The sequence below is a fragment of the Protomyctophum bolini genome, assembly GCF_963924005.1.
Source record: "Protomyctophum bolini genome assembly, chromosome: 18".
NCBI classification, from domain to species: domain Eukaryota; kingdom Metazoa; phylum Chordata; class Actinopteri; order Myctophiformes; family Myctophidae; genus Protomyctophum; species Protomyctophum bolini.
Window position 1 is genome coordinate 31,564,473 of NC_137879.1, and position 144,179 is coordinate 31,708,651.

General features: G+C 43.4%; 2 protein-coding genes across 3 annotated transcripts; both read left to right on the forward strand.

Moving 5' to 3' along the window:
- The first annotated feature begins 28,792 nt into the window (after window positions 1-28,792).
- spag9b (sperm associated antigen 9b) lies at window positions 28,793-97,025 on the forward strand. 2 transcript variants are annotated; one of them, XM_080789728.1, is made up of 30 exons: window positions 28,793-29,433; window positions 43,813-43,933; window positions 49,115-49,185; window positions 51,008-51,102; window positions 59,940-60,087; window positions 65,792-65,878; window positions 67,080-67,371; window positions 68,305-68,398; window positions 71,629-71,753; window positions 72,352-72,409; window positions 73,305-73,457; window positions 74,150-74,207; window positions 74,769-74,899; window positions 77,327-77,383; window positions 79,251-79,442; window positions 81,751-81,877; window positions 82,740-82,829; window positions 83,491-83,652; window positions 84,140-84,311; window positions 85,032-85,274; window positions 87,298-87,457; window positions 87,564-87,692; window positions 88,032-88,112; window positions 88,802-88,869; window positions 89,353-89,501; window positions 90,458-90,629; window positions 91,656-91,769; window positions 92,261-92,443; window positions 93,186-93,320; window positions 93,478-97,025. In XM_080789728.1, exons 1-30 carry the CDS (start codon window positions 29,134-29,136, stop codon window positions 93,594-93,596), a joined length of 4,086 nt encoding a protein of 1,361 aa, XP_080645854.1. In that variant the 5' UTR covers window positions 28,793-29,133; the 3' UTR covers window positions 93,597-97,025. The 2 variants fall into 2 exon arrangements, with proteins under 2 accessions (XP_080645854.1, XP_080645855.1); XM_080789729.1 differs by lacking the exon at window positions 65,792-65,878.
- Window positions 97,026-136,933: 39,908 nt separating this feature from the next.
- On the forward strand, window positions 136,934-140,881 carry LOC308333303 (protein Tob1-like). The gene is made up of 2 exons (XM_080789613.1): window positions 136,934-137,225; window positions 138,711-140,881. Exon 2 carries the CDS (start codon window positions 138,876-138,878, stop codon window positions 139,881-139,883), a length of 1,008 nt encoding a protein of 335 aa, XP_080645739.1. The 5' UTR covers window positions 136,934-137,225; window positions 138,711-138,875; the 3' UTR covers window positions 139,884-140,881.
- Window positions 140,882-144,179: the final 3,298 nt, after the last annotated feature.

The window sequence follows — 144,179 nt, forward strand, 5'->3', positions numbered from 1 at the left end:
GTGGATGCCAAATGCAGAGATTTCAACAAAATATTAAACTATATTTTTATTATAGTTATTTATATATAGTTTCTCTATCTAGCAGATCATTCATCAGTTCATGGGTCACTCAGTTAGTTAGGGTTCATTCAAAAGAGTTACTGGAAAATAAAATTTATAAATAGATTCACAGTTTATATTATAATATAAATTAGGCTTAGGATTGCTATAAAAAGTAACTAATTGTTAAAAACATGAAATTAACAAAGAAAAGTGTGTAATGATAACACTCTTCAATAAACAAAATTTGTCTATTTCTAGCATTGGTCTGTGAAGAGAGAGGTTATGAATTGACTGCTTTCTGCATTTGTATGAGTCATAAGTACATTAAAAAACGAAAGAAAAAACGTACTGTTTTCTGACTTGTATGACTCGTAGAAAATCTATTTTCACATGAGGATGCCTACTGAAAAGATGCTACTGAAAAAATCTTGGTGTATATAATACACCAAAATCATTATGCACATGTATGCTGATATTTTAGCTTTTTGTTATTATTACCTATGCTGCTGCACTGTCTGAAGGAGGAGGATATAGTTTCATTATAGATACTCCACTTTTAAATTCTTAGCTTAGGCATGTTTCATGATAACTACTTTTTATGTATGTGATATATTGCCATGATTTTTGTTATTGTTTAATGTTTAATGTAAATCGCTCTGGATTAAGAGCATCTGCTAAATGCCTAAATTGTACGTGGATTACACACACGTACAGACAGATACTTGGTGCAATAATAACCATGGGGACACGCCTCAATGAGATGAACATGGTATCCTGCCAATTAAGTTTCAACCAGAAACAACATGGGAAATAATACTAACAATATTAACAATTAGAAAATACTTAATTAATAGACCTCAAATTACACAGGCATGCATTTCTGCAACAAATGGCATCTATCATATGAATAGGCTTCTCATTATTTTTGCCTGGGTCTGTGTAATAGAGGAATTCTAGATGTGTTTAGGTGCTTTGTACACCAGGTGGAGCTATGAAGCAGAATCTGCTGTTTGGACTGGAGGGATCTTGGGATCTTTGTTATTACCTGTTTTTATGACGTAATTTCCCCCCATGTCACGTGCATTATATTCACTTCGACGAGAGAGATGGTGGAACAACTCTATGATTTGGACACATGATCAATCATCTATATTCTGGACACGTCATCTTACCCAGGATAATTTTAAGGAATCACCAGAATAACAAGCTTACTTTTAATCTTTCTGTTCAAGGCAAGCAGGAAAGCTTGAAGGAAACTTGGCCTAACACTGAGCTGGGCTAGCATTAGCCATGGTTCACATGACGCTCGTTGACAGCTAGTATATATCTGAATAGAGAAGTGTTTCAGGGCTAGCTTTAGCCCTGAAACATGGCCGTCAACATGTGAACCATGGCTGGGCTAGCATAATCATTGACCGTCATGTTTCAGGGCTAGGCTAAAGCGGAGCTAAAGCGTAGAGGTTCCAAGCGGAGCTAACAAGAGTTGATAATAATATCAGAATTGCTCGGCAAGGTCTCGGGCATAACAGCTGCAGGACGAGAGACAAAGGAGGACGCTTGTCTACGGGGAGCCGACAGCGAGGCCTTTGGATGAGGGGCTGCTGTGGAACGACCGACCGCTGTCTGGAACCTTTTCTGTTATCGGACAGTGCCCGGATAAAGTATTCGATGAGCCTTGGATTAATTTTATTTTTAAACGTGTGCGCTCTCCTCGAGTCGACGATGAGCCATTGAGCCAGCCTGTCAGCGGCGTCCAGTCCGGACTCGCCGCCGGGCTACCATCCACCTGGCCGGCTGACTAGCTTCCCTCTCCTGAGCGGCGCCAGGGAACGCCGCTGGCGTTCAACACTCCACAACACTGGAGCGGTAGTAGTTAGTTCATTTTTATTTCGGTCATTTGTTAATTTAGTGTATGATAGGAATCATGGGATCATAGGATACACTTTTATTGAACAAATGGTGGCCCTTAACTCGACGATGACCCAGCCTGTCAGCGGCGCCCAGTCCAACTCCAGACTCGCCGCCGGCCGGCTACCAATACATCCATGACCACCACCTGGCCGGCTGACTAGCTGCCCTGACCTGTGAGCGGCGCCAGGGAACGCCGCTGGTGTGTGCTCAACGGCCGCTAAACCACACGACACTGGAGAAGTAATTACTAGTAGTTAGTGTATGATAGGAATCATACTATCATAGCATACTCTTTTATTGAACAAATGGTGGCCCTTAACTCGACGATGACCCAGCCTGTCAGCGGCGCCCAGTTCAGACTCGCCGCCGGCCGGCTACCAATACCATCCACCACCACCTGGCCGGCTGACTAGCTGCCCTGAGCCGCTCAGCGGCGCCAGGGAACGCCGCTGGAGTGCGTTCAACGGCCGCTAACCACACAGCACTGCAGCAGTAGTTAGTGTAGTGCAGACTCAGAGCCTTATATATAGACATGGCTCTGGTGTGGTGTAGTTAGTGTAGGATACGAATCATAGGAATAAGATACCAGTACTCTTATATTGAACAAATGGTTGGCCCTTAAAAGGGCCGTTGGTGTGGGAGATTGAACTCCAAGATCACTGCAGTGACTCCTTCATCAGGGAGAGGTATTGGTGGATTTGGAGTAAAGTTTGCTGCATATCTTCCTTGACCTCAAGGAATTTCTGCTGCTCCCTCTCTCTCCTCCTCCGCCGCCTCTCCCGCCTCTCCTGGCGCCGCTTTCGCCTCCGCTTTTCGAGCAAGAGGTGTTGGCGAAGCCATTCGAGGTAATGAGGGTTACTGGCAGAATCAAACAAGGGACCGCGGGCTAACTGGACACAAATCCCAGCCATCTCTTCTCAACGATGTGATCAGAAACGACATGCCGCTAAAGCGAAAAAGGTAGGCCTTTTGTAGCATACAATATGCAAATCAGTTGTGCCACTCCGAACAGATGATTGACTGACACTCTCCCGACAGGTGACGCGCGAATTCGTCATTTTTGAAATGCAGTCAGCCAACCAGGATACGACGGCGGGTTTCCTCGTACCCTGATTGGCTGACTGGCTGTCAACTGGTAAACAAGCACACTAGCTAATGCTAAAATTAAAATGGATTCAGTTTTAAATGGAACCTTTTAATATAGTATAGAAACATAAAGGTTTCTTGTTTGTAAACATTAGTGACGTTTTTGCATCCCCTGGATAAACATTCATATTCACACAGGTGTTTAATATTTAATATCCCATCAACGCAATGCAAGCACAAGTCTAGCCGCAATTTGCAACTCTAGATTTTTTTACAATTGGCTGAATCTAGAGTTGCAATAACCTCCATCGACTTCCTATGCATGGTTTTGGTTTTGCATTGGTTTGTGACCTCCTGGTCTTAAATTACGTTAAACTCACCAACATTGCAGCTGTAGTCCAAGCTTGAATTATCCTCTTTCGATCTGGTGTCGCTTGTTTATCATAAAAGTCCCCGTAAAAAAAGTTATGAGCTACTTTCTGTCCAAAATATTCCACAACTATTATTCCGAGCCGCCATCTTGGATTTTTTCAACGTGCCATAAAACAAGACGTGAGGGGGAGCGCTTGTTTAATAGAATCTTACCTGCGCAGGTAAGACACCCAAAGAAGAGGCCGACACCCTAGGGAGGGAGGGACACTATTAAACAAGCGCTCCCCCTCACGTCTTGTTTTATGGCACGTTGAAAAAATCCAAGATGGCGGCTCGGAATAATAGTTGTGGAATATTTTGGACAGAAAGTAGCTCATAACTTTTTTTACGGGGACTTTTATGATAAACAAGCGACACCAGATCGAAAGAGGATAATTCAAGCTTGGACTACAGCTGCAATGTTGGTGAGTTTAACGTAATTTAAGACCAGGAGGTCACAAACCAATGCAAAACCAAAACCATGCATAGGAAGTCGATGGAGGTTATTGCAACTCTAGATTCAGCCAATTGTAAAAAAATCTAGAGTTGCAAATTGCGGCTAGCACAAGTCCATTATCAGTTCTGCTAGCTCTTCTCCTGAAGTGATACAGTGAACTCTGTGACCTGTTGAAATATGACTACATTTTGGACTTTCATATGGTCACACATTTCACCATAATTTATACATTGCCATGGCCCATGTTTACATTTTGTTGGTTGACTTGAAGATGTTTAATACAGCTTTACATTGTGTTGGGTGGAAAATGTTATTACATGACAACTTTCAAATGGATATGGAACTATAGATGCCAAAAGCTTAGCTGTCTACAAGTCGCAATTAATTATTTGGTGAGTCAGAGATATTGCAGCTGTCATTGCCAAGTCTTTAGGTTGTTTTCTCAATCCAACATTGACATGTTATGCAAGCTGACAACACAACCAGTTGTGAGCTTGGAGATATGATATGCAGACTACTTTAGTTATTTTCAAACATTTATAAAAAATATCTGTTTTGCTCCATAAGTTCATAAACATTTGCCTCCAGTGAATCTAGTAGCAAACCTATAATGTTGTTGTGACGTTGTCTGCTTTGTTTTGATGCTCTAAGTCTCTGTTTTGTGCTATGTTGTGTTGTCTGTCTGACTGGTGTTGTGTGTTCTATTTGTATTTATACATTGGTGTTATTATTGTTACTGAAATGGTCCACTGTTGAAAGCAGTAGGTAAACGTTTTAACAACTTTACAAATAGAGGCAACACTAATGACTGTAACTAACCTAGGATCTGGTGATGTTAGTTAACAATGACTGTACTATATAGTCTAGTATATCAGTAAGACGCCCTGAAGGCAAGAAGCGACCTCGCCCTAAAGGCTGAGGTTGCGTGCACGCAGACTGCTGGGTGAGCGCTGGCGCTTTGGCCTAGTAGGGCAGATCATGAATTCTGTACAGGTCATATATGGAGTGTGTCTTGAGTGTACAGGCCAACAGTAATGACTGTAACCTAGGATCTGGAGGTGATGTTATTGTTAAAGTAGTTAAAATGACTATGTACTAGGGGTGTAACGATATAGTAACTTACTGTATTGTAATATCGATATACTTCAATTTTTTTCAAGTATCGTTTGACTTTGTATCGTATCGTTTTACAATGGATATAATCGGTATTAAATCATCTTGCAATGTAAATAATCCAGTTAATCATTACTAAGTGCTCGTGCATTGTATTTAGCAATTTTAAGAAGAGGAAAAAGATGGGTTTAAGAGATCAAAGGGTGGCAGCGGGGCCAGTGTCTTGAGTGTACAGGGCTTGATGAGGGCCCAGATAGCACTGGGCCTTAATAGAGTTTGAATGGACTGACGGCCATATGTGGTGGTGGTGACTGACTGACAGGTTTTGCATAGAACTCGCAACCTATGGTCGCTATGATTGGGAAGGCAAGGATGGACCATTGAGAAGACTGAGCTGTTGAAGGCAGACAGAACATGAAATAATTTATGCACATCTAAACATCTCGCATTAGTATTTAAGACACAGAACTTTAAAGTGACCATGCAGTCTAGAATTTCTGGGATTTCCAAGAGACAGACAGACATGAGTCAGAGAGAAAGAGAGAGCATCGCTGTCCTTGGTAATAAATCAATGCTTAAGCCAGCAAATGGGTGTATGCAGTTAATAACGGTTTATTTTGCCTGGCATCCAAAAAATGTAAAAAATAAATAAAGAAAAAACTCTTCAAGATGCGAAGCTTTGTGAACTTGTAGATCTGCTGTTTTTGAATAGCATTAGCTGAAGTAAAACGTGGCTAAGTGGTAGTGGTTGATTCACTTTTGAGTTGGTGATGTCATGTTGTCTGAGGTAGCTCGGGGCTGACAACTGTCGTCACAGGAGGTAATAAAAGCTTACAATAGGTGTCTCTAATTGTATGTGACTAAAATCAATGTTAAAGGTGAGACTATGTCATAACGGTTGCACAAAAGGCGTTCCCTAGCCTAGATCCACTCACACTTAAACAGAAGGAGTACGTTGAAAAAACGTCTGGATAAATGACTGGGGGAAGAACATTATGATTGGTTCATAGTCATACCATGAGTCTGACGTTACAGTACTAGAGGGACTATTTCTTTTTTCTGAATGAACATTGTGATTCTCTTGTGTTTCCTTTAGGTTAAGTGGAGTGTCTGGATAACGTGCTGTGTGGCCATGCAGAGCAGCACTTCAGGAGGACAAACGGTAGCACATCCAGTGTGTACAGACGGAGGCTGGGCAGAGCTGCTGTAGCTGAACCAACGTAAACTGAAGGTGATGATTGTTACATCATTTTGATGTGCTCCCTCTCCTGCATTGGACTCCCTGTCACTTTCCTGTTCGTTGTCTGTGTTTTGTTCAGTAAATGAACTACCTGTGGCTCTGTTCACCACACCTGTGTTTTCACTATCTGCTGCTTGGTTCTGTACAATTGTCTCACTGTTTGTGTCATTGAGAACCTCATCTTGAACACGTGTGTGTATCTTATTAAGCCTTAACCCATTCTGACCGGGAACCCGTTTTGGTGTTCAGCATCATGTTATGCTTTAGCTATTGAAAAACAGCAGACCTACAAGCTCATAGCGCGCCACCGAGTGGCGCGCTACGAGCTTGTAGGTCTGCTATTTTTGAAAAATCGAAGAATGACTGACATTTTTAGAATCTGATCTCAGGTCAGAATGGGTTCATCAGACCAGTGTGTGTCCATAGTGGAAACCTCGTTATGAATCTGATCTCAGGTCAGAATGGGTTAAGTGATGTACTCTAACAAGGATACCACCATGTCGTACAAATACAACAGCCTCATCCTGACCAATAACTACCCCTGGTCCCTTCCACTCTGTACTGTCAGCTCGTTTGTAATAGATTTTGTCTCCTGACTCATACTTTTCATATTTGGGTCTGAGCTGCTTACGTAGTGCTCTCCTTATCCTCTCTGAACATTCAGATTCAGTGAAAGCTTTCCTAGAAGCATGCAACGCTGATATGTGTTGCCCTACCCTTGCATTTACTGTAGTGCCTTCTAGTACAGGTAGTTTATCAATTAATACAGAAGGAAGGTTAGGGTTTTGACCAAATACCAGTTGATGTGGGCTATAACCATGAACACTGTGACGGCCCTGCCCCCTCTGCCTCACTGTAAGCTAGAGGGAAGCCTCTGTGATGGCAGAGTGGAGCAGGCCATCAGCCCAATTGTGCTCACCTGAGGTGGGTGTTTTACAGAGTTTACAGAGTTACAACAAAGGTAAGTGTTGGGATGTGTTTGCAAGTGTTAGTTAAATGTGTTTATAGTTGGAACAAGTCCCTTAGCGACCAGCACCGTTAGGGTGACAGTTGTTTGTTCCTTTCTTTGATTTTCTCTTAGTGGAGTTTTGGTTAGCGGCAGATCTTGGGGGTCACACTAGGTGGCTGGAGGGGAGAAATCCTCATGCCCGGGTGCCGACGGTAGGTAAAGATAGGTAAGTTAGTTAGGAATAATAGGTAAGTTAGGGGGGGGTTTGTTCCATTTTGATTAAGGTTACTGTACTGCACTTTGTAATGCACAGCCCCAACACTTGGTTTTGTTAAGGTTTTTTTTGAAAATTGCATACAATTTCTTTTGTTAAAAAAATGAGTTCAGCTACAGATAAGTTTATTAAGTCTCCGTCAGTGGGGTTACTCGATATTTGTGCGAAGGATCAGCTATTGGTCATTGCTAAACATTATGGCATCAGTGACAGAAAAGCTCAAGGCAGCAATGAAGGCCAGTCTAATCAGTGGTCTGGTAGACAAGGGCATTTTGCAGCCTGTGGAAGACAAGGATGATGAGGTCAGTTCAGAGGGTGAGTTCAAATGGAAGAAATAACTTTTGATGTTAGAACAACAACATTTCATGGAAGTGGAAAGAATGAAACAAAGAACTGAATTGGCCAGATTAGATTTGGTTTTTCTATAGCCGTATTCTCTCCGTCTCTGCAGTTGTGAATGTACAGTAGTCTAAATGAGCTTAAATACGTTGAAATGGAGCGTATGTGAGACTCACGGCGCAGCACTCAAACCGCCAGATAAGTCCCTACGAAGTATTCATTTGTGGGTTTTGTTTTCGTATTTTTTGCTGTATGTGTATGTAATCTATATTGTCGCTCTTGTGTTTAGACGGACTCACGGAAGCTCTTAACCAACTGGACAAGACAAAAGATGCAAGAAGGATAGCGGAGTTGGCCTTTCTATGGGAGAGCATGGAGTGTGCAAGACAGAAGAAAAAGTAAAGAAACACAACGCTTAATTCAGTTGATTCTGCGCACACACACACACACACACACACACACACACACACACACACACACACACACACACACACACACACACACACTGCCCTAGTCTCTGGCTGAACCAAATAAGTGAAGATGGTGGTTTTGATTATTCAGAGGATCATGGATGCCTCATGTAAATGATGTAATATTGGTTTCATGTTGGGTGGAAAGTTGTTTCATAGACTGTGAAACACTGTGGTTTTAAACATCTGTTATCTGGTTTAGTGTTTTCCTTTGGAAATCATCTAAAATAAAGGTGGAATATTCTTTAGCAGCACTTTACTCCCCCTAGTGTCACAATAGTAGAAGGCATTGTGACCAACTTTGAGGAGGATGGATGTGTGAAACTGGAGTCATTAAAGTGAGGGGAGGAAAGTGTTTGGGGGGCAGGGGTGGAGGGCACCCACTGACGTTATAAGAACCTTCCACGCCTGACCATAGCCCAACTATTAGGAGCAGTGGCTGCTATTAATTCAGCACCAGAGGAGCAGTAAGGGTTTAACAGGTTAGCTCGCAGGACCAGGGGTTGGCAACCTTTTTGACATGGAGTGCCGTGTTTTCATTTTCTTGATAATCAGTGTAAAGATAAAGTTTAATTATGTCACCACATAAAAATGTAATTTTTTTTTTTTATGTGGCCTATTTTCTTTCACACAGACTCAGAGCCCCTCTCCACTTCCCAGTCAGAGCCCAGAGTTTGAGTGAATGTAGAATTATGTGCGTGTGTAATTTGTATATAGATGTGAGGGGACTTCATTTCACAGACTAAACTTTTTTGAATACTTGTTAATATTAAAATAAAAGATCTCTCTCACACACTTATGCCAGTGTGCCAGTGACCACCCGCCCTGTGCCAATGTTGACACCCGTGGTGTAGACCAGGGCCATGGGGCGAACAGAGGACCTTCTACTTCTTCTTCCCAGACGGCCTCTCTACCCACTCAGCACTGGCCAGAGGCCACCCGAGCAGATAAAGGAGAGGGCACAAATGCAGTCCCCCACTTCTTCTTCTTGACCTTAACGATGGAGCTTGCAGAAAAACATGAAGATTATTCTGATTCCGACCTTCTGTCTTCTCTAGAAAATCCATGATGCGCTCACTGTGGTCGCTGATGGCTGTTTCTCCTAATTCACAAAGAGCCGTGTGTCCGGGAAGACTCAGACCTCTTCTCACTTGTAAGTATTCTAATTTGTTGATGAACACTGCTTGTATATAAACTGTGCGCTCGCGTGCGTGCGTGTCTGTGTGTGTGTGTGTGAAATAGTTGGTCCTGGAAAACCGCAGCCCTGTTCTTATCTACCAGATATCTTCCTCTGACACCAGATTATTTGACATCAGGGGGGAGATGCCACGGTGACAAAACCTCACTGAATACATGTCTGAGAAAGTGTACCTTAAGCTGCTAGGTAAAAGAGATACATGTGAATGCAAACTAATCCAATGCTAACCCTAATACCAGACGCATCAATGCGTGTCCATGCATGGAATCTTCTGCACACCTAATATGCATCTGTAGATCTGCAGATGCATGCGCAGATATACCTGAACGTATTACTGTGATAAATACCTCATTTACACAGATAAATGACCTCAATACCTGCTTCGGTTCTCCCACCACAATTGTATAATGTTCTGATTGAAAGTTTGAGTTTCATCAACAGTTATGTAGTTTGCATCAAAAGTCTAAAGAATGACTATGATTTTTTTGTATCTTTACCAGGTTGTCACCCAAACCAGTGACTCTTATTGGACACTTCTTTGCTGTGGCCTTGTACTGCTATTTACTTCAACTTCAAGTCTGAGTCCTGAAACACAAAACCTTGACCACCTTACCAGAGTGGAGCCATCCTGTACCTGTACCATGCTTTCACAGCCATGTCCACCTCATCTATTCTGAACTCAAGTACCTGGTGTACTGAGAAGTTCTCCCTGAGAGTTTTTGTTTTGGCATGTGACAGTTGAGAATCTGATTCCTCTGAAACTTTTCCACACTTTAGCCATCATGGTGTGCTTTGCAAACGTCTACAAGCCATATACATGTTATGATATATATTTTATAGTGTTTATTTTGTGGCATTTTATTTTTCGGTAGCTTTAAGTCCTTAAAGATGTTCGCCAATAGACCTTTTTTCACAGTAGCCATGTTTATATTACACTATTATTATGTACTTAGTTTTGATGCTGATTGATGTTTAATAAAACTGTTAACTGGTTTGTTAAAATTACACCATACTAGTCAATGTTGAAATACACCACAATGTATTGTGCTCAACAAGTTGCAAATAATAAATTGTGAATGAGAAATAAGTCAATAAGTTGGAGATTTATTTGATCAACATGTTGATTTCCAACATGTTGTAACCGTTTTCTTTTTCCTTTTTTTCAGTTCTAGACTAATTTATGTAAACAGATGTGCATTAAATGGAAATATTATTTCAAATCTAGCTTAACAACCATAACTACATCTATTATTTGAATAGTGCTGTAGTCAATTTTATGCTTTTAATGTGGCTGAGGCTTTGGGTAGAACAAGCCTCTCTTTCACAGTAGCTGAAACCTTCTGAGACAAACTGTGGCTGGTTATTTAGTACAACACTACTACAGCAGTGGTGGAAAGTAACTATACACATTTAGTACTGTACTTTACTTAACCAGAGTATTTCTATTTGACACTTTATACTTACTTACTTTACTATTCTAGTACATCTCAGAGGCAAATATTGTACCCTTTTTTAACACCACTACAATTATTTTAAACGGCTTTACTAGTTTCTCTGAAGATTTAAATTATAAAGACAAAACATACTCAATTAAGCCCTTTTCAAAAAATAGCTTATCTAGAAGTTCACAGCACCTTGAATCACGATGTTACGTCCTTGTAGAGATGCTATTGATGGATGCCAAGTCAAATTATGATTACAGGACTTTTACCGATAACAGAGTACCTCAACATTACTACTTTAAATCCAATAAAGAATCTGAGTGCTTCTTCCACTACAGAAATTATAACCCATATGATTGCTTTAGCTACATGTAACAGGACCCTCTGGGTCATACACATGCAAATGTATGGTTGAGTTCAATTAAGATTCAGGATTTTAGGGTGTAGTCTGGCAAGTTCACTGAACATGGTTTATTTACTATATACAATACAATTGATTACAGGATAATAACATTAATAAACTATAATATATAATCACAGGTAATAAGAGCATAGGCATAATACAATAATAAGGTAATAATATATACAATAATATGACAATATTCAGGATAAGTCATTGTAAATGCGGCTACTGCGGGTGGTCAGCCATTTCCACAGTATGTTTCCATAAAGTTTCTGACCTGGATGGCTGGGTATATTGTCTATCTGTCCTGTACTGTTCCTGGGGGGTTGGGACAGTGCTGGTGTTTCTTCTGCCAATAGCCATCCTGGCAAGTGAAGTGGTGACGCCTCCCAGATGGTCTTCATCCACTTCTGTTTGGCCTTCACACTGGATGCCTGAAGTACAGTCTTGTGAAAGGGGCGCTTTCCTGCCCACAGAAGAAACGTACCGGGGCCCCCATCAATGTTCTCTGTCACCCATAGGTCCGATGTCAGTACTTTATTTGTGTACTGGTATGTGGTTCTGCCAGCAGAGTCTTTGATCTCCTTGCTGAAGACCAGCAACTTCTCAAACAAGAACAGGTGGTGGTACTGAGCCTTCCAGTTGAGAGACATGCGAGCTTTGTGGATGATAGACTTTGGTTTCCACACCTGGAAACGGTCGTGAAGTATCAAGTCCCCCTGGACATCCAGGTCCTCATCACAACCCACCAACATCGCAATGTTCATGGCATCATTTGCCTTCTTGGGAGAACTCAGCATCACCTCCAAAGCAGCCTTAATGTCTCCTCCCTCTCCCTTCGCACAGCAAGACAGTAAGTCCTTCAGCAGGAGCTGGTACTTGCAGATTCTCTGTACTGGCTTAAGGAGGTAGGAGCCAATAGAACTGGCTGCGCCCAGGGCCAGGCCATGTTTCTGCTGGATGTGGTCAAAGTAGCTTCCAGCGTGTTCCAGAATAAGATCACTGGAGGCAGGTTTGTTCTTGCAGTAACTCACATACATGCTGAACCTTTCAGCCGATGTCACAAAGCACTGTCCCACATCTTCTGGTAGCTGACAGTTGACCAACTCATCCATGAAAATGTTGCTGTGAAAGTCACAGATCTCCTTGATGTTGCCGAAGATAATGTGTTCCTTGTTGAGGATGCCAGCAGGTATGTCCTCTCCACCGCAGGTCATCTCCAACATGTATGTCTCCAGGCACTCACGCAGGTCTCTGATGTAGGCTCTCTCCGTTTGTAACAGTTCACCCATGATGAACGTTACCTTCCCGGCTGACTTCTCCTCGTTGACCTTGTGGTTGTGCTCAGGCTGACGACCAAAAGACGACCGTTGCTGCTCCCTCTGACTCGGCAGAAACCGTTCCTTGTGAAGCACACGCCTGATCTCTTCACTGTAGGCAACGGCTGATTCCGCCGATTCCTCTGGCTGCTGCTGGAAGTTCTCAGCGTCCAACAACTCGAAGGAATCCAGCTTCAGCGCGGCATACTTGAAGTACTCAAACTCCCGCAGGTCTAACTGGAAGAATTGATCCCTGTTGAAGAACTGCTCAACGTCTCCAGAGGAGAGCTGCTTCCGTGTGTTGCACTCCATCATCATCATCTCTGGCGCAAAGGAATTCATCTTCAGCGATGTGGACATCAGGAACGATATGGCGCTGTACAGTAACGGCTGCGTGATTTATGACCAAAATATGCAAATTAGGGCGCGGCCACTCCCAGCAGATGAATGGTCGACATGCGAGATGCGACGCGTTTGAGTCGCGTTGTACCCGCGTTCACCTTGGCTGACTGTAAACGAGACGAGCGGGAACTTTAATTTAGAAGTTTTGTTTTAATATTACAAAAACTTTCTTTGAGTTGGTTGAATAAGACATTTTTACAAGTGGAATCCCAAATTGTAGCATTAATCTGCTAAATGCTAACATTCAATGGATTCAGTTTTTAAATTAACCTAAAAAGGTCTCTTGTTTGTAAACATTGGTGGCGCATTGGGGTTAAAGTTCATAATTGTTTGAAGTGGCTGTGATAATATCCTGTTGCTAGCTTGCCTCTAGGCTTGCCTCCTGCGTCGGTGTTGCGCTGAAATGTGTGACCTGTTTAATTATGTGACCATATTGGTAACATAACTCCCACTAGTGACATCATCTCGGCACGTAACACCTTTCACCATAACACTCATGTTGGAGTGCTCATTGAAGGAATTAAGTTTGCATGTGTTGCTCCGTCGAGTACAAAGAGGAATATGGACCGTCTGGTGAATATCTCATTAAATACACGTTTATTGCCATAACTTTCAAATGGATATGAAACTATAGATGGCAATTTGACCCAAAGTCTCAGAAATCCTTATTTATTGGGTCACGGGTGAGTCTGATTGTTTAACAACGATAAACTTTCATCTTTGTCTATATCAAGTCTTTGTTTTTAAACCACCATTGTCATGTTATGAGATGAGTCTCATAGCCCATAGATGACATGTGAGTTATATAGCCTTAGTTTGATCAGTCAAATTATATAAAATTATATATGTAACCAAGTGTATCAAAGGATTTACTTTTGGGATGACTACGCCACCTTGAGATAATTCAAGGAAATAAACCGACCAGTAAACTGGGTTCCCCACAAATGCAAGTTTGTTATAATGACTTGAGACTTTGTTCCACAGAACGGAAATTTATTAATCAGTTAAGAGTATGAATACAAAACATCTATCATATATATATATAAGGCGTATACAAAACGTTTAATATCATATATATATATATAAGGCAAACAATCTCTTAAAAGCAGGTACACACTAATGATAAAAGGGGGAGGCGAGGTTACATTTGGGGCCAGTGGGGCCAATAGGCAAAATAGTTAAAAGGCTATAAGGGTGAACCAACCAACTAGAAAAACACACTAACCAATACGACGACTAAGAAGCTAAAATAACAAATCACACGCACAGGCACAGCAAAGCACAGCACACATGGAAACAACAGGAGCGACACCGTGGAAAGAGGTGCACAGCCAAACCTTAATCGTGGGCTAACGTGAGATCCCAGTGGTATAGCAACCCCTACGGCCAGTCAGCCAAACCGCCACTCGGCTCTCCTCGGCGTCCACATGAAACACTCGCCACCATGGGGGGGGGGAAACAACAAATTAACAAAGGAAACAGCTCAATAACCGAAAACAAACGAAATGGCTCAAATAACAGAAATGGCTCAAAATAAACTTAAACTAGACCAAATAAAACAAACTAAAACAAAACAGCAGTGGCTATATCTAGGGAAATGGAGACAAACACCCATTTAGTATAATATCACAAAACACAGCATCCAGTCAGAGCACCAAATTGTTTAACATGTATATGTACCTTCAAGTGTCTGTGTTCTGTCATGTTATCCTTCTGGTAAGTACATGGACTCGTCAACCGTGACCGAAAACCTGGGTAATAACAAAAATAATTAAAATGCTATATATATATATACACACATCTATATATACATACGCACACAATGCATCATGTCACTCACCCGGTCAGGGAAGAGAAAAGAAACAAACAACCTGGGTCGCAAAACCCACAGCCGAAACCACCACAACAAGCTGACATTTGGTTGCCGGCTGGGCATTTAAATACGTGATGACGATTGACGCAGTGTGTGAGGCTGCTGCGACGGTGGCCCCAAAGGCTCATTTCCAGCCGGCTACATTCACCCCCATTTTTTCTTTTATTGTCGTCCCGACAATAACCTAGTCTAACACCAAGGCCTGCTAAAAACTACTGCTGTGGAGCTGCTCACACCAGGTATCCGGGAGAGTGTAGCCGCACCCCCCATCGCCACTGGCAGATTATGAGGATTGGAGTGTTGTCCAGCTGTCTCCCGAGTCGACCTTCGTATGGCACCTGCTTCGCTAGGAGGGGCTGGTGGATACCCGGAGGTAGTTGGGGGGCTCAGCACTGGTTGATGTACGGGGGCAGTTGGGGGGCTCAGCACTGGTTGATGTACAGGGGCAGTTGGGGGGCTCAGCACTGGTTGATGTACGGGGGCAGTTGGGGGGCTCGGCACCGGTTGATGTACGGGGGCAGTTGGGGGGCTCGGCACCACCAACGGACCAGTGGGGGGGATGTCACTGGCTGGGACATCAACTGGACCTGGCCTCGTGGGATGAGCAGGGCCCACCATGACGTATAGCTCGTCGTCGTCGTCTTCGTCTCCCTCGTCCCTCCGGCCGCAGGACTTTTGGTTCACCATGGGTTGGGCAACAGGATGGCTGCCTGGTAACGGTTTAATCATGGAGCGATTTACCTGCCGTGTTCGAGGCAAGTCCTGCTGTGGGGCTACGGTGTAAACGCAGCCACCTGGCTTAGGGGGCTTGATGACCTGATGGATGGCGGGAGCCCAAATGTCCTGGATCTTATTTCTCCCTCTGTTAGAGTGGTCCCGTAGGTAGACCAGCTGGCCAACTGGCAACACCTCTTCCTGGGCTCGTTGGTCTGCCCGGCCTTTCCTCTGTGCTGCTGCCACCTTCAGCCTTTCCCGGGCGGCCTCTGCTGCTATCCGGAGCCGTCGTTGATGTTCTCGAACCCAGTCACAGACGTCACCGGCAGCCGGCTCCGCTACCCGGCCCAGCAGGAAATCTACCGGGAGCTGGGGTTCCTGGCCAAACATCAGAAGGAATGGGGATGCACCAGTGGACTGGTGTGGCGTGGTGTTGTAGTTGAACAGCAGTTGTGGGAGGTACTCCGGCCAGCGGTGTTTCTGCTCCACGGGCAAGGTACGGAGTAGGTCGTGCAAAGTGCGGTTGAAACGCTCGCATTGTCCATTACCTTGTGGATGGTAAGGAGTGGTACGGGATTTGGTTATGCCATACATGGCACATAGTTGCTGGATAATGGTACTCTCAAAGTTTCTTCCCTGATCGGAATGGATCCGGCCTGGCACGCCGTACTTGTAGAACCATTCCTTGACGAGTACATCTGCCACTGTTGATGCTCTCTGGTCACGGGTTGGAATGGCCTGGGTAAACTTGGAAAATACATCAGTTAGGACCAGCACATGTTCCCTACCATCCCGGGCAGGTTCCAAACATGTAAAGTCAATAGCCAAGATTTGATTGGGTTTACACGCCAACAAGTGGCCCATAGGGGCCCTTACCCGAGGCTGGGTGTCCTTAGAGAGGCTGCACCGCTCGCACAGCTGGCACCACTGTTTGATGATCTTGAACATACCTGGCCAGTAGCACCTCTCCCGGATCAACTCAGTCGTCCGTTCCGCACCCTGGTGGCCATGGTTGTGGTGCAACTGGTGGAACACCTCCTCCCTCAGGCACCCAGGCAGAAGTAATTGGTGGACCTCACTCCCTCCATCTGGCCTTCGGCAAACCCTGTATAGCAGGCCGTCCTCCAGGGTGAGACGGTCCCATTGTCTTAATAGCCCCAGGGTTTCTGCAGAGAGACCTTGTCTCTCCATGCACCCCGGCCTACGACGTTCTTGCCAGAATGGGATGAGGGCACCGATGGCGGAATCCGCAGCCTGTAGGACAGCCAGGTCGGCATTCGTCCGTTCCGGTAGGGCAGAGATGGCTGCCTGGGTGGCTATCAGCGGTCTCCCCCCAGCGGCTCGTTGGACGGTCGCAGGTAACGGTGTTCCAGGACGGGGCTGAGGCTCCAGGGTAGCAGACGGGTCGGATTGCCTCGACAGGGCGTCTGCGTTCTGGTTAGTGCGTCCGGGGCGATAGCGGATGGTGTAGTCGAACACTGCCAACTCCGACTCCCAGCGTTGCTCTATGGCGCCCAGATTTGCGGTCTGCAGGTGACTCAGTGGGTTGTTGTCCGTCCAGACTACACATTTCTGGCTCAGCAGGTACTCTCTGAATTTTTTGGTCATGGCCCATTTCATTCCCAGAAATTCTAACTTCATGGAACTGTACCTCTTTTCTGCAGGGTCTAGGCTGCGACTGGCATAGGCAATAGGCCTGACTTTCCCTTCTTGTTCCTGAGAGAGGACGGCTCCCAAACCTGCATGGCTCGCATCCACCTCTAAGATGAAAGGGAGGGAGAAGTTAGCATAAGCTAGTACAGGAGAGGACACAAGCTTTGTCTTGAGGCCATCAAAACTTTGCTGGCACTGTTCAGTCCACACCCCCCGCAAGGAAACCCCACGACCCCTTCTGTTCTTCGTCCCCGTCAGGTCAGCCACCAGTCGATGGAGTGGTGATGCCAGCTTTGCGAATCCCTCCACATACCTCCTATAGTAGCTCCCGAAACCTAGAAAAGACCTTAGTTCAGGGACATTTGACGGAGTTGGCCAGGCCGCGACAGCCGCTATCTTCTTTGGATCGGTAGCCACCCCTGCGGAGGATATTACATGTCCCAGGTACTGTACCTCCTTTTTAAAGAAATGGCACTTTTCAAGCTTGACCTTGAGACCCTCCCTCTGCAGGCGACTCAGGACCAGGTCCAAACGGCTGATGTGCTCATCTACTGTGGATGAGAAAACAACAATGTCATCAATGTACAATAAGAGTGACTGACAGTGTTGGTCCCCAAACATCCTCTCCATCAAACGTTGGAAGGTACTGGGGGCATTGCACAACCCAAAGGGCATTCGCTGGAACTCAAACAGGCCGAAAGGGGTGCAAAAAGCAGTCTTCTGTTTGTCCTGCTCTGTCACCGGGACCTGGTGGTAACCACTAGCCAGATCCATGGTGGAAAACCACTTCGCTCCCGACAGGGCGTCTAGTGATTCCTCAATACGTGGTAGGGGGAAGGCATCCTTCCGGGTCTTTCCATTGAGCTGCCTGTAGTCAACGCAGAGGCGGAGACTTCGATCCTTCTTCCTAACCAGGACGATAGGGGAAGCATAGGGGCTACAACTCTCCCGGATAATCTGGCCATCCAACAACTGACGGATATGAGCCTTGACCTCCTCATAATCACAGGGGGGTATTCTCCTATACCTCTGTCTGATGGGAACATCATCTACTAAAGGTATGTCATGTGTTATGAGGTTAGTGCAGCCCAAATCACTTTCACAAGTAGCAAACACAGACTGGTAGTCGAGTAATAGTGACCTTACCGGCTCTTGGTCTGTGTCAGGCAGGTCAGACAGGTCCATACTCTCTATCTGGTTGACCATGGGGCTGGGCTGGCTGACTTGTGAAAAGGATGTAGCTGTCACCCCCACTGGCTCCTGTACTTCAGTAGATACCCCTGGGGGCAGACTGACGATCTGGGCCTGTATTAACACACCTATGGGTTGGCGGGGGTGTAAGGTGACACAGTTCTCAGCTACGTTTATCACAGGGACATAGACAGTGTTTCGGATAACCGTTACCATAGCTGGGGAAACTAACACTCCTTCAGGGAGGCCCCCCCAGTTTACCAACGGTTCCAACAAGGCTTCTCCCTGGTTCCCACTTACATGAGAGGAGCAGGTTGCTGCCACTAACTTCATGGTACCCCCAGGTATGGTAACGGAAGTTTTGCCTCGGACTCGGGCCACCCCTGATCTGGTCTGCTCTGGTCTATTGTGGGCGTCGTGGCAATGCTGCAGGGCCTGTAACCAGGAGGTAGGGGAAAACTGAACAGCAGGTAGATTGAAAAGGGCCAGTCCATGCTGGCTAAAGAGCTGATAATAACATTCCCTAATGATGTTCATACCCAACACTCCGGGAAGCTCAGGAGGAGATACCTGGCCGGGAGGGTCCCTCACAATCAAAACACCCCGCTGTGGTATTATCTTGCCCAACACCTCAACATCTAGCTCTATGTAGCCTACATATGGTATCTCTAAACCATTGGCAGCCCGGAGTTGCAACCAGCGACAAGAACGAGGGGCCCCTTGAAAATGTTCTAAAAAGAAACTTTCCCTGATGGTGGTTACCATTGAACCCGTGTCTAGTAGACAGTTCACTGTTACCCCTCCCATGCTCATGGATACTCTAGGACATGTACCTACCAAACTAGAGGCCTCAGGTTGGTTGGTGGCACTTTGGGTATTTGAGCCGACGTCGCCCCCCTCTGATGTATGGCTCTGTACATCAGTGGGTGCTAGTTTTCCGCCTGGTGAGAAGCGGAGGAAACTGCTGCTCTGGGCTGGTACCCCTGTGGTTGCTGGTTAGCGGGAATAACACGTACATTATCACATTCTCTGGCATAGTGGCCTGGTTTCTGGCAGCGCCTACATATGACAGGACCTGAGTAAGGTTGGAATTGTCTAGGTGCTGGCTGAGTTGGTTTGGGGGGCGACCGTAGTGCTAGACGGCTTTGAGTAAGTGTATTTAGCTGCTCTTGTTGCATTTTTAACATGTTTCTCATCTCTGCCATCTCTACACTACCAGGGCTGCTAGGCCCCTCACCCACCCGCTGTGCTAGAAGGCTTTGAGTAAGTGTATTTAGCTGCGCTTGTTGCATTTTTAACATGTTTTTCATCTCTGCCATCTCTGAGCTACCAGGGCTGCTAGGCCCATCACCCACCCTCTGAATAGCACACAAGGCCGGGAGAGAATAACTCCTACCTCTAGGCTCATCTGGACGCCCCTCCCGTTCCCAACGAATGGCCTCAGCTCTTATCTGTAGTAGGGAATAATAGGGATACTGGCGTATAACACGTTTTAACTCTCTACGGAGGTCAGGGTCACAAACATGTTCTACAAACTGGTCACGTAGCAAGGTAGTAGCATTGGGCATTCCATCTGGGGCACAACGTTCTATTTTCTCCATGAGACAATACAGGGCATGAGAAAACTCTTGTAGTGATTCTCCCTCCCGCTGCTTCCTAGAGAAGAAACTCTCCTGAAGAGAAACATAGGTTTTAGAGCAGCCATACAGGTCTTGAAGAACAGACAATATCCTATCGGGGTCTTCCCTGTCTGCCTTGGGCCCATACCTAATTTCATCCTTTGCCTCTCCCTCCAAATGATCGTAGATGAAATAGGCCTGATCAATAGGCCTAAGGTGTCGAGCCCTAACAGTTGCCTTCACTTCCTCTGCCCAATCCTCTACCGGGATCCCTGAAGTCCCCCTAAATGAAGGACACTTTCTTTCTCTGGGAACATGATATAGCAGACGCTCGGCAGGTAAAATGTCTGTGTTAGAAACATCACAAGTGACGCTGCTGCGTCCCGGTGCTGGCTGAGGAGCAGGAGCCCCTGCCCGTGAAGCAGTAGCCTCTGCCTGTTCAATCAGTGAGTCCTTGTCAGCCTGTAGTTGGCGCACCAACTCCCTCAGTTCCAGTTCATTGGCCATGGCCACCAGTCAAAACCAGCCTAATCAGACACTTGACGTCAATCAGGGCAATGGACGCAATCAGCTGGTCCCCCGTAGCACCAACTGCTGTTTTGTTATATAAATATAAACAATAAAGTCATTTCAACAAAAGAAAAAAAAATTGAGCCATTTCCAACACAAAAAAAATAAGTAAAAATGAACAGATGTCTCAAGTGCCTTATTAAGTCCTGCCGACTGCGACAGATTGTAACCAAGTGTATCAAAGGATTTACTTTTGGGATGACTACGCCACCTTGAGATAATTCAAGGAAATAAACCGACCAGTAAACTGGGTTCCCCACAAATGCAAGTTTGTTATAATGACTTGAGACTTTGTTCCACAGAACGGAAATTTATTAATCAGTTAAGAGTATGAATACAAAACATCTATCATATATATATATAAGGCGTATACAAAACGTTTAATATCATATATATATATATAAGGCAAACAATCTCTTAAAAGCAGGTACACACTAATGATAAAAGGGGGAGGCGAGGTTACATTTGGGGCCAGTGGGGCCAATAGGCAAAATAGTTAAAAGGCTATAAGGGTGAACCAACCAACTAGAAAAACACACTAACCAATACGACGACTAAGAAGCTAAAATAACAAATCACACGCACAGGCACAGCAAAGCACAGCACACATGGAAACAACAGGAGCGACACCGTGGAAAGAGGTGCACAGCCAAACCTTAATCGTGGGCTAACGTGAGATCCCAGTGGTATAGCAACCCCTACGGCCAGTCAGCCAAACCGCCACTCGGCTCTCCTCGGCGTCCACATGAAACACTCGCCACCATGGGGGGGGGGAAACAACAAATTAACAAAGGAAACAGCTCAATAACCGAAAACAAACGAAATGGCTCAAATAACAGAAATGGCTCAAAATAAACATAAACTAGACCAAACAAAACAAACTAAAACAAAACAGCAGTGGCTATATCTAGGGAAATGGAGACAAACACCCATTTAGTATAATATCACAAAACACAGCATCCAGTCAGAGCACCAAATTGTTTAACATGTATATGTACCTTCAAGTGTCTGTGTTCTGTCATGTTATCCTTCTGGTAAGTACATGGACTCGTCAACCGTGACCGAAAACCTGGGTAATAACAAAAATAATTAAAATGCTATATATATATATACACACATCTATATATACATACGCACACAATGCATCATGTCACTCACCCGGTCAGGGAAGAGAAAAGAAACAAACAACCTGGGTCGCAAAACCCACAGCCGAAACCACCACAACAAGCTGACATTTGGTTGCCGGCTGGGCATTTAAATACGTGATGACGATTGACGCAGTGTGTGAGGCTGCTGCGACGGTGGCCCCAAAGGCTCATTTCCAGCCGGCTACATATAATTATATAAAAATGAACATACATATGTGATAGTCTTGATCCAATCATCCAAGCTAGGCTTGTGTACCATTATGTGTAATGACTGAGAAATCCCTAACACTATATGGACCAGAGCAAGTGATGTGCGATTCTTTTGAACATTTCTGAAAATCGTTGTTTTGTTGGAGGATAGTTCATTAACATTAGCCTCCAGTGAATCTAGCAAACTAATAGTCTGACTGCTTGGTTGTGATGATGCTCTTGTCTGTGTTGTGGAGTTGAGTAGTTTTGTTTAATGTCTAGTTACTGTATCGTGTATAGGTTTTGTGTTCTATTTAGACTTGTTATATGCTAATGTAATGCAGCTGCTTAGTGGCTATTTAAGAAGAAAACACCCATCAGAAATAAATATACAATTAAGTACTTATCATACAGACTTAATTGCTTATGAGTTACTTTTGCAAGTTTGATTATAACATTTGAAATGCATTCCAGTGAGAGGGATATGCAAATGCAATATTTCAAAAGATGACCAAGCAATTAAGCAACAATAAGATCCTTTTGGATTCTATAGTGATTTACTATGGCTTATACACAAATTGTCACTTGAAATTACAAATAACTCATATCTTTACAGTAGCACACCTATTGCCGGAAGGTTGTCAGTACGATTCCCAAGACTGGTAGGAAGAATCCCCCAACTGTTCCAGTGTAGCTGCTCAGTGGCCAACAGTAACGATATGGTTGTACTGAAGGACGAACTGACTGGTTTTGCAGGTAATAGTAATCTGAATGGATTCATGGAAAGGCAAGGATGGACCACTTGGAAGACTGAGAGCTGTAGGAGGCAGACAGAACATGAAATAATTAATGCACTAAACCTCTCAAATTAGAAGCACACTGTTTAAATTGACCAATGGATGTAGCCAAACATTAAGTTCAAAATGTTACAGGACAGTCTAGAATTCCAAGAGACGGACAGACAGAGACATGAGTCAGAGAGAAAGACAGAGCGTCGCTGTCCATGGTGGTAATCGATGCTTAAGCCAGCAAATGGGTGTATGCAGTTAATATAATGGTTTATTTTGCCTGGCATCCAAAGGTTTTGTTTATAAACTTCAAGATGCGAAGCTTTGTGAACTTGTAGATCTGCTGTTTTTTAATTGCATGATTAGCTGAAGTAAAACGTGGCTAGTAAGTGGTAGTGGTTGATTTGCTTTTGAGTTGGTGATGTCATGTTGCCCGAGGTGAAGCAGTAGCTTGGGGCTGACTACTGTCACCACAGGAGCTAATACAAGCTTACACTAGGTGTCTAATTGTATGTGACAAAATAAATGTTAAAGGTAAGACTGTCATAACAGTTGCAGAAAAGGCGTTCCCTAGCCTATATTCACTCATAATTAAACAGAAAAAACGTCATTATGATTGGACAGATGATTGGTTCATAGTCATACCAGGAGTCTGACGTTGCAGTACTAGAGGAGGGACTACTTTATTTTACTTGTTGTCTTAACAGCTGAAAGCATTTATATACACATATTTTTTTTTCCAGGAATTTGACATATTGGCATTTGAAAATAGGATTGTTGACTTGTTGACAACAATGTTGTGTAATGTAAAATATGAATGTAAATGTTAAATGCCTACATAATATTTCTATGTCAACATCAATGTTTTTTGAAGGAACATTGTTTGTGATTCTCTTGTTTCCTTTAGGTTAAGTGGAGTGTCTGGTTAACCCAGTGAACAGCTGTGTGACCATGCAGAGCAGCACTTCAGGAGGACAAACGTAGCACATCCAGTGTGTACAGATCGTCCATCACAGACACGCTTCATGAGGCTGAGCAGAGCTGCTGTAGCTTAACCAACATAAACTGAAGGTGATGATGATTCGAAGACGGACGTCTCATTTAATGACACATACAGTATCTGTTTCCCTTTGGTAGCAATTTCCTTTGCAATTTCCTTCTCCAGTATTATTTAGTGTTTTACTGCCTCCAAGTGGCACAGTAGTAGAATAAATACTAATAATAATTTGGTCCACATTCCTCCTCGCTGCGTTTTTTTGTCACTGCATGGTATGGTTGTGACTATGGCTCGGGCAGATGTAATGACAATCCTCTACTCTCATTACATCGCTGTATACATCTAAAATATTAAATATAATTTAACTGTTTAACTCTCAAAATGTATTGTGATACGGTAGCTGAAGCAAACTTTCCTGGAGACGTCCTGAGTCTTATTTTGCAGTAGCAATAACTCACGATGGACCTCTCCAGGCAAGAAGCACACACACAGGATAGGACACACACGAGAATCGATACAGCGCATAGAATATATAGTAAGCATATAATATAGTAATATACGGTATGTACAGTACATTAGAGTCTGTTAAGTACATTCAGAGTCATTAGACCGCACAGAGGAGAGGGACAGGAAGGCTGTAAACGGTAAAATAATCAGTCCATTTGGTTCGACTTTGTTCTCAGTTAAATTTACACTTAGGATTTTGCTTTGTAGAAGATGGGATGAAATTCAGCACAGGCCATGGTGGGTCAGATTCAAACACAACAGTTTTTTTTTTTAGATGACAACAGTAGAGTAATGGGATGTAACTTCATCATGCTGCTCTGCTATTGACCATATGCAGACCGCTGCCATCTTGCCAGCAAGGTGGTAACTAGGTGCAGTTTCCCATTGACAGCGTATACATCTAAGCAGAAAAGTCCTATCTGGTTGTATTAAACAACGTCAAACTCACCAACATTGTAGCTCTACGAAAAGCTTTAAGTATCCTCTTTCTATCTGAAAAGTATTTGTTTCATAAAAATCCATTCCTTGGAGTTTGGAAGTGCTCGTTTTCAGTAAACTAAAGCAACCTCCTGCTGCCTCCTGCATTATGTGAAAATTCAAAACAGGTGGTACGCAGGGCCGTTGAGTGATATCCAACGAGTTTGACAGGAAGTAGCTCATAACATATCTATACTTTGCAGATAGAAAGAGGATGATTAAAGTTTTTCGTACAGCTGAAATGTTGGTGAGTTTGATGTTGTTTATTGCAATCAGATAAACTGCATCTAGTTACCACCTTGCTGGCAAGACATATGGTCAATAGTGTACAGGCTGTGTCTGGAAGCCATTGAATATTTGCTGGAGCAACGTTCAACTGATGTTTATCCTAGCACTAATTGTATCTTGGAACTGACCACTTTGCTGACGGTCCTACAAAATAACGACTTCATTTTCAAAGACGATTTTTATATACAGAGGGTGGGGAGTGCGATGGGTAGTAACATTGCCCCACCGTTATCTAATGTATACCACTACCTGTATATATGGGTACATTTTAACCATATGGGGAGAATTGAATTGAGTATTGTGCCAAGAAAATCCATTCCATAAGCATGTCAAATTCTATAAAGGATTTATAGATAATTTTTGTATATTCTTCTCAGGCACTCGGCAAGACCTACACACGTTCCATGAATACCTCAACAGCTGCAATGAACACCTCCGCTTCACCGTTACTGCAAACTTTGACGAAATCAGCTCCTTGGACATCAAGGTAGTCAAGGAAGGGCTACATCATAATAACCACTGTTAGTGTTCCGTTAGCCTGGCGCAGCCAGCGTGCTGTATTGTGGTGGTTATTGTGCCAAAACTACTAGTAACTGGTGTACTGACCATGCTATTACTGTGCTTAACCTGAACCCCACAGAGAATCTATGTTGTATTGTGAGACATGAGACTCGACAATACAAATTTACGGCTGTTATCAAAGCAAACCTCGGCTTCCATAAGTCAACAGTGACAAAGGCTGATAACCTCCATGCCACGCCACATTGATGAAATAATTTGTTCAAAAGTAGACCAGGCCAAGTGTTGACTGCATACATTAATATACTTTTCAGATGGTCGACATTTCTCTTTAAAAAAAATATTTTTTAGTTGTCTTGTAAAATATTCTAATTGAGATTAAAAAAATTGATTTTCATGAGCTGTACAGCATAATCATTAAGATTACAAAAAAAGGTTTTACATACTTCACTTTATGCACAATGAATGGAGAATATATTAAAGTTTCACTTTTTGAATTTTATTAGGGAAAAAAAAGAACTTTTACACAATATTCTAATTAATTGAGATGGACCTGAATATGCACCTTGAACAATGTTGCACCTTGAATAATGTCCTACACTACAGTATCTAGCACAGTACACAGCGGCTGCTATGCTCATTGCTCACGCACCATATATTATCTCGGGTACTATGTGTAATTTTCTTTGTGGAATAAGAGACCCCTTGGTTGTACGACTGTACAGCCTGTAAATAAGCTACGGTTGTGCCATTTGTGGAACAAGCTTATACATTTTTATTCCTGTCTCGATCTCCTAACCACCCCCCTCCTCCTTCCCTTTCTGTTTTCTTGGAAAAATAACACGATGGGAACTATGCATAAAAAAGAATTTCACCCACGTTTTTACTTGATGTAAACTGATGTGACAATAAAGATGATTTTCTCAAGCTTTCATGAAACTTGCAAAGGAATCAGTTGATTCTGTTTGTTTTCAAGCAAATTTTGCCTCATTACCTCATTTTACAGTTTTTGTTTTAGTAGTACTAGTGTCCAATGCCCAGCTTTGTGTGTACCCCAGTGGTATAGTATGAGAGTGACGACACTAGCGTTGACTCCCAGTGTAACAATGGAATGCTAAAATGCTCATTCTATCTCAATGGGATAGTTTCAATGTTTGGAACTATAGCCCATAGACACCCGCTTTGCAGCGAGATCAAAGTGTGTTGCCACTCTTACTATTCCACTTGGGTGTGTACTAGTGTACCCCATAGTGATGATTTGATTGGCTGAGCACAGAATGTGATGTGTGATAAGAGTGCCCCCACTGCTGCTTGGAACAAAGATTTTTGTATTTGGGGTCTTTGCACATGCACAAGACTACTTCAGTGTCAAACGACCAACAGCTTCTTCCAAGAGGACGCGCTGGTCGTTCAGCCTTTGCTTACAATGGAGGGCTGTACATTGTAGACTTCAGTCCTTGTTTGAAGACATTATGCAAGGTAGCAGTTATTTTGTACGGCCTGAAGAAGTCGGAACTCCCACACATCAGGCTGGGTTGGCAGCCATGAAAAGTAAAAAAAAATCTTTCCACTAAAAATCGTGTTCAAAAACTGGCACAGATGGATTTATAAACCAAGGATCGTTTTAGCACAGTGCATAATGATTCTTCTGTATTTACAGTGGAACCTAATGAGAATGCTTTTTGTTTGTTACCGGCACCAAATTATTATAATTTGAGGGGTGCTATGCTCAACTTTGTGTTTTGTGTGTACCCCACAGCGATGATTGGATTGGCTGAGCACGGAATGTGAGGATGCCAAAAGTGATTGGCCGGAATGAGATGATGTATGATGATAAAAAGCGCCCCTCACTTGACACTAATGTGATTTTTCTTCCCTCCCAACAACGTTTATTGATATTTTCAAGTTTACAAAAAGGAAAAGGTGAAAGTGATCAAAACAGAAGCATCAAAGAATTAAGACTTTAACAAAATGTAGACATAACATTTAAATAAAATCAAAAAGAGAAGGACAAGACAAAACAAAATAAGGGAAACAACCTAGTGGGATGAAAAAAAATCTAATAAATTATAATATAATAAATCGTAAATACTACTGGTAAAAGTCAAACGGATACTAGTCGATCTGACATGCCACAGTCTAAGACTCGGCTCATGCAAATATATATTTTCCATCTTTTAGTGTGTAAACATAAACAAACATTAAATGCCATTGACAATTAATAGACAATGTTTGTGTAAACACAAACACTCAAAATTGACTGAGGGACGCATCGCAAATTCTGATTTATTGTTTGAAGAATGTATTAACAGTTTTGGAGAATTACAGTACATTTCAAGCACAACTCAAAAGACTGCATGGACGACACCATAAAGCATTACACTTGTTTACAATAGGGTCCACCATGTTCAATTCATCATAACATTTAGAGACGTACAAATACAAACTACACTATATAGCCAAAAGCAGGAAATCATCATAGAGGAGGACCAGGAAGGTAAAAAGGGAAAAAAATCATATACAGTGAGGGGGAAAAGGTGGTGGGGTTTCAGATTTTACGGGGACCAGTTTCGAATTGCAGCCGTCCATATCGGTGCCCTTTGAGAGCGGTTTTGAAGGAGTCAAGGGATTAGCTGCATTGCATGTCTTAATGACTGTTGGTAGGGCGTTCCACATTTTGGTGGCATAGGAGCGAAATTTATTTTGTGCCGAATCTGGGTTGCACATGGTTTTTGATTGATTGATTGATTAACAGTTTGCAGAATTACAGTACATTTCAAGTACAATTCAATACAAAAACTGTTAACTGTGAGTCGAGGACACTATAGCATTACACTTTCAATTAATCAAGAATTTGTTCAATTCATCAAGGTTTGTTGAACTCCCTCTGGTGTTGTGGGTGTGGACTGTGGACTTCGTTGACATTAAGGAAGTATTTAGACAGGTACATGGCCATGGGCCAGAATGAGATGATGTACGACGGTAAGAGCGCCCCTCACTTCACACGAGTGTGATTTTTTAAAGGGTCCCACATCTTATGGCACTGGACGGTGTTACAGCATATCACAGGGGGAATGATTTAGCTCCATCTGATCCGTGTCCCTCCCCGCTCTCTTTAGTCCGTGATGACGTCACGGTGACCCGTCAACAACACAGGAGCTCATCTGTTGGGAGTGTGTGTGTGTGTGTGTGTGTGAGAGAGAGAGAGACCAGACACAGACAGAAAGGAAAGGAGGACAAACTGTATTCCAAGACCAAGCGGAGCGACACACACACTTTACAACGAACGACCAAAGCGGCGAGAGACATTACAAACTCAGCCGTCTCCCGTCTGGGAACTAAACAAAGTTGTTTTAACAACAACTCCAGCGGCTGGACGGGTACGCTTTATAGAACCATGTTTTAGAAAGAGTATATAGTTGTGGTTGGTGGATAGAAACAAGGAGGCGGGCTTGGGACTGGAGCTTTGCAGCGGCTAGCTGGTTAGCTGGGGGAAGATATAAGTAAGAACGAAAGAAATAACTTGGAAGAAGAGCAAAGAAGAATGGAGCTAGACGACGTCGTCCTGTACCAGGACGACTCGGGGTCCGCGGCGATGATGTCCGAGCGGGTGTCCGGCCTGGCCAGCTCCATATACCGCGAGTTCGAGAGGCTGATCGGCCAATACGACGAGGACGTGGTGAAGGAACTTATGCCACTTGTGGTCGCCGTGCTGGAGAACTTGGACTCGGTGTTCGCCGTCAACCAGGAGCACGAAGTGGAGCTGGAGCTCCTGAAGGAGGACAACGAGCAACTTGTCACCCAGTACGAGCGAGAGAAGGCGCTGAGGAAACATGCAGAGGAGGTGGGTGTTCGTTCTGCGGTTTGTTTTTGTGCACAAAAAAGTGTTGTTGTTGTTGGTGCACTTCACGGAGACGATGACCAGATCATCCGCTTTGCTACAACAAGGCCACACGACTTGTGTTGGAGAGCACAGATTTGTGCTCCAACAACACACTGTCAAGAAGTAACACATTATTTAATTATGCTTCTTGTATTGAATGTGGGTTAGGTTCTAAATGTTTGGGCTAGGTTAGGGTCAAGCCACCCATTTCATAGGTCAGGACTAGCCCTACAAGTCAGAACCCAATGCTACTAAAGTTTCTGACATTTTTTAGCTTTACGGAGGGTTCCGAGAGGGGCTAAGGTCAGGACCTCTGCTTTTTATTAAATATCTGAGACTACTCTCCATAGTAAAATAGTGTTGATTTAACTCTGAGAGTTACAGACTGGTCAATTTTCTTCCTTATCAATCATTTATCTGGGGATGGGGGCACCCTAGAAGTCTACTCTGGACTGGACCCCTCTCCCCAGGTTGCTAGAGAGAGGCCCACCTGCCCCACTACCACCTTCAGCAGGGTGGAATAAATAACTTTTCCACCAATCTTGTAGTTTAGTGTGTAATGCAACATCACTGATTTGATTTCCAGTTCTGCATCAGCGGCATGCGTTTCAAACCACAATGTGGTTTGTATGCTTTTTGCTGATTCAAATGCATGCTCTGCAGACTAGATGCAGTGTGAAAGTCCTAGTACTGACAGCTTTCAATTCAGCCTGCTCCCAATTATAATATTAGTCATAGATGCAAAACATGATGTGCCCCCATTGTTTTGGATTCAGTCAAAGGACACCCTTGTTTGCAAATACCCCTTAGCATTATGTTCTTTCAGTTGTATTTACCATTACTTTTCAGACTTGTCAGTCTACTCATCTTTCAATGTGCATTAATGATACATTGCCTTGTTTTTCAAACTTATTCTTTATTTCCCTGTTGTTCGCTTGCTCATTTCCCTTTCCCCTCACTCACTCACTCACTCACTAGTATGACACTGCCTATCTATACTATTCTCGTAGCACTAGCAACCCATGATGAACCAATTTAGCCCTAGCCTTCACAGTAATGTGCACCTGGATGTGATAGTTTAGCACTCTCATCTTGCAACCTTAAGTTGTAGCATGTTGTTATATGTTATCTAGTTAATACAGACTACACTAACATGTAGTTGCTATGCAACTATATAGTGCAGGTGCTGACTGATTTGTTTGGTCAGACAACAACACAAAAATATCAAAATAAAGTATGTAAAATGGGGGGGGGGGGGGAAAGATTGGCAGATATTTTTTGCTAGTGGGTTTCTCTTCTTGGTAGAAGACTCATGACTGTAGTGTTAATAATGTTTTAGTAATAGACTAGTATCATTGCATCTGATCATTTAGGCATACATGGCCGAAATGTCTCCAAGTTAAATTGGAAAAAAGGCAGAAAAGTCAAGTTGTTAAAAGTCAAAAGACTTATTATAGAAACAATTAGAGCACGCATTTGGCATGTTCTGATTTGTCAAATTGTGTGTGTGTGTGTGGGGGTGTGTCCTTGCTCTGCTGTTGATATTAAACTTGGCAAGGATAGCATTAGCTTGAGTAACAGGCATAGCAGGTTTCAAAGCAAGTCAGCCTACGCCTAATTCTATCAATTTTATAATTGATTACCTGAGAGACCTGTACATATGGGAATTCAGTTGTCCCATTTGGTTTACTTGTCAAAAAGCATTTTTCGGGCACGGTGGCACAGTTGGTAGTGCTAGAAGGTCCTGGGTTTGATTCCCGCTCGGGACGCTGTGGGTGCTGGCGGCGTGTTTCCTCCACCGCGTCATCAGTGCCCATACACAAGGTGGCGTTGGCGAAAGGGCCTTTCTGTGTGGAGTTTGTATGTTCTCCCCGTGTCCGCTAGGGTAGGTACCCTCACAAAAAACATGCAGTAATCCTGGTCTCTAAACTGCCTCCCCCTGGCCAGCCTCTGATGGAGGGGAAAGGAATTGGTTGGAATAACGTGTTCCTTCCACGCGCTACGTCCAACCAGGGAAACTCCCCCCTGTAAAGGAGCAACTTGGACACTCAGGCATGAAGGAAGCATGAGTTCAAGTCCGTTGCTCTCCCCATGTCCCCCATATATGGGGACTAGGTTGGCGGAGGGTGTGTAGAGCCCAGGATCACATTAGATAATTGACACAGGGGTGAAAAATGGGTTACAAAATCGTGGGATAAAAATGATTTTTCACACTCCCAACGAATTTACTTTACACAGACTTTACACATACATACAGTACTGCTTTTAGTTTCACGTTATTTTTTTTTAAGGGGCGGGAACCCCTTTTGGTGGTATAATTTAGCTATCGAAAAATAGCAGATCTACAAGCTCATAGCGTGCCATGAGCTTTGAGCTTGTAGGTCTGCTATTTTTGAAAAATCGTGAAAATGTGGCTCAAATCTTTGAATATATATATACTGTGTACAGGGCTCGACAGTGCGTCTAGGTACTCGCATTTGCGACTAAAAATATCACTGTGCGAGTTGTAAAATTAAATTTGTAGCACAGGTGCGACTACAGGATTTGACCATTCAATCGTGATAAAGACAAGTCTCTGTCTACAGCAAGTGCACATTCTATAGTCGTGGTTCTATACCTAAATTTATATTTCTGAACGGCGGTGTCGTTCGCCTATCTATCTATCTACTAACTGATAGTCTATATAAAAACAAATTGATTATATAGATTATATAAAAAAATATGATATCCAGATGAATATCAATATTGTGATCATTATTTACACGACCAAACGCAGCATCATCAACCGTATCATAATGTGTAGTAATACAATAAACAATCAAGAGGGCATTGCCTGACCATGGATCACACCAAGGGACCTGCAACATGACTGAGGAACACGTCCCACTTCAGATCATATTTATCTAACTGATTATTCATTTTAAAGGATAACCTCTCCAAAGCAGCCACAATACCGAGCTGAGTGAACCATACATGTGCTGGAGGTAAAACCTCAGACTTCCATTCCTTAACAATGATTTTCCTACCCACCATTAATGCTGTTTGAATCCAGTCAGCTAGAGGTGCAGCCGGGAGGTGTTATATTGTGATCATTTCTGAAAAGATATTGTGATATAATAATTTTGTCATATTGCCTGTCCCTACCTCATATCACTTTATTAAAGAAAAATCACACCTGTGTGAAGTGAAGGGCACTCTTGAGTCTTATCATCATACATCATGGATTTTAATTTACGTCATATTCAGCGGAATTTTGACCTAATTTCTCCGTTCATTGTCAATGGCAAATATTGAGACGTGTGGGGACTAAAGCTGTATATAGGAGGGGCTAGCGCCCCTCAAAAACACATTATTTGATAACTTTTCACTGGCTCCTAAAATAATTTGTGTGCTACTAGATTTTTCAACAAAAATGCTAAGCGTCGAGCCCTGACTGTGTATATATATATATATATATATACGTTTTTAACTCAAATTTTTGTGGGGTCCCTGGAACAATATATTTTCCGATGGGGGTCGGCGGCCAAATACATATATTTTTGGGGGTCCCTGACCTGAAACAGTTTGAGAAGTTGAACCGCTGACATAGAAACATGAGGTTTTTCAGATAATATGTCAGCATTTAGAAGGCATTTGTAGAATCGTCCTCGGGTCTAAATGCGTTCATTAGTTGTACCTTTTTTGTTGTATCATTTCAGTTTTACAAATCTCTTCAAGCCTACTGTCTATTTGTGTACCGTCCAGTTCACACACTCAATACAATGGATGACATGACAATTAAATGTAGTGGTCTCCTCCTGGAAAGGCAAGTCGTTTGAACGACGCATTAAGCAACACTGATGTCTTGCTGATGTCTTGCATAGCACATTTTGACCGGGAACGCCTTTTGGTGTTTTAAGCATTACGTTCTACTTTAGCTATTGAAAAATAGCAGAACACTTTGAATATATATATATATTCTTTCAGAGCCAACGTTTTTAACTCAAATCTTTGCTTCTGAGAGGTTCCTGGAATAACATATTTTCAGATGGGGGTCGGCGGCCAATTACATAGGCTATAATCTTGGGGGTCCTTGACATGAAAATGTTTGAGTGACGACTGACATAGAAACATAGGTTTTTCAGAAAACTATCATGATTTAGAAGACATTTTGTAGAATCGTCCTCTGGTCTAAATGGGATAAGGAAGACATCAGTCTTGCTTATCCCATCTTGCGTATGCGTATCCTAGTATGATTGTGTCATAGGCCTAATCCTGTACCGTGACTACTACATAATAGAAGGTTAATGTCTGCCTTCTGGACACACCAGTGTAGCTGCCGGAGTTGACTTTCATGACTCAGGAATCACAGGGCATGGCCATAGGAAGTTATAGGCTAATTATACCAGTCTGAGGTCATTTGGACTGACTGACTGCTCTGCTGGACACACCACAGGTACACACACACACACACACACACACACACACACACACACACATTAAAATAGGTTGCATTTGGTTTTTTATTATAGTTTATTTTGCTAGCTTTAGTTATGATGATAATGTATTCTTCTGTTTTCTACATACAATATAACCATATAATATGAAATGGGTGTTAAATGCTGCAATTTGTAAAAATGGCTAAATATGACTCCTAAAGTCGTTGAAGTGGGACACTCACTCACACACACACATCATACATACCTAATTTTAGGGCTTGGAAAAGCTATGACATGCTAATGACAGGCTTAAACTACTTTTGATACAATTGATATAGTTGTGTTGGCATGCAAGTTTGTTGAGGAAGATAAGACTGTCCTTGACAAAAGTGCCATTCACACGAGCAGTCAAGCAGCACTATAACAGTATAACTATAAAATGTAGTTTAAAAAGTCGTTCCAAGTCAAGTGGATGGCAGAATTCACACACCACAACTATAACAAACGCAATGGTGAACGATAAAGTTAATTATGGTGCTCACGGTGTAAATGGCGCTTAAGAATTGCCCTAGTATTTGCTGTCTGTGGTTCTCCACTCATAAAGCGTGGATGCTTTTATTTCAGATAGGTACAGTGAGTGAACAGAGACAGGAATGACGGGAAAACGAGGGGCAATAGCAGGCATTAAAGGGCCTGCCCTCAGTGGACTTTATCTGGGGTCAGCTGCAAGGAGGTCTACAGCAAACGGCCTCATTTATATAGGCTCTCTTACTCGGTGAAACACGGGGGCACCCCAAATGGTTAATCTTGAATATTGTTTCTATCAAAGTGATCTTTTTTGTCCTGTGTGGAGTTTGCATGTTTGTTCTCCCCGTATCCCCTAGGGTAGGTACCCTCACAAAAAAAACCTGCATTAATCGTGGTCTCTATACTTTTCTTTTAAATTCAGTATAGCTTTTTCTGCCTTTATGGATAGTCGGTATTGAGAGAGAGACAGGAGAATCCTCATGCATAGAAGGAAGCATGAGGTCAGTCTGCTGCCCCTAGGTTGGCAGAGGAAGTGTAGCGCCCAGGATGTAGCGCCAGCCCCCCCCCCCCCCCCCCCCCCCCAGCACCCCTACTTCCCTCAGCCATGTCTGCGCTGTAGTACTTATTACCAGAAAGGCTCACCTGATGTGAGCAACTGGTGCGCCCCGAGTTCATCTGTACTGAGGATCTCCATTAAATGTAACCTGCGTCAGGTCTACTGACAACATGCCTGCTTAGTGCTTTGTCTGTCCCTGCCTTCCGCTGTGCTCCTCACATGTATGCATCTGTGGACATAAAGCCACAAGATTGTTCTCTCCTCAGTCAATAGTCTGTTTTACGGATTTCTTCCTATACTGCAAATGACATGGATACCTGTTGATTCTGTTGACACACTAGCACCAGACTACCACAACCACACCTACTGGCTTGGATATTATGACGTTGAGGTACTCGACCACTGACGGAACTCCATCGTCTCCCATCTGTTTGCAGCGCCTCTGATACGTTATGAGCTTATCGTGAGTCGTGACCTAAGAATTGTTCGTAAGACTTAAATGGGACATTTCTTTCCTTTTAACTACCGCACTGTGCAGGAAAATGGAAAAACAGGATGATTCACTTCAGCTAACACAACCTAGTCAACGAAGAGCCCAATGACATGGATATCAGTCCTAGTTATAGATTAACATTTCTGTTATGACGGTAGTACTTTTATAGGCAAATATACTGACTTTTGTCTGTGGTTCGGTTGTTCATGCCTTAGCAAAAGTTGAGCCCCGTGATTTACTTTAGGTCAGAGGACACGCACACACGCAGTCACTCACGCATACACTCACGCACACATAATCACTGAGATTCTCTTCATATCTCACCACCCTGTTTGACTGCATAGTAACATGGCCACAGTAACGTGTGACCTGCTGACCGGCTGCTATGACTAAGGTAGTGATAGTTGTCTTTCCCTTTGTGGCATTTCACGCTGGAATGTCACAAGTATCACAACACAAGAAATATTGTTGCAGGCTGATGGATTGCAAAGTTTGCAGCCAACAAAACAATTGCCTCTTCATTATGTGGAAGAGTGGAAATCCTTAGCATGCTCTCGGTTACTCGAGCAAAGTGACAGATTAATTTCACCGGACAAACAAATTGAATTAGCAAAGTTCCATTTTCCCACACTACAAACCCAATGGAATTCCTCTGTCCTTTTTCAGTACGTCTCACCAGAAAAGGAAAGGAAACGGGCAGGGCAGGAAATTGTTCAGCCCTCCCCTTAGTTCCTTTTGGCTCCTTCTGGACCAAAGTGTCCTCGCCTCATTGCGCGCGGCAGCATGATCTCTCACAATGTTATGATGTAACGGATCTCTCTTAGAAAAGGCACCTGCTACTGATCCTGGTCTTAAATAATACAAGGAGATCAACTAAGGTGGCGTCTAAATGGAGTGAAAGCGAGAATGGCAGATGGTTAATATAAGGTTTGTTTGAGGCTTTTCTGCCTTTTTATTGATAGTATCAAGTGAAGAATGACCGGAAAGAGGGAGAGAGAGAAGGGGAGAGACTTGCAGCAAAGGTCGTCATGAACGGGACTCGAACACGCAACGCGCTGTCAGGGCAGAGCATATATGTGGCATGCGCCTGGACCACTTGGCCAGTGGGCGCCCGACCATCTGATCTTTTTTTTCCTCCCATACACGTCTTTCATAATGACCAAAGATGTGTAAAGTAAACGTGTTTTGTCCCAACAGGGCTCCTGTAACTGAGCCGAACACCCAGCGTACATGCTCTGAGTTGTGTTCAGAGCGCAAGAGTTGCACATTTAGCTGGACACTAAATATTGTGTGAATATTTGACAGGGTCTGAAAAAAGTTGAATTAATTTGACCGGCATAAATACATCATTCCTACTACACATCGCGTGTGTGTGTGTGTGTGTGTGTGTGTGTGTGTGTGTGTGTGTGTGTGTGTGTGTGTGTGTGTGTGTGTGTGTGTGTGTGTGTGTGTGTGTGTGTGTGTGTGTGTGTGTGTGTGTGTGTGTGTGTGTGTGTGTGTGTGTGTGTGTGTGTATTTTAATGGTCTAGATTAACTTTTTGAAAACCAATTCCAAGTCCAACATAAATGACTGCACTAAAGTCTTGGTTAGTGCGACGAGGTTGTTTTTAAAATGTCCAAATTGTTTGCACCCAGTAGAGTTGTATCCCATTCATTGAATTTTAGATGTCACCAGACGTAGCAGTAGGCAGAGGCCTCCTATCGTCTGGCTACACAAGACTACATTCATACTAATTACTAACCATGTCACATGTCAACCGGATTGATGAATTACCCACCCGCCAAAATGAATACATACACACAACAACCGAAGGTTGTTGTGTGTATGTGTTCATGACGTATTCAAGTGTGTGTTAGTTAGTTCCTTTGTTTCTTTCATAACAATTAACCTGACACTGGATAGAGTTGGGATCTGGAACCGGAGGACTCAGACCCAATATTGAAGAACATTGGGTCTATCATATTTGGAACCGGTTTATCACACTATCGGAGCTGGTATGTTGTGGAGTGGACGTCTGCTAGACAATTACAATACCAAGGACCACCATGACGGGTCCATTTTGGTTCCAATTGGCGCCCCATATAGGCACTGGTTAAGGGGAACGTGTTAAGGAATCGGACGAGAAGGATCCCAACCCCGCTGCTTGACAGGTCGTCCACTCCAGACAACAGTTTCCAGATGTCTCGGTAATATCCAGCCAGCCTACTGAAGACTGAGCACAGTTCATCAGGCTCTCTGTCAATTGAGTGTCCATACAGTGCATCCCTATGTATGTGTGTGTGTGTGTGTGTGTGTGTGTGTGTGTGTGTGTGTGTGTGTGCTGGAGCCACATGCGGCATGTGTGTCTGTGTGCATGTGCTTAACGAGGGACAAAGGGAGCATTATACATTGGGGAGCTGGGGGAAGAAGATCGCAAAGAGAGAGAACGCGAAAGAAAAAAACCCCCGGAGGAACACTTTGTCTGGAGCGCTGTCATATGCACAACCTCAACCCTGCGTCATATGATAAGCAGCTGTGTGTGTGTGTGTGTGTGTGCGCGCCTTTGTGTCAGATGTTAAGGTTTAGGCTATAGAGGGCTAACACATGATTTATACTCGCTAGCAGCTCTAAAAGCTCACAATGCGTCTCAGCATGACACCTTGTGAACTTGTAGATTGGCTATTTTTGGTGCACGACAGAACGCCCAACCAAGTCTAACGCAGGCTTTAATTGCGAAGCAGTGAGCACTTACTATGAGACCTAGCAGATCATGTCTGTCTGTCTGTCTGTGTGTCTGTGTGTCCCCCCTTTGTGCCCATATATGGAGCTGAGTGATTTGTTTGTGATTGATTGATGCAACACACTCCATATTTGGACGTATAGCTGCTTTGGGGACTCCTTATATGGTTATGGCTAAAAATAACTTAACTTAAAAAAATAATAACTTAGAGCTGCGTTCGCTTTGCGCGTCTTACTGGTAATCTCTAGGTTTATGTGCACATGTATATGGGAAACGAGTCTTGGGCTGAGTCACTCACAGAATAAAAACCTTCATAATTACATGTCTGTCAGTCCGTCCGTCTGTGCTAATCTCCAGCACCGTGTTGAGATCTCCCAGTAGGCCAAGACCATCTCCCCCACATTTTTTAAATCAGCCTCATGTTGCCGCTATAACAAGCCTCTCCATGTTTTGACCTATAACCTTTTAAATACTCTTATTGCAATTAATTCATGGTTCATTTCAGTCTACAATATTTACATATTCTTGCAAGCGTTTTAATTTTCCTTTTATGTACACCCAACGGTGATGCAAATTAGTTAAATTAGAACAAAATACTTTGCCACTACTATTGATTCTGTCTGCGACTCACCCAAATCAGTACGCATTATCGGCCAGTCATGGGATCAAGATGTATCGGTCAGAGTTTTCTGACATCAAAAGCTTGTGTAAATATTAAAAATGTAAGTGGCCTGTCGTTTGTTTAAACCTATACTATGCTGCTGTTTGTATACTATGCTGTTTCGTGCATTCAGTACGTTGCAATGTACAGATTATGGTGGTGTTGTTGTAGCCCCCCCCCCTACAAACACAGCCTACTGTCGTCTAGTCGCGACTCGCCAGTGCTATGTTAATGCTCTTAGTAGATTTACGGGGAGCAGGTCCACGGCTAGGATGTCAGTCTTCCACACCCAACCAAACCCTGCTTAAGTCTGTCAACACAGTCTGTCAACACACACACACACACAATGCCATAACATTTGCATTGCTACAGCAACAAATCTTTACCCCGCATTCTGACTTGTAGGACCATACCGGCGTCAGTAGTACAGTCCATAGGGGGCACCGTGGCACACAGTCGGTAGTGCTGTCTCCTCACAGCTAGAAGGTCCTGGGTTCGATTCCCGCTGGGGACGCTGTGGGCACTGGGAGCGTGTTCTCTCCTCCGCGTCATCAGTGCCCATACCCGAGGCGGGGTTAGCGAAAGGGCCTTTCTGTGTGGAGTTTGCATGTTCTCCCCGTGTCCCCTAGGGTAGGTAGTGGTACCCTTACAAAAAACATGCAGTAATCCTGGTCTCTAAACTTCCTCCCCCTGGCCAGCCAGGACGCCTGATGGAGGGGAAAGGAACTGGTTGGAATAACATGTTCCTTCCACGCGCTACGTCCAACTAGGGAAACTCCCCCCTGTCGGGTGTAAAGGAGCCACTTGGACACTCAGGCATGAAGGAAGTTCAAGTCCGTTGCTCTCCACAGGTTGGCGGAGGGTGTGTAGAGCCCAGGATCACATTAGATAATTGACACAGGGGTGAAAAATGGGTTACAAAATCGTGGGATAAAAAAAAGGTAGTACAGTCATTATGTCTATTGTATTCATAGTGCTTCCGACATATATTTTGTAAAAACATACAGTACTAGACTATTTTCGGATAAATGGCTCTATTGTTAGATTTAGCATTTGTCTCACTCTCCATAGTCATTAAAACATTAATGATTAACAAATGAACCTGAATAATTTAGTCAGTGAGTGTAGACTAGACATCACTGTGCGGTAAGAAGTCATCAATATTTTCATAAATGTGGGGTATGTTTTCTCCTAAATTCGAATACAAAATCTTCAGGTCAAACAACATTAACCCATTCTGACCTGAGATCAGATTCTAAAAATGTCTTCTACATCCTGACAGTTTTCCATTCTGACCTGAGATCAGATTCTAAAAATGTCTTCTACATCCTGACAGTTTTCTGAAAAAGCTATGTTTCTATGTCAGTCGTTCTTCGATTTGTCAAAAATAGCAGACCTACAAGCTCGTAGCGCGCCACTCGGTGGCGCGCTATGAGCTTGTAGATCTGCTTTTTTTCAATAGCTAAAGCATAACATACATCCGGGTAAAAAAACAGCCTGCCTCAGGCAGGACAGGGAGGGACAGAAGATTCCTCAGCATTTGCAGACGACTTTCATTTCCCCTACCTGTGGGCTGACCGGCCCCCCTCCCCCCTCTCTCTCTCTCATTAGCAGGCAACAGTGCAGTACTACAGCACCCCTACTGGCCTCTACTGGTATATACTGGTGCTCATTAACGTCACATAGGTGCATGTGCAACACATAGACACGGACATTGCTGTTCCTTGGAGTGGTTGCGCCACTCAAAAATAGCAGATCTACAAGCTCATAGCGTGCCACCGAGTGTCGCGCTACGAGCTTGTAGGTCTGCCATTTTTGAAAAAATAACGACTTGCATAGAAACTGATTCATAAAGTGACCCGTCCCGTGTACAAGCAACACCGCTGTACGACCAGCTATACCTGGTCGTACAGCTGTGTCGCTTAATCGCTTGTATAGTAGGGACGGTTCACTCTATTCCATTTATCAGTTATCCGTTATATCGGCGAATGACCCGGCAGTACAAATTAGGCCATGAGCCATTGGCTGCTGGGTTAACCCGAAAAACAACTTGACACTGAGACTGTCCTCGTCACAATCGCCCCTACAAAAAAGGAGCATTTTCCAACTAAGTTACTCTTATCAAAACAGTAGTTGCAGGGCAGAGTTATGACCATTGGCTTAGTTTCTGTTTACGGGTGAAAACGTGGCCTACTTTTAGTATGCTAATCCATTTATAGCTAAGCCAAGTTGTACTATATATATACTGTATACAGCTCCATCTCACTGAATTAGAATATTTTGTTTTTCTTTTAATCTTGTTGATTATGGCGTACAGCTCATGAAAATCAAAAAAATCCTATCTCAATGAATTAGAATATTTTACGAGACCACAAAAAAATATTTTCTTTAAACAAATCTGAAAAGTATTTTAATGTATGCAGTTAATACTTGGTCTGGGCTACTTTTGAAGAAATTATTTCATCAATGGGGCGTGGCATGGAGGTGATCAGTCTGTGGCACTGTTGTGTGTGTGTTATGGAAGCCCAGGTTTGCTTTGATAACAGCTGTAAATTAATTTGTATTGTTCAGCCTTATGTCTCACACCTTCCTCTTGACAATACAACCTAGATTCTCTGTGGGGTTCAGGTCAGGCCAGTTGGCTGGTCAGTTAAGTACAGTAATACCATGGTCAGTACACCAGTTACTAGTACCGTAGTTTTGGCTCTGTGGGCAGGTGCCAAATCTAGCTGGAAAGGAAAACTTGCATCTCCATGAAGCTTGTCAACATACATGAAGCACAATGTACTCTAAAAAGATGGCTGTGTTGAAAGTTGAAACCATTGTTAAGTTTTCACTGTCAGTGGACCAACACCATGCAGATAACATTGCCTAAATCAGCACTGTGTTTCGTCATGTCCAGAGTCTCAACACAACCATCTATTATGAAATTTTACAGCACTGTGTGCCTCTGTACATTGACAAGCTTTATGTTGAATGTTGATATTTCCTTTTCCAGCAGCACTTGGCACCTGCCCACAGAGCCAAAACTACACAGGGATGATTTAGGCCATGTTATGTTCATGGTGTTGGTCCACTGACAGTGAAAAGTTAACAACGGTTTCAACACAGCCATATTTTTAGAGTACATTGTGCTTCAGTATGTTGACAAGCTTCATGGAGATGCTAATTTTCCTTTCCAGCTCGATTTGGCACCTGCCCACAGAGCCAAAACTACTAGTAACTGGTGTACTGACCATGGTATTACTTTGCTTAACTGACCAGCCAACTGGCCTGACCTGAACCCCACAGAGAATCTAGGTTGTATTGTCAAGAGGAAGGTGTGAGACATGAGACTGAACAATACAAATTAATTTACGGCTGTTATCAAAGCAAACCTGGGCTTCCATAACACCTCAACAGTGCCACAGACTGATCACCTCCATGCCACGCCACATTGATGATGAAATAATTTCTTCAAAAGTAGCCCAGACCAAGTATTAACTGCATACATTAATATACTTTTCAGATGGTCGACATTTCTCATTTACAAAAACATTTTTTAGTGGTCTCGTTCATTCATCTCGATTCATTGAGATCGGATCTTTTGGGTTGAGCTGTACGTTATAATCATCAAGATTAAAACAAAAAAGGTTTTAAATACTTCACTTTATGCACAATGAATTGAGAATATATGAAAGTTTCACTTTTTTATTTATATTACAGAAGAAAATGAACTTTTACAAAATATTCTATTTCAGTGAGATGGAGCTGTGTGTGTGTGTATATGTATATACTGTATATATATTATTTTTCAGTCAGGACAACTCAAGAATTGATGGAATATATATTTATTGAATATAAGATGAGCAATATATTTATTATGGTTTGGCGATGTATTGGATCTGCTTTTTAGGTACTCAGATCAAGCGCATCAGTCCCAACCATAGGGTCTCTGAAGTCTGAATACCCCATACCTAAACAGTAGATCCGAAAAGGACAGGAAAGGAAGCAGGAGGAGAAATGCAAACCTCCGGTTAAAGTAGCCGGTATGAAGATGGAGTGAGTGGGTGATTGGCTGAGTGAATCATGTGAATGAGAGCGTGATGCTGAGGCAGCCCAATTAACGGCCGGCAGCAACTGCACTGAGGTTCACTGACTGAACTTGCTCTGCGCATGTCTACGACAGGTACAATTGCTCATATATATACATATATATTAATCTTTTTAGGTTTTCACATAAAGATGTGTCCTAAATGTATGCAAATAAAGTACAAGTTGTACTTTCTACTAACACACACCAACCAACCAGTCATACAGTTCCCAGACAGAACTTGAAGTGGACATGAAGCCACGATAATCAAATGGAACCGTGTGTTTCTGTGCGACGCATACAGTAGAGAGAGTGGAATCGTTCACTGTGGTTGTTGCTCCAGCAGGCTCTAAAAGATGCACAGTCTGTCTCCCACAGACGGCGCAAGACACACACAGAGCATGGCTTTTCATGTGAGAGTGCCAAGATACTGCCACTGTGCACCTGTTGTGTAGGGAGCTTAAATTACACTGTACAATGGAGCCGAGGACAGATGCCATGTCACTTTTCCAGTGGCGTCAATACTGGGGCTCTCTCTCTCTCTCTCTCTCACTCATTCTCACACTCACACACACACACGCACACACATTATTCACAGTAGTCCGAGTGGGTGGATGCTGTGTAAATAACCACTGAAAGCAAGGCCGGTGTCAGACCGGTGTTGGCTAACAGGTGCTAGGGGTCAAAGAGGACACATCTGACCCAAAATGAACCTGTCTCATTCATGTTTCAGATTCTTCTCGTTTCTGTCACCAACAAATCATCAATTCGTCAATCTCTCTCTCTCTCTGTCTCTCTCTCTCTCGGCACCAATGACAGGCGCCCGAATGAAGTGCATTAACAAATAAGAGTTGGTATTGATTCTGGTGTGTTTCATCTCGCTCCTCTGCAGAGGTATATGGAGTTTGAGGACTCCCAAGAGGGGGAGAAGAAGGAGCTCCAGTGTCGACTGGCGGTGCTGGAGTCTCACACGCGCCAGCTGGAGCTGAAAACCAAGAACTCCCTAGACCAGAGTAAGTCCCACCACTCGCAAAACATACTCTCCCCCCCCTGGCTCTGTGATGAACCTACATATAATATAGGCAGTAGGATTATCTTCATCACTGGCTTTATCCCCTCCAACAGTCTTGATCTAGACTATTATCTTCACCTTGCGTTGACCTCGGTATTGTTGACATGTTGTGAATCTTTTGTGTTGTGTGTGTGCGTGTGTGGGTCCTGGGTGGGTGGGTTGCAGATGAATTGCCTCTCTTGGGATCAATAAAATAGTCTGAATCACTCTCATGCACACACACACACACACACACACACCAGCGACACCCTGGCCGTTTGCAGGTCTTGTGACTGTTGCTAGCCCTGATGTGCCTCAGGACAGATGGACTTGGCCGTCGCTAATGAATAAGGACCATTATTAACATTATGTAAAAGACCGGCTTCTCTTGTTTACTCCAACTGTTCCCCAACTAAGCCGAGGCCTGCATGTAAGCTATAATGACATACAGTACAGTACATGTGGATATTCCAGCCCAAGGCCAGGTATTAAACCCTTCTCACAGTGAGGTCTGTGACTCGAATAAATAATATAATAATTCACATTATTATTTTGTATTAATCATGTTTATCTAATTGTGCTGCCAGGTTTTGCACAAAAAACTATTAGAATAAAATGTCTTTTTGAATGTCAAGTAAAGAAGTCCTGGTTAAATGCTGGCGTTTGAAGCAACTTGCTTTTATGAAACAAAAAATATCCCACTCATTTTCTTCACCAATTGTCAATTGTCTACACTACACTCCCTCTGCTAACCTGCAGAGATCAATGCACTGACCTCATACTTCCTTCAATGCATGAGGACTGAGGAGTCCAAGCCGCTCCTTTTCACCTGACAGAGGGGAGTTGGCCCGGTTGGACGTAGCGCGTGGAAGGAACACGTTATTCCAAACAATTCCTTTTCCCCTCTATCAGGCATGAAGCAACATGCGTTTGATTGGAAATGTGAGAAATTCACTGTTGTGGCATGTTTGTTTTTTTAAGCGACTCGAACCCTAATGATTGACTGAGTCCGAGTACAGACCTGCCAACCTGTATGTCTTTAGCACTTTTTGAAAGTAGAGGCTGTTACGATAACTAAAGTATGCAAAAAGCTTGTGATCAGGATTTGTGGGCCGATACTAATAACCCTAACCGAATCGAGAGGCAGCGGTGGCCGAGTGGATTGCGGAGCGGTCTAGATACCGGAAGGTCGCCAGTTCGATTCAGCGGTCCGACACGTTAAAATTACCACCGTTGAAGTGCCCTTGGACAAGGCATTGAACCTCTACCATGAAATGCTCCATGTGGGCCTGGCTGTAAACAAGTATCTGATGCTTAGTCCAGTTACCCTTGGTAAACTTGATTTACCAGAACGCATTTCTTCTTTCTTCTTCATCCTTTCCTCAGGATTGGTCGATTCTGGAAAAGTTTATTTATGTTTTTATTTTAGTTTATTGACCTACTCTAAATGGTTCCGTTTTTATTCATTAGGGACACTCAAACAAAAAATTAGATTTATATAAAAAAAATAGAGTAATATATTTTCTTTACCCCCTTTTATCTCCCCAATATAGTCGTTATGCCAATTGATTCCTCCCCACAGACATTTCTGTGTTGTCACTGCTTGTTGTATCCTACTGACTCACCTACCAGTGAGGAGCCCCCACCAGGATGACCTTTGCCCTCCTACTCTTCCCGCCCCAACACTTTCCGCTGACAGGTGCCGACCCCAACCCATAGGAGTTTGTGTAGTTACAATTATCACGCTCCCCGCGGGGCTCCCCTCCCCCGAACACAGGCCAATTGTGTTGGTGCGGACGCCCAACAAAGCCTGTTGCACCACGGTGGATTCAAAACCTCCACCTCCGTGCTGGTGGGCTGGGACTTTACCACTGCATCACCCGGGCGCCTCAAATTTTAGATTTCTGACATGGCCCAGCCCCTTAGATAGCACTTTAAGTAGACTTAGATAGTATTTTAAACAGACTTATAGCTTGTTTGCGTAGACAGCACTAGAATTGCATTTTATGTAGTCATAGCACTTTATAGTACACATGTATAATATAGTATAGTATGTATAGTTTACATATATACTCCACTGTTACGTTCTTAGCTTGTTTTCGGCAACACTTTTTGCAAGGTTCTTATACAGTAGGTTCAAGGTTCACTTTATTTGTCATTTCACATGCGAAAACCGTACTCTCAGGACCAGCAGTGCATATTTAACCCATTCTGACCTGAGATCAGATTCATACGAGGTTTCCACGGGACACACACTGGTCTGATTAACCCATTCTGACCTGAGATCAGATTCTAAAAAAATGTCAGTCGTTCTTCGAATTTTTCAAAAATAGCAGACCTACAAGCTCGTAGCGCGCCACTCGGTGGCGCGCTATGAGCTTGTAGATCTGCTATTTTTCAATAGCTAAAGCACGACATGATGCCAACACCAAAATGGGTTCCCGTTCAGAATGGGTTAAAACCAATAAAAAATAAAATAAAAAAACCCAATAAATAAGCATAAAATCCCCCAAAGTGCAGTGCATTAAAACAGAGCAGCATATAAAAAAATAGTTCTGGCAAATATGGTATTCTGCCTAAAGTCTTGAGCAATTATGACACAGAGGGTGACTTGTGTTTCTCACAGGACGTCAGTAAGCAAACCCCACATGATGGTCACACTGCACAGGACTCATCTTCCTATTATTAATCTATCCCGCCAGCAGTTTGGTTTATATAAGTTTCCTGCTATGCTCCTGCATGCCAGAATCAGAACCCACACTCGTCATGAACAGCCAGTGTGCTTAATCTATAATGCCATGCCGGGTTGTTCTAAATTAAGTTAAAAATGTGTTGAGTATTGGGGAAACATTATTTGTTGCTATTGCAACTATTGGAGCAGCGGTGGCCGAACGGTTTGCGGAGCGGTCTTGATACCGGAAGGTCGCCAGTTCGCATCCCCGGACCGGCACGTTAAAATTACCACCGCTGAAGTGCCCTTGAGCAAGGCATTGAACCCCTACCATGAAATGTTCTATGAGCAGGGTGTGGCTGTAAACAAGTCCTTGGCTTAGTCCACTTCCCTGGGTAAACAAAGAACTTTGCTTTGCTTTTTGCGATAAAAGTGTCACAAACTCAAGTGTGAACTTATTTACCAGTTATTTTCCTACCCAGTAACTCAAATATTAATTAAAGGAACACTTATTCCAGAATTATGTAGATTTTTCTTTAGCATCGTACTTTCACTTCCCTGTAAAACCCCACACATCTGTTTATCTGCTGTAGGTTATTTCTGTCTATTGTTTAATCTCTAGTTCCTCTATCAGTCTTCTCATAATGACACAGATCACACCTCACTCTGAAGTGATTGCCCTGAATTCCCCATATATCCAGCTTCTCAGCTGGTTTCGTGTTAATCCCAGCGAAAGGAACTGTTGTCTACAGTGCAACAAGGTAAACTTACAGACCAGGAGGGCAAAGTGTTATCTTTAGAAGGTGGGGTAGCTCGGTTTGCTGTGTGAACTCTTGACTGGGGCTTGGTGCATAGCCGTCGTAACTGAGCAGATGGGACATTTTACTGCTTCAATCTCCGCCTTTGTGCGATCATGACATTGTTTAGCTGCCAGTTGAGCGCGCACACACACGCGCAAAGATTGTCGGCGTGTTTTGACTACAAACGGTCAATGTCAGCCAACGGCCACAATGGAATAGCTAAGCGGTTTGTCAGGATTCCTTGTTGTCTCATTCTGAAGCGGTCAAAGAAAAGCTATTATTTCATTTTTTACCCTGCACGTCTGATTATATTTGGTAATGTACCGTAGTTGGCCCTTGGCTTGGGTGTTAATATTTAATATTTTCTAATATGGCCCCCTTTGTAAAATGTTTGGTCACACCTGGGTTATGGGAACCGAAATATGGTATGGGAACGTTTGTTTTAGGTTAAAAACTAAAACAAAGAACATGAATGATGACATCATTGTACTTCTTACTTATGGTGGTATAAATGCTCTTAACCCATTCTGGGCGGGAACCCCTTTTGGTGTTTCAAGCACTCTGTAGTCTGTTATACTTAAGCTATTGGAAAATAGAAGATCTACAAGCTCATAGCGCGCCACCGAGTGGCACGCTATGAACTTGTAGGTCTGCTATTTTTGAAAGATCGTAAAAATGCGGCACAAATCTTTGATTGAATAGATATATATTCTTTCAGAGCGAACGTTTGTTTTATCTGCTCATGAGGGGACGCGTAGCGTAAAAGAAAAAGATCACCACAATCCACGTCTAGACAAACTATACTTATTTATTGAGGGTAGTGTGTGTAGTATTGTGGGTACATGCACTGTATAATTGCACTATGATCGTTCTTCTTTTATGCAATATATTTCCCCTCTATTTTATGTATTCATTTATATTTAAATGCCTTTCTAAGCCTCATGTAAATGCACTTGCTTGTGCTATACAAATACACTAAGAAATACTTGCCTGGCTTTTCCTTTTTTTTTTAACATAAAACACTGGAATATTGGTATAAATGTGTGATTTTTAACTGTTCTACTGTAAACTATTATGCATAGTTTGTTAAAGGAGAGTAGTACAGTGTATATATATATCGCATGTATTTTACTGGGAGAGTTTGGACATGCACATCTAATACATTTGCAGAACTAGATGACCACAGTAGATGGTCAGTGTGGTGCAAGACCGCAGAGGATGACGACCAGGAAGGCAGCTTATGCTGAAGAATTCAGTCGAGTGGTTGTGGTATTTGGCCTCAGCAGCTTAAACCTTATCACTGGACTATAGTAGGCTCGTGATTTAATGGATGCACTATAGCTGACAAAAAGGATCTGTCTTGTCTTCCAAACAAATCTGCCTTTCTGGGGAAAGACAGGGGAGAGCTTTCCTGCTCCACTGAGGACCCCTTGTGGCACTGACATGTTGGTACAAACTGAACTGAACTGATTTGTCAGCATGCTTTGATCCAGTCTTGCAACCAAAAAAAAAAAACTTGAAATATTACTGCAGTCTATTCTTGTTGAAACGAGAACTTTACTTTGAAGCACGATAATGTGTTATTTTGGCACAGAACCTTTTTTCTTATTCAGCAATCTTACTGTTTGAAGACATTGAAATTCCTTAATTTCCCTTTCTCTCCCATTTACAGTTAGCAGACTGGACGAGAGGGAAGCGGAGCTCAAGAAGGAATACAATGCCCTTTATCAAAGGCACACGGAGGTATGCTGAACCACGATCAAAGTGTGTGTGTTGGTGCTGTGGAGTGTGTGCATTCTTGTATGCATACTAAGTAAAGATGATCACCTGATATTCCTGCATCGATGTACAACACAGGACAACATGCTGGTGTTAGCAACAAATTACAATGAGTCAAAGCACTAGAAAAGAGTTACAAGAGACATACATACAGATAAGCAATCATACATCACGCCTTAGCAACGACTATGGTGATTGATTAAAAGTGGGCGTGGCAGCAGGTGTAATGTTACATCACTTTCAGCCAAATACTGTTGAAACTCAAACTCAAAATGCACTTACTTGTCAAAAATGATCTATGAATCCTGGTCTCTATACTGCCTCCCTCTGGTCAGCTAGAGCGCCTGATGGAGGGGAAAGGAACTGGTTGGAATAGTGAGTCTTCCACGCGCTACGTCCTACTGGGGGAAACGCCCCCCCCCCCCTGTCAGGTGATAAGAAGCACCCTGCTCACTCCTCGTGCATTGAAGGAAGCATGAGCTCGCTTCAGGGCTCTCCCCAGGTTGGCAGAGGAGAGTAGATCCCAGGATTACAGTTTAGGCAATTGGCACTGGGGGAATGATCGTGGGATAAAAATAAAATAAGAGGAAAAAGTTTATGGTGCCCCTGGAATCAATACCAGAGGGGGATTTGAGTATTTGGCCTTGCTGAAGTTTCTGCCTGTCTGTCATCTATAATGCATCACAAACGGATGCCAGAACAAACTGCTCAGGCCTCTATAGACAACAGCTGATCTATATACAGTACAAATTACAATTTAGGCATTTTGTAGACTCTTAATCCAGAGCGTTTTATTAGTAAGCAAGAACAACACATGGTAACACATCAAATACGTAAGCTACGAACCTAACATCGGTCTAACAGTGGAATATCACCATATAATGAAACTATGCGTATATACTATAGAGTGCTATGTCTACATAAAATGCTATCTAAATGACATAAATTGAGCTAGGGCAAGTTCTACGGGCTAAGATGGATTCCGAAGAGGTGGGTTTTCAGACTACGGCAGGAGATTGGGAGTGAGTCTGCACTCTGCAGTTCTGATTGCAATGGGAATTGAATTCCATAGTTTTGGAGCCAGAATGGAGAAGAGTTTGGGACCCGGCCCGGCATTTTTACTTTGTTTTTATTTTAAAAAAAAGTGAATGTTCTTCCAGCTTCCCTGCATTGGCTGATCTGAGCGCGCTGGAGGGTTTGTAAGGTCCATTTTGGATCAATTGGAGAGGCTTAAGTGTGCATGCCGGTAGGCCAGTAAGAAAAGGGTTACAATAGTCACGTTTTGATATGACTGATGTCTGGTTAAGGAGCTGGGCTGACTCCTGGGTGAGGAACGGTATAATTCGTTGAAGAGGCCTTAATTAAAAACCTGGCACCTACAGTATACACTGTCAGCTAAAATAGTTCCCATATTCTGGGCACGGATGGGCTCACGGGAGAGTCAAATTCAGCCTTAAATTAAATATTGTAGATATATTACATGCACAAGGGGCCTTTGCCTGTGAACAGTCTACCGCTCGGTGCAATCCATTTTCTATTGGTAGTGTATGCACCAGCAAGCTAATTGCTTAACCCATTCTGAACGGGAACCCATTTTGGTGTTAGCATCATGTCATGCTTTAGCTATTTTTGAAAAATCGAAGAGCGACTGACATTTTTAGAATCTGATCTCAGGTCAGAATGGGTTAATCAGACCAGTGTGTGTCCAGTGGAAACCTCGTATGAATCTGATCTCGGGTCAGAATGGGTTAATGCTTTCATGTATTGTGTTTTATGTGCTGTCCAGATGATCCACAGCTACATGGAACACCTGGAACGAACCAAACACCAACACGCGCTAGCAGCAGAGACCTTGGACACCAACGCACCCAGTAAAGCACGGTGAGTTAGCCCGACCCAAAACCCCAAGCTCTGCTTTCAGTCATGCTGTGTTTTCTCATATTGTGGCTCAGCAAATCAGAGCATCATGATAGAAATCTATTTCCTAATTTAGACCTGTTGCAACCTATACGTTGTTTATACCTTTGAATCCGGGAGCCACCTCTGTGTCTCATTAGTTGTTGCTATATATTTAGCAACATAATTATTGTTTCATATTTCTGAATAAGAATTGGAAGGTTTTCAGAAACCTTAGGTTAGGTTTTTTTCTAAGGTGTTTTTTTTGTAATCAGCCTCCCGTCTAAATTCCCTGCGATCTGCTTGGGAAAAGATGATATCTTACTATAGCCCATTAAAACCGGAAAAGCATCTGTGTCATTTTCGATTTGAACAGATTGGCTATTCAAAAGTTAACCTGCTCAGTGGCCTTGTGGTTAGTGTCCACCCTGAGACTTGGTTTCTATACCTGGCCGGGTCATACAGTACCAAAGACAAAGAAAATGGGACCCAGTGCCTCCCTGCTTGGCACTCGGCATCAAGGGTTGGATTGGGGGTAAGTCCCTGCGACATACTAGCGTCATGTCCAGGGCGTGTATACCTGTACATCATGTCCAGGGCGTGTACGTGTACCTGTCTTGTACATCACGCTACAGAAACAGGAGTTCGGCTCCTGCCCTATGCGCCTCATGGCTCGGCAAGGCTTACTTCTATTAAAAAAAGAAAGCAGCATGGCACTAAAGCTTGTACATCTGCTATTTCTGAGAATTTGTATCAGATCTAGTATCAGAGAATTTGTATCAGATCTAGTATCAGAGAATTTGTATCAGATCTAGTATCAAAGAATTTGTATCGGATCTAGACGCTCGCAGCATGGCACTAAAGCTTGTACACCTGCTATTTCTGAGAATCTGTAAAGAATCTAGAACAAATCTTCTCTTCTGGGATTCCCTGGCACAACAAATTGTGAGAACTACTGGTTTAGAAGCTTAATCCGTTAAATGATGTCTGATGTCTCAAATCACGTGACCCCATCCATGAGGTGGTTGCACTGTGAGTTTCTGGCTTGGGGATGAAATTACTGCATCATAATTGTTAGTCTGTGCGTATCAGTGCATGCAGGTTGCAGTAAAAATCCTCAGCGTTAATTAATCCACTTGTAACTCAGAGTGTACAATTGTAACCAAATGGACCACTCACTCCCACACATACTCTCCTCCCCCTACAGGCGAGCTCTGCAGAAGTAGGTCAGAGAACCAGTCTGTCAGATAAAATGTAGAGTGGTGGGGAGGATGCAAGAGAGGAAGTTAAAAACAACACACATAGCTTTATATCTACAGGTATATATGTAAACTAATCGGGTGATGTTGGCAGGAAAAGGACATGGATATGCCATGTTTACAGTGAGAAGGGAGTACTTTATGAGAATAGAAAGGGTTTGTACTGCAACAGAAGACTCAAACCTGATTTACGTATAACTCTGGGTTTACAGGTTAATTTGACCCTGGATGCTGGGATGCAGTGAGAGTCTGGGACAGATATTATGGTGTGGACTAGGACTAGGGCATTCACTTCTAGTCATTTTTACCTGTTGACTAGTTGCCTAGTCGACTAGTTGTTTTAACTACCTAATATGTAAAAATAAAAAATAAATAAAAAAGAGAAGAAGAAGAAATATATATACCGTATATATATATTTTTTGGAAATAAATATTTGTACATTTAAAAACTGTGTACATTGGTGACTATAACTATAATCTACCTGATCATGAGGCCTCCAAAATCGGGGGGGAAAAACTAGTACCAACAAGGTCGACTAGTGGATTTACAAGTCGACTAGTTAGTTGCTTAATGCCCTAGTGTGGACTAGGGGTTGACCAATAAATACATTGATATCGGGCCAGACACCGATAATATCAATTATTAGTAATAGAAGAGATGTTTTCAGTACGGGTTCGGTCCAGCAGAAACACAAACAGTGTTTCTAGTGTTCACTAGTTAAAACCTAGTTTTGCCAGGTCACCTGCTTGTACCCGTTTATCTGCTGATAATCTTCAAAATGTAATACAGCTGAAGACAAATGCTTATGTGCTTCATTATTCTTTCTCTGGCACCATCAATACCTGCTGGTATTGTGTCTGTATTCTGTTAAATAAGTGCAGAGAGAGAGAGAGAGAGAGAGAGAGAGAGAGAGAGATATTAATAACTTTAACTTAGCACCTGTCAAGAGACCCCAAGTTGCTAGTGAATGAGAGGGATGATGAGAGTGAAATTGTATTCCCTGTGGGTTTTGTAACCTTAATCTTTTCAACTGAGCAGGCTATACTTATACTTAGCATGCTCTTCTTACTTGGGGAAAACAGCCTTTGTTCTGCTTAGTGACGAATAAATGCTTCTGTACTGGAGCCTGGGAATTTTCCACAAATTCTCCCGGAGCGTTGGTTGGATATTTAGTGTTTACTTGTTCACATTTCAACCAACCCAATAATGCTGCAGGCAGGACAATGAGCCAGACGACAAACCTCTTAACCTTTCAGAGTGGCTGCTGCGTCAGATGCAGGGTGCTCCTATAAGCAGTCAAAATGCAGATAATGATAAACTATTCCACTCCTGGGTATAATATGTGTGCACTGCACCCAAACACTGTGCAGACTTGAGACTGCAACTGCAGCTCTAGATCCCATAACCCATGGAGAAAATGCTTATATAAAAAGCATGCATTTGGGGAAAGTGTAAAATCTTCAATCACTTTCAGATGGATATACTGTGCTGTGGAGACCGAGTGTTTTATCTTCCATTTTACGCAACAAATATATACTCGGTCAATACTATACTGTATATAACCTTTTGCATTGTATCCCAAATGTATTCATTATGTGCCTTTTATGAACTCAAAACTATACTCAACTGTATGTGCCTTACATATAAATGTATAACCAATAAGTTCTTATTATATACATAAATCCATATTCGACTACTATCTAAGGAGACACTAAAGTACAATCAAGTATCCTCGTCATCCCAATGCATGCTGAGTCTTGCTGACTGTCTAAACTTAGCATATGCTGGGGGTCAGACGAGGTACAGTGGGGTGGTCCTCCCCCTACTCTGTGCTGTATAGAATACCATAGAGGAAGTTACGGTCTGTGCCATGTTATTCTAAGTGTGTTAAAGTTCATGTATTCACCCACAGACACACGCCTGTCCTGAGGAGACATAGACATGGCAGGTTAGGACAGAGAGGCTCAGCAGAATACCATCCCCACCCAAGGCAGCAAAACATTTATAGGATGCCTAATTGCCTATAGTGTGTTGCCCATATCGGGAAGTTGAACAGACAGTCAAGGCTGAATATGATCTGTATTGACACAGACGGATATTAATGGTGGAGTACAATACATGTACCCCAGCCAGCCTTGCTTGGTCTTCTGCTTGCTATGCGTAAAGAAAAAACAAGTCCATTATAACTTTGCACCATTGAGCCAGCTCTCTCTCTCTCTCTCTCTCTCTCTTTCTCTCTCTCTCTGTCTCTTGGACTCCAACATGTACAGCGTGTTACTACAGTACAAAGAGGAGAGCACAATTAAACTATTCCTTCGGTTTAACGACGACGCGCTGCCAGTTCTCACCGTTCTTGTCCCCTACTCATTCACAGCCAATAAGCTACAGGCTGAGAGGAGGCATATGGAACAAGCTGCCTCAGCATCCGAGAGAGAGGAGGGAGGGAGGGTGGGTGGGTGGGTGGGTGCGTGAGTGTTAGGAGAGTTTTGTGGGGGGTGTTGTTGGCGACAGAGAGGATTCTAGACTAGTCGGTGGCGGTGTGAGATCGCAGCTCAGCCGAGGAAGACGGAAATATGAAAAGGATCACCCGCTGAAAGAAAGATTCTAGGAGAGGAGAGGGCAGCCAGTGACAGTGCATACTAGCCGGTAGCTCTTCTCCAATATCTCTCTCTCTCTCTCTCTCTCTCTCTCTCTCTCTCTCTCTCTCTCGCTCCTCTGATGTCAGAGTGAGGTGTGTACTCTAGCCTGTGTTTGTGCTACTGTACAAGCTGCCCCCCCCCCCCCCCCCTTCCGTTGGTTACAGTAAACTGTGCCTCTGCCGTCCCTATCGAGGGGTCGATGGGGAGGGGAGGGGGTGGGGTTGGAGTGGGGATTACCGTTATTGTGGTTGCTGCGTGGTGGTGGTGTGAGGTGACTTTTGTGCCGCCTCCTGCCCCTGTGCCACTCGCTGTCTCTCTCTCTTTCCGCCTGAGCTTTTTTTTTTTGCACAGTTAGTGCTGCTGCCTGGCCGGTGCACTGCTGCTGCTGCTGCTGCTGCTCGGCTGCGTTGCGTTGCGTATACTTTGGACTATCCCTGACGGATATACAGGGCTCTGCGGTCGGGACTCCCCGCGGACGGCAGCACGCGTCTGCCCGAGGTGATATCTGTCTCTCTCCGCCCATGACCAGGAAGTTTTTTTTTGTTTTGAGCGGCCTATTCTTCTTTCCCCTGCCCCACCCCCTCCCCCCCCCCCCTGCCCCTGGTCCCTGGCGGGGTGCTGGGCCGTGATCCGGGGTGGGGGCCATGAGCCCCGGGTGTATGCTCCTGTTTGTTTTCGGCTTTGTGGGGGGAGCGGTGGTCATCAACTCCGCGGTGCTGGTCTCTCTCTCCGTGCTGCTGCTAGTTCACTACTCTGTCTCCACCGGAGGCTTACCTGCCCTGCCCTCCCTGCCTGCGCTGCCAAGACCCAGCAGGTATACAACAGCCGTTTCTGACATTTCTCTCGTGTCATGACATTTGAGGTTTTAAGCCACGTTTGAAAGTGCTTAAACCAGTTGCATCATCTCCGTCACACACACACACACACACACACACACACACACAATGCATTCGATTTCATCGTTCTGTTCGTCACATGTCTGCATTCATGTCCATTGTGCCATGCAGTCACTGTTCTGACCATTCAGAGACTGGGTGTGCTGTAGTCAGACACCGTGTGAGTCTGCAGGCTGATATGTGGGTCAGTGGAGAGAGAGAGACGATGTTAAGAGAGGCAACTCGAGGTAACTGTCATGCACTAGAGCTGGGGTGCAGTACTTAGTTTAGACAGTTTTTGGTTTGGACTAGTGACACTAGTCATTGGTTAGACCAGTCATTAGTCCTACAACTACAACCTATCTCAAACCCTCAACCCCTAAACCTAACCTCCCATGGGGCAGCACACCTAAACCTAACCTTAACCCTTGTCTAACCAATGACTAGTCTAAACTAAGTACCGTATGCACCCCCTAAACTAACCTCCCACAGGGCAGCACACCTAAACCTAACCTTAACCCATGTCTAACCAATGACTAGTCTAAACTAAGTATGCACCCCCTAGAGCTGCACATGCATGACATTCAACACATTTATATTGTGATGTACACCCGATAAATATTACAATATGTCGATATGTACTCTCGATTTACTCTTGCCTTTACATATATCTCTGCTTTTAGAAAGTTCTCAGATACAATGAGCTGTTATTGTTAAACATGGCCTCAGCGGTAGTCTCGCTTAGCCACAGGCAATCGGAGATCTCCGTGCACACCTAAATTCGTTGAATGGGCTTCGGCCGCAGAGAAAACCAGCAGCGCTCGTAAGCCCACGCCTTAAAAAACCGTCCTGTTACCATCCCAATATCAAGGACCGCCCTGACGTCTTTGCATTGGTTCTGCGGTTCTGTTATTCTCCGAATAGTTTGTACCGCACCCAGACGGCTGGCGTAGCCGTCTGAGCACCTAGGCTGCTAATGCTGCCTGACAGCGTGTCGTGTCGCGGCTTTGACTCCCGATCCCGATCCCGACTCCCCAGCTCTCTCTTTCTCTCTCCCCATTTCTACTGTATCTTATCAATAAAGGCCGAAAAATACCCCAAAAACACCCCAAAGATGCATGAGATCAGTGGTAATAAAATTAAACTCTTCCTCACTCCTCACTAGACCACTGGTTCCCAAGCACTGGGGTCACTGTGGGTCGTGGACACATTCCTAAAAAAAAATAAAACTTTCATGAATACCAAAACAAATTAAATTATTTTTCAGTAATTTCATGAAGAAATCAAAGCAAAATGTTAAATTCTATAAATTGGAAAACAAATGTTTAAGAAATAGTGAAAATAGCCGATCTACAAGCACACAATGCGGCGCGAAGCGGCGCGTTGTGAGCTTGTAGATCTGCTGATTTCACTAGTTTGGGTCTTGAGCTAAAATGTTCGGCAACCTGACTTCATTAGACTACTGCCTTTGTTGTCTGTGAAGCATCTCTCCTTCCATAAGTAACCGTTTCCCCTGAGGACTCCCCTCTGAATTATTATTTAGATGTAGTATATGTTTGTACATTTAGTTTGTTAGAAGTAGGCCTAATGTATGGGGAACCTCAATTAATGTGTGATTTATTTATTTTGAGGGGCGCTAGCCCCTCCTATATACAGCTTTAATGTTTGTGTTGTCTGAACAAATAAATGGAGAATTTACGTCATATAATGTGTATGAGCAAATCGGCATAATGTATGTCGTAGGAACCCTTGGCCAATAAGGGACCACCAATCGTGATGATTATGTACGATGATTAGAGCGCCCCTCTTTTTTTTAACTTTTTTTTTTTTAACCCTGCCACCCTCCAGTTTAGAACAAAGGACAGCCGTGGTCCTCATCATCACTGGCCGGCATGTGACCTCTGCCTCTCTCAATATGGTGGCGTGTCTATTGTTTACTGGCTCCAGGGTTTCAATAGTGCCTGCTGCGACCTCCTTTCATGGTGGCAGCCATTGTTCTCATCCACACTGTACCGTACCCTTGACTCTGTTGGCTCACTGTGACAATGAAGCTGTGTTTGAAATTGGCTCATGGTTTACCTGTTCACTGTTTTGGTTTCTTTCACTTGTGTGTGCGGTGCGCGCGCGCGACTCGAGACAAGAGTGATAGCTCGGCCCGTCCTTTCGATCTATTGAATATCATTGCGATGTCGCGATATTGTAATAGCTATACCATTTAAATAAAACAAAATACTATGAAATTGTATATCTTGTATTTATTTTATTGGAAAAATAGGTTTCAAGGATGAAAAAAAGACAAGAAATATTTCAGTGGAACTAGCTTATATTGCAGTCTGAATTTTTGGAGCCTAGGAGAGAGAAAGTTAGCTTTGTTTTGTTCTCAGAAGTCGTGTGTGCGTGCGTGTGTGTGTGCGTGTGTGTGTGTGTGTGTGAGAGAGAGAAAGGGAGACGGGGAGAGAGAAAGAGAGACTGTCCTACCTGGATGAAGCCAACAGGTGCTGTTGATTGATTCATCCCGGAAGTCCAGTCATTCAGCTGACCTTAAAAAAAGAAATAATCACATAGATATCACAGTATAAATCGCTATACAGTATTCTCCTGTGTTAATTTATCCATTTGTACTAAGTTGAGAGTGTACAAATGGAACACTGGAAGTTAAAGGAGGATTTTACTTTGTAGAAGCAGATACCAGTGGTGTAAACTAAAATGTCATATTTTCAGTACTTTTACTTCTACTCCACTACATTTCAGTCAGAGGAAAAACTCCACTACAATTATTTGTAAACTTCAGTTACTAGTTACTTTGTATATATATACATATATACATTTCGACCATTTGAAAATAGCCGATCTACAAGCTCACAATGCTATTTTCAAAAGATTTTTGAAATGGGATGGAATTGCAACTGTTCAGCTGTCCGCCATAACCGGAAGTCGGATATTCTGTACTTTTACTGTTGCTACTTTTAAGTACATTATGATGCCAATACTTTTGTACTTTTACTCAAGCACATTTTGAGTTTTTTTCCCTCTATATTGCAGTATTGATACTTTTACTTAACCCATTTTGGGCGGGAACCCCTTTTGGTGTTAGCATTATGTTATAATTTAGCTATTGAAAAATAGCAGATCTACAAGCTCATAGCGCGTCACTCGGTGGCGCGCTATGAGCTTGTAGGTCTGCTATTTTTGAAAAATCAACTGAGTTTACTTTGTAGAAGCAGATACCAATGGCCCTGCGGCTCCGTGTTGTGTGTTTTTGGCACAGCTGACGGAGTAGAGGTAATGGAGCTTATGAGGCATCCGGTTGGACACCACACGAGTGCTAAAGCTCCCTCCAAATGACACCATGCCAGAACACGTCTTCGTGAGGTCTCAACTCAATTACATCTAGCCATTTGTCCCGTTGCACCTGCGCAACTTGTAACTGGCTGTTACTACGGCACTAGTACTGCAGCCAGTGGAAGAAATAGACAAATTAACCCATTCTGACCTGAGATCAGATTCTAAAAATGTCTTCTAGATCCTGACCGTTTTCTGAAAAAGTCAGTCGTTCTTCGATTTTTCAAAAATAGCAGACCTATTTTTCAATAGCTAAAGCATAACATAATGCTAACGCCAAAAGGGGTTCCCGCCCAGAATAGGTTAAAATGGGGGGGGGCTGTGCACTCCAATTCGCAAGCCCATGATAACGCATCGTGACGCGATGTGAGCTTGCAGCTTTCGACACGTGATACAATGGAGTGTGAATTAGGCAAGAGGCTGCCACATCCGCACTATAATGAACAGAAATGACGACAAAATATTCCTTAGTTTTGGGTCTGAGAGGCTGAGTCTCATCAGATGGTGGTCCGTGGCTCAAATGCCAAATAAATAACGGGCCTTGATATGAAAAGGGTTGAAACCCCCTTGCTATAAATCATAGATTTCTTTTTGTTAGTTGTGAGTTGTGCCACTCCTGTAATTTGAGGCTCCGGTCAATTCTCTTAACATTCTCTTCCGGCGCAGTCAGTCAGTCATTGTTGTCTTTCGGTCTCTCTTCCTCCAGGAAGGATCGACCCATCTCCATTGGTCTGTTCCCACTTCCTGGAGGTGATGGCATGACCCCTGACCTCCGGAGGGAACCTGTTGAGTCACCGACAGAACCCTGGAGATACAACGACCTGAGTCACTCGCGCTCTAACATAAGCCTCAAGGTAACACACACACACGCACACATGCACACTAGGACTCTGTTTCAGTGGGTCGGGACCCATTTGTGGCTCGCGGACACATTGTTATGGGTCCCCTTAGTTTTCGTTTCCTACATTTTGGCTTTTAATTATTATTTCAAAAAAATGTCTGAAAAAAGCGAAACCTTTCATGAATTATTAACAAAATCAGATGATTTTTTTCAGTAATGTCATGAAGAAATGAAAGGAAGAATCAAAGAAATTCCATAAATAAGAACAGATATTTAAGAAGTAGTGAAAATAGCCGATGCGACACGTTGTGAGCTTGTAGATCTGCTATTGTCACTAGTTTGGGTCCCGGGCAAATTATCCAATTTCTGTTTTGGGTCCCGGGCTGAAAAGTTTGGTAACCACTGCACTAAGAGACCTGACTTGAAGTCAGATTCCCCCTTTTTTTTCCTTTTTTTTTTAGATAGCCGTAAAATCTGCCTGTAAAGTTGGAAACGTCCGTTTGGATAAAGGAAGAGTGTATTCACACACACACACACACACGCGCATTTTCCCAGGGATCTGAGTCGGTGACATCACCGGTTTCATTTCAAACGGTGTCTCTGGAAAACATACGCTCAGCAGCGCCAGAGCGAGAGGGCAGAGGAAAAGTGTACAATTCTATTCACTACACAGAGCGAGGGAGACGGATTGATTGGCGTGGCCAGAATTGCTAAGCAGTCTCTGTGTGTGTGTGTGTGTGTGTGCGTGCACGCGTGCGCGTGTGGCTTAGATCCGAGAGAGGAGAGGAAGTGGTACCATTCGGGGGGGGGGGGGGGGGGGGGGGGGGGGGAGAGCAGCGGGTGAGGACAGAGTGTCTTCACATTGTTGCCGTTGGAAACCATGCTGTGCACATTAAGGTCCCATCGTGAATGTAAATCACTGGTTCCCAAACGGTGTACTGTGGGTCGGGACACATTTGTGCGTCACGGACACGTTTTTATGGGTCCCTTTAGGTTTTTTTGCTCCCTACATTTAGTTTTTTAATTATTATAATCTCTAAATATCGCACTCGTGTGAAGTGAGGGGCGCCTCTTATCATACATCATCGTACATCATCACATTCCGGCCAATCGCAGTCGGCGTCCTCACTTTTCTTGTCCCCTCTTTTTGAGGGGTGCTAGCCCCTCCTATATACAGGTTTAACCCATTTTTAATCCTGACAGTTTTCTTATGTTTCTGTATCAGTGGTTCTCAATATTTCATGTCAAGGACCCCAAAAATTATATGTAATATGCCTCCGCCCCCCATCTGAAATTATGTTGTTCCAGGGACGTCCCCAGAAGCAAAGATTTTAGTTAAAATGTTCACTCTGTAATAATATATATTCAAAGATTTTAGTTAAAATGTTCACTCTGTAATATATTCAAAGATTTGAGGCACATTTTCACGATAAAGTGCCGCGCTACGAGCTTGTAGATCTTCTATTTTTCAATAGCTAAAGTATAACATAATGCTTTAAAACACACCAAAAGGGGTTCCCGCCCAAAATGGGTTAATATTTGATTTTATTTCAATGTTTGTTTTAAAAAACGCCATTGACAATGAAGGGAAAATTTACGTCATCTTGTCCCTAACTCAAACATTAAATTAAACAATACAGAGAATTTAATGTTTGTTTTGACACCGTTTGGTTTTACATCACCATTACATCACCTAATGAGTTAGACTTTAATAGATTAGCACCCCTCACTTCACACGGGTGTGACTTTTATCCTCGATACATACAGTACATTGCTCAGCCAATCAAATCATCGCTATCGTCTCATTTCTCTTTTGGGTCTCGACCCTAAAACATTTGGGAACCACTGATGATAAATGACTGCCGATTGGGCCGTTCGTCAGTCTGTGATCACGTGACCAGGTGATCAGAAGACATGGGAAAGTGAGTCTGAACTCTAGTAACCCAAATGTCACCCAGGATAACAGTGTGGCTCTGTCTAAATGTGCCTGGCGTCACATTTTTGGGCAGGTCATCTTAGGCAAGAGATGTTCCAAAACAGCTGATGTACATGAGCTCATTGCGTTGTTGAACCGCGATGTATTGTGAACTTGCAGATTGGCTATTCTCCGTGCGACAAAGTTACATGCTGTAGTGCTTAAGGGGTTATGGTGACAGGCTGGGGGAAAAAGGATGCTACGCACACCACCAATCCTTGTAGCGGTGCCGGTAATCTAAAAGGTAGTCTTTGAAAGACAAAAAAAAGTGGCCCTCCTACACACTGAATTCATTATAGGACGCAGAGAATAAATAAACCAACGTTTACTTTCGGCAGACAACTGCCTTCTTCAGGGTATAGAGCCTGGGCTAGTCCTACAACCAACCAATCCTTAGAGGGAACACGGATTCTAATGTGTGTGTGTGTGTGTGTGTGTGTGTGTGTGTGTGTGTGTGAGTGCTGAGAGCAATCGGGATCAGCTGTCTCCCATTCGTGGGTCATTAGGGAGTTGTACCTCATAAATAACCCATTTTACGCAAGCTTACGAAAGCTCTGAGAAGGAAGTGAAGTGGCCACGTGACTGGGCTGCGCCATGACACTTTCATGGACACTTTCATGGGAGCCAAACTACCCGGAAGTTTGGCAGAATCCACTGGAGTCAATGAGAGCTCAGTGACCAGCTCATGAACAAACATTATTTATGAACAATTGAGACCTTTTGTAAAGTAATCACTTCTGGAAAATGACAGAAGACATGTAACACATTATTTTCTGCTGTGTTGTAGAGGTATGGTATTTTTCTATAAAAATAGAGATACCATAAAGTACAAAGTACATTTCTGAACGCACCAAGTATCGTGAGACTTCCCACCGTTTCCTGTCTGACAGCCAAATATCGCGATACTTCGGAGCCAAAAACAATACCTGCTGCTGTTTAGATCCTCAGATAAAATGATATACTGTGCACTCTGTGCACATCGAAAAGTAAGTGATTAGAAAACAACCTGTGATATGTCTTCTGTTATTTTCCAGAAGTGATTACTTTACAAAAGGTCTCAATTGTTCATGAATAATGTTTGTTATGAGCTGGTCCAGCCGGCTCCATTCACTGCCATGTATTCATTGCACTTCCTATGTGAGTTTGGCTCCCATGAAAGTGTCATGGCGCAGCCCAGTCACGTGACCACTTCCCTTCCTTCTCAGAGCTTCCTTGATTTTACGCAGGAACCCCTTTCGGTGTTTTAAGCATTATGTTACACTTTATAAGCTATTGAAAAATAGCAGATCTACAAGCTCATAACGCGGCACCGAGTGCCGCACTACGAGCTTGTAGGTCTGCTATTTTTGGAAAATCGTGAAAATGTGGCGCAAATCTTTGAATATATATTCTTTCAGGGCGAACATTTTTAACTCAAATCTTTGCTCCCTGAACTACGTATTTCCAGATGCGGGTCGGCGGCATATTTACATATAATTTTTGACATGAAATATTGAGAACTACTGATATAGAAACATGAGGTTTTTCAGAAGATTGTCATGATTTAGAAGATTTTTTTTAATTTTATTTCGACGTCGGGCCTAAATGGGATAACCAGACCAGTCTACGCAAATGAAATGACTCTGGAAGGTTCATTCCTTGTCGCTATGACAAATAAACGTATCTGAAGGTTTTGCACCAATACATTTCAAAATTAAATATGAAATGGAACCACACAGTGACTTACAGTTCATGATTCATGACCGCACAGTGAAGACTCAAGAGTAATTAGTAATACAATAATAATGATACATTTCAATGCAGAGAATAATACGGTCAAATATATATAGAGAGAGAACAGAGAATTAAGCTGCATGTCATGGGTTGAATACCGGAGAACTCGCCAGTTTACCAAGTCGCCGCAGCGAAAATTCTTCATCAATGTCTTCGTTATCGTTACGCTAACATGCTATCTTCATCAGTGTAGTGTGTCAAACCCACAGATGTTATAGTTCATTTCCAAATCAAATTATTTTGTGCAATTAAATGGTCAGCTAGTAGATCAGGGGTCTGCAACCTTTTTTAAATGAAGTGCCATGTTTGTATTTTCCAGATCGTCAGTGTGTCATATCAACATTCATTAATTTTAATGACACCACGTCAAAAAGTCCAACATGTTTTGCTTGTCCACAAATATAAAGTTTTTCCTTATTTTTAAATATTTTCTTTCACGTTGTTATAACGAATGGAGGTGCAAAGTGTGTGTGTGTGTGTGTGTGTGTGTGTGTGTGTGTGTGTGTGTGTGTGTGTGTGTGTGTGTGTGTGTGTGTGTGTGTGTGTGTGTGTGTGTGTGTGTGTGTGTGTGTGTGTGTGTGTGTGTGTGTGTGTGTGTGTCCTGTGTCACACTTTGCAGCCTCCTCTCACTCTCTGGTGGTTATGTTGGGGCTAGAGTGTGTGTGACTGTGTGTATATGGGGGGGGGGGGGGGGGCATTGTCAAACCAGCAGAGTAGGAAACGTCGCCTCTTATTGGCTGGTCAGCGCTACTATAGCAACAACAGAGGCTTGATGCCAGCATAGGAAGAAAGGGTATGAGGAGGAATACTCCCATCAGGAGAGTAAGAGAGGGAGGGAGAGATAGAGAGGGAGAGAGGCGGTTGAAGGGTTCAACCACTCCAAGTTGTCTGAGGTCCCCCAGGGGTCTACACTTGTCACCTCCTTTTTTTCCCCAAAAAAATCTCTTCTCTGAAAATAGCCAATCTACAAGCTCACAACACCTTGAAGTGCTTTGTGGGCTTCCCCTTTTTTTTTTTTATTATAGATTTTTTTTTTGTCAAATGTTCACCCCAGAATAGAATAGAGACACACTATTGTTGTATGTGCTTAATAATTTAACGCACGGCACCCGTCTCGGGGAGAACGGTGCACTGTTAACCCATTCTGGACGGGAACCCCTTTTGGTTGTTTTAACTAAGCATTATGTTATACTTTAGCTATTGAAAAATAGCAGATCTACTACAAGCTCATTAGCTTGTAGGTCTGCTATTTTTTTAATATCGTGAAAATGAATATATATTCTTTCAGAATGCTTTTTTTTTCTTTTCTCGACGTCATATCAGGCCTATGAACTGAACTGAGGGACCCATCGTGACCTTTTAATGATATACATTGTGCCACTATTTATAGAATTTGAAGTCCCTCCCATGGTATTAGCGGATCAAAACAAACGGAAAGTTGGCCGTGCCGTCCCATCGACTAGGGGCTTTGGTCAAATCCTTCGCGGTAATCCTATTGTGTGTCTCGGTCGGTTCCACGTGCGAAGGCTCTGCACAGCATGCCGCGGCCATTAGCTGATGAAACCTTAGAGTAGAGTGTGTGTGGCCGTTGCTAGTTCATCATTCAGTGGCCACTCTCCAACACATTGGTCACCTTCACTGTCGAAGGACGACAGACATTCTGCTGGCTACTCAATACGGGTGTTCCATGGTTTTATATGTATTGCTTCGACTTTCTATTTGGGCATTAATCATTAGTTGTAATTATTATTATTAATATTTATTGTAAATGTTACACACACAACTCCCATTAACGTTCCGAATTATTATTTACCTCGATCATTTCAAGTGTGACATAAATACTAGCAATATAATATGACTCGAGTCAACTTTTTTTTTGGAGAAAAAAAAGATACTGCCTCCATGCTAATCGCCGACCTTCGCTGTGAAGTCGGGGCTTAATTGTCATTGTCACACCTCTTTTAATCAGTCGGAGCCTGCATCAGCTTCTCCGGGAAAGGCGGAGGGTCAAAGTTCACTGGAGACTTTGGCCAGTCGGCAGGCTGACCAGCAGCAGGTAGCAGACGTTGAAGTGAAACCATAACCCTGGCATCCAGATCCTAATCTACAGTCATTCGTACTGTATTCTTGCATTGGGCACAGTGTGTGCTAACCTTTTGTTCCATGCTAGTTGTGTTGTTGATCGCATGACATTGCAGTGCAGTCTCTGGTATGTTAAAAAAATCACTGAACTGAGTGGTGCAACTCCCCACCTCCCTCCCCCCCCCCCCCCCCCTCCCCTCTCTCTCTCTCTCTCTCTCTCTCTCTCTCTCTCATATTAGCAGGCAACAGTGCAGCACTATCCCTCTCTCTGTTTCTGGCACAACAGCGCCCCTACTGGTAATCATAGTCATATACTGGTGCTCATTAACGTCACATAGTTAGGTGAACACGGACATTGCTGTTCCTTGGAGTGGTTGCACCACTCAAAAATAACAGATGTGGTTTACTGTACATCTCCCTGACAACCGCACGCTAGTGCTGCACTGCCACCTCCTGTATTACTCGTGTATTGCACACTTGTGTTTGGCTTCCATTTCTGTGTAATCCTGTCTAAAGGTATTGCCCATCTACATCTACCTCCCCGGCACAGCACTAGTTTATTGGCTCATATCTCCAAGTCAAAATCTACAGTCATACTGTATCCTTGCATTGGGCACAGTGTGCGCTAACCTACTTGGTTCTGCTGTCAAAGCTGATTCTGAGGAAGACACATTTCTACATTAGAGGCTCTGGTTTATACTGGCCTTTTTCTCCTTTTTGGTCTTCTTTTATTTTAGAGTAGCCAATTATTGTGACCCCTTTTTTTCCTCACAATTGTCACGCCATTGAAGTCCCCCTCCCTCACATTTCTGTGTTGCCACATGCTGTTGTACTCTCCCGGCTCAGTGAGGAGACCCCACCGGGAGGATGCAGCGCCTCCATCCTATGCCTCCGTCCCATTCAACCCCTCCCCCACTGACAGCCCACCCCAGTCCGTAGGCTTTCCTTCCCCGGTTGTAACTTGGCCAAACCGGATGTACAGTACCACGCTGGATTCGAACCCGTTTGGTTGCATGTAGTGTTGTGTTTTCGGGAACCTCTCACAGTGTCTTGTTGTTTCGGGGGTTGGAGCACATCTCGCACGATATTGACGCAGATATAACCGTCCAACTTCGTAGCTGGCTAAACTTTTAACCGTTCTTGCTGCTGTCGTCTTTTCTCAACCCAACCTAAAGGATGAAATGTCCGGCACAAGCCGAGGAGGCAACCGGTCCAGTCGGGGAAGCGTCTCGCGGAGTGGGACCCCCATGTCCTCACAGCAGGGGGGAGGGTCCAAGTCCAACAACGCGCGCAGTGGCAGCACCTCGTTGTCGGAGGAGGACACGGAACGGCAAGCGGGGGACGGACTGAACAGGAACCTGGACCGTAGCAACGGGAAGCCAGAGAACAGCAAGGACATCTCGGGGGTGCAAGATGGCCGGGAGTGGCAGCAGGGTGGCCGCGGCCAGGACTCCACAGCCCTCACAGGTGACACTCGTTGCTAGTAATTGCTAATAGTTGATTTCCTCGACTAAAACTATGAAGAAAAATGTTCGTTGACTACCTTTTTTTCACTGACGGAAACTAAATGAAAACTAAGCTATGGTGACTAAAACTAAGACTAAATGTCTTGGTAATTTCTTTCAACAAATAAAAACTAGGCTAAAATGTTAGGAATGGACTAGTGGACAAGAGATCAAAGAAGTAATTTTACACTCTGTTGCATCATGCTGAAAATAGCTGATCTACAAGCTCACAACACGTCGCAGCATGACACGTTGTGAGCTTGTAGATCGGCTATTTTAAAAATCTGCCATTACGACGGCATCAAGGCCCACCAAAATACATTTTAGTTGATTGACTAAATCAACTGTAGAGTTAGTCGACTAAAGTCTTATGATATTTAGTTGACTGAAACTAGACTAACACTAAAACATTCCAGGTGGCTAAAATGTGACTTAAAACTCAATGAAAACTATCAAAAGACTGACTAAAACTAAAATCAAAATTTGCTGTCAAAAACAACACTGCTGTGTGTTTACTCTTTTATGTCATAATTGTGGGGTTTATTTAAGAGAAGCTGTCAATGCCACCATTTATTATTTGTCAAACTCAGTTTTTAAATAATGCTTCTGTGAAAAAAAACAATAAACAAAGTTATATAAAAAAAAAAACACTCCTGTGATGATGAGGGTGTGGTGGCTTAAACAGTCATTTCAAAAGTTAACTAAGCAAAAAATTGCAGACCTACAAGCTCATAGCTACGAGCTTGTAGGTCTGCTATTTTTTGAAAAATCGTGAAAATGCGGCACATAATATTCTTTCAGAAGACTTTTTTATTTTATTTCGACGTCAGGCCTAAATGGGTATAAAGAATTTTGAGAATCTGACGGTATGTTGTCTCTTCATCGGTCTCGCCAGATGGAACGGACAACCTGGAGAAGTCGGAGGTACAGGCCATCATCGAGTCAACGCCTGAGCTGGACATGGACCTCAGTAGCTGCCAAGGAACCAGGTAGGGACTGATCGTTGACCTTTTACCTATTCATTGACATTTGCATTGTCTTTTATATTAGTCCTTAATTTATTTAATTTATTTCATACGGTACACATAAAAGTCGGTACACATAATGGTCAAGTGATCAAGACGGATCTGTCTCATTTCCCCTGTCCATCTTTCCGTCCATCCCTGTGTCTGTGTGTCTGTGATCAGCTAGTTTCTAACACACGTTGGCTTCCATGCTACAAACACACAAACAAAGCTGTCCATAGGAGGGGCTAGTGCCCCTCAAAAAGGGTTGTTGTAGATGTTTGACCACTTTTTCTTAATCATTGTTTCACTGCTTTTTAGTGTGTACACACACACAGACACGTGCACATACACCCGGGCTGCGTCCGAATTCATTCCCTATGCCCCATATACAGTAGTGCACTACTTTGGGGTTCCGCCATTTTGTTATAGTGTCCGAATATGTAGTGAGCATTTTTGCACCCTAACGTAGTGGACTGATGTATCCCACAATGCACCGGGAATTGTAGGGAGCATCCGATGGTCACTACAAAAACACAGCGAAGCAAATCTGCCCCATAATGCATTGCGCAAGCTCGCTCTTGAGCGCACATGCACGCGTTTGCACACGTGCGCTGCTTCTGCATGCATGCGCTCATTACGCTCCAACTCAGAAGAGGCAGAAGTTGAACCAGCGAAAGAAATCAACAAAAATGTACTTTTTAAACTTTCGTTTTCCCCTCTTTTCTTCCCTGGCGGATCTCGAAGCTACAGATCTCGAGACAAATTATCTGTGCATTTATTTGAAATTGTTTTATTTTATTTATAATAAATCTACTCATTTGCAATAGTATTACTAATCTGATTCATTGTATCACCCAGGCCCAGCGCATGGCGTTAGGAGAGGATAATAAAACATATGTTTTATTAATATTCATTAATTCCTGCCATGAAAAAATATGCTATCTAACATTATTTCATTGAATTGCGATAAATGCATTAAAACTTCATTGCGTAGGCAGTCATTTATTGGACTGCTGTTTCTGTTAACACCAAACGTCCATATTGTGAGCAGAGCTTGTAGATCGGCTACTGTTGGTAATTCTTTACCAAAAGTACCCAAGTAAAATTATAAGCTCACAACACGGACGTCGCGCGTTGCTTATAGATCGGCTATTTTTGCCGTATGCCCCCGCACCAGGATTAGCGGGGGTTCATGTGGTTAATCAATCATGCTGCTGATACTTTCATATATTGTCAAGGTTGTGCACTGTTTTCATATTGCTGGATAATGGATATAGCCTAATATTAATTTATTGATAATAATCATAGGCCCATTGTTATTTTAAAATAACCTTTTTATCATAGATATATAGGCCTAAATGCCTGCAAACATATTTTCATTAACCTATTTTTTCTTTATTCATTCATGAATTTAAAAATAACTTTACAAACTGTCCTTGCAGGGAGGTGACAGCCTGCAGTCACTTATTTGATACAGTCTGTTCCTAGCGGAAATTCAGCAGCAGCTGAAGACAGAAAAGAAAAAAAAACTTACAATACATATAACACCACAGACGTACAAAAAATAAAAAACAGAAAAAAATACAACAGGCATCGACATTGCGTTTCAAAATGTTGACAATTGTCTCTCATTCCCCTATACCCTTAAATATTGTCCATTTATACCATTTTGTCCTCCATTTTTTCTTCTTGTAGCCTCAGACGGTGTGTTAGTTTCTCCATAAAATGAATCTCCTGAATCAAGTCCTCCCATTGTCCCTGTGTTGGAGGTTCCATCTGTCCCCATTTTCTTGTGATAGCTTTCTTTGCTGCCGCCAGTAAAATGTTTACCAAATATCTATCCTCTCCTCGAATCTTACCCCCCATCAAGTTAGCAGCAGCGTTTTGATTGGTTTCTTGTAGTCAGTTGATTCTTCATATCCAAATGAGTGAAACGGCCGGGATGATTTGTTTATTTTTCAAACAGTTCTTTATGAGGCGATCTGAAAAAAAACAAATGGGGATTTCATGCAAATAAAAAGTACATGAACCCGCGGAACTACAGCGCCCTCTACCGATATTGACGTCAGAGTCTGTGCTCCCTATACAGGGAGTATTGTCCGAAATCATCACTATAGAGTCCACTAGAGTCTGGATCCTCGTATGTTGGATAGGGAGTAGGGAACAACCCTAGCAATTCGGATGCAGCCCGGGACTCACGCGCGTGCGGCCGAGCACACACACACAAACACATTCAAAAATTCATTCATTCACACACTTGTGTGAAGTGTCTCTATGACCTCTAGCTTTTGCACTCAATATGACCTCCATTAAAGTGTCGACAAGCCCTGCTCTTTTTGAGTTTTCTGGAGCATCTACTCTACATGACAAAGAGGACACCGTTTACAGCTGTTCTCATAAAGCCTGACTGAAGTCATTGACCTGTTGTTGTCAAACCAGCATGTTTACTCAGGTAAAACTTTGTAGAAAATGTCGAGCTTAATGCACAACATTGCATTGCAACATACATCTTTTAGATCAAGTATTGTCATAACAGATATTCAATGCAACGTAAACACACAAATGGTAAATGGTGCATTTATACAGCGCCTTTATCCAAGGCACATTACAATGATTGTGCATTACATTCACCCGTTCACATACACATTCATACACGGATGGCGGCGGGAAACATGCAACATTATGTTAATAATAATAATAATAATAATAATGATAGACACACACACAGGTCAGGGAGCAGGGCTAATAAGACACCCCCCCAAGACATACAAGAAAGGGAAGCGAGGGGATGGAGGGGGGGGGGGGGGGGGGGATCATCAAGGCAGGAAAGAAGAAAGTGTGAGCGCTTTTAGCACAGAAAGCGTTCAGACAATTTTCGAAGCTTGTTGGGTTTCACGTATCTTATTTACTGGCTGTACAGCTGTACAACCAAAGGGTCTCTTTTCTCAGGTACACATAGTATACCTGAGATAATATATCTGATCCGTGAGTGAGCATAGCAGCCACTGTGTACTGTGCATTATACAGTATATGCACAAGGACATTATTCAAGGTGCAACGTTATTCACGGTGTAACATGACTCAAGGTGCGTACTGTATAGTGGTTCAATTAAGGAAGAACTAAAGTCCAAGTCATGTAGTCCTGGTGTGATCCACAGTATTCCCCTGTAATGCATCTCTTTGTTTTGCATTCCTTCCTTTCATTCCGCCAGCACACCAACTAAAGGAGGTCTGGAGAACGTGGTGTTTGACCGGAACACAGAGTCCCTGTTTGAGGAGCTGTCCTCGCAAGGGAATGACCTCATAACAGACATGGACGAAGGCGCCGACCTCTTGGGTAGGAATCCCTCCCTCTTTACATGTTTCCGTGTTAAGACGTAGGTCGTAGGCTAAAGTAGTAAACATAAACAGTCAAGCTTTTGACCACTCTAGTACTTTGGTGCGCGGCAATATGTTCAGAAATACTCTCAATAGCCACGTTGAAAGTGGTTAAACACAATTATTTCCACCAGAATCCAATGCAGTTTTACCAACATAGAGATGACTGTTGTTTCTCTTATTTCTAACCGATGGATACACCTTACAGATGTGTTCAAGTAGATTAGCAGGGTTTCAGATGTGCTGCAAAGGTTGTTGCGTTGTATGAAATTAGCGACGTTGCAACTTGCCAGTGAAACTATTAGTTTATATAAATATTTGTCTTATTATAAACCCTCTCTAACTTGCATCGTCTCTCATGCATGACTATCAGACTACAGCTTACTAGGTAAGAACAGAAATGACTGCTGACTGACACAAGTTTCACTTTACCCCTGTGTTTATTCTATTCTGTTTTCTGTACATGCAACTGTATAAGATTTTCATATGTTTATTCTGTTTTCTGTACATGCAACAGTATGATAAGATTTTGATGTGTATTTCTAATATCATTTTAGGCATGGGCCGCGAGGTGGAACACCTCATCCAGGAGAATGCGCAGCTTCTCGAGACCAAGTATGTACAACAACAAATGCACACGTAAATGTGTTGTCAACAATTATGATTGGGTTCCAATTATAATTTGTGAAGCTTGATTATCAAGTCTAATTATAAGGATAAACTGCAGTGCTGCCAACACTCACAGCACTAATACTCGTATTAGTGCTACACACCGGGAGCATGTACAGTATTTTGTGCAATCATTTAGCATCTATTTAAACTGTTTGTTTAATTAATGAGTGCATCCACACAATATTATGTGGTGAATGGCAATAAAGCAACGTACCGTAATTATTTTTCAAAATGAGGTTGATTTTTACAGCGAAAAGCATCAACCTTTTAATATTTGTTAATTTGTTTATTTGGATCCCCATTAGCTACTACCTTAGTAGCAGCTACTCTTCCTGGGGTCCACACATAAAATACATTACAATTACATCATATGAAATACATTTTACAAGACTGTGAGAAAAACTGTTAAAAGAATAAAATACAACTAATACATTAATTAATAAATATAACATCGCAACCATGAATGCAATTTCAGTTTGAGTAGCCTACCGTTACAGTATGAAAGATTTTAAACGGTGTTCAATGACCATCATCAAAAGCAAGTGACATGAGATATTTCTTTAACTTTTTTTTAAACTGACTTACTTGTTGCCTGTCAATGATTTGTGATGGAAGACAATAATATATGAATGAAGCATCACCTGATCTCTCCCAGAGATGGGCATTGAAAACTAGTGCTCATTCCATAGTGTACATCAGAGTACTGGAAACATTATGGTGGTTGGTTTCATTCAGTACAATAACAGTTATGGAACAATACCGCCACCTTCTGTTCAGAACGGTTCTCTCTCTCTCTCTCATTGGTTTCTTCTTTGTGCATCTTCCTCCTTGTGTCCAGAAACGCGCTGAACGTGGTGAAGAACGACCTGATCGCGCGGGTGGACGAGCTGACCTGCGAGGCGGAGGTTCTCCGAGGGGAGCTGGAGGCCGTCACTCAGGCCAAGACCAGACTGGAGGAGAAGACCAAAGAGATGGAGGACGAGCTGAAGAAGTGAGTCAGGCGTCTTAAACCCCATTTTGGCCAGACCTCAGAATTTAAGGATAGCACCATGCCACTTTATTTATTTATTTATAGGTTGTGCGTGGTGTTGGTGACTTTTAACTTGTCCATTATGAATTGCACGTCATCATACTACTGGGGCTCTTTTTAAATGTTTGTCCATGTTTGGTTTTAGTTATTAGCTTGTGTTTTTAAATAGGCTCTGTGTTTTATGTTGCACTGCCAATAACTGAGGGGAAACAATATTTCATGTTATTTTGTATGCAAGTACATAGGAAAAATGACAAATAAAATGATTATGATTCTGATTTTAAAAAAAATCTTCTAAATCCTCCAGAAATAAATATTTTCACTATTTTTCAATAGCTAAATTATAACAATGTTTAAAACACCAAAAGGTTTCTTTCTTTTAACAAAAAAATAAAAAATATTCTCCTTTTTTTATTTCATGACGAAATCAAACATACATTAGAAAACAAATGTTTAAGAAGTAGTGAAAATAGCAGATCTACAAGCTCACAATGCGGTGCAAAGCCACGTGTTGTGATGAGCTTGTAGAGCAGGGAGAATGTACAATCTCTGTTTTGAGTCACAGGCTAAAATGTTTGAATGTCACCATACAGTAGTTACACGTGAATGCTCACTGCGTACGACTCTGAATCCCTGTTGCTTTTCCACAACAGGCTGCGAGCAGAACTGGAAGAGACCAAACACAAAGTCAAGACCGACGGTGAAGACGATGTGAGTTTGTGATCATGTGCAGAGTGCAGACATACGCCATGACGCACTCATGGTGTGCTTTCATACTTGAACCAAAAGACACACACACACACACACACACACACAACCAAAAATAGCCCATCAACAAGCTTTTTTTTGTGAGCTTGTAGATTGCCTATTTCTGTCGAAAGGTCGCCTATTTTTGCCAAATATTCACGTATTGTGACATTCCCAGAAGCCACAGAATAAGGACGGAAGTGGTTAACCCATTTTAGGCGGGAACCCCTTTTGGTGTTAGCATTACGTTATGCTTTAGTTTAGCTATTGAAAAATAGCAGATCTACAAGCTCATAGCCACCGAGTGGCGCGCTACGAGCTTGTAGGTCTGCTGTTTTTGAACCACTGACATAGAAACAGCTTTTTATAGAATCTGATCTCAGGTCAGAAACATAGCTTTTTCAGAAGACTGTCGGCGTGTAGAAGACATCTTTAGAATCTGATCTCAGGTCAGAATGGGTTATAATAACCAGCCCAGTCAGTGGGTCACACTGACCGCGTATCCTCACTTTGTGCCGCCTCCAGAGTGACGTGCCCACCGCCCAGAGGAAGCGCTTCACCAGGGTGGAGATGGCCCGCGTGCTGATGGAGAGGAACCAGTACAAGGAGCGGCTGATGGAGCTGCAGGAAGCCGTGCGCTGGACGGAGATGATACGGTGAGGACATTGTGTGGCATGTCTTTAGATAGCATTTTATGTAGTGGTTCCCAAAGTGGGGTCCGGGCGGGGTACCCCCAAGGGTACTTGAGGGAGTTCCAGGGGGGGGGGGGGAACCCAGCTAAATGATAATTTGGAACCAAATGGACCCTTATGGGTCTGTAACTCAGAGAGTGTTTATTTTTATTTATTTATTTATTTATTTGACAGGTACAAAGCTCATGTCAGTTTTCACATGGCCAGAGTCAGCCAAAGCTAAATTTCATCTGTAGTCCCTGCGCAGGCTCTTAAAAAATTAATGATAAAAGAAAGACACCATGCGTTGATGCCATGTGTGCATATGTGCAAGCACCCAACACTATGTCCATACAAAAACACAGTACAATACAGATAAAAGAAAGACAGAGTGTGTAGTGTGCCAGCACACAACACCATGCGTTGATGCCATGTGTGCATATGTGCAACCACCCAACACTATGGCCCTCATTTATCAACCATGCGACATATACCATTTCCGGCAAAGCTTGAAATTGAACTTGACAAAGCTCGGGAGCTGTCTTACGCTTGTTTTTCTGTCGTAGAACGTCGGAGCAGCATTGTTTGACCAGCTGAGAGGCTGCCAAAGGCATCGAAACATATGTATTCACTCCTAAAATGTTAATATAAAACTGTATGTATATGGGCTACATGTAAGAAAAAGAAAAGAAAAAAGGAATAGACCTACAAGATGTGTCTTTGTGTCATATTAAATTTGTAGGAGCTTTCCAACTTTACAATTAAAATCGCACTTGATTTAAGCCATTTAAACAGTGTTTTGCATGAGCGCATACATGCGAGGATTTGGGCTGTCTGTGCTGGAATATTTCCATGACGTTCGAAAGTATAGCCTATAGTGCAGTGCTATGCGGAGAGTCCCAACATGCATGGGTAGCCTATATACTGTAGCCTAATCTACAGCAGGCCAATGTCTTTCTGGAGTTACGGTATGTGCAATATCCTCCTCGTTTAATAAACCCGACGCGTCGCTCGAATGCCAAATGTACCGTGCCAGCGCAAGTGGGAACCGCATCAGAGATGTAGGCTACCCAGCCAGCCCAGTGAGCCCACGTTGCGTGTGCGTGCGTGCGTCTGTGTGTGTATGAGAGAGCTGGGGCAGCAAGTCCATGTAACCATGGTTTCAGGACGTATTCCAGGACGTTCATGTCGCAAAAACGAGCGCGTGCCCGATAGATTTCAGCCGTCACATTTATTAACGTCAGACGAAATTAAGGAAGGATCAGCTGTTTGCGATCACTTTATAAATGCCGTGGCGACGTGGGTGTACTACGAAGCCTGCACTCGAATCTGTGGCAGATTTTACAATCGATTGATAAATGAGGGCCTATGTCCATACACAAATACAATACAATACAGGAACAGATCAACATGGGACAGAACAGAACAACTGCAAAGTGAAGTGAGAAATGACCCTGGTGATGAATACTAAATAGTGCTGATAGTTACTCATGATTACAGATTTGAATTGTTTTTAGCCACCTTTTCAGGTTGAATTTGAAGGTCAGATAACAAATGTACACTCTCAGAGTTAAATTAGCATTGATTTTACAATATAAATTGGGGGTCCCAGAGATAAAAAGGCCATTAAATGGGGGTCCGTAGACTAATGCATGTCAAACTGGGGGTCCTTGAAAGTAAACGGGTTAAAAATCACTGCTAGCCTTAAAAATCTGCTCTTATGGGGGTCCCTGGCATGTCTTTTCAAATGGGGGTCTGCGGGGCTAATGAGTGTACATTTGGGGGTCCTTGAGATGAAACAGTTTGTGAACCACTGGTCTATAGTATATACTCATAGTTTCAGATATTCTACTGTTGGACAGATGTTAGGTTCTTATCTTATTTCTTGATGACTATTTTTCATGTATTTGATGTGTTATCATGTTCTTGCTTACTGTAAATCGCTCTGGATTAAGAGTGTCTGCTAAATGCCTAAATTGTAAATTGTGGTCAAGTCCAGATTCACCTTTACAAATTTAATTTGACGATTAATTGTCACACAGATAATTGTGATTAACGTTATAATTGTGTTTTTTGCATTGAACATTTTAGAACGTTACAATTTGTATTTCTGACTGTTTGCCGACGCAATTAATCATTTTTATCTTTACAAAATAATTTACAAAATAGTGGAAATAATTGATCTACAAGCTATTTCTGCTATTTTAAAAAAATGTTTGAAAATGTATGGACATTTTTCAACATGGAAATGATTGACGATTATGCAAAGATAATTGCGATTATCTAAAGAAAAACAAGATTAGTCAATTATGTAATAATTGTGACAGGCCTAGATTCGCCACCACTGTTCGTTCTTTGCCGAGTTGTCTCTCTTTAGAGTAGAGGATAATGTGGTTGTCATCCCTCTGTCAGGGCGTCAAAGGAGAACCCAGCTCTCAGCGACAAGAAGAAATCCAGCCTCTGGCAATTGTAAGCTCCATAACCCCTTTCTTTAATTCATTTGACATCATTTCTGTACTACAGTCAACCATTTACTGCGTGTGGTTAATGTTTTTATTTTGTATTTCTACCTTTCTCTTTTATTTCATGTGTGTTCTGTTTGATTTCTCCAGGATGTAGGTAAATCTTTGACATGCTAGTGGTGTCTGCCTTGACTGGCTTCTCATCTCATCTTGACAGCAAACTCGTAACAAAGGAGAGCCAGCCAGAGAATGGCTTTCTTCTTGCACGTGTCAAATTGAGTTTTTGTTCCTTTTTGTTGAGTTTGCCGAGTTCAAAGACATCAAGCATAGTCAAAGATCGCAATGGGGGAAACCCTGAATGCAATTCATCAAAGGCAAAGTCTTTATGGTGATTATGCCGATGGTGAAAAATCATGAATCTCAGCCATTCCCTGCTGTTGGCTCTCCTCTTGTCGAGTTTCTTCATGAGTGACTTTGGCGTGGGTTGAACAATTGACAACATTTGGTGCAGGTTTATATGCAAAGTGATTTGCTGCGTGTGGGGTATACGTTGGAGAGAAGATAAGTGATTTAAAATCTTTGTTCTCTCCTGCCTGTTTTTTCTGTGTCCCCCTATATTTTTGCCTGGTGTTGTGATGTCTTGTGTGCAGAAGGTATGTCATGTTGCAAGAGCCGGTAGAACTGGGAGGGAACAGAGAGATGGGCGGGGGAAAAAAAATAGGGACCGTAAATGGTCAGACATTACATGAAAACTACTGAAAGATGACAGAAATTTACACGAACACTGCCAAATATACCGTATGTGTTTTTGAGGTGAAACAACAAGACGGATAATGTATGAAACTGAATGAGCCGTTTTGAGAAGCGTGCTAAAGCACAGTTCCGTATCTATCTGTGCAGCTTGCTGTAGAGATTTGAACTCGGGGCTCCCACATGAAAGTCCAATATCTTGACCTAGACCAAAGGGATAGACCCTATGGACCAGGGAGATGTTAGTCTTTTCAGGGAGAGGCTCTGAGCCACTCTGCTACAGAGACGTGGGTGGGGGAAATCACGTGCCGTAGTCAGGTCAGCCTGTTTATGTTCCATGTTGTTAACTAACCGCCCCGATCAGTGTACTCCATTAACCCTGCACATCCTGCTCTCCACCACTCACTGGCTGAGTGGAGGAGGCGCGCTCTCAGACTGTGGGTTGGCTTCAGTTGGCCTGATGCATTATTGAGCATTTTTGGATGGGATCGCCGCCTTCCGTCTGGTGGAAAATGGACTATTATGCACACACGCCATTTCGGAAAGAACTTTAGTGCCCCTTCCCTACTTCTTTCACAGCTGTTACCGGCGCTGATACTATACTAATGAAGGCTCTGTTCCATTCTGGTCAAACAGTGTCTGGGTGCTGCTATTGTGCAATATTGGCTCACTGGAAACACTCTGCAACCCCAGTGGGTCTCCGAAAGGGTTCCAAACGCCCGGGTGTGTAACTCCTGAGATTCCATTTGGTTCCATTTGTGCACTCTCAGAGTTATATGGGGGGTCCTTGAAATTAAAACGTTTGAGAACCTTAATTAGCATCATCGGTAACACCTGTGAAAGGAGTAGGGAAGTGGAAGCCTGGAAGTAGGACGAGTCATTCTGTCACTGTGTGCATATTCATATTATAGTCCATTCAGACTCGGCATGGTGTGTCTCGGCGGGAGTCCCGACCCATCACGTCCGTTACCCCCCTCGACTGTGTGTAAACCCAACCGTCTGCTGCTACTGCTTCGTGTGTCCACCCTTCTATACGTGTCTCTGTGTGTGTGTGTGTGTGTGCTCTTCTCCCTCTACCCCGTCCCTCCTCTGCTGCTGCCGCCCCCCCATCCTCACATCTCCAGTTTCAGCCGTCTGTTCAGCTCGTCGGGCGGCGTGGCCAAGAGGCCGGGGGCGTCGGGGTCTGAGAGCCCCGGCGTCAACGTCAAGTACAACGCGCCCACCTCCCAGATCCAGCCGTCGGTGAAGAGGAGGAGCAGCGCTCTGCAGCAGCTGCCCAGCGACAAGAGCAAGGCCTTCGAGTTCCTCAACGAGGAGTACGTTTGTACGAATGAATGAATGAATGAATGTCCTTCGCGTGATGTTTTTAACCCATTCTGACCTGAGATCAGATTCATACGAGGTTTCCACTGGGACACACACTGGTCTGATTAAACCATTCTGACCTGAGAACAGATTCTAAAAATGTCACAGTCGTTCTTCGATTTTTCAAAAATAGCAGACCTACAAGCTCGTAGCGCGCCACTCGGTGGCGCGCTATGAGCTTGTAGATCTGCTATTTTTCAATAGCTAAAGCATGACATGATGCTAAACACCAAAATGGGTTCCCGGTCAGAATGGGTTAACCTCTTTGGCCCACCCCGTCTTTTTAAGTCGCGGAGCAATTTGTATAGGTCGCGAGTAAATAACATATATTTTTATTTCAATATGTTTCGTCAATTAAAAACAATTCCAACGTTTTTTCAAATTCTTTCATAAATAAATAAAAATCTAATCATTTCCATAAATACATTTAAAAAAAAAAAAAGGTTTTAGAAATCAAAATGGCAGATCTACAAGCTCACAACACGATCTGCTATTGTCACTACGTTTGGTTCCTGGGTAAACGTTTAATTTCCTGTTTTTTGGTCTTGAACTAAAACGTTTGGGAACCACTGCTTTAGCCTGTACGTTTAGTTAGTAGTGAACTAGCTATGTGTAATAATCAGAGCAATGTGCCATTTAATATTATTAATATTCAATCTAAATCACGCAAGGGCTTGAAAACTTACAAGATCAGCTCATTGCCCCTGATTACAAATGCTGTACATTTTCCACAATCGGCTTCAGTGGTTTGGTCAGTGTGTATCAAAACACTTACCTCTTGCTGCCACTTGAGGGCGCCAATGTATGTTTTGTGAAGTGTGAACAGTACATTGCAGCAATGATGTTGCTTTCCCCCCAGTGGTCAAATGTAAGGCCAATCATCTCCCTACAGTACTGTCTGACACTTGACAGTAACATTTACATTTGGAATATAATTTGACAACCACATTCAATCCATAACAAGAAAATAGTATGTAAAGCTTCAATCTATTACTTTTATGGCCTTTACCCACCATTAACCCATTTTGGGTGGAACTGGGAACCCCTTTTGGTGCTTCAAGCATTATGTTATATTTTAGCTATTGAAAAATAGCAGATCTATATAGATATAGATATATCGAGAACCACAGATATAGAAACATGAGGTATTTCAGAAAACTGTCAGGATTTAGAAGATTTTTTTTAAAACCATAAATGGGTTAAAACCTTAAAACACAAAGGGGTTCCCGTCCTGAATGAATGAATATGCATTAACATACTCTACCATGCAGATTGGTCAAAATATCATTTCAATTCACACAAAAACGGTTGTGTATTGCAGCTTCACTATTTTCTGATCTGCTGGCTGTAGTACAGTAAGATGTGAGTCCGTCCGTCCGTCCGTCCGTCCGTCCAACCATTGCCCCAGGCCAGCTATATGGGCATATAGCATGGTTGGATGGAGCTCAGCCATGAATAACTAACGACCCATCTAGATGACACGCCAACATAACCACGTAAATCTATACTAAGGCCTTTACGACGAATAGAGATCGGAGCAAAGGGCAAATGGGGCTGAGAGGAGTTGCGTCCCACAGCCCTCACACGGCATCGTAAAGGTTAACGGTGGAGAATCCCGGTTGGGGAATTCCCCGGCGGGAAAGCTGACAACCCAGAGGGTTTTTAAGCTGTGATATTAAATCATTCAGAACGGGAACCCCTTTTGGTGTTTTAAGCATTATGTTATACTTTAGATATTGGAAAATAGCAGATCTACAAGCTCATAGCACACCACCGAGTGCCGCTCTATGAGCTTGTAGATCTGCTATTTTTTTTAAATCGTTAAAATGTGCCTCAAATCTTTGAATATATATTCTTTCAGAGCGACATTTTTCGCTCTGAAAGGGGGGGGGGGGGTCGGTAGCATATTACATATATATTTTTGGGGTCCTTGACATCAATGAAAAGAATAGAATACACCCGCAACCTGGTATTTGCTTCGGTCCCTCCGGACCTTCTTCAGTCCTTGACATGAAATATTGAGAACCACTGATATAGAGGAGATCTTGAATAAACAACAAGATGGCCGCACACACCAATAGCCAGAGTACCAATATTTATTAGGACAGCAGGTAAGACAGGAATATCCTGACCTTAATAACCATAACCACTGATATAGAAACATGAGGTTTTTCTGAAAATTGTCATGATTCTGTAGAATATATTAAAAAAAAAAAAAAAATCCGACATCTAAACCCAAGCGTCTGTTCCTCCTCCCAGGGCGGCGGAGAGTCCGGTGTCCAGGAGGGAGCAGAAGAGGGTGCAGTACCAGCAGGTCAAAGCCCATGTCCAGAAGGAGGACGGCAGGGTGCAGGCCTACGGCTGGAGCCTGCCCAAGAAGTATAAAGTACGGAGACATGAGACACCACAGCATCTATGACACCCACACTAGGGCTTTAACCCATTCTGACCTGAGATCAGATTCATACGAGGTTTCCACTGGACACACACACTGGTCTGATTAACCCATTCTGACCTGAGATCAGATTCTAAAAATGTCAGTCGTTCTTCGATTTTTCAAAAATAGCAGACCTACAAGCTCGTTAAACAACTAGTCGATCAGTAAACTAGGCAACTAGTCAGCTAGTAAAAATCACTAGAAGTGAAACCCACACCTTATTGCAGTTGTTCACAACCTGTGGGTCGGGGGGTCCCCGGATGACAGTGAAGTGACCATTTAAGCACTTTTAATACCTAAAAAAAAAAAGAAAGAAAAGACAAAAAAACATTCATCTGCATCAATAGTAATCAACAAACTACCGGTATACTATAAAAACTGGTGAAACATTGGGTCAAATTGTCAAATAATATAAGAAAGAGAAAAACAAAGCCGATCTACCAGCTTGTAGATCTGCCGTTTTCACCATATTTAAAAAATAAACCCTAAATGTAATACCTCAACTCCTGCAATTCGTATGACTCCTGGTGCACAAGACCTGGTGCACCAGGCAAGGCAAGGCCATACCTGCAATACCGGTAGTTGTATTCAGGTATGGCCTTGCATTATTACATTATTCTACAGACCGGCTAATGGAACACTTTAATTATTCAGTCCACTCATACGCAGTTATAGTATTGGTGTTTACTTGTGTCTCCTATTTTGCTACTTTCCTTTTCCTTTGGAAAGTGGCATTTGGACGTAGTATGTTGTCGTAAAGCATCATACGGTTAAGAACACATTCATCTTTAATGATTCATTGATTTGCCAGGTGCCCAACGGACCGTCGGAGAACAAGATGAAGAATCTGCCAGTTCCTGTGTTCCTCCGACCGCTGGATGAGAAAGATGCTTCTATGAAGGTATCGGTGCTTTTGTTTTTAATTGCACATAGTGGTCTATAACAGTGAATAGTGTATGGTAGTGTATCGTGGCTCTCGTCAGCGTGCGTGTTGTGTGTTATTGCAAACCTAATGTGTTGTGTCGTGTGCGCAGCTTGTTATATCCAACTTCTCAGTGTTGTTCTGTAGTACAGCTGTTGGTACCGTATCGTGTGAACATATTTTTACATTGTATTGTGGTCTTTGATATTTATGCATTTGTAACTCTGAAAGCGTACCAGCTAGCTCAGTGGCCTTGTGGTTAGACTAGTGTCCGCCCTGAGACTGGAACGTCGGGGGTTCGATCCCCGGCTGGGTCCTACCAAAGACTCTGTTAAAATGGGACCCATTGCCTCCCTGCACTCAGCATCAAGGGTTGCATTGGGTGTTAAGTCCCTGTGACATACTAGCGTCATGTCCAGGGGGTGTACTTGTACATCAAGCTGCCTCACGCCAAAGAAACGGGAGATTGGCTCTTGCCTTATGGGCCTCATGGCTCGGCAAGGCTTACTTACTCTGAAAGTGTACAAATGTTAACCGAATGGTTAACCATTTCGGTTACATTTGTACACTCTCAGAGTTAAATGAACACTCCGGAGTATACATTGTGGCTTTGAGTTCGATGTGTGTCTGTGTGTCTCAGCTTTGGTGTGCGGCGGGTGTGAACCTCTCGGGAGGTAAGACCAGAGACGGAGGCTCCATCGTGGGAGCCAGCGTGTTCTACAGTGACGTGGCAGGGCCAGAGAGCCCCAGGTGGAGGACTGGGTCCCAGAGCAGTCTGGACAAACTGGACCAGGAACTTACGGTATGCACGGCCAGCGCACATTCACTCATTCAGACACACACACACACACATAATGAAAGTGACTGCAAAACAGTAGTATTTAACGCATTCAGGACGGGAACCCCTTTTGGTGTTTTAAGGATAATGTTATACTTTAGCTATTGAAAAATAGCAGATCTACAGGTCTGCTATTTTTGAAAAATCGTGTAAATGTAGCGCAAATCCTTGAATATATATATATATACCGGTATATATAATGTGTATATATATATATTCTTTCAGAGCGAACATTTTTAACTCAAATATTTGCTTCTGGGGGGTCCCAGGAACAACATATTTTCAAATGGGGGTTTCGGGCAGCCAAATACATATATTTTTTGGGGCGTTTGAGAACGACGGATTTTTCAGAAAACTGTCGTGATTTTTTTTGAAGACATTTTTGTAGAATCGTCGTCGGATCTACAATGGGTTCAATAAATCATAATATCATGTGTGCGTGTTTGTTCAGGAGCAGCAGAAGGAGCTGCGTCAGCAGGACGAGCTGTCGTCCCTGGTGTGGATCTGCACCAGCACCAAGGCCACCACTAAAGTCGTCGTCATCGACGCCAACCAGCCCGGAAACATGCTGGAGAACTTCTTTGTGTGCAACGCCCACATACTGTGCATCGCCACTGTACCAGGTCAGCGCACACACACACACACACACGCACACTGTATTGTGTATATAGCGATATAGTAACGGCATCGAAAAATCGTTTCCAAGTTTCAAGAATCGGAAGTATATCAAAATGCAAACGGCAACATATCGTATAGTTTGGCTATGTATTGTATCGTATCTTTTTGCGATACAAATAAACGGTATGAATAAAGTATAAGTAAAAATATGAATTAAGCCCCATTTGATTGCCAAAATAGTGGATCTACAAGCTCACGCCGTGTTGCGAGCTTGTACAGTAAATCCACTAAAAGAGAAAATTCACTTATAATGAGTAAACCGGCCGGCTGTGGCTCAGGAGGTATAGAGCAGGTTGTCCAATGATCCCTGGGTCGGCGGTTCGAATCCCGGGTCCTCCTGTCCACATGTCGAAGTGTCCTTGGGCAAAGACACTGAACCCTATACATTGCCTCCAATGAGTCGGTCGGTGTGAGCTTGCCACCATTGGTGTGTGAATGTGGCAAGTGAGGACGCTGACGTCGACTGTTCACCGCTTCACCTCCAAATGTATGAATGAATGAACCATTCAAAAGCGCAATAAAAATTAAATTCATTATAAAACTAATTTTTGTTGTGGAAAGAACTGAATTTGAGGTTAAAAATGTAAACGCCTCGAATGGCGCCCTATATGTATTCCAGCCACACTGCTAATGAACTGGCATGTTGTCTGTCTGTCGTCATTCAGGTGCCAGAGAGACGGACTACCCGGCCGGTGAGGAGGTGTCTCAACCGGAGGAGGAGGCCGGAGGACCGGTGGGAGTGGGAGACGATGGCGGTGGCTCGCCGGAGCCCCCCGGCTCAGCCAATGGCAGCCCAGCGAGCGGCGAGGGGCTGCTCATGGGAATCACCGTGGTTGGCTGTACCGCCGAGGGGCTCGCGGCCGCTCCTCAGAGAGAGGGCAGTCCGGTCGGAGCGGACGCACTAACAGGTAACGCCTTGGTTTATACTTAACCCATTCTGACCTGAGATCAGATTCATACGAGGTTTCCCACTGGACACACACTGGTTTGATTAACCCATTCTGACCTGAGATCAGATTTTTAAAATGTCAGTCGTTCTTCGATTTTTCAAAAATAGCAGACCTACAAGCTCGTAGCGCGCCACCGAGTGGCGCGCTATGAGCTTGTAGATCTGCTATTTTTCAATAGCTAAAGCATAACATGATGCTAACACCAAAACGGGTTCCCGGTCAGAATGGGTTAAGAGACGAGGGGCGGCGGTGGCTCAGGGGTAGAGTAGCCGGATGGAAACCGTAAGGTTGCCAGTTCGAACCCGGGCTCCCCCAGAGTTAGTGTCGAAGTGTCCTTGAGCAAGACACTAGGGACTTTAAGCAACGACTGTTTCAGGACGGCGACGCTATGCGGAAGTACGGCTTCTCTGACGCCGTCGCAGTCAAAATCGTTAAGCCATGGTTATTATTGTACACCCCGTCGTGCGTCAGCTAACTTGCCGATATTGGTTCACTCTTACATGCGCTGGACATGATCAGCAGTGGAAAGAGGAAGGTGCTGGAGCAATCTGTGTTATTCTAAAACCGTTTTAATAAACATGGTTAATATGACATATGATGGTATTAGTGTTATTTCTTCATTCAGAGCATGCCAACACAATGCACAGCATAAGAGAGGCGATGGAGCAATCTGTGTAAATGTATGACGGCTATAATTTCAATAAACATGGTTATGACGTTGTAGACACTACGTGTAAGTGTAGGTTCTGCCGTAGTAGAAAGGGCTGCGACGGAGAGCAGGTTTATGTATCGAGCACTGATCCATTTCCGGTTGCCGTATCCGACGGCCGTAGCCGTCGTTGCTTAAAGTCGCTATTGAATTGCATGGTTTCCGCCGCCATCGGTGTATGAATGTGTGCGTGAATGGGTGAATGTAATGCACAACCTATGTAAAACGCCTTGGATAAAAGCGCTATATAAATGCACCATTTACCAAGAGAAGGTTACGGCTTACATTCCTAATAAAATAGCAGATCTACGAGCTCACAACGAATCTCCTGTGAACATGTACAGTACATGGTTATTTTCAGTGCGCAAACACCAGTGTGCAACCAAATATGAATTGGGGATAAGAAATGTAGATTTATTCTACCTCAGGAAATTACTTTGATACAGTTGCCAAGAAATGCAGTTGGGGAAATAGAAAGCACAACAAAGAGAAGAAAATATAGCTCTATAGTATGCTCTAAAACATAAAGAATACAAATCACAAGAATCATTCATTTTTTGATTGTTTTTCTCTGGAGTCTTCCATAGATTGAATAGTCTTTGATCATAATGCAATTTACTTCTGTTCTGTTTCCCCCTACCATAAGCCCTCGGTGAATTGAATTGAATGGGGCATTGGGTTTTAGTGCTAATACGCTTATTTCCATCGCTCAAAAATCTTTTTTATATATCCTCTCTTCATAATGTAAATAGTAGCCCAAGTGGCACACTTTACTACTTATTTAGATGGAAATAAGCGAATTAGCACCAAAACCCAACCCCCAAAAATGAGGGCTTTTCTAGTAGGGGAAATAGCCAATAATGCGCTTTTGCACAAAATAACACCTGGACCTCTTTGTAACGTAACGACTACAAATAAAGCTAAGAAAGCCTTCTAGTCCGAAGTTCTCCTTCAAACCACTGCACTTAGTTTACCCTAAGGCTCTGTACTTGTACTTGCTCTGTACCTCTATTGTAATTACCATTATTATAATTATACATTTTTATCAAAATAGTATCGAAACAGCCAATATCTGCGAGTTACAACGTGACGCGCTGTTGAGCTTGTAGATCTGCTATTTGCGCCAAATGTTGGCCGCCAGAATAGGGACGCTGCAGCCAGGGTTCACGTGCGTCATGTAATTCCAAGCATTGTGTGACCTGTCCCGCAGCAGAGTCCAGAGCTGTAGGGTTCACGTGCGTCATGTCATTCCAAGCATTGTGTGTCCCGCAGCGGAGTCCAGGCCGGCGGAGCAGGCGACCGAAGCAACCGAGGCCAGTGGCGGACCCGCTGTCGACCACAGAGGAGGTCAGAGGGGCGTCTACACTGAGCACGTGTTCACCGACCCGCTGGGGGCCCAGCCCGCCGAGAACTCGGGCAACTACACGCAGAGGTACACACAAACACTCGCACACACACACAATTAGAGATGTCCGATATTGACTTGATTTTTGCCGATAATGGTCAAACTCCTCATTTCCAATGTTTTGCTGGTCCAGGGAGTGTGACCTGTTAAAGGATGGGGTCAGTTCCAGCCCCGTCCCAGAGGAACAAGACCTGATGAGAGAAGAGGCTCAGAAGATGAGCAGCGTGCTGCCCACCATGTGGTTGGGGGCACAGAACGGATGGTAAGAAGCTCTTTTGTTTGTAATCGCCCTGTTCGCCCCTGCATGCTGGAAATAGCTGATCTACAAGCTTACAAAATGTGAGCATGTACTGTAGATCCTCTATTTTAAGAGTGCAACACCCTATAGTGCAACCAACCTTGTCTTTTACTTCTACTGTATCTCTTCTCCCTTAGTCCCTCCCTAACATTTCAGTCTAGTTTTTAGTTGTTGGTGAAATGTGTCAATGTATCAAGTCTCAGTTGTAGTCCCCATAGCTTTAGTTTTTATTAGGTTTTCATCGGTGGAAAAAGGTAGTGGAGTTTAATGGACGAAGTGACTCCTTGTCTGTCTCATTTCCAGTGTGTACGTGCACTCCTCTGTGGCTCAGTGGAAGAAGTGTCTCCATTCTATTAAGCTGAAGGACTCCGTTCTCGGCATAGTGTAAGTACAGTCCGACAGGTCCCATTCCCAGGTAGACTTTTATTCCCTGCAACAACAAGTTCCACACTTGCTTGCTACATATTGTTGCCGATGGGCAGAAAGCTTGCGTCTTCATATTTCAACTTGATTTTTTTATTAACCCATTTAGGCCCGACGTCGAAATAAAAAAAATGTCTCCTAAATCGTTTTCTAAGTTTTCTGAAATACCTCATGTTTTTCTATCAGTGCTCAATATTTCATGTCAAGGACCCCCAGAATTATGTGTATTTGGCTGCCGACCCCCATCTGAAAATATGTAGTTCCAGGGACCCCTCAGAAGCAAAGATTTGAGTTTAAAAACTCGCTCTGAAAGAATATATATTATATACAATGATTTCAGGCACATTTTCACAATCTTTCAAAAATAGCAGACCTACAAATTCATAGCTAAAGTATAACAATGCTTAAAACACCAAAAGTGTCCTAGTTTGTCATGCAAACGTCTCGCAAACGTAGCAAAAATGGCCGATCTTCAAGCTGTGGCTTTACAAATATTGAACCAATGGAAAGTATTAACAAGAAGAGTGTGAGTGTGACTAAATAATAACTGAATTGCATCCATTAGACATCAAGGTTTCTGCCCAACGGAGACGATGTGATAGTATCCTCTTTGTGCAGAGTAGACCTTCAGCTATTCTCTCTCCCAACAGGCATGTGAAAGGCCGGGTGCTGGTGGCTCTTTCTGACGGCACGTTGGCCATCTTCAACAGAGGATTAGGTGAGGCTGCACACTGACCGTGACTCACTTTTGTCATTATGGGCTTTCAATCTTCCAATTGACCGCTTAATAATAAGCCCTATTTATTTTACTTGGGCTTTAAAAAACGAAGAGGCAATTTACAACGCTTTCAACATCTCGCAGTATGTCGTGAATGATGAGACATCTTTTAACCTTGTATTTTGGCTATTTGTTTGAAAAATAAAATGTTCAAAAAAGGTGCTGGAGCCACAAAGGGAACGTGAGAAAAAAATAGAGGGAAGCTCCTCACACTCAGATCTGCGCACAATCGATTTATTTAGCAAGCTTTCGGTCTACTGACCTTCTTCAGGCTATTTGTTTGAAGAAACACTGAATCTGACATACCCAAAATTAGAATGCCCAGGTTCAAAATGGTTAAAGTAAGCTGTTGCGCGTCGAATTGTCGATGCAGGCAAAAAATGGGGTCAAACTGTTTTTCTCTTATTTATTATTTGATTTCAGACGGTCAGTGGGACCTGACCAACTACCACCTGTTAGACTTGGGTCGACCCCATCACTCCATCCGCTGCATCACGGTAGTGCACGATAAAGTGTGGTGTGGCTACAGGAACAAGATCTATGTGGTGCAGCCCAAAGCCATGAAAATAGAGGTACGTACCGTACTGTATGTACACTCATATGATGTCTCCCAGCGTAGGGACATGATACCGCCTGGGATTTTTTGCGCCAGAAGCGTTGTAATCACTTAAATGGACCCTTATGGGTCTGTAACTCTGAGAGTGTACAAATGTTCCATTGGTACCCTCTCAGAGTTAAATCAACACATTGTGTACCAACACAACACTTTCAAAATAGTAACCCAGGGTGCCCACTTTTTACTTTTTTTTTCTTCTTTTTTCTGCTAAGACGTCCACAGACGTCTTGGGCACTACATAGCTGGATTTCCCAGGACGTCTGTGGACGTTTTGGCCACACAACCTGATTTTACAATATAAATTGAGGGTCCCAGAGATAAAAATGCCATTAAATGGGGATCCGTAGACACTAATGTCAAACTGGGGGTCCTTGAAATTAAACGGGTTGAGAGTCACTGCTAGAGCCGTAAAAAAAAGTCTTCTCTTATGGGGGTCCCTGGCAAACCTTTCCAATTGGGGGTCCGCAGGGCTAATTACTAATTAGTGTCAACTTGGGGGTCCTTGACATGAAAAGGTTTGGGAACCACTGCTCCATGTTCCCCACCAAGGACGTGCACACATAGACATCAAAGGGGGCTTCAGCCCCTGCCCTTTTACCCGTCTGTAAAACAACTGCCCTCTCCAGACCACGGATGTCAGCATTTACTATAGTGGAAGAAATGCAAATTCCACTCGGAAGGCAGCATTCAGGAGAATAATTTGTAGTCTCCTGAACTTGGGATGCACCATTTTGCGTTGAACAAATTTGTTTCGAAACCCATGTCGTACACCACCCATCTCCACTAGCTAAAGAGTGCTGGGTTGCTATTTTTTTTATTCAAAAGTGGCCCTCTTACGGGATTCCAGCCCCTGCCTCTCTAACGCTCTCTGCACGTTCCCCCGTTCCCCACTCTGTCCTCCGTCGTCCGCAGAAGTCTTTTGACGCCCACCCCCGCAAGGAGAGCCAGGTCCGGCAGCTGGCCTGGGACGGAGACGGCATCTGGGTGTCCATCCGACTGGACTCCACGCTCCGGCTGTTCCACGCCCACACCCACCAGCACCTCCAGGACGTAGACATTGAGCCCTACGTCAGCAAGATGCTGGGTGAGTTGAGTGGAGGTCCTTGCCAGATCAGTGGGAAATGAGATCCGTCTTTCCTTTTGCTATCGACAACTCGAATTCTAATTGATTTTGTTACTGTATATATACCACTTAAAGGACAACTTTAGTTTTTCTCAACCAAGGTTCATGTTTTAGGTTGTTATTGGAGAAAGTAAAAGATGAGTGTTATTTTTTTTTTCTTCATTTGCTGCTTTCTTTCGTTTTAGGGATTTTAGCTCTTTTTGACAGGGGGGCGGGGGCATTCAAGCATGGGTCTAAATATGTATTTGTTTACAAAATATTATGGCGATTTATTTATTTATTATTTACTATAGTCCTACTAGACCCCAGGAAATTACATCCGGCCACAGAAGATTACAGGATCTACTGAATGTGAAGGAGGCCTACTGGGGGGAAGCCACACTGTGTGTGTCATAGGCTCAATATGCAGTTTGACACATTCAGTAGATCTCGTGATCTTTTGTGGCCAGATGTGATTTCTTGGGGTCTAGTAGGACTATAGTAAATAATAAATCGCCATAATATTTTGTAAAGAAATACATATTTAGCCCCATGCTCGAATGCCCCTGCCCCCCTGTCAAAAACAGCTAAAATCCCTGAAACTAAATAAAGCAGCAAATGAAAAAAAAAAATAACACTCATCTTTTACTCTAATAATAACCTAAAACATGAACCTTGGTTGAAAAAAACTAAAGTTGTCCTTTTAAGCCCTGTTTTATACTTCATCATGGGGTTGTGTGCATTCTTTTCTATAATTTTTGTTGTCTATTATTACAAATATATATATTATTTAATTAATTCCATAAAAATTGATTCAATCTAATTGGTTCCATTAACTGTTGCACCCCTACCTTTAATAATTGTCTCCGTCTTCTGTGAATGAAACGCAGAAGAATAATTATTATTGAAGAAGATGGCTGTGAATAACTGTGGGGAATTCTTGACAAAGAACATTTCTGCCAATGGTTGTGATAATAATATACATTATACGGGTATCATGTATTTCAGGTACGGGGAAGCTGGGCTTCTCGTTCGTGCGGATCACGGCTCTCATGGTGTCCTGTAAACGCCTGTGGGTCGGCACCGGGAACGGAGTCATCATCTCTATTCCCCTGACAGACAGTGAGTACCATCATGGCATGAACTCACTAATTGCTGCACGTTGAACATTACAGTAGGGAACAGCTCAACATTCTGGGGCTCTCGAAATTCGCCTTGACATCTTATAGTTTGCTGTAGAGAGTTCTTAGATCATTGCTTCATTTAGTCTTTTTCTTTTCTTGCTGCTGCTGTACTGCTACTGATAAAATGTGCCCTAGTGTCTTCTTTTTTAGTGTGTGCCCAGATCTCTGCTTCTCTATCTAAGGTCTTTTCTTTAGTCTCTATTCGTGTAGTGCTCTAAAACCTTTGTTGCATTTAGATTATTTGCACTGTGACTCAAAGGTTCTCAATTGCACCTAGCATTGAATATTAAATGAATACTTGCTATTCATTCATTTATTTCTGTGTATTGCATGCCGGAGCCCTTCACATTAACAACCTCTGTATCACATTGTGTCTTTTTCGTCTCCCCTCTTTCTGCTACACTTTCTGCTTTTGTCTGTGATTTCCAGCGACCAACAAGGTGACCACGGGGACGGGAGGAAACAGACCAGGAAGTGTAGTGCGAGTCTACGGCGATGAGAACAGCGACAAAGTGACGGCCGGAACCTTTGTTCCTTTCTGCTCGATGGCTCACGCACAGCTCTGTTTCCATGGTCACCGTGATGCTGTGAAGTTCTTCACCTCTGTCCCTGGTAAACAAACGCAGTGGGGGAAATAAGTGCTCAAATGCTTTACTTAAACCCATTTAGGCCTGACCTCAAAATGAAAAAAAAAAAATCGTCCAGTTTTCTGAAATAAATATTTTCACGATTTTTCAAAAATAGCAGACCTACAAGCTCGTAGTTTGTATGAGCTTGTAGATCTGCTATTTTTCAATGGCTAAATTATAACATAATGTTTAAAACACCAAAAGGGGTTCCCGCCCAAAATGTGTTAAGTAAAAGTATGAATACTGTAGAAGAAGTACTCCGTTTAAGTGAAAGTCCCGAATTCAAAATGCACTTGAGTTAAAAGTACTAACTATAGTGTTGCCATCAAAATGTACTTCCAAAAGGAGAAAGTACTCAAATTTCCCATTTCACGTTTTTCAAATGTCTAGTAAAAATCTTTTGACAATAGCCGATCTACAAGCTCAAACAGCCCAGCTACTGTCCTTTCCTCCCTTCGTTATTAGTCAGAGTTTGCTGAAGGTCATGTCCAGAAGCATAATATGTGGATGATTGGTGTTGTTAGAATATCATGTTTTTGTTTCCTATGTCTGTGATGACTCTTTGTACTTTTCTTCAATAGGTGTGATGCTCTGTGAAATGTGTGAAATGTGCAATCTCCGTTCCATGTGGACATACAGTAATGGATAAAATAAAAGTGAAAAGAAACAACAACAATAACGCCAATAACAATAACCCCGTCCATGTGCTTGTGCGTTGCATAAAGGCCATGCAGTCCCGCCCGCATCGAGTGGAGGTGAAGCAGCAGGTGACAACAAGGCCATGGATGCTCTTTCTCAGGACGGGACCAGGTCTATGTTGGTGATGAGTGGAGGAGAAGGCTACATTGACTTCAGGATGGGTGAGTGCGTTGTGGGGCTACCACTATTGGCCATCTGCGTCCTGCGTTTTGTTGAATAAATACATCAACGAATCGACGTGTAAAACACTGTGTTTGTGCGTGTGTGTGTGTGTGTGTGTGTGTGTGTGTGTGTGTGTGTGTGTGTGTGTGTGTGTAGGTGACGAGGGTGCTGAGCCAGAGGACGTGGATGAACCCACGATGAAGCTGCAGCCCTTCTTGGCCAAAGCTGAGCGCAGCCACCTTATTGTCTGGCAGGTTCGGTGTAATGACGACTGAATTTGGACCGCTCTTACCCATGAAACACTACCCCCCCCCACCCCACCCCACCCCCCCTGCACCTGAACACACGCTGCCACGGAGAAGGAGCTCGGGGGTGGAGGACCTGCCGCACACAGAGACACCAGGTCTAAGATTAGCACTTTGTCCCTCGGTCACAGCAAAACTGTTAGCTCTTCTTCGCGGTATCGGCGGTAAACTTCGCCGCAGGAGTGTGGCGGCTTTCTGCCCATCACCGGGAGCCGTTCAAACTGACACGAAACGCATGTTTATTTTGTTTTTTATTTTCTTACTTTACATTTCCCACTACTTTTTTTTTTAATCTGTTTTGTTCAAAATTATTTTACTTTTTTTTAATTCCTTTGCAATTATCGTTTTTATTTTCTTCAAGTTACAGAAATACTGAATACAAAACCCTTTTTTTTTTTACTTTATTTGATATTATTTGTTTCATGTGCTCAGAAAAAAAAAGAATGCATCCAATTTTCCAACTTTCAGGTTACACTCCCTGTAGTGTGTGGTGATACGTGCAGACTCAGCAGAGAGTAGAACACTTTCAGCAGTTACAATTACTGGTGTCCTAATGTTTGATGATGTAATGCCGTGGTTCTCAACCAGCGGTCCTTGAGGGGGTTCCAGGTGGTCCCCATCAGCTAAATGATGGAGAGTTGGTAACCAAATGGACCCTTATAGATCTTTAACTCCCGAGAGCGTAAAATGAAACCAAATGCATCCGTAACGGTCCATTTGGTTTAATTTTACGCTTTAAGAGTTAAATTATTGTTAAAACGTCTGCATTACTTAATTTACAAGGACTCTAACACAATTTTGAGAATGTAGAAGAATTGTTTGCCTAATTATCACTCCTATGGTACCACATCAATACAGCATGGAATTGTGGACAAACTCTCATCCAACGACAACGAAATATTCTAAGTCTTGGGTCTGAGAGGCTAAATCTCATCAAACGGTGGTCCGTGGCTCAAAATGCCAAATAAATAATGGACCTTGATGTGAAAAGGGTTCAAAACCACTGATGTAAGGGACAATCAGAATAGATAAGGAGTCTATTCCTGTGCAGTTGGTTATAAACAAAGCAGACGACGTATTCCACTTTCCCCATTCTGTAAAGTTTTCTTTCCTACTCTCTCTTCCTCACTCTCGCTTCTCGCTTTATTATCTTACTTCCTTGTGAACTTGGCATTTGATTGTATGCAAGACGGTTTAAATCAATTGCCTGTTTTCACTGGATCTTGTTTCGTGTCGAGACAAATGCAATACACAGATGAATCATGTTATGGGCTGCTGGAGCAGAGGATTGCCCCGTTCAAAGCCTTCTTATCACCTCCTGAGTCTTGACCCATCCGTGCGAAGCCGGGTAACAGTTTAGAGACTTGACTTTGCAAGATTAAAAATGCAACGGCTACCTCCACTTCTGCTACTCTCGTACGCGGATGTCCTTCCTTCCTTGACATTAGTGGCAGGTCTGTTTTTAGTTGGACCGGTTGATAATCGTTGATTTAGATTCTATTGAATTAGCTATTGCCTGAGGAGGGCAGAAAGGAAGGGAGGCAGGGTGTGACATGGAAGTATTTGAACAGGGCTCCAGAGACGTCATTGCATCTCTGCTCCGTCGACCCTTCCCACCAGCTTAGAGCAAGTAGACACTTTACAAATATCTACGACTGCCTTAGGTATCGAGGTTTGAAAGAACTAAGTTATATAGACTTTTTCAAGTATTTATTCTTCTGTGAAAGAATGTTTGCTACCAAAGGAAAATGATTAAAAAAAAAAAATTAAATAAGATGAATTGAGAATGATGTTAAAATAACAAACAGTGACTCCTCTTCATAACATGACGCCTTTTAGCAGCATGTTTGGTCTTGCCTCCCTGTAGATTCGATGTAACACAAACCCTGGTGTATAGATAGATATATTTTTAGACCTTCATATTTCGCTTAAGTGAAAGTAATTGGGTTTAACAGGAGAGACCATGCTGGACCTACTGCTGTTTTTATAAACATGCTATGGGAGTGTATATTGAGCGTTATCTGAACATTATCTCATGTACAAATCTCCACTGTCAAGTGTTTATTAGCCACTTGAGCCCTACTTAAAAGAAATAGCCATTAACAACACGTCGCAACGGTGACGAGATGTGAGCTTGCTCTGCTATTGGAAATCTTTTTTGAAAACTTCTGCCTGTGATTCCATGCCCAAGAGAGGGACACCAGGGTTAAAGTGGTTAAAAAATCCTTGACTGACATTTAGATTTTTGCAGTGCCGCTCTCCGCCCCTGCGCCTTTTTTGTTACATGATGTTCAGTAGCTGAGGCTCTGAAGTGAAATTCCCTCCTGATGTGTCTGGCAGACATCGATTCTTTCAGTCAATATTTTAAGACTATTTTTATTAGCCTTTTGTATGTTTTTGGATTCTTTAGACTGCTCTCTCTCTCTGAAATGGCAACCTATCCCCCCCGCTACTGTCCACTATAATCTGGCCCGGATGCAGGGCGCACGTGTGCGGGATGTCGGATAGGGTGCAATTTGAGGCGAGCCCTGTCTCTGGCCTGTGTGTGTGTGTGTGTGTGTGTGTGTACTATCAAAATTTTGCTATGTTTTGTTTTCTGTTTTCTGTTTCCTCTGTATTGAGTATGAGATATGAGGCCCGTCCTCATGTGAGTGTGTGCGACTGTGCGCATGCACGTCTCTTCCCTCCACGAGAGGAGAGGATTGCTATCGTATTGCAGTTTAGCCATTTCAGTATTTATTTCCATGAATGAGCCTTTGCAATTCAGAATGTATCTTTGTACATTGAATAGGAATATATATACATATGATTATATATGTCTTTGAAACATGAAAATGTCTTGGGTTTATTTTCATGACAATGTTTTTCTTTTGCTATTGAAATGATATATTGTCGTAGTACTTTTTTGGAGAGGGTAACTCACTGAGCTATGCACTATCTCTGCAGGAAGTGGCGGTGGTCAAGGCAGGGTTTGTCTGAGGCCTGCGTATTAGTAGTATTAACACAGTGCCCTGGGTAGAGGTCACCCTCAGACATAGACGGGATCAGTTTACCCTCCCAAAGCTCTGATATTAAGACTACTGGAGGGTTCAGTAAAACTGATATCTGATCAGTCAATGGTGGGGCAACTCTATTGTACCAGAGCTGGTTTCACAAAACCTGCTTCCTCCATCCTCCTCCTCAACTTAAAGGATGTACCCCCCCCCCCCCCCCCCCACACTCCCCTGTCAGGGGGGGGGCTACAGTCCTCCCGACATACAGGCTTGTCATTGATATCGACCCCCCCCCCCATCTGTTCTAGTACATGAATCTACCTGTGTACTTCTACAGCATCTCTAGCCTTACTATTTTAAACAATTAAATAAACCTTTCTGGGGAAAGTCTTATTTATCCATTGTTTGTTGTTTTTGTTTTTTATTTCTTTGTTACCAGCCAAGTCTTGCTCTCGCGTCTGCCATCATAGATTAAATCCAGAGGCTTTGGAAGGTGAAAGTCAAGGGCAGTTTATCTCCCAAATCAACCACCTCCCCTCCCTCCGTTGGTCCTTTGCTCTGCCACTTTATTGATTTCCTCTATCTGGCAGAAACGCAAACTTTAGCTGAAGAAGTCTCATATTTCTATGTAATTGTGCCTTTCCAGCTGCACTGCACTGCACTGCTTGGATACACTGTTAAATCCTAAGTGTTAATTTAGGTCTTTAGCGTGTTCAAAATGATTATTTAGGATTTGTGAAAGACAATGAAATGTCTATATTATCCGTAATGTGAGCTTTCAGGTCTTCCACAAGAAATCGGCCCAGTTAAAGCATATATACATTTGTGCTTTGCTTTAAACAAAAACACCTTTTGAGTATGTGGGGCCATTCCAAACATCCCCATTCTCCGCCACTAGGAGGTGTGGTTCAGCTAGTCAAGGCTACTCTGCCCAGTGACTTTTATTAAAAGGACAGAAGCACCCCTCCCCCGTCTGTGATTGGTTCACAAGTGTTCTATTCAAGGCCTTGGTTCCATCCCATTGAATCACGCTGAAGCGGAGCTTAGCCCAGTGAAAGACAGATAGAGGAGAAGCTTTCATCGCTCCCAGGCTCTAGTAGAATGCCCAGCTGTCATGGATAACTGTGATGATACTCCAGTAGTATGGACTGAATATACATTATAGCTGCTAGATGTCCAGACTCCAGACTGAGACGAAGAAAGCATGCACGCTTTCCTCCTCTTATCCTCCGTTTTCTAACAGGGAACATGATTATGTTTACATTTCCTGTCTTGACCTCTCCAGACAAACGCACATAGACTCACTCAACTAATTATGTTTTTGTTGCTTGCCAAAAAGATCAGAACTGTTAAACTAGAAAGGGGCGCGCTCTGCCAGGCCGCGTACGTTGTGGGGGATGTGTAAGTCGTCGGTTGCATCCGTAAGGAACTGAGGAAGTTCCTGGTGGAAACAGAATTTCCATTACATGTGGTTAAACCTTCTCAATAATATGATTCAAATTTGGTCTCAATTGGAGGATGTTTTTTTTGGCATTTCTTGTAAATTAGGCCCCGAGCACCCACAAACTTTGGAAGACAATTATAGCTAATTTGTTTGAAATATGAAAAGAATGACACCAGAAATATCTGTAGAAGACTAGGGGTAGTCGGGGGGGGGGGGGGGGGGGGAGAATGTGTGGTTTTTTTTAAGATGATGTGCGGAAATGGGTGCGGCATGTATAGGGAGTTGTGTAATAATGACTCATAATCCAAGGAATCCAGCACAAAGTCTCCAGATACACACACACACACACACACACACACACACACGGGGGGCAAAAACATAATCTCCCCATCATCCCTGGCCTTCGACCTGGCGTAGATAATTATGGCATCAATCATGTGTTGTTTATTTGCAAGCTTGTGTGCAGAATCTGCAGATATGTCCGGGAGACAGCTGGTGGCTCCAGGTGGGGTTAGGCAGGTCTCTGTCCCATGACCTCTTGCTGCTGTTGGGCGAACAGTAAAAAGGGATGCAAGGGTGATCAAGCCCCCCACACACAACAATCTCCTCTGTCCTAAATAATATAATACAGCTGAATAACCATGCACGCATATCAACACTGTGTGCGTGCATAAGAACAAGATGTCTTTTTTTGTGAGGCACAGACAGTTATTTTGCAGGCACGGTGTGTGTGTGTGTGTGTGTGTGTGTGTGTGTGTGTGGGGTCTCATATGTTCTTCTACAGAGGTCCAGATGGGTGTAATGAGGTGAGTGCTGACTGTGCTCGACGTTACCTTTTCACCACCACCAGGAGGGAAACGCAGTAAGTATAAATCATTATGTCATGTGCCCTCTTATCGCATGCACGCACACACACTCTCTCACTCACACACACACAGATGATAAATGCCTTTGAATCTAGGTATAGATTTCTGTGAATCATACATGTCTGTCAGTCAACACTCACATGCACACACACACCGAGGATAGAGAGAGTAGTGTGTGTGTGTGTGTGTGTGTGTGTGTGTGTGTGTGTGTGTGTGTGTGTGTGTGTGTGTGTGTGTGTGTGTGTGTGTTGTCACATGTCACAGAAATCATCATCTGCACTGTCATCTCCTCTGGTTGTGTCACCCTCTCCCGTGGTGCAGGATAAACACACAGCTGGAGCCCTCCGCCCACGCCTAACGCCCAACACACACCATTGTCCCCGTCTCTTCTTTCCTCTCATCCCTGTCCACATCAAGGACTGTCTAAAGAGGACTAGACGCGAAGACAACATGGAGTCGTACGGGCGACGCCATGTTGCTCCATGGAAGGAATGCGCAGTTGAGACCAAGGAAGCTGAACGAGGAAGTGTTGGCTGCATATAGTCCATTGCGTATGTTTCTTTCCTTCCATGGAGCACCATGGAGCAACATGGCGTCGCCCGTACGACGCATTGTTGTCTTCGCGTCTCGTCCTCTTTAGACAGTCCTTGGTCCACACCTAACGCCCAACACACACACCATTATCCCTGTCTCCTCCCACACCTAATGCCCAACACACACACCATTATCCCTGTCTCCTCCCACACCTAACGCCCAACACACACACCATTATCCCTGTCTCTTTTTTTTCTCTCATCCCCGGGCCACCCACCCACCGCCCTGTCATCCTCTGTCCTCCTCTGTTCTTTTACTGTAACAGCGGTTGGTCTGGAAAAAAATGGTAAATGGTGCTTTTATATTGCGCTTCTAAAGCAATACTACTACTATGGATAATAATAATAGTTTGAGCGGCAGATCATGGACAGCCTGGCACGACTATGGAGGGCAATCACTTCCGGGTCAGCCGAGTTGAGGGCTTCTGCTTTGCTTATGTCGCGCACTTCTCTGGCACTAGCCTCACGTTACCGCCTATGTCCTCTATGGTAACGGGAGGGAACTCTGTTCCATCGCATCTGGAACCGTTGGAAGTTTTATCGTGACGCCGATAAATAGGAATACTGTGTTGGCTCCGTTCATCCGAGCCAGATCACAACAGGTTGATCGTTAAAATGAACATGCTGTCTCGTCCGCCATGTTAAGTGGTCAGGTCAGGTGGGCTGGGTGGGCCGCGGATGCTTTTGGGCCTTTCAAGTATAGGCCCCTGATCCGGAAGAGGCTGACAACCACTGGGTTAGATTATCTTGAGGCTGAACAAAGGGCCAAGTAGGCCACCTGTACCCATTAGTGACGTGTGACCACTTTCAACCTGGTGTCCCTATGTCGGGCACACGTGGTGAGCTTGTAGAGCGCCCTATCTTCGCTGCACGACACCATTGTTGTACGACGAAGTATAAAATGAAACGGGGCTTTTAAGCAGTTAAAAGCATTTTCTCCCCCTTTCTTTTTTTTTTCTCCATGCACGGAACTGTCTATTCAGGTCAATGTGTTACCGACTTTTACGTGACTATTATGACGTGTTTTGTCATTCGAAAGATATGGGATAAAGCGGTGGCTTTGCTGTAGTTGGAGGTGCAGCCACGCTGATTGAGCAGGCTGCTCTGTGAGGCTCAGTCTCCCAGACACTGGTCCCCGACAGACCCTTTGATCTGCTGTGCAAGGGCTGCACGTGTGTGTGTGCACGCACACACACACACACACACACACACACAGACGCTCAGGGAGAGAGAGAGGAATATGAATACCAAGAGCCCAAGGCAAACACCAAAGATATGTTCTCTAAAGCCTCACTTTTTTTTTCCTCCTCTCCAACTTTCTGTCTGCAGGCGACCCACAGAATTCAATTCAATCCCATGGGGCCTGTACTGTATGTTGTGCACTGCAGACTACTGTTAATGTAACATTCTTCCTAGCCAGCCTCCATCTAGAATGCTTTGAGGAATGGAAGGTTTATCCCTTTTGTTTACTGTCTGTGATATGATATGTTTATTGTAAATGTATGGTAAGAAGAGTCATCTTATTTTTTGTTCTTCAGCCTTCAAAAGCATTTAACACGGTGCTGTCGGCTGGGCAGAAACCTCTACAAGCGTGTGGGGAGCTTGTAGGTTGGCTAGTATTTTCACTATTTTGTTTAGTCTTGGACATGCAACAGAAATGATAGTCATGGCATGGTGATGGTGAGCTCAATGGGCTGGGACCCAATATGCTGTCAGTCATGAGAATTATGCACAATAATGTTCTCAGTATTTATTTATTTAACTCTGTGTGACTCCCAGGATTTCACAGCGTAGGTTTCTCACTGCACTGGCATCCTACCTAGCTATTCTTGAGCAATACTATTCTTGAGCAATTCCACTGTAAGTCAACCTTCTGGCTGTAAGTGGCAAGGTTTGAAGTCTGAACCAACAACGTTCTGGCTGTAAGTGTCTGGTTTGAACCAACAACCTTCTGACTTCCAAGGCAGTATGTTTGACCAACCTGCACTCCCCCACTCTCTGTCACTCTCTTGTCCTCCTCCTCCACCCTGTCCTAATCTTCCCAGAAATTCAACATGGATAGACGGGCGACAGAGGTGACACCTCCATGCAGAGATAAAAGACGGGGGCAGCGTGTGTGTACAAAAAGTTTTGTGATGATGTCAGCTGAAGTTTGAAGAGGTGGGAAAACCGGAGGAAGTGAGTGGGATGAAGGGAAAAACGGAGGTGAGAAAGGAGCGGGGGGGGGGGGGGGGGGATGACGACAGCGTGAGAGACTGAACGAGGGGGAGGATTTTTGTAGAAACGCAGCCCGAGGTGAGATGAATCACACCCCCGTGGATCTAAACAACATACTGATTTCAACGGGGTCTCACAGATGTACTGTATACACACACACACACACACACACTCTTTCTCTGTCATTGGTTTTACTTGTGAGGACATCAACATTTTTGGACAGCAATTTTATTAATTACATTTTTGAGGGGCTATATACAGGTTTAATGTTTTTTAGTTCAATGTTTGTTCTAAAAACGCCATTGACAATGAAGGGGACATTTACATCATCTTGTCCCTAACACAAACCTTAAATGCCATTAACAAATAAAGTGAATGTAATGTTTGTGTTGGCACCGTTTGTTTTTCACATCACCATTACATCACCTAATCAACATTAGTTAGACTTTAATATATTAGCGCCCCTCACTTCACACGGGTGTGATGTTTTTTCATTCTAAGTCAAGTGGATTGCAGAGTTCACACACCAACTATTACAAAAAATACACAATAGTGAACCATAGTGCTCACTTTACTGTCCTGTGAACGGCCCTGAAGTATAAATCATAACTCCAGCCCCTAAACTGTATGTCTAGGGTCTTTGTTTACAGTGAGGCAACTGTAATCTAATATGTCAGATGACCATGTTGTTCAAACTATTATGCCTGCCTGGGCTCCTTTTGTTTCAGTGAAAATGAGACATGCTTCTTCTTATTCATTCATTTAAGGCTGTTTATGTGCATTCTGATCCCTAGGGAAATCATCGGTAGACACAATGTCAGGCGTGGACCAGCACATTTATGACCACATTCTTCTGTATAGCGTATAGCTATTGGTACCAAAACAAAAGGAATATCCATTCTTTGTTGTATTTAATGCCTCCGGGTTCAGGTCAAGTCACAGCAAGTTCCACATTTCTGCAAGTCCTCAAGTCTCAATGGTAGCAAGTTTTAGTATTATTTTAATTCAGGACTCTCAAAATAGCTATGCCTTCAACTCTTTTGGGATTTTTAGTATCGAGCCATGCTGCCACGAAGATCAGTGGTATCAAGACAAAAACATTCAGAGAGAGAGAGAGAGAGAGAGAGAGAGAGAGAGGCAATAACAACAATAGCAGCAACAACAGTAAAACCGTCAGAAAACAGGTCAGAAACAATGCAACAACCCAAAGCCTCGTTTCTAAACAATGAACTGCTCGGACATCTGACTTTTACTTGAGGTTTTTTTAGGTGCAGTCGAACGAAATGTCACTGCACTGTTCTCTTTTTCTTCTAGGTCTATACTGTGTTCACTTTATTGGATGTCATTTGTTTGCCCCCGTGGCGTGTGGCTGTGGCCTGTAGGGAGCAGTGGTGTGTTGGAAGTCTGTACCAAAAGGAACAAAACAAACCTTTATTATCATTATTATTATTATTATTATTTTCTTTTTTTTACTTCAGTCCTGCAGCGAGAACTAAAAGAACACCCCTCCCAAAGAGAGAGAGAGAGACGTACTATGTGCGCCTTTGCACTCTTGGTCTGTGTTCCCCCTCAAACACCTTCTGTCTCCTTCCTGAGTCCTCGTGGACTCGGCCTCCTTTGTATGGGTCAGAATGATATTGCGGGCAGGCTGGCCCCTTGTGTGTTTACACATGTACACAAGCCTGGCGTGCGCTCACTTATGTGTACCACTCTGAGGTCATAAGTAAAGACATTTTGTTGAATCCTATTAATGATACAGTGACTTGGATCAGTGGTTTTTTTGGTCAAGGAAAGGAACGCCCACATTTTTTGCAGAACCCCATCTGAAAATATCCTGTGCCAGGATCCCCCCCATAACAGAAGACTTACGTTGTTAAAGTCTTTTTATCTAGCAGATCTACAAGCTCTGCGAGGTGTTGTCAGCTCTAAATCTGCAATGTTTGAATAGCTAAAGTATAAAATGGGATTAACCCATTTTGAGTGGGAACCCCTTTTGGTGTTTTAAAGCATTATGTTATTCTTTAGCTATTGTAACCGAGTGCCTCGCTATGAACTTGTATGTCTGCTATTTTTGTAAAATCGTGAAAATGTGGCTCAAATCTTTGAATATTATTACAGAGTGAACATTTTAACTCAAATCTTTGCTTCTGGGGACGTCCCTGGAACAACATATTTTCTGACATATAATTTTTGGGGTCCTTGACGTGAAATATTGAGCACCACTGATACAGAAACATAAGGTTTTTCAGAAAACTGTCAGGATTAAAGTGGATTAAAGTGCTTAATGGATTAAAGTGGTTAAAGTGTTCCTGGTATTTCTTTATCTATTTTTATCTCTTTTTTTATTTATTCAACTTTCAGCATGATCACAGGTTTTAAAAGTCAGAGGTGCCATTAAAAACACTGAATTATTTTGCCGATCACAAATATAATACCAGGGGTCCCTGGGAACCACCCCAAGGACCACTGGGTGTCCCCCACTTTGAGGTTTGATTATTCAGTCACAGTATTAGGGTTTTATCATCACAATGGCCACGGCGATCTCGGAAAAAAGCTCAGTTTTATAGTCACATTGATCATTTCCAGAATGAATCTGTATACACTAGTATTTTGGATCTCAACATTCAGCACTCGGGTGGGCAGCAGCCAGCCGCGTGCTGACTACTCAGTGTAAACGAGGGCCAGCCCATCTCCATTATGTATACGGACGAAATCAAGCGATAGCTGAAATTCAGCCTGTGCGTTTCTCAGTTGTGCTTCGTTCGTGTAATAGAATCCTCCATTTCTGGTTGCGTCTGATTCTTGTGAAGCGGACCTATACAGCACAGTACATGCAGTGGGCGCAACGCCTGTGCTGTGTCCTTCACTCCCAAGGTCATAAACAATGCATTTGTTTAGGAAACAGTGAGCAGCCTTTTGTATAAATATTTCTCCTGTCATCAGAGACAGATATTTGACGGGCTGTATAGGCTAACCTTTTGCTTTCCAACCGTCTAGTCCAGGAAATGCCAAATATATAGTCTCTTTCTCTCACAAATGTTTAAATGAAACACGGACACTCTTTAAATCTCCGCGTGCTAATTGTTTTTGCACGCCTGCTGCTATTTCCAGTTTAGCCAGTGGGACCTGAGCATGAAAACATATGTGCATAAATTAAAAGGTGAGATAAGGAAATTAAGCTTTGAGATAAATCAAGTAGATTCTCAACAAACTCTTTCCTAAAGTAGTGCAAACAATCTCAGAAGGCGGGGGGAGGGGTGGGGGGGGGATTAGACATTACTTCTTTTTATAAGGAATTGCATTTTTATAGCGCTTTTCGCTAGTAACTCAAAGCGCTTTACAATGGTTCATACATTGGGAGGTGAAGCGGCGAACAGTCGACACCAGCATCCTCACTTCCCACATTCGCACACCAATGGTGGCAAGCTCACACCGACCGACTCATTGGAGGCAATGTAGGGTTCATTGTCTTGCCCAAGGACACTTCGACATGTGGACAGGAGGAGCCGGGATTCAAACCCCCGAACCAGGGATCATTGGACTGATGTAAACCTACCTATGTGTGCCGAGTCATGGTGACAATAGATAACCAATAATAGACAGTCGCCTACTCCCTACTGTATACTGTGGTTATTAATTTTGAATATATCCTCTGGCTCTTGCAGTACTCACTGCAGAGAGCATTTTATAGTTTCCTTGCGGAATAAAAAACACATTGCTTCTTAAAGCCCTGGCATTCTCGAGCCATCACAGGTAACGATGTTCCTGCACAATCACGTTGCCTTTATCAAACTTTAAATGCATGCGTTAATAGAGCATGTTCTGCCTAGAGCAGTGACTCCCAAATGCTTTACCTCCCGAACTGTGAAGCATGCAATTACAAACAGACCGAGACTGACCACACTGAAAACGCAACTCTTTCTAGGCAGTGAGACTCTGTCCTAGCTGCGGTGGACGAACGGTTTGCGGAGCGGTCTTGATACCGGAAGGTCGCCAGTTCGAATCCCCGGACCGGCACGTTCAAATTACCACCGCTGAAGTGCCCTTGAGCAAGGCATTGAACCCCTACCATGAAATGTTCTATGAGCAGGGTGTGGCTGTAAACAAGCATCTCGAGCTTAGTCCTGCACTTCCCTGGGTAAACAAAGAACTTTGCTTAGCTGCCCGAGCCCAGGCAGCGTAGCGGCATGTTACTGACCCTGCTATGGTGGGCCTTGGCTCATCATTTGGCTTGGACTGCCCTATGGGGACGTACAGTACTGTATCAGACAACTTGCATCATGATTGTGACGGGAGGCCTATAGGTCCGTAAGCCTGGCCGCTGCTTGGCCCCAGAGGCTGACAGAGATAGATGGCTGCCTGGTCTGTGTGCCCGAAGCCGTCTTGAAGGCTTGCATCCTAATAAAGGCCCAGGGGTCCTGACCTGGGTGGCGTACATTAGTAACGGGAGCCGCGCTGCTCGGATTCACAGCGTGACCCAGTTCTGTCTGCGCCTCGACGCTCCGACACACCTGGACACTGGCCTGGGAGAGGAGAGGAGGAAAAAGGGGAAGTGGAAACGGCGGCGGGAGCTATATGAGCCGAGAGGAACGTGAATTGGTGTAGCCTGTGTGTAGTTGAGATCGGATTCTAAAAATGTCTTCTACATCCTGACAGTTTTCTGAAAAAGCTGTGTTTCCATGTCGGTGGTTCTTTGATTTTTCAAAAATAGCAGACCTATACAAGCTTGAGCTTGTAGATCTGCTATTTTTCAATAGCTAAAGCATAACATAATGCTAACACCAAAAGGGGTTCCTGCCCAAAATGGGTTAAATTGAGGTTCAGTTGCAATGTATTCTCTGGAGGTTTCACCGGCAGACAGCAATGTGTAAAAATGGATCTAATTGTCCAAGAAAATGCAGCAGGAATTAAGGATGGATGTACGGTGTACATTGTGTTGAGGCTTTGAGGCCAAACGGAAAACATTCCTGCATTCTTGACAAGCCTCCGTCAACAAGAGGGACTATAACTCTGGATAGCGGCAGCTACATTCCTTGGCTGGAATTCAATACGAAAAGCATAGTTTCCGAAACGGTATATTATTACGTTGGGTGAATGCCTTTAACCTAATGATTATCTGAATGACTGTGAGGGAAAAAAACCTCAATGCATCCTATATACTCGATTGGATTGTTTACCAAAAACATGACCCAGATCAGGTGGCCTGCCGGGCCGGGCCGGGGCAGCTGGTCAGTGTTGCTTGAGAGAGCCTCTCGCGGAGTGACCTTCCATCTGCCCTCACAGGCCATTGGTCTAGACTCCTCACTCATTTACATGGAAAGAGAGAAATGTATGATGAGCTAATTAGGCTCATCATACATTTCTCTCGTTCCATGTAAATGAAAATGAAGCTGTGACGGGCCGAGAGGAGACATAATAATGGTTCTTTTAGAGAACTGTTGGGTTGCCGGGATAGGTGGGAGAAGCTAGTGTGTGTGTGTGTGTGTGTGTGTGTGTGTGTGTGTGTGTGTGTGTGTGTGTGTGTGTGTGTGTGTGTCGTTGTGAGATCAGAAGAGAATAGTGTTGATCGAAATGCCATTCAACATCCCACTCGTGTAGAAAACAAAAACAAAGCCTACACAGTATGCTACAATAGACGGACATAGGTCACTAGATTAACAATAGATCAGGAAGAAGCTACATGGCAAATGAAACCTCTATGCACAGAAACATGGTCTGGGTGAGACCCAGTTCTGTGCATTGTTGATTTCGTCGACCTAAACTATGACAAAAACATTTTGTTCGACTACCTTTTTTTCACTGACAAAAAACTAAATAGTCCTACAAAACGAAGCTACTTAAACCAAGACTCAATATCATTGTATGCTTGGTTGCATGCTGAAAATAGCTGATCTACAAGCTCACAATGCATCGCAGTATGCAACCATGAAGTGTAAAATCAACCAAGTGTAAAAGGCATTACGACGCCATCAAGGCCTGCAAAAATGCATTTTTGTTGACAAAAAAAACAACTGTAGATTTAGTCGACTAAAATCGTAAATTTAGTCCACTAAAACTTTCATTCCAAAGACTATGACTAAAACTAAAATCAAAATGTGCTGTCAAAGTCAACACTGCATGGGTTCTTTGCATGCAAAAGCTTTCTACACTTTGAAATGACAGTGGCAGTTTGAACGTGATGAAACGTAACGCAACGGCTTTCCTATACGTCTAAACATAGCCTAGAAAGTAGAAACCGTACGCTTCTCCATTGTCCTGCAGTAAAAAACATGTTTGTGTGGAACTACAGTGCAAACAAACACATGCACGCTATCTTTTTCTTCTTCCAGTGAATGCGGCATCAATGCAAAGCCATGTGTGTCTGAGCAAGAACACGTGCCGTCCGCAGACTTACAGAGCAGCTGGCAGCGCCATCAAACATTCATGAAGGAGATGGAAAAAGTATGAAGGACAATGTAGGCCCAGGGACTCAGGAGAAGCAAGGAGAGAGAGAGAGAGAGAGAGAGAGAGAGAGAGAGAGAAACGGAGAGAGAGCAGGAGTGTTGTCTTACAAAGGTTAATGGGACTCATCTATGTAAACATGTTAACATGTTAAGCCTAGCTGTGTGTGTGTGTGTGTGTGTGTGTGTGTGTGTGTGTGTGTGTGTGTGTGTGTGCTCAAAGTTGTGCCTTGCCTCAATCTCCCATTGTACTCCCTTTTTTAAAATACTTTTTCTCATTTGTATGCGTCTATGGAGTTAACATAATAGACCCCCAGGTGTGGTTGGAATATTCAAATATGTCTTCCCTGTGTATTTTTTGGTTTCTTCCTGAAACTTCCTGAGCTGAAAGCCTTTGAGTCAAAGGCCCAATCGAAATACACTATATATTGACATCACATCACATCATCCCCTGCCCTAACCCCTCCCCCTTCATCAAACGACAACAACAGCTGTGGGTGCGGCTTCAGTTCAGGTGGATCATCATCACCCACCAGGCCACATAAAAACATAATTTTAACAATGTCTGTACACTTTTTTTTTTTTTGAAAAAAATCTTCCTCCTACTATAATCATAATACCCAATGATCGTGTTTTAGGGGGAGAAAAATCACTGCATTCCCTTTTAACCTGTGTGTGTGTGTGTGTGTGTGTGTGTGCGTGTGTGTGTGTGCGTGTGTGTGTGAAGGTGAGGTGGGCGGAGGTTAGTCACAAATTGAGTTCCTGTCATCAGCAGCACATGTTTCGTGCTGCAGCTGTCCTCAATAGAACCACGAGACGCCATCCATTTTCCATCCACGCATCAGCGTGGCAGTTCTGAATCTCGTATGACTCATGCTTTTACCAGGACACATACTTTCCCTATGTGCAGGAGAGTCGGTGGAACAGGTGAAAGCCGTGGGTCGATATACCTCCTCCACATTAGAACACCAGCCTGTTGTTTCGTTGTGGCAGTGCATAGAAATCAAATGCGCTTTCCATAGAGGCATGTGTTTTCAGGGAAAATAGAATAAAAACACACAATGCTCTTTGACCCAGGCCTGCATTTTCTAGGCTGCACGGTATTGGCAATGAGAATGTGGGAGTGCTGCAGGAATAGTGGTTGCAGGCTGACATGGAAGTTATGACACAAAACAATGCATAGTACTTTGCACTCATCCAAATACTGTTTAACCACTTAAGCTGTATCTAAAAAAATAAAAAATAAAAACGCTACAAAAGGGTTAGATTTACAAGCTCACAACATTTCTATTCTATTTCTATCTATTTCTGCCTATTTATAAATGTTGAACATTTTATACATTTTCTGGAAACATTCCCAAAATATCGTCCTGGCTAATATATGTATGCACTTCATTTAGGAGAGAATATATCAACTGTTCTTGGCTAATATGACCCCTTCATTCATATAATCAGTCTCACTAATGTTCATGATAAAATGCCAACATGCATTATGTGCAAATTGAAAACAGGTGGTATGCAAGGCTGTCTAGTGATTATCCAATTAACTCTTCCAAACTCCAAACACTCACACAATCACCTGCAAGGAACTTTACAGATAGAAAGAGGATAATTCAAGCTTTTCGTACAGCTGCAATGTTGGTGAGTTTGACATAATTTAATACAATTAAATTGGAATGTGTCTGTTTATATGTATGAGCAGCTGTCAATGGAAAATTGCGGCTAGTTTCCACCCTGCCATTAACTTATGACAAGATGACTGCCGTGTGCATATGGTCTATTGAATATTTAAACATGAGTATTCTGAACATTTTGGGTATCTCAAAACATCTGAACGGTTTAAATGATAGAGCCATGTTTTAAGTAGCGGTTATTTTTAAAAGGCCATGGTAATTTCTGGGTATTTAGCCCCGGATAGAGACATTTTCACAGTTCCTAGTCATATTAGCCAAGAAGAGTTAAGTGCATGTATCCAGCAGTGGTTCCCAAACGTTTTTTGGCCATGTGTAGTGTTGTATATTCACATTTAAGTATTAAAACACACAGGGGCTGCCTTGTAGTCTGTACTGGTTCCATACAATGAATCGAATCCCAGTCACCTTGCATGTAATCACCACCACTTAATCACATATGACCCACCTGCGTTTAACATCCTGGTACCCTATGTAATACAAGTGGCACTGGACACTACACCATGCACCCCCTGTTACCTCCTGATGTAGCTGACGCACCCCCCCCCCCCCCCCCCCCCCCCCCCCACATGGAAATAAAAATTGTATAAGCTATATATATTTCCTATATATACACATATATGAACCTGAATATGGCATATGCAGCATAGGCAGCAAAGGCGAAAGCTCTGTCCCCCCACGTACGGCATTTGGTTTTGGGGACGTCGAGGAGGTTTGCATCACCAGACCTGAGGGAGCGAGAGGGGGCATGGCGTTTGAGGAGGTCACAGAGGCAGGTTATTTAGTGCTTTGTAGGTGGTCAGGAGTGTTTTGAAGTGGATTCTTTGTTTAACCGGTAGCCAGTGAAGGTCACGGAGGACGGTGTACATTGTACTTAAGGGATGGTACAGTGTGTCTCTCATGTTTTCATGAACACAGAACAACAACACATTCCTTGGAGGCGAGACTGACGAGGAAACGAAAGTATATAGTTTCACTTCCTGCAAAGATCCACATTCAATTCAGTAGTAAGTTGTGTTCCTGTGCATCCACATTCTCTCTGCTCTTGAGTGATAAATACAACATGGATTTGTAGCTGAAGGGGGCCATTTGTTGTAATCATACTGAGGCATCGGTTTAAGTGCTGTAATTAGACGTACATGGGCACACACACTCACAGCTGTATGCAGAAATACACCCCTGCTGCGAGACAGAACATTGATTGACCCATAGGCCCAGTGAAGGAGGATTGAGGCCAGTTAACACGGTGTTAAGCCCAAACCACACCGACGGGTCGGGCCGTGGACAAAACTGTTTTTAAGGTAGACCACACCAATGCAACTCATTGCAACTGAACTCAATGAGTTGCATTGGTGTGGTTAAAACCGTTTTGTCCCAACCTGACCCTGTGTGTGTGTGTGTGTGTGTGTGTGTGTGTGTGGGGGTACTGGGTGGGCTTAAGTGTGTGAATGTGTATTAGTGCGTAACGGTTTACTGTGTACTGTACTGTAGCGTACGTATGTGTCCAGTGCAGGGAGAACATCTTAGAAAGTTAGGTGATTAGCCGCGTTAGTGTCTGCACTAATACTGGCCTATATCTGCCATTGATCCTCGACCAGAAAGGGACAGGCTTGGTGTTACGTACAGTGACTAGGTTAAGACTGGGTGTATTTACAGTAACGTGTAACAGTAACACAGCAACATGGCTATCTCCAGAGCGGCTGAGGCCATCTTATCCAGCAACTGATGTTGCACCGTATGGCGCAAACAACGGCCCCTATCACTGATGCCGTACATGTTTTTGTTCCGTCAAGCTTGTACCTACGTCGATGGCACGGTCTTGTGTATTACATAAGGGCATTTTCTGTGTGTGTGTGTGTGTGTGTGTGTGTGTGTGTGTGTGTGTGTGTGTGTGGGGGGGGGGGGGGGGGGGGGGGTTTGGGACTGTGACGATAACAAATGTCCATGTAAATTAGTTGTGACGGGGAACAGGGTGGGGTATGAGCATTGTAACAAAAATAAACTCTTGTGTAGTTGTGTAGTGTGTGTATGTGCAGCAGGTGTGTGGGGTGGGCGCACGCGCGCAATCACGTGTTTGTGTGTTGACTTTGTAGTAGATTTCTCCAGATGGTCAAGGAAGGCCTCGTTGAGCCCGGTCTGCCTTCCGAGTGGTTCTCTCTGACTAGCTTTTCTACTCCACGTCTCCTTCCCTCCATCTGCCCAACCCGGGCTGTATGAAGGCACCAGCCGTAGTGGGAGGCCAGTCATTGGCTGTCTGAGGTTGAGGGACTACAGTAATTAAGAGCTGAGATGGACTCTGACGGCGTCTACTTCCATGGGAACAGACCGGGAGATGCAGGTGGCTGATGCCTCTCGGGCATGAGAAGAAAAGAAAAGAAACTGTCTGTTTATACAGCATTCAAGAACACCACGGTGACACTCACGGCCCCTTCAAGAGGCCCATTGTGCAGTGTGCACTGTTTCAGTCATCCCTCCCCACAGTGTCTTGTACACGGGTCAAATCCAGAGTGAATTTAGAGTAGAATCCAGAATCAATTCAACCACTTAAACCCTGGGGCGACTGTGGCTCAAGAGGTAGAGCGGGTCGTCCAATGATCCATGGGTTGGCGGTTCGAATCCCGGCTCCTCCTGTCCTACATGTCGAAGTGTCCTTGGGCAAGACACTGAACCCCAAATTGCTCCCGATGTGCTGGTTGCTGCCTTGGATAAAGACGCTATGTAAATGCACCATTTACCATTTACTTATCACCAGTTAATCTCTAACTTGGTATTTGGGAGATTGTCTAGTGGGGGTTCCCCCAGGGGTCTCTACTTGGGATTTAAACCATGCAGCAAAAGGCCACGTTGCAGGTGTGTATTCCTACAGCCAATTGGTGGGGTGAAGATGTCAGAATTGCAGTGTGGATTCTACAGTATTTGTGTGTGTGTGTGTGTGTGTGTGTGTGTGTGTGTGTGTGTGTGTGTGTGTGTGTGTGTGATGTACAGACTCCTCCCTCTGTCTTTAGTTTCCCAGGTTGGTGTTGTGTTTATTGACATTGGCCACAGGACAGGCTGCCTTACAGGGCCATGTCAATGTGACATTCAGGTCAGCTAGGCCTGCGGTTCTCACAACCTAGTGGACCTGGGCAGAAAATTGCAAGTGGGCCCTCAAATAATTGGATAAATAAAAAAATATACAAAAAAAAAAGAAAACTGAAAAATGTTTTGCCATTGCGATACAGATAAATGGGGAACTCATAGACTGCTATATAATGCTAGTTCCATCGACCCAAGCCGGGAACCCAATCGATTGATTGACCATTTTAAACTGGCAATGCACGCGGCCCGCGCGTCCGTCCAGCCAAACAGCTCGCTGTGTTGTGATGCAGCGTGATCAGGCTTGTCATTGTGGGCCCTGATCCAGAAAGGGTTGAGAGAACCCACTGAGCTTAGAGCCGCTCCGTCCCCCCCCAACGGGGTGCAGGCAGGAATAGAAGCCAATCGCGTGGCCTCATCGCGTTTCCCCCTGGAGAGGGGGTGGAAAAAGAAGGTGATCATTACCACACGGCTAGACACCACCGTAGTGTGCACGAGCAGCTGCAGCCGACGAGAGGCGGAGAACTGAAGCACATTTGCGGCGCCGGAGCCTGCATGCATGCAAACTCGATTGAGTTTGTCGCCACTGCCGGACTTCTCAATGTCAAAGTGACACACGCAGAACCGGCAGACTCTCCCCAGGGGGGGAGAACGACAAAGAGAAAGGATGATAGGACCATCTGTGTGTTCATGTCATCCGTTTAGATTTGAGTCATTTGACCCAACAGTGGAGGGGTCAGCTCATCAGAGATCAGATGCTTGTTTATGACACACAGCTGTCGAGGGGGTGGGTGCGGGAGAAGGTGTGTGTGTGTGTGTGTGTGTGTGTGGGGGGGGGGGGGTCAAGGAGAACACAGCACCCCCCCCCTCACCTTTGACCTTTTGCGGTATAGCTTCCACCTGACTTCCCTACTTCTGCCCCTGCCAATCTGAGCTGCCTTAGGAAACCCTGTCCACATTCCAGAACTCGATGTGACGACACATAATCTGTGTGTGTGTGTGTGTGTGTGTGTGTGTGTGTGTGCATGCGTACGCGTCACACGTGCATGTGTGTGTGTGTGTGTGTGTGTGTGACTGAGAGGGAGAGCGTACTTTTGTAAGAGGCTCACTGCGTCACTAGGCCGGCATGCTTAGCAAGCAGCACATAGAGTAGTAACTCACACATACTTACACGGCCCACACTTAGAGGGAGGGAGGGCTAGGGCCGAAAGAGAGATACGTAGTAGGAGGAGGGAGCCATGCGTTTAATTTATACTTTGTCACTCGACCGCATTGCTCCACAAAAGTGATGCAAGTGCCACTTTTTTTTTGCAGAAGCATAAATCTCTCATGAGCCAGATTTGACCGGGAACAGAACATGGTGTCCCTCTCTGGTGAGACTATTGGGCCAAAGGGGAAGGAAATTGTCGGCTATAATTAACTGGATGGAATAACATGACCTATTGCCTATTAAACTTTAGTCTGATGTGCTCAATAGATCTCTATAACTTCATGGTATGGGAGTATTGGAAATTTGGAATGTCCGCCTGAAAGACCTACAGGATTGGTTTCTGTAACAAAAGAAGACCTGAATCCATTCGGGATTTACGACATTGCATAAAAACTGGCATTGGTGGTCTGACAGCTCTTTGTCCTACCAGCCTTCTGCGTTTCTGTGTGTGTGTGTGTGTGTGTGTGTGTGTGTGTGTGTGTGTGTGTGTGTGTGTGTGTGTGTGTGTGTGTGTGTGTGTGTGTGTGTGTGTGTGTGTGTGTGTGTGTGTGTGTGTGTGTGTGTGTGTGTGTGTGTGTGTGTGTGTGTGTGTGTGTGTGTGTGTGTGTGTGTTTTTGCCTGTGTGTATCTCTTACATAACCCCTGACTTAATATTTCCACATGGCCGCAGACTCTCTCTCTGTCTCTGTGTGTCTGTGTGTGTGTGTCTCTCTCTCTCTCTCTCTCTCTCTCTCTCTCTCTCTCTCTCTCTCTCTCTGGTGCCCCTGTGTTCCCTGGGTGTGTAACCACGGGACAGAGGGCCCAAACGCAGATTCCAAAGGGATTACCATAACACGCTCTGTCCCAACCTCCTGCAGCACACATTATCCCTCCACTTTAATCCCAAATCCCCCACAGGTCAATCAAATAGTTCCGGGTCACAAAGTTATGATGCCGCAGTGTAACCGTATAGCTCCAGTCACCCCCCCCCCCCCCCATGTCCACCATGTGTCCTCTCACCATGTCCAACATGGTCTCGTCCCACGGGCTGAATGTCCAACATGGTCTCGTCCCACGGGCTGAAGAGAACGGTGGCTGTCGGGGAGGGTACTTGTCTCTGATGGGAACCGTTGCTAACGGTCAGATATGCTGAAAGAACTGCTACACACGCACACACGAGCGTGCACACACACACACACACACACACACACACACACACACACACACACACACACACACACACACACACACACACACACACTGTATGCAAGTACATTTACTCAACTTTGAGGTGCTGGAATATTTCCAACTATCAGTACATTTACCCCAATACATCTCGGAGGCAAATATTGCACTTTTACTCCACTATAATGGTTTGAATATTTTAGTTACTATAGTTACTTTGTAGTTTTTGTATCATTATTTCAACACACACTATTAAACCCCTTTAATAAGCCATTTGAAAATAGCCAAACTACAAGCTAACAATCCTGCTATTTTCAAAAGTACATTTTGAATTCCAGACTTTTACTTGTAACAGAGTATTTCTACATTGCAGTATTGTAGTAAAAGTATACTTACAATTTACAATTTAGGCATTTAGCAGACGCTCTTAGTCCAGAGCGATTTACAATAAGCAAGAACAAAAAGCATGGCAATACATCACATACATAAAAAGTAGTTGTCATGAAACATATGCGTAAGCTAAGAACGTAACAGTGGAATATCTATATAATGAAACTATACATATAAACTATACATACTCTACTATACTATAAAGTGCTTTGACTACATAAAATGCAATTCTAGTGCTGTCTACGTAACATGCTATACGTCTGTATCAAATGCTATCCAAGTCTACATAGAGTTCTATCTAAGGGGCTAGGGTATAATAAGTGCTACGGGCCATGATGGAGTCTGAAAAGGTCAGTGCCACAGAGGTCACTGCAGTCGGCCCCGGACTATGATGCTGTACTAGATAGCTAAGTGCAGAGCACATGTCGCTGTAGGAAATGTAGCGTTTGACGTCCTACGCTCTCTGACATGTGCTGTAGCACCTCCACGGCCACTGACTACAGTATTATGCGCTGAGTTGCTCATGGTGAGATTCGAAGCATGATTCTGCTCACCGCGACTCGTGCGTGTCTCGTTCAGATGATTTATGTTCTCATTTAACGCGCTCCCTTGACTCTCCCCCCTCTTGTCTCCCCGTTCTCTGTACCTCCCTTTCCTCCCCCCGCGGGCCGCGGCGCTCCCCCGTGTTCTCTCTGGTTGTGATCAGTGCGAGGGTATATACTAGGGTCAGGGTGCACAGTAAAATGTATAGTGTAAACGTGGGCCTGTGAAAACAGTATTTATTTTAACCCATTTAGAAACTGACTTCGAACTGTCTTCTAAATCCTGTCAGTTTTCTGAAATACCTATTATGTTTCTGTATCAGTGGTCCTCAATATTTCATTTCAAGGACCCCAGAAACTATGTTCGGAAATAGCGCACTGTGCAATGCACACTAATAGGGCGAGTGCGCTCCCGGTGCGCATTTCCAAACGCACCCTTTATCTAATTGGCCACCGACCCCCATCTGAAAATATGTTGTTCCAGGGACCTCCCCCAGAAGCAAAGATTTGAGGTATAGGCTATATTTTAGTATATTTCTAAAAGCATGCACTTTTGAATACTTGGGATTATAGTTCACTCAAAGAATAACTTTTTTTTTTCTCCTATCGATTACTCTCCCCATATGGAGACTTGAATTCACGCCCGTCATCAAATTATTGGCTTAGGAATGCAACAAAAACAAAGAATTCAAGTTGCAGGTGTGTAGGCCTACAGCCAATTGGTGGGGAAGTTCACATGAATTCAAGTTTCCATGGGCTGAGTAATCGATAGAAAAGATTACATTTTGGCGGTGAGCTATCCCTTTAAGTATTTTTAACTAGTACTGCAATATTTTAACCCACGTCACTTATACATTTTACTGAGCCGCTTTCACTTGTAGTTGGTTATTATAATATTTGACCAGGAGTGTCTCCTCTGTACTTTGAAGTACTGGCGTTGAGTGCTTTGTCGACCACTGCCCCCAACTCTCCCAAAGGTCAAAGGTCAGGGTTACAGAATGACGATGACCTGCTCCTAGTATGATGCACATCTGTAACTGTATATGTATCGATCGACTGGCTCTGGTCAGTGCTGAGGACCAGTGGTGTAACGTAACTATGTATGTGTACTCAACTTCTGTCTAATGATGCACCGAATATTTGGCTGCAGAAAATATTCGTCAGAAAATGGCAAAAAAATGCATTTTCGGCCTATCCGGTTTCGGCCGAAACTGAATAGTGTATGCAATTAATGCATTCAAAAGAGCTGAATACATTTTTTATGGACCCATAATAGTGATTATTAATTATTTAAGTTAAGTTTTGCCATAACCATTTATTTTGCCATAAATCAGGTAGCTTTAAGGTATGGCCATGACAGCAATTGTAGGAAAAAGATATATAATATTAATCGGATACTCGGATATTTGGTATTCGGTTTTCGGCCAACTGTTTCCTATATTCGGTATTCGGTTTCGGCCCAAAATTTCCCTTTCGGTGCATCCCTAGTTTTGTCTGTACAATATTGAGGTACTTTTGCTTTACTGGAGTATTTTCAGCACTTTTACTTCTAACTCCACTAAATGCCAGAGGCAAATTATTGTGCATTCACTCCACTACAATATTATTTGAAAGCTTCAGTTACTTTGTAGGTTTTGATTATTATTACAAAACATACATTACAGTACACACGTCAGCCCTGCAGCGGTATGTACAGATCGGTCACTTGAAAATATTGAAAATATTACACTTTCTATATTTTGATAGCAGTACTTTTACTCAAGTACATTTTTAATTCCAGACTTTTTTTACTTGTAACAGAGTATTCCTACATTGCAGTATTGATACCTTTTTACTTAAGTACCACTGGTGAGGTCCTCATAGAGTAGCTGTGGGTCTGACCATCTGCACGTCCATCAGCCAAATCAGTCCATTTAGTGTAAGGCTTAATTGGGTCGTCCACTCACAGTTAACAGTCTTTGTATTGAGTTTGTGCTTGAAATGTACTGTAATTCTGCAAACTGTTAATAAAGATTTCAATCAATCAATCAATCAGCCAGCTGGGGATGTTTTTATCCCATGGTGGGTATAGGCAGGCTAATATCCAATAGCACTCAGACTCACACTCAGCGCTTTTGACAGGTGAGAAGGGAAGGCCATTATAAAGATTACGCGAGCATAAAATAAGACATCTTATGTCTCATCTATTTCACCAAACTGCTTCAATTAGTCTTCGCCAGCCTTGTTCTTGACAAGTCTTTGAAGTTTGCCCTCAATGTTTCTTTTACAGAATATAGTACAGGGCGGGGGGCGGACGGTGGCTCAGGGGAAGAGTGACTGCATGGTAATCGCAAGGTTGCTAGTTCGAACCCCAGAGTTAGTGTCGAAGTGTCCCCTAATTGCTCCTGATGTGCTGGTTGGTGCCTTGCATGGTTTCAGCCACCATCGGTGTGTGAATGGGTGAATGTAAAGCACTGCATTACATCTATGTCAAGCGCCTTGGATAAAGGCGCTATATAAATTCACCATTTACCATATCTCTAATGGTATTCATTCCGATTACACCACAGTATTATGTGGACGTGTGGGGGGGGGGGGGGGAAGTGATTAATTTCTTTTCGCGGCTTTCGCCTTTATTTTATATATTTTTATAGAGAGACAGACAGTATACAGGCTGACAGGAAATGGGGGAGAGAGATGGGGGAGTGACATGCACAGTAAAGGCCGTCGGGATCGGGAGTCGAACCCGCGGCGTGCACGCTGCCAGACTCGGGCTACCGGCCAAGGTGCCTGGACCGCTGAGCCACGTTCCAGGCCGGGAAAGGGAATATTGTCATTCTGTTTATCATTTTTGCTTGTCCTTACACAGGTCCTTGTCCCATTTCGTGGTTCACCTCATTGGTGCTTGTTGTTTACTTTCCTAGAAGCCTGTCAGCCCGCATCAGAGCGGTTTGACAGCCTTCAGTAAAGCTGCTGCTGAACTCACCGCCCAGAGGAAAGCTTCTTTTTGTTTTGCTTATTGAAGTAACACGCACGCAGTTGTTATGCAATTGTGTATGAGTGGATGCAGGGACAAGGTCTGTCCAGTGCTGGGGTCCTTTAGCATTTTGTGATCAAACTCTGTGGTCATATCCTCCTAGGACAGTGGTTTTCATCCAACCAGTGGTCCGGGGACCACCGGTGCATGGTCCTTGAGGGTGTTCCAGGTGGTCCCCAGCTAAATGATGGAGAGTTGGTAACCAAATGGACCCTTATAGATCTTTAACTGTTGAGAGCGTAAAATGAAACTCGCTCACTCGTAAAATGAAACTCTTGAGAGCGTAAAATGAAACCAAATGGACCCGTACGGGTCCATTTGGTTTCATTTTACACTCTCAAGACTTACATTATTGTTAAACATCTGCATTGCGTCATTTTCAAGAAGTCTACACAATTAGAGAATGTAGTTTTGATAAACGTTTTCCAAAAGCATGCGGAATTGTGGACAAAATCTTATCCAACGACAACAAAATATTCTTTAGGTTTTGTTGTCTGACAGGCTATAAAACGTCATCAAATGGTGGTCCGTGGCTCAGAAGCCGAATAAACAATGGGCCTTGAAATGAAACGGGTTGAAAACCGCACTGCTCCAGGATCAAGGAACAGTTGGGAACAGTGCAGCCTGGACACAGTGAAGGCAGCAGACCTTAAAAAGGGCTGTGAAGAATATTCTTTCAGACAACTGCAAAGAAAACAACACACTCAGACGCGCACGCACAAAGCTAGAAAAAAAGACCGCTTCGTGTGACAAACCAAGCTTGCATTTATCTTACCCTTTTCCTATCTCACTCGCTCTTCCTCTTTCAAAATGATATTCATTTATGTTAGTGTTTATTTTTCTTTCTTTCTATGCTATACTTTCTATGCTATACTTATACTCCATTTGTCTTGTAAAGCACTTTGCGCTGCACTATAGTGTCATTAAAGGTGCTCTATAAATCAAGCTTATTAATTATTATTATGCTGCAATTTACCAGGAAAGAATTATCTTTTAGAAGTAAAGCTTTCTCTGCCCACGCCCTGTACAGTACAGTACAGTACAGTACAGTACAGTACAGTACAGTACAGTACAGTACAGTACAGTACAGTACAGTACAGTACAGTACAGTACAGTACAGTACAGTATGTGAGCTGAGGGGAGTGACAGAAGGCCTGTAAGCCTCACAGCTTTCAGATGGTTTATTTGAGCCATTTGCTCTGTCATCTGCCAGGATTCTGTGACTTATAGAACACAGCAACTCTGAAATGCAATCGGATGCTTATAATCAGCCCCAGTGGACATTTGAAATCACGGCCAGCCATTAACTTGGCTCTTGGGTCAGCAGGGAAGTGCACACATGGACATCAAAGGGGCGCTTCCGACCCTGCCCTTTAACCCATCTGTAAAACAACTGCCCTTCCCAGACCACGAGTGCAGCATTTACTACATGGTGAAAGAAATGCAAATGCCACTCCTTTCCATGCCATGCCGGACGGAAGGCAGAAGAATAAAAAAAAAATCCCGGAGTCTCCTGAACAGTATTTTGCGTTGAACTGATTTGTTTCTAAATCCATGTTGTACGCCACATCTCCACAAAGAGTGCTGGGTTGCGCCCCAAAAATAGCTGATCTGCTTGTAGATCAGCTATTTTTGCCCAAAAGTGCCCTGTCCCTCTAATAGGCCTATACTCTCTGCATGTCCCTGCATCAGTAACATACAGTTGCATATTATATGACGCACTTATATGTCATGAAATGGAAGTCGACTGAAATGGGAATGGATGAGACCGTATCGGGACTTGAATCTTTATTTTATTTTTTTTATTGTTCACACCTGAATTGTGGAAAATATAGGCAGGACTTTACCTTATGGCAGTCCTTGATTGCTAACTGTTCAGAAACAGGCAGCTTGGTCACTTCATTTAGATGTCTTCATCTCACTGTAGTGAAGCAGAGAGGTCCCTGCATGGCTGCATGTTGTGGATGTGTCGATTCTTGGTATTCTCTGTGGGTTTGACCTCATCAGATCCACTCCCTGTTAGCGTGGGTGACATGTGGCAGATGTGGTGTGCGTGTGAGTGTGCGTGTGTGTGTGTGTGTGGCTGTGGCTGTGCATGTATGCGCGCGGCGCGTGTGTTGTGTATTAGTGCAGCTGCCGTACAAACCAATTTCCCCACAGGCATGCAAAACACAAGACACTGCTAAACTTCAGGGGGTGGTTTGCGGATTATGTGTTCATGCACGTGTCAGTGGGATTTTATATGACGTTGTACACGATGTTCAGTGCGGCATATCAAATTATACAAGTTGAGAGTTGAGTTGAAATGGCAGATCTACAACTCGCATTTCACAGTTTTTAAGTGGTTCAATTGACACCCAGGCCCCACTTTGAGAACCACTGAAGTAGTAGATAGACCAAGTTATAACGGCACAACCCCTCTCTATATATTAGCCCTCTCTTGGTAAGCGTTGCAACTGTCAGGTCCAGAGCTCTCAGCTGTCTCTGTTGGTATTGATCATGGCCCAGTCGTTTGCCCAGGGCGTGTATGCTAATGCTAATGCCGAATATTACCCGCCCCACTCCGTCATATACCCGAGTATAACCTCTATAACTCCTGGAGACTGGAGTCTATAAGGTGAGGGGATTACTCAAATGATTAATCAATTTCAATTACCCTCAACGTGATCAATCACCTTCTCATTAATGGCTGGGGGCATGGCTCACAGATGCATAGGGTTCGAACTAGAACAGTTCTGTCACTCTGGGAATCCCTGTGAAAATGAAAGGGGGCCCATGGTTGTTTGCCATTAGTTTGCTCTGTCTACAAGGGTAGGCTTACACTTAATTTGACAGACATTTGAATTAGGCGAGAATTAAACTGGAGCACTGGTGTCTTGTGCTGTAACCCAAGAGATCCTTTGGCAAGAACACTGCGCTGCTGACCAATAGAAATGATGCGCCTGTCAAGTCAAGTACTCAAATAGGTCGTGGTGACCTGACCCCAGCGGGTTTATCAGTGAGATCACGTTTTCTGGGTCATTCCTGTCAGTGATGTGTTTGACCACTTCCTATTTTGATGAGCAAATGAGCCAGAAATGCCGTCAAGTGAGCTGCCCTTTCACATGGCTGGACACTGATAGTATATCCATGGGTCAAGAGCGTGTACACTTACAGTGGCCTTTCTCTTTTGACCTTTGGTCCACTAAGTATGTTGTTTAAAGGTTTCCTTATATGGTCCCGTAAGGTTTTACCTTTTCTCTAAAGCAGGATTTATCAAACCGTTTCATATAACAGATCCCCAATTTGCCCTTCATTGGGCCTCGGACGTCCATTTCTTTCTGTCTTATCCTGATATGAAAAGGTTTTTAATTAAGTGAAAGTAAACTGTCTAAAGATAGCATAATTGTACATGACATCGTGAGGATATTGAAATATATTGTTTGAATAGTCACATACAGTACATCAAATGGTTCCAAGTGAATTGAATCATAGTGAAATGTAACTACTGGTACTCCTCATTTGGCTGGGGACCAACTAGAATCCTGTGAGGAACTGCTGTCCTTGTAAATTCTTGCACAATAAACGTATTTCCACTATACGCACGCACGCACGCACACAGAACCTGGAGATATGGAGTCAGGTGACCAGAGGTTCAAAGATCCAAACTCTTACATTCTGTCTTGATAATGTGCAAAATACATTACTGATAAAGTCCACTCACTAGAACTTGGGAAATAACTTTAAATTAATGGCAAAGACCGTGACTCCAATTAATACGATGCACAATGCCCCTTTTAGTGTGTTATTACTGTATATGCAGCATAGGCCCTTAAGTAGTATATATAGCAACATTCACTACTGTGAACTACTACTATATACACTCTTACTGTACTGTACTAAATCATAGTACTGTATAGAATTATAGAATACAGTAGTAAGCTCTTTTTGGTGCAGTGGTGATGCTGTCCACCACTGTATCTGTACTTTTATTCACTGTTTATTCCATGCATGTTACTGTTGTTACCTTTCAAGGTGGTCTGTCCCCACTGTGGAAGTCATGTTTTAGAGATATGTGTCATGTCTGTTGGTCGAGAGGATGTCCTTCTAATCAATGGCCGCATCGCTCCCAAGTCTTCTATACATCGGCTCAATACAGAATGTTGTAGTGCTTTATCGTTGGTGTGTGTGCGTGTGTGTGTGTGTGTGTGTGTGTGTGTGTGTGTGCGCGTGCGTGCGTGTGTGCTATACCTTGGCTCTTTATGGTTAGGGTTAAAAATGGCAAAGAAAAGGTAAAAAACAGAGCATTCATGAAATTGCCGTCGTAGGATGTTTATGTCCTCACAAGTATAGTAATATATATCTGTATGTGCGTGCGTGTGTGTGTGCGTGCGGGTTATGGTGAGCAGCATGTATAGCGTGACTGTACGAGGGACAGAGGAGGGGTGGTGGGGGCAGAGCCCTGCCCGTGTGTGTGTGTGTGTGTGTGTGTGTGTGAGTGTGTGTGTGTGTGTGGGGGTCATGACAGGACGTTTGCAGTCTGTCATGGTGTCTGGTGAGCTTGGAGGAGGAGGAGGAGGAGGAGAGGGGAAATAGAGAGAGAGAAACTGTGCTTATAAGCAATAATAGAATCGTACAAGAAAGGACGGAATAACATATCGTCACTATCGGTGTAACGGTTCCTTCTCAGGAAATGGAAAAAGAACAAGCTGTGCTCTGTGTCAACATTTTAATGACTTTGTTTTTTTGGTATTCAGACAGCCAGCAATGGGTAGAACTCTCCCAAAAGAAATGTAGTCTCTGTGACACATCTATAGACAAAGATTTTCCTAGAAGCAATTGTCATTGGTCGATTTGCCTGTCTACTTCCTGATTGCGACCGGGTTTTTTTCGACCAATGACAAAGCTTCTATAGGAACATCTTTGAATGCAGATTGTGGCCCCTAGATGTGTCACAGAGACTATTTTTTGGGAGTTCTGGCTGGCTGAATACAAAAAAAAGAGGTTATTAAACTTTTATTGCTTATAGCAGCTTTAAAGGGCCATTTTAGCACTGGAAGAAACTGCAATCGCTCAATGTTAACAGTATATTTGTAGTAGATCAATAGTAGCCCAATTTGAAATTTGCACTCTATTGCCAGAAAGTCTGAGTGTTTGACTAGGGTTTGACTGGATTGTTGAATTCCTACAATGACCATAATGCTTTGGTGCACTCGTGGTTGGGAAACGCCCCATGTGGGCTGTCTTACTGAGACAATAATGTAGTCCAGGAAGGAAGTGAGACCACATTTTCATGAAATTGTCATTTCATAAACATGGCGTTATATGACTAAAATATCTAGAAACACATATTGCACACATTGTCCTAAACATCATTAAAATAAGATCCGGCTGCAAAAGGGATGAAGTGGCCCTTTAATATTTAGTCACATAAAGCTTTGGCCAAATTTTTTATAGTGTGCATCTCGTGTGTGAAGAAGTTGCAATACTAATGGAGATACAATAAGGTTTCTGCCCGACAGTGACGACAGTCAGAATAGAATATACTCAGGCCAAGTTTAGCTGTTGCCGGGTAAAGTTGCATAATAATTTGATCTCCGTTGAGCTGAGGTCATTTTTCACATACGTGCTGCATAGTCACAGATGTTATCAAATCTAAATGGGAGCTCAGCCTCATCCGTTGCTGCTGGATGGCATGCATTAAGAGCTGAGCCGTGCCAGCGAAAACAAAGGCAATGCTCAAAGTTACTGTATCTAACTGACCTTGAGCATCCTTCAAACCGCGTGGGAGAACACGGGGACAGTGCACACACACACACACACACACACACACGCACGCACACACACACACACACACACACACACACACACACAGTCATTAAGGTCTGTCTATATTGTGCAGGGACTGCAGTGAAGGCTATTACACTCTCAATAATGCATGATTAATTAGCCGACTCCGAAATAGAGCGAAACTGAGCACAGGTTGGAAACTAGAGAGGGACTCAGCAGGTAGCCAGTGTCTTTCATTGTTGGTCAACATAACATACACTCAATACATGCAGGTATATACACACCCTGCACGCGCGCGCGCACACACACACACACACACACACACACACACACACACACACACACACACACACACACACACACACACACACACACACACACACACACACACGCATACACACTGCAACACACAAGCACAAAGAATCCAAAGGAGCCCTTAAAGTGCTCACAGAGTGCACTCAGGAATTATATTTTATTCTCTTCTTCACTTATAGTATTACTCCTTTTTTCTTTGTACTTTTCTTTCACAACAATCCTTCCCTATATTATGTGTCTCTTTCTGTCTATCCCAAACACCATATCAGCAAACTTTTTATTTATTTTAAGTTTTGGTCCAAGAAAGTTTGGTCCAGAAGAAGACTAGATAGATCTCAAACACTTAACGTTTGTCTCTGCCCTGCCCTGTAGCATGCCAGCCCGGCCAACAGACAGTTAATATGTTTGAGCGACACAAAGGGAAAGGACATCCATGAATAGGGAGTATTCAAGCCTGCATTCGCCCCATTCCCACAGAGACCAGACCAGGGGCTGGGTTTCGTTTCACCCCGGGTCTGGTCCACTGAAATACAAACCTATCTCATCGCAGACACTCTGATTCCCCACAGAAACACCGTATTGATTCCTCTCTCTGACCCCTTCGTATAGTTTTAGTCTGTCCTTTTCCCACTTCAAAAAAGGAAAAACTGATAAAAGGGAAACCCATTTGCCATTTCACAGAGCGACAATACGCCATTGTGACACAACAGGCAGTGGTGGAAAAGGTACTCAGTTATTTTACTTGAGTAAAAGTAGCAATACTGCAATGTAGCAAGTGCGCCGTTATATTACAAGTAAAACTCCACAAGTAAAAGATCTACAAGCTCACTGCTATTTTAAAATGGCCGAAATGTATATAGGGCTGAAGTGGTTACTGTATGTTTTGTAATAATAATACAAATGTACGTAACTAGTAACTAAAAATGTAAAATAATTGTAGTGGAGTTAAAGTACAATATTTGTAGTGGAGTAGAAGTAAAACTACTGACAATTGGAAACATTCCAGTAAAGTAAAAATACCTCAAAACTGTACTTAAGTACAGTACTTAAGTAAATGTACTTAGTTACTTTCCACCACTGCAAACAAGCTCCACTCAACCAAAGATGGCAGCTCTCATGCTGATATCACTCGCAGCACCAGTGACTGCACACAATTATGATCCTGTGTCCAGCCAGCACCGTGCCAATGATGAATACATGGATACACAAACACAAGATCGGATTGTGAATTAGCATTTGTTAGCAGCCGCTTTGCATAAGCTTTCCCAAAAACCATTTAGGCTATTGAACGTTGTGCTAAGAGACACCGCCATTAGGTAACAGTTGTTTGTCAGCACTGGGCCCTTTCCAGTATATCCCCAATGTCACATTCAAAGACATGCAAGGCGTCCTGTCTGTGCCTTATTTGGTCAGGGAAAGATTACAGCTATTTTCCCAGCAGGTCGGGCCTGTTTTTCCTCTGGGATAGCATGTCACACAGTAGTACAACGTGTTGAAGTTGCAGCTTCAGAAGAACAACATAGCCTATATGCAACATATAGCCGTAAGTGTAAGCGATGCTTACAGTAGCCTCGAATATAAAATGTTGGTTCAGCGGGTGCAATTTTGAGTGAAGATGATGAGTCCCTAACTGAACACGCGCACGCTTTCTTTACCTTCCCCTCTATCTCCTTTTAATTCCCTCATGGAGTCAGGGAGTTTGCCGTGATGACTCACGATCGGAAGTGAGTGAACAAATACATCAACAACAAATAAATTAACCGTGTGTTGTTTTGTACCCTGTCGCACAATGGTGTCGTGCCGGAGAGAAAGCGTTGTAAGCTTCTATTTACTCTCTGGCACGACAAGCTTGTACTGTAGATCTGCTATTTTTGCAGAACCAATGCAAATCCTTTAGGGTGGTCCTTCATATTGGGATGGTATCAGGATTTGGTTAAGCAGCTTGCTTAGGTTTGTTACTGAAGGTTTTCTCTGTTCTTTGAGAATATTCGTTGAAAGCCCGATAAGAGAAAACTGTGGACATGCCTGCACGTAGTGCATATTATATGTTTTGCTTGGGTTTGCACAGCATGTGCTGTCTGCCTGACTCTTGGATCTAATGCGTGCACGCAGCTGAATGAAAAAGGAAGATATGGGTTTTGACCGTTGACCCTTTGGCACACTGTCCCTGACTTATAGTCACGTGAGTGCACGCCACGCACACACTCCTATGAGCAGGTATGGGACTGTTCTGGAAGGCAGGTTGCCCAAGCTGTTTATACTGGCCCTGCTCCAGACTACATTCAGTCACTCTGTGAATGAGTGCAAATGCTATGGCAGCGAGAGTGCTGTCAGTGGGAAACACATCCAATCCAGAACAAGCTGGGGGGAAAAGGAACGGATAACAAGAGCAGAGTCATGGAACAAATGAAAATGATATAGAGGGGGAAAGGTAAATGACAAATTTACATTAGAAAGAAGAGAATGAAATGAAAGGGGGGGAGGGTGACAGGTCACAGGAGAGAGAGATAGGAGACACGGATAAAAAGAGAGAGAGGGTAATTTTCATTTCACTTTATGACCTCCCCTTTCAATCAGGAAGAATCTGTGATTAATGGCTTTTGACACCGACATGGAATCTTCCCCCCACTTCCCTGTGACATTCTTCTCCGATCTGCGTCTGTAGCCAAGCCTGATTCGGAGTATGGTCTAACGGGTGTCCCTCCGCCCCCACACCACAGGTCACGGCAGACGGTAAACAGTGCACTATGTACACACTTAGCAGCCACTGCTCCGAGGGAATGTAGCAGGGCTAACACATCTAGGGGTGGTTGGGACTAATGTGTATATCGGGTTATTGTTTTGGCCAGGATTTCTGAAGCTGAGTAAACCGCAGCAGACATACACTTAACAGCCGAAGTGTGTGCATGGCTACTGTAGAGAGCAGTGGTTCCCAAACATTTCAGCTCGAGACCCGAAAGAAAGATTGGTTGTCTTCCTGGCTACTATACTTCTTAAACATGTGTTTTCTAATTTATGGAATTCCTTCTTAGATGTATTGCATTATTTAGAAAAATCATTGCGTTTGTTTCTAATTCATGATGATGATGATGTTTGCTTTTTTAATTAATATTATTATTATTATTCTTTAACTGCTGAATACGGGACATCCCGTATTTCTAATTAGATACGTTGTCTGCCGATTACGGGATATACCGCATTTGATCGCTTTATATCAAAACAAACCAACCTGTAATCATGTCCCAGTTGCTATACAACGCCTCCGTCACCTAACCTGACCCCGCCAGCTGGTGGCAGTAGTGAGTTCCTCCTCCTGCTCCCATCTGGTCTCTCTCCTGGCAGAGACGATGTACTCCGATCAAATGCTGATCGAAGCGATATGCGGCCGAGACCAACGCGAGACTGGTGACATACTGTATTGTATAGCTGTGCCGCATCGCAAATGTAAACGCAACCTAACAGCACTACAAGGAGGAGGGAACTTGTGAACTCGATGCCACCGCAATCTGGCGGAGTCAGGTTATCCGTCACCTCCAGCACCAGGATTTTTGCACACGGCCCCCATAGAGCTGCATTCAAAGTAGGATCTTCTCTGGCCAACATTGTCTCAGAAACTAGCACCGTCCGTGGTTTTGAAAAAACATCCGATGTTCAAATGTGATTCGCTGGCCGCTGGCCATCGACATATTACCGTTTCTGGCAAGCATCGTAGATTCGTAGGGTATACTGCTAGCATTAGCCGTTTCTTCTTCTCTCACTCTGCGAGGCTGCAGGGAGACCCGATGGAAATGACTAGAAATGTCGCCATTTCTGTCAGCAGAGTTTAACAACTAACTCCTCGGACCACTAGGTGGAAAAGATTTATTTCTGCAACCCATAACGTGAGCTTAGAGTATACAGCACGTTCATGTTATTGGGGCAATCCATCCCAGAATGCATTCTGTCGCTTCATGCGCTTTTGAGCAACTTAATGCAAGTGGATGGGAGGAGAAATCCGGTGCCGTCTCTATTAATATATACTCTAAGGTCCAGAGTCCAGAGTGGACCCAGTGCTTGGGAACCATTGCTGTAGAGCAGTGGTTCCCAAAATAATTTACGTCAAGGACACTTTAGGCCACGGACCCCCATTTGAAATGATAGAAAGACCCCCCTTTGGGAACCATGCACTGCTGTAGAGGATATGCTGCCTACCTCCACAGTAAAACATTGACACACTGGTGGTCTATAATATCCAGAGTGTCAGTTTAACTCTGTGTAAAATGACCCTGTAAAGCTCTCAGAGATATGTTGACTGCTGTGGCTTGGACCTTTAATTACCTAACAACAAAGCTCTCAAAGAGGGGCTATGGGGAAAAAAAATAAAACAAATTACTATTCTTTAACTCTTATTTATTACTACCAGATAGTTGATCTCATAATTAATGATTATTATAAGCCCTGTGCGTATTTAGTCAACAAACGCAGTGAGAACCGAATCGGCCATGATGTGTGTGTGTGTGTGTGACTAGATTGGAGTACAACCCCTGGTCCAGAACAGTAGTATTACTATAAATCACATTACATCAATAGCCAGGCTGCAGGAATTTCCCTCTCACTCACTGTGAGCTATTAGGAGGGGACATGAGTCCCTGTGTCCCACTGGGCAGTGGCTATTTCACAACACCAGCCGCATTGTAGGATCGACACAGCTCAGCTGTATTGTGGCAAGCATTGGCGTGGCCTTGTGTAGCCTTTTGTATTGTGTTCACAGGAGGCGGTGTAACAAAGAGAGGGGGGTACACACACACACACACACATAACGTTGGTTTTGGACAGAAGGGAACTGACCCAATGGCTGACTTTGTCACTGTGGAGAAGGGCGAACTTGAACTTATCTCAAAGCCTACAGTAGCTCAGGTGACTATTAAGGGATTGGGGCAAACCAAGACATACACATATCTACTGTATAGTTGACACAGAGATAATAGTCTCCAAGAGAAGTATGTATTTTGTAATACAATGTCTCAGTGGGAGAACAGTGGGGCACATGCAGTGACAAGGAAATCCTCCCTATTGCCATCCGGTTACATTGGATGTTGCAATTTCAATTAATCACCTGAATTGATTGAATCGATCACATTGACGGTTCACCACAGTGCGTTCTGATTACTCGACTGAATTGCGCCAAGTAGCAATTCCCAGCCAGAGAGCAGTGTCACAATTACTCTCACTCTCCCTTCCCACGAGAGTATACAGCATTGAGCTGCTCATGCACTTCCATACAGTGGCCCTTGAAATACTCGTTTTCTGCATCATGGCTCTTTTTTGTGTTCTCACGCTCTTTCGCCCCAGCCTATCACCTTTCTTTGGGGCTATCAAAGGACATCCATCAGCGAAATATGGCTCCACCTCCTCCTGTTACCCCAACAGCACTTCTGTCAGCCGTCTATAGCAGAGAGACACTGGGGGCATATCATAACGCATGTTCAATCACTGACTGTATATTCTTTCTCTCAAGCACATCTGTATTTTCCCTGTGGGGGGGGTTCTGCACGGATTTAAAATTTACAGTAAGTTATGTCTCTAAATGGCTATTACTGAACAGTTGTTTATGTACGCAGAAAGTGGTAGAGGATCATTCCATTTGAGAGCTGAGCTGCTTCAGTCTCAGTAAAGAGATACAACAGACTCCCATTCGTGAATTTTAAATAGTCTTTATTCTTTCTTTTTTTTGTGGAAAGAACGAAAAACTGACCTGTGCACAAATTAAAGGGACGAGATCTGACATTTTGTCTGGAGGGGAAAATAGCACTTGAGTAATGAGTGCTACTCTAACTGTGGAGGAGCAAGGGGTGATGTGTAAGAATAGTTGCCATGACTACATTGACATCATTTCTGGCAAACAGGATTGAAGGCTTCTCAATAGAGGGTCTGTGCACATTCTGGCCGCGCATAGCACTTCAATGGGACTTGACGTGATAGATGTATAGATAAGATGCAAGATTTGAGGTAGTTTCTTATATCATTTGTCACAATAATATAATGACACTGTAGTTGACACGCTTTGTCTCGGTGATTCTAATGTCATCCATTGTCTCACTCTATTTACAGGATTCAGTGAACAGGGTTGGGTCTTATTCATACAGAACAAAGGGCGGAAGATGGGATTCTGGCTAACCACTTGACCCCTATAGCATCCCTATTCTGTGATGCCATAATAGTGTACATGTGGTATAGTGTAAAAATACGCAAACATTTGGCATAAATAGCCAATCTAGGTTGCATCGTGTGCTTTCTTTCTTCGCCTTCTTTAGAGATTAGTCCCAAGAGATTAGGACTACAGGGCAAAAAGAAGGGGGCAATTGGATATAAGGCCCTTCGTTGACTGTCGTTTAAGACCTGCACGGAGGAAGGAAGGTCAAATCCAGATGCAAGGAGGCGCGAGGAGAACAAATACAAATCACAATGACAGGGAGCGGGTACCCAGTTCCCACTGTAGAAAAACTCCATTTAAGTATTCATCGGTTTGTGACACATTTCCTCAAAAGCCATTCCGGGTCTACAAGCACTGGCTGTTCATGTCAGGCCGTAATTGAATTTCTCCCAAAGTCGATCTGACTGCAAGGGCAGAGCTTGGCTGTAACAGTTCGGTGTACTGTCAGAGAGAGGCAGGGAAGCGGTGAAAAACACACAGTGATCTTGTCTTTTGCACCACACCGATGTCATTAAGTTTAATGCGACTCTGCTCTGTTCTGTTCTGGTGGATGATTCATAATAACACAGCACCCGGCTTGCTAAACATAATCTTCTGCCTGAAACCAAATAGTACAACGGAGCACAGCTGATCCCACATTGTGCAAACCTCTTTCTCCTTCCAGATGGTTGGATAAAAAAAAATCTCCATCTAATGGTTAAAGCGCTGTAACCTGCTCATCTGTGAGAACACGGGAGTGTTGCATGGCACAAATAGACTCCATAAAGTAGAATAAAATAGTTCATGTTTGGAGCATGAACGTGGTTTCACCCTGCAAACAACTTTAAAGCTTTGGCATTTTTTTTATTATTCTCTAATTTCTCAGAAATCCCTTTGGTGTGGGTGTGTTGAGCCACATTTAGAGAGTAGCGTGTTTGTCCACACGTGTGTGCGTGCTTGCGTGCGTGTGTGTGCCAGGGCTTGGACAGTGGCTGAGATATTACCACTGCTTATATTAATGGCATTCCTATGTCTTGGCACATCTTTGTGAAAGAGCCCCAAGCCCTCGATCTGTCCACCTAACACACCATTTGTAAACAACTCCACAGAAAGCAGTTTTCACTCATCTTACAGTAAAAGTCTTACCGGTTCCATTTGTACACTCACCGTGTTAAATTATCAGGATTTTGCAGTGCAGTCCCTGTACAAGTCTAGTTTAGTACACGTATTATTATTAACCTTACTACACCCAGGGGTCTTTACTTGGTCCCCTCCCTTTTCCCTCTATACCAAATCTCTTTGGTCACAACACGTCACATTACAACGTGTGATCTTGTCATCTACCATATCAACAACCATTTCTAACCGTCGCAATGTACACAGTTAATAGCTGGACCAGATAACCGTCAGTAATGACGTTGCTGAGGTTATTACCTTGTCCCTAGTAGTTTAATATTATGAGTCACATTTGAGTCTGTGCACAGGAAACGCTAAACCTCAATCGCCATCAAACCCAGGAGATGGATGAAGCAGGTATTCGTGCCTATGTGAAGCAGTAAATTCCTGTTAAGCTTCGTGATTGTAGATTGTTATCACCAAAGATTCGCTCTGAATACTAATTACTTGAATGCACCCCTCAGGCCTCCACCAGGCGAATAACACTATTTTATAGTACAAAGCAGTCTCCAGTAACTTTATTTACGGACGAACGACATGGTGCGTACTAGTGCTAGTCACACTACACATCACAGTATACTGTACATGCTCAGATGCTGTACAACGACATGTACCGGTACAGTATTTGTACAAGCACATAAACACAATAAAAAGACATGTTTCAAAGCAGCATAACCGTGTCGGGAACTAACTGTTTATTGTCAGGAAAAGACTGTAGACCTAAAAACCTCTATCATGATCCTGGGCTGTCGTGCAGTAAGGTTAAAGTCAGTATTAGTTGTATTATCCAGAATAAATGTTTGTGTGTTGCTACTGTAGAATGCCCTAGCTGCAATGCTGCATCTTTGCAGCTAACAATGCCCTTGAGGTCAGCTTCACACAGACTCCCTTATTAGATAGACTCCGTCTCACATGGGTTAAGACAAACTGTAGTAATGCCAATGATCCCTGCGGTTTCCTTTTGGTGTATTTAGGTTACCTCATAATGTATTTTGGCTTGTTTAATTACATTTGCGCAACTCCAAATGTAAGAAGATTACTCTCAAAGATAGTGTAGTAGGCCATAGGCCAAAATAGAGGCCATAATTATACACACACAAATGCGAGGTTGTCTCATTCGATCACTGTAGTCCACTGGAAAGCAAAGCTTAAAGCTTAATACTCCCATATATGCCCTCTATACTTGTCAAATATGGCAATATGACTCTATTCAGGTTATGGGTTATCTATTCTCAGCCTTCTTGTATATATGAGATTGCATCTATATATAGAAGTGCTTTTAATGTCTGCTGCCAGTGTGGTATCATTACTCCTTAACTAACCTATAATTCATATTTTCTTTTGTGTCTTTTCTTTTTTTATCACATAAACAGTGTTTGTCAAATGCCTTTGTTTGTTTTAACCACAAGAACTCTGCATGTTTGAAGCTTTAGAATGATTTAAATCCATTGATGGTATTATCAGACCATACTGGAGGTGATTCTAGCCATTACTGTATGTCGCTACCATTAGAGAGAGGAGAGAAAATGGATTTCACAGCCTTGTGGGGGAAAATAATAGAGAAAAATGTCAATGTGTATATACTGACTTCACTAAAAGAAATTTGCATGAGTCATGCTGAAACATCCTACTTCATTAGCTCTGTTACCTCCGGGTCTGAGCTAGACAGCCTTGGAAACCTTAGCCATACACTGGAATCGTTCTCTGGTTGGCTGAGAATAACAAAAATGTCATTGTTAGTTGAGGTGTGGGACTCTTACCTATCCATAGCCAAAACTAACACTGGTTAGTGGTGAACAGTAGATGAATGAACAAAAGGAACATGGACTTGTTTCTGGTATAAGAGAACAGTTCAAAAAACAAACACTGGAGGAAAGATTTTTTTTAATCTCATGCTGGTGCAAATTGAAACACGTCTGAACATTTGGTCATAGTCACACATTTCCTGCACTGTGATGAAAAAGGCTGCCCTGCGCTAGTGGCCTTGGTGTGTCTCCAAGGCCCCTGCAGTGTGTTTAGTTTGTGCTCACCTCGCCCATCACACATGATCCTCCATGGTGGGGGGACTCATCTCTCACCCCTGCCGAGACTCAATCTGGAGGCTGGAACTCTCTTTCGTGCCTGCAGTGTGTCGTGCGGCCTCTCAGCTCTGATCATCAAAAACCACGTTCTACAATAGCTTGGCGATATGGCGCTGGGAAGTGTCGCCACTCTGAATATCAACCGTGGAACTGCAATGAAACATCTGAACGACTGCTAACTGAGGACGGTGAAAGCTGTGCCTGGAGTCGTTTACTGCGATGACATGACGGTACCCGGTATATGTAATGACAATGTAATGAAGCTAAGAATGGATAGACAGGGAGTCATATGTAAACTTTGACTCAAAGAATATGACAAAGGCAAAAAGATTGTCAAAACAAACAAACAATTCACACAAAGTCAATGAGCATGGACGACCGAGTACTAGTAGGCCTACTGTCAGCAGCAATATCACCATCTCTCCCTGCACGTTGAGCTCCATACATCCTCATTAAGCAAATTAGCCCACCAACGTAGACAAAGCAGGCTGTTCAAGGCCACGCGGACGTCTGCCATGCATGAATATACCCCATGCTGGTTACATTTTGCGCTGCGAATGCCACACTTTGCACCAAAGTCTCTTTTGAGTTGAGCTGAGAGAAAGAGAGAAATATAGTGTGTAGTGGCTGTAGCCACTAGACTAGAGGAACAACAGACTGTCTAAATGAATTATTATTGATCCCTGCCAATCATTTTCACCACTGAAATTGTTATTGACTCCACTCCCAAGCTGTTGCTTCCAGACTGTAAGTAACTAATGTCTGCCCCTTAAATTAGACTGTTCTCAGTATGTGCGTGCGTGTGTGCATTTGTGTGTGTGTGTCCTAATTTCGTGTCATGTGTCATAGATATGTCATAGTAGACGGCATCATAAAATGACTTATGTCACAGTACAGGCGGGTCACGTGAAGTCTGAGAATATCCACATTGGAACCGTGCCGTTTCTATGTGCATCCTGAGATCCACATCATTTCCTAGTTTTCCTTGGGATTTTGAAGTCTGTAGATTGTTTTACAGCCTCAACTTGGTACCTAGCTACTTCTAAAACGCTTTCCACTGTCCTCCCCCTGCCTCCTGCCACGTACCCTCACCCCAGCTGTACATTTCATGTGGCATTTTATTTATTGTGCAAACACAGGGTGTGAGAGCCCATGTTAGGTAAGAACAGAATGTGACGTCAATTACCTTAGGCCTGGCAGAGAGAGCTTAAGCCCAGCACAGCTGCTAAAAACAAGGAGCAAAGCCACATGGGCAGGAAAAGCAGCCTGGATCCATTGTGTGACGCAAACCACCAGTTTTATAATAATTGAAGTTTCATCACGGTTACAGTTTCAGTTTGAGAGGTTTAAGTGGATAACTCCTCAGATGACAGATTTTCATCTGCCCTGTTTTAAAGCGGTGAGAATTGTGTTATGTCACAACACTCTCCGCAACCAGCAGGTTTTGGGTTGTAGATACACAGGCACAGCTGTAGACTTTTCCCATTGGCTCAAGGAACATTAAAATGTCATTGGTAAAGAGAAGGGTACACAACCCCTGACAGGTGTGTCCCTCCGACTGGAGACACTAGTAGTTCTGGTCTATGTCTCTCTCTCTTTCTCTCTCTCCACCAGCTGCTTGCAGCTTCAGCGTGGCTTGACTACTGATGATTTGTTTTTAACTTTTTGATTTGAGCAAAAGATAGTGCTCGAGCCATCAACTTCATATAGCCAACAAAATAATACAAACATGACCATTTAGAAAGCATGTATACAAATATGGTTGTCTGGTCATTTGTATTTGCAACGTTAGACGAGGAGTGTTCCACTGTACAGCTTGGTTACATATCTTGCAGTGAAAGTGAACTATAGGCCTATAGGGTTTTTATGAAGCTCATGCACGTCAACAACCAGCTCCATAAAACTAGACCCCAGAGCACATGAAAGGCGAACCACTACCGTAAATAGAACTCTGCGGCTTGACTGACGCGCCGGCTGCGCCAATCACGGCGCGAGCCGGGGTGGATATTGATGACGAAGGCGCCTCTCGGCCAATGGGAATCCCCTGCTGGGTGTTGACCTCTAGGAGCCGCATCACCGCCTCCTCCGCGTCCGTGGCGGAGGAGCACTATAAAAACACGCCAGCCCAAGTTTGAAAGGACAGAGTTGTAAAAACTCCCAGGCAGTGGGGAGTCACATCACGGCACGGCCCCCCTTTATAGGAGAGGAAACCTAAAAATCTACCCCACACAACAAGGAACAACAAACTCGCCTGGAACACAATTGTAGAGACACACGAAGGACATTATTGTTAATATTATCATATAACTTTTATACCTCCAGTAAAACAAAAGGAAAACAAAAGCAAGAAAAGAAAACCCTGTTCAGCAGAAGCTGTAGAAGAATGAATACACCGTTTGACTGAAGCGGAATCTATTGCATCAAGGACCCGCTGTACATTTCAATGTAAGTGAATGATTCATATTATCTGACTTGCACAGGCTGTGGGTTTGAGTTGCATTATACACATACATTACACAATGCAGAACCGTCGATCTTATGTTTGGATTACACAGAATGTATGGCTACGTGAAATTGTCAATTATATAAACGCAATAATTTAAAAAATAAGATGGAATCGTGCCTTCTATATGACAATCAATCATTGGCACTTGTTTAGACGACAGTGAGTACAACCCCTTGTCGTGTTTGTCGGTGTGTAAACCATGGTGTGATTTTACTGTTTTGAACGCTGTCAGTCGTGCATAACGTTGTGAGATTCCACATTTGGTTAGCATTAGCAGCAGCCTAGCTATAGGCAGCCAAGCTGGTCGAGCTAGCAGTAGCTTGTGTCTCTACTGCTGCTGCCGTCGCACGACCGTCTGTTGTTCTTTGCACCTCGGGTGGTGTTGCTTGCCGACAAGAAGGGCACACCATTTCGTCCACACTAGGCTTTCGCGACGCGTTTGTAAAGCTTGTAGAGTAGATCTGCTCTTTTTGGGCCGACCAACACCTCCGTACGGCGGGATATAAACTAAGCATAACATTCCGCTCACACACACACACACACACACCCTCGATTTAAAGGGATCATTTGTATTCGGTGGCACGAGCCTGTCGATCGACGCTGGAAAAGCAAATGACGCATCTTGACTTTAACTGAAATGTATAAAATTTGAAATGTGTCATTTATTTTGTTTGGCGAGCGACGAATTCTAAGTTATGAAATGGACCCCCCCCCTTCAAGTTGCTTTGCAGTGTCGCTCGTGATGATGTCCTACCGACCCGTGATAAGACGAGGCGATGGGCGAAGAGGACGATTTGTTATCTAGTAGTTTATGCTTGTCATCATGACTGACACGATAGGCTACGAAGGGTTATAATGTCTCGTGTTCTGTCAGACAAATGGCTTTACATTGGCCATGGTCAGCAATCCAATGATTATTATGTAACAGACTGCAAGCTTGGCCCGTGATCTTCTTTTGCCTACACAAGCTTCAGGAAGGAAACGATCTGGCTTGTCTTCTGTAACATTGACATGCCCGCATGCGAGGAATGCAAAACAATCGCCCCCTAACAATGTCAAAATGAAGCCATCTAAAATCCCATTCTGACGCGGAAGGAACTACACAACGCCCCTCGATGGAGGACGGCTATAGTTGCATTTATCAGTCATACAGCAACCACAAGGGAGAACACTGCTGCTGACACCCTGTGAGTCAGTGGACTGTGTTTATTTATAGCTGTAGTGTTGATATTGTACAGCTGATATGCAGTAGGGCTGTGTGGAGGACAGACAGTGCTTCGTTGCCAGGGTGTGAAGCTAACCGAGACCGTAACATGAACCATAATGATGGCTAATTTGATATCGGGCTTCTCTGAAATGTCTTTTTGTTATGGAACTGCAGACCGTCTCAGAGTAATAATATTGTTCTCATCTTTCCGTTTCAGGATCAAGAACCTGACCCTGTCAAAGGAAGGATATCAGTTTCAGCAACAAGCACTTAATCCGAGTCTCTTCAATACACTGATCACTGCTGCCTTGGAGGTTTTTGCAACACTCGGAAAAATTCACCCTGTGTCGGAAAAGGAATCGGTCTCGCCACTGAAGCAGCTATGCAGCTTGAAATCCAAGTAGCACTTAACTTTATTATTTCCTATTTGTACAACAAACTCCCTCGGCGACGTGTGAATATCTTTGGTGAAGAGCTTGAGAGGCAGCTGAAGAAGAAATATGAAGGGCACTGGTACCCGGATAAGCCATACAAAGGTTCAGGATTTAGGTGCATCCATGTAGGGGAGAAGGTCGACCCTGTGGTGGAGCAGGCAGCCAAAGAGAGTGGCCTGGACATCGAAGATGTCCGGAATAATCTCCCTCAGGACCTTAGCGTGTGGATCGACCCGTTTGAGGTCTCCTACCAGATCGGAGAGAAGGGACCAGTAAAGGTGCTCTATGTGGATGATAACAATGAGAATGGCTCCGAGCTGGACAAGGAGATCAAGAACAGCTTTAACCCAGAGGCCCAGGTCTTCATGCCAATCAGTGACCCTGTCGGGGCCTCCTCTGAGTCCAGCTCTCCATCCCCCCCGTTTGGGCAGTCTGCTGCCGTCAGCCCTTCTTTCATGCCACGCTCCACGCAGCCCTTAACCTTCACCACTGCCACCTTCGCCGCCACCAAATTTGGCTCCACAAAAATGAAGAGCAGCGGTGGCCGCAACAACAACGGTAGCGGCAACAGTGGTAGCAGCGGCAAGGTAGCCCGCACCTCACCCACCAGTAACCTGGGCCTGAATGTGAACACCCTACTGAAGCAGAAAGCCATCTCCACCTCCATGCACTCACTGTACGGATTGGGCCTTGGTCAGCAGCAGCAGAAGGCCTCTGCTCTTTCCCCCAATGCCAAGGAGTTTGTGTTCCCCAGCCTGCAGGGTCAGGCCAGCCCTGGAGCTGTGTTCCCTGGGGAAGGCTCCCTGGGGCTCGGCCCACTGCAGTACAACAATGCCTTTGACATGTTTGCGGCCTATGGCAGCCTCAACGACAAGTCCCTTATGGATGGCCTCAACTTCAGTCTGAGCAACATGCAGTATTCTAACCAGCAATTCCAGCCGGTCATGGCTAACTAAACTCATCATGACGATGTTATTTATGAATGATGGTGGCTAAAAGAGAAGGAAAAGCAAAACGCACATTTAGAAAACTGGACTTTGAAGGAAGTAATGTCTAGTCAGTCAAGCGCATGTGCCCAAGGGTGTTTTTTTTTGTTTTGTTTTTTTACTGTTCCCCCTTGAGTTTTTCTTAAAAAAAGAACGAAAAAAGAGAGCTTGTTGTACAAACACATCCAAGCTTGGTTACTTAAATTCAACATGCATCATTGTTTTTCTTTTTCCTTTTTGCCAACCAAGCACAAAATAATTTTTTACTACGTTGAAAAAAGAAAAATACTCCAAAAAGTAAAAAAAAACACAAACAAAACACAAGCTTCAAGTTTTGGCCTCTTACAGTATTTTACAGGTGGTAAGACATGGCTGATTTTTATTGAATTGGCACTACTAAGTGGGGTTACTTGGTCCTTTTCTAATTGTATAATTTAATTTAGTACAGAGTTTGTAAGATATCAGAGTATATATTGTTTCTATGACATGGTGTTGCATTTATATCTTTTTACTACTTCAGTGATCTGTGATGGCTGCAGCAGCTTTCCTTATTTTCTTTTCCTTTTTTTAAAAGATAATTGTTAAAGAAATCCATCTTTAAAATACATACGATATTCTGAAGACTGTACAGAGTATTCCTTAGTGGTGGAATTCAAGTGTAGGAATATTTGCTTTTTTCTGAACGAAGAATTGTATTTTCTGTTAAGAGGTTAAAAGATTTTTGCTATATTATGGACAAAATGTAATCGTATGAATATTAATTTTGTACCTACATTGTGCAATACTTGATAAAAATACGGTATAACAAAGTATTTTGAGTCAGTGTCTTACATGTCAAGAGGGACTGAAATAGTTTATATTGTTAAGTTTGTATTAAATGCTTAAAAATTATATGCTTGTCTTTATTTTTTTTAATTTCATATTTGCACCCTGGTCTTTTTAATAAAAATAAACTACAGTTGAACATATCTGTGGAAAGTGTGCTTAATTACTAGATAAGTGAATACAGGACCCCAGCGCTCTCCTTTTCTTTTGTGACATTTCTGAATCATTATCTCAGAAGAGCAGCCTTGCCTGTTGAGTAATCTTCAGCCCAAACAGATAATGCTGAATAGTAGAGCCACGTGGTTAGAATTTGGCACTGTATACGTCATGTGCCCAAGGGCAATTTGAGAGTAGACCTTGCCGTTCTCGAAGACGGTGACTCTGCAGTTTGTCACAAGTGTTTATGAACTGTAAGAGCTCTTCAGGTTTTGATGGAAGAAAATGTTAATCACTTGCTGGTCTATTCAGGAGCAGTTGTCCCAGTCTTTAGAGTAGTCCATTGACCTCATAGACAACACATGGTTGTGAAGACAGGTGGTGGGCTAATTTGATGTGTGAAATCACTGTACTAGTGTGAACATGACCATAAGATTATGTTTCTGTCCCACCAACTCCCTCTTTAAGGTGGATTTGTTATTACGTTATGGACTTACGTTGTCTTGCTGTTGGCAGTCCAGACTATCCAGTACGTGTACTGATTGGCATATTTATAGCTCTATGATTGCCATCATGTGAAGAATACCTAGCAGCTCATGTAAAGCAAGAACAAGCCCAACATTCAGTAAGGTTTTAGCGTTTCAACAGCTTAGCTCACCAGTCACCAAAGAGATAATCACATTTGCAATTCTATATGTGGCAAAGGTCTGAGGTAAATAGCTTGAGTGTTTATGCTTCAAAATACCGCCTACTTGTGAAGAGCTTATTACAAGTGGAAATGTTAGCCATATTTCCTGAGCAAGCTGAGCTACTTTAGCATGCTTTTTTGCTTTTATAATTGCATGTAAAGCCATGTTCATTTAATGCCTAGAGACTATAGTACTTGAGTGTTTATTTCCTTTATCCAATGGCGTGTTCAGGCTCAAGCTCTCATTTGCCCCTCAATTAAGCTTTGGATCTTACTCGTAGCACTGTTATGTTGAGTTATGTTAAGACTGTCTTTGTGAATGTTTAATGTTTACATCTCTGAAAAGATAAACAACTAGCCATCTGGTGGTTCATACATTTAATCCATTTACAGCCAATAAAGGCCACGTGATCAGACTCTACAATGGTTCCTTACCTGAATATTTGTCTAAATTGATTGGTGGATAATAAGTGTGGACATTTGGAATGTAAGATGCAAATACATTTTCTCAACTATTAGGGATATTTCACTTTAAAAAAATCTATATATAAAATAAAAAAGAAATGGAAAATCCCGGCTCCCTAATGTGTGAGGGGGCTGTGATTTTTCTCCTTTATTTTTAATATTGTTATGTATTATGTTTATTTGATTTGAAAGTGAAATATCCATTATCACATGGCGTGATAATGGTACTGACTTTACAAGTGTCCTCAGAGTGAAACTCCACTCCACCCTGTTGGATTGTAGACCATTTTTAATTGTCTGACTTTACAGATATAATGATAATGGAGAGATATAGTCCATACGTTTTCAAATTTTTCTGTCGGTGCAGTTAGTGGATGTTAAGCCTCAAAGAATGCAGGAATTACCATTTGCTTTTGCTCTCACTTACATACTGTATTGTAGAGCAGATTTGCTTTGTAGGGCCTATATACAATCTCTTCTACTTTGCCCTACGATCTCTTCTATTCAAATGGAGGTCCTTTTCTGTATTGTGTGGCCAGCCATCATTCATTTGGTCCAGTCTGTAGCAGGGAAACTATTTTTGTGTTTCATTCATTCAACTTGTTAGAGATTGCAGTGCGCATTGACGTTTCAAGTCTTGCTAGGCATTTTGAAAACAATGTAGAATGCGGGCGCTCGCACGCACGCACGCACGCACGCACGCACGCACGCACGCACTCACACACACACACACACACACACACACACACACACACACACACACACACACACACACACACACACACACACACACACTCTCACCTCATTGGGGTAAATAGACACACAGATGGTCTGGTGTCACACCAGCTGGGAGACTCCCAGGGCGAGGGGTGTTGCCTTGCTGTGACTCCATCTTGTCTGGGCCAGAGTGTACTATCACTACACTAGAATCCTAATATGAGCTACACATGCTATACATATAAATGTTAGGTGAGGTCCTCATGGAGCTCGTAATGTCAATGTTGTCATGTTTGAACCCCTATATACAGTACGTACTTCACTATGGCCTCCTCCTTTTCCCCTTCTTCCCCAAATCTCTTGTTGTGAGCTGTACTGTAGATGTGCTATTTTTGCCGAATGTTCGCCCCCAGAATATGGACACTAGCATGTGGCTATCACTGTATTGTGTGTGTGTGTGTGTGTGTGTGTGTGTGTGTGTGTGTGTGTGTGTGTGTGTGTGTGTGTGTGTGTGTGTGTGTGTGTGTGTGTGTGTGTGTGTGTGTGTGCGTGTGTGTGTGTGTGTGTGTGTGTGTGTGTGTGTGCGTGTGTGTGTGTGTGTGTGTGTGTGTGTGTGTACACATTTGTTATCAGGGCAATTCTTTAAGAGAATAAAATCACTACCTTGTCTGTGTCTCTACACAATCGGGTGTAGTCCTTGTGAACTTTGTTTGGAAATCAGCCCAAAGGCTTCCAGCTGAAAACACACACAGGTTCAAGTATTATCGACTGATGCTGTGGATCAGGGGATGGAGTTTAAGGGCGAATTCCTCTGTACAGTATATTTTCCCTGCTGCCAGGGGTCTGAACCTGATACCAGATGGGGCTTTTAGATCAGTAGGACAGAGGTGAATAACTGTGTGCAAAGGTTGTATAGGTCTGTTCGCATTTCACGTAACAAAATGCAACATCTTCTGTCTTGGAACGTTCACAGCAAGATATCATTCGATTCTCATGATGAGCTGTCTCTGTGTTATGGTACATACTGTCAGTGTTATAGTACATTAGACTCGCCCCCAAATATTCTCCGCATCTGATCATGTTTTTTTTTTAGTGGTGCAACCACTCCCTTACGGAGCTATGTGTGTGGCTGGCTGGGTGCCTGGGTATGAGCATGAAAATAGCATGGTTGTTTTTCACCACCTGTGCGCAACCTAACACACACACGCCCATAATTAACTGTATATATATGATGATTTCGGGTGTGCCAGTACAGTACAGTACGGTGACAGTGTACACCAATGGCGGTGGAAACCATGTAAGGCACCAACCAGCACATCGGGAGCAATTAGGGGTTCAGTGTCTTGCTCAAGGACACTTCGACACTAACTCTGGGGGAGCCCGGGTTCGTGCCTTTATTGATAGATTACAGTAGT

What these genes read in the sequence shown, in the direction of transcription:
- LOC308333303 (XM_080789613.1), top strand. Translation starts at nt 138,876, where the DNA reads ATGCAGCTTGAAATCCAAGTAGCACTTAACTTTATTATTTCCTATTTG.
- spag9b (XM_080789728.1), top strand. Translation starts at nt 29,134, where the DNA reads ATGGAGCTAGACGACGTCGTCCTGTACCAGGACGACTCGGGGTCCGCG. An exon ending in CAAGAACTCCCTAGACCAGA is followed by an intron (nt 43,934 to 49,114) that starts GTAAGTCCCACC and finishes TCCCATTTACAG; the next exon opens with TTAGCAGACTGGACGAGAGG. An exon ending in GTGCATCGCCACTGTACCAG is followed by an intron (nt 84,312 to 85,031) that starts GTCAGCGCACAC and finishes GTCGTCATTCAG; the next exon opens with GTGCCAGAGAGACGGACTAC.